Consider the following 116,863-nt stretch of genomic DNA (forward strand, 5'->3'; position numbering starts at 1 on the left):
CACCCTACACAGAAGTAGGCATGGCGCCAATGCCAAAGAGAGTGGCACTCTGGTATTACAGGCCATGGCCCTAGCTAGGATGCGTGAGAGGCTCGTGGATTCAAAGGATACTTTGGCACATTCCGATCATTTGATCATCAAGACTCAAAATCTGTCTCATGAGAATGTTCCGGGTTATGGTTATTGTTGGGAGACGCCTCAATGTCAGAACCTATTCATGAGAATATAGAGCTCTTTGAAAATTACACTAGTGTACGTGAGACATGGGATAGAAACTCCATCATAATTGATGATGTAGTTGTGCATTTCATTACGCATGAGTTTGTTGAGTCTGATGATATCGAACCACGCTCCGTTGATGAATGAATGCCAACTTAGAGAAATATGGCCTAAATGGAAAGATGCGATCTAGGTTAAGATGGAGTCTCTAATGAAGAAAAAGGTTTTTGAGCCAGTGGTGCCAACACCTCCTAACATAAAACCTATTGACTAATGGGTCTTCGTTAGAAAAACGTGTTGAGAAAAAGAGATGGTAATCTCACCTTATGGCGCAAGGTTTCTCATGAAACACCCTGGAATCAACTACGATGAGACATATTCTCTCGTAATGGATGTCATTGCACTCCACTACCCTGTCAGTTTGGTAGTTTCCAAATAACTGAACATGCAACTTACAAATGTGGTCACTACGTATCTCTATAGGGATCTAGATACAGAATGTACGTGAATGTTCATGGTGAACTTCATTTACCCAAGTCAAGTGGCTCTAGATCACGGAGCGCGTTTGCAATGAAGTTGAAACGCTCACTAAAGTGACTACTTGATTAGGAAGGGATATGCCCACGCGTTTTCATAACAAGTTTCAGATTCTATCGCGATTCATGTTGGACATGATCTTCATTGGAAGCCCTTAAGGAGTTAAAGGAAACCGTTGAACACTTGAAATCCGAGTTTGAGATGAAGGATTTTGGGATAACACGATTATATCTCTATTTGGAACTTGAGCATCGTGTTGATAGATGCTTAGGCAGTTTGACAATGTCAAGCCTTCATGCACCCCCATGATCGTCCGTAGTCTTGATCCTGAAAAGGATCCTCTTCGTCTAAAGGATGATGACGAAGATGTGCTAGAGGTAGAAATGCCTTACTTAAGTACAATAGGAGCATTATTATACTTAGCTCAATGCACAAGACCGGACATCTCATTTGCAGTGAACTTGTTAGCTAAAGTATAGCTCTGCGCCAACTCAAAGCCATTGGATTCATGTAAAAGATATTTTTCGGTACTTGAGATGTATGATTAATATGAGTTTGTTCCGTCCCTACAGAGAGATGATGGATTTGGACCAATCACACACCAGGAACGCCGCCAACACTAGTTTGCGTCCACTATCCCCATCCCAAAACGACATATGTTTTGGAAGGTTTTGCTAATATTGGGTATCACTCTGACTCACAAAAAGGTCATTCCCAGACTGGTTAAGTGTTCACCATGGGTAAAGACTGTAATATCTTAGAGATCTACAGAATAGACCCTAGTCGCTATATCTTTAGACAATGCAGAGATTATTATTCTTCACAAAGTGGTTCGTGAATGTATATGGATTGGATCCATAATTACACATGTTCGAAAAATTGTGGTTTGAAGTCTACCACAGATGAGTCTACGAGGATTTAGGATAATGCTGCTTATTTTGAATAAGTGAAGCATGACTACATCAAAAGTGACAACACCAAGGATAATCAGCAACAACAGACTCTCCTCAAGATCAAAGTGAACTAGGTTCGATCTGAGGACATGCAGTGTGGCAGACTTGCTCACTAAGTCATTGCCTAAATTCCACTTTCAAGAAACTTGTTGGTAGCATCGTTTGCGGAAGTTATTTGAACTCCCATGACCGTAGTCATTAGGGGGAGATGTAGACATCTACATGTATGGTCTCGAAACGTGAAGGGTGTGTTGTGCTCTTTTTTCCCTTTGACCGAGGTTATTTTTGTCCCACAGAGTGTTTGTTACTCGGCAAGGTTTTTAATGAGGCAACAAGAGGAGCACCACGTTTGGGCGACATAAGGGGGAGTGTTCAAGTAAATCCAGAATATATGTTTGACCCAAACTCTAGGTTACTTGACCTAGTTGTAATAGGGTTTTGAATTAGAGATATTCTCGGAGATATTCATAGATATCTAATTAATTGTACGATTATCTTTCCTAGTACAACTCTGATTCTATATCTTGTAATCCTCTATATAAAGAGGCCCCTATTATCAATGAAAGTACGATTCAATTCACTCTCAATTTTTGGTTTTCCTTAAACAGTTTATAAGTTTCTTGATAATTAAAAAAGAAATCTATATATATAGACATTATTTTTTTTATCTTGCCTATTACGTATTGCCTCATTCTTCTTCTTCTTATTCTTTCTCTCATCTTCCATCAATCTTGTCTTATCTTTTTATCAGCACCACCATTAAGGTAAATATGATTATTCCATATTCAGAATGATAGAGGTAAATGCTACATGTACTTTTTCATTTTATATTTTATAATATAAGTATATATATGTATTGAAATTGTATGTTGACTTAATTTGTCTTCATTTTATATTTACTGTCTTACATGGACCTTATCAATGGATTGAAGATTTGTTGTCGTGTAAATATAATTTTTGCTTATGTATCTGCATATGGGGTATAGTATGTGGTTAAGCTTTTACCTTTGCTTTAGACATACATGATCTCTTGCCAAGCAAAATGACAAGTAACCCTCATTTTAAATAAAATATGCATACTTATTAAGCCTAACAATATGAACACAAGTCCAAACTACCTAAATCCTTGTAACAGTAATCATATTCACCTAGAGACCTCAATTGTTGTACAACTAGAGAAAACAAACTTAAATAGCAAAACACCATAATTTAGATGCTAGGCAGAGAAATAGGAAACTTAAAGCTTCTCTTCGCTCTTATCTTTAGGGCTAACCTCATCAGTAAGTAACCCTCATTTTAAATAAAATATGCATACTTATTAAGCCTAACAATATGAACACAAGTCCAAACTACCTAAATCCTTGTAACAGCAATCCTAGTCACCTAGAGACCTCAATTGTTGTACAACTAGAGAAAACAAACTTAAATAGCAAAACACCATAATTTAGATGCTAGGCAGAGAAATAGGAAACTTAAAGCTTCTCTTCGCTCTTATCTTTAGGGCTAACCTCATCAGTAGTAGCAAAAGGGTAAGTGAGGTATAATGGAGTTGCACCCAGCTTCTTGTAGGAGCGAGGACTCTTGTTCTTGCTTCCGAGTGGCCTTGCTTCAATAGCACACTCCACCTTAGTATCAGCTTCTACCAAACCTAGTGCATCAGCTTAGAGGGTAAGAAGTTTACCTCCCAGAATTGTTTTGAACTTATTTGGGGAAGGAGTACAACCTCCATTCCGACCTCGTTTCTTAGAGATCAAGGTCTTTGTCTGCTCAGCCTGCATAAATGCATTAGAGTCTGCAGAAGCCGCTCTAATCACCAGACTCGGTGCCAAACCAAAAGCCACCTCAAGACCTTCCTCCAGAACTTGCTCCGTATCTTGATCCTGCTGTGCTGCCTCAGGCTCTATTGCTTCAGTCTCTATCATGTTGTGCACAATATCACCAGTTAAACTAAGACCAGAGGCCGACCTTTCCAATTTTCGAATAACAGGCTTTTTTTTTTTTTTTCAGCAAGGAAGATGAGGGTTTGGGTAGTTCACTATGGGTCTGAGCCGAAAAGGAGAATGGGCCTCTAGATGGCTAGATGTAGATATTGCAGAATTAGGCTCTTCACACTTGTCCCCCAAGTGAATAACAAGACCACACTAAGAACTTCTGCCTTTGAGTTGTTCGAATTGAAATTTAACAAGCGCTAAACCCCCTGCGGCCAAGAAAATCCTATGCTTAAGTAAGATATGTTTAGATATGTCATGATAGGATATAAATGATTCCTTTCCTGAACTCATGTTTGTCATAGCCCAAATAGACACCCAAGAGATTCCAAACGAGTATGAAGTTGTCTGGTTCTTCATAAAGAGGAGGAATACAAAAAACCCTAACCCAAATGAGGACATGCTTCATTAGAACCTCGGCAATGGGGAGGACACTGTCGTACTCCTCTAGGCAGACTGGAGAACGATCAAAACACCAAACTCCACCCTTGAGAACCTTGTTACGATCTTGGGCTGTTTGGAAGGAAAACAGAAAGAGATTATCAGCTTGTTCCTGCACCTTGAAGTCCTTTACCACCATCCATGTCCGGAGGAAGTGCGACTTGAATGCTATAGAGTCAACCGGCCAACGAGTTAGCGGTTTCCCAAGGAGAAAAGACTAAGAGGATCTGCGTACGGGTCCTCCCCCAATCTTCCCCAAATCCGGAGCGTTACCCCATTCAACGAGTGCCAAGGAGGCGACAAAACTAGCTGTGACAGAGTAGATGGAAGCCATTGAGAATTGGAGCATAAGAATGGAAAAGATAAACGGTAGGTTGCTATTGGTTTTGCTAGGGTTGAGAGAGAATCTCTCCTAGGGTATTTTCGCTTCTAAACAACGACATATATGGTCACTTAAATACATGTCTTATAGGTATAATATTTAAGTGAGTCATACATATCTTTGTTATGTAGTATATGATACATATCATATGAAAAATTTCTAGTGATATGTGAATAAAAAACTTAACTCTTTATGAGGTGAAAATAATTATACCTCTATATGAGGTTAAACATTCTAGTTGTATATTGTTTTGATAAGTTCATTTAGTGTTTTTTCACTAGACATACCATATTTTCTCTTTGCAAGGTGAAGATAATATACCTTTATATGAGGTAAAACATTCATGCTTGCATACTTTTTGGTTAAATTGATTTCAAGTTCTTTAATTATACCTCTTTTTTTTTTTTTAGGCATAGCTAATATATTGATCTTAAGCCAAAATGACTATTACATACCTCTCCACTGCCATTAGCTAGACATGCAAGAGGTTGTGGGGGTACCACGGTGGTACATAAGTATAGACCACTCATTACACATTTGTGCTCACTTAGTAAAAGTAAGCCTACAAGTTATAGTAGAGAATAGGCTAAGTAAAACTATACTCGTTAGTGCTCGTAAGAAACTAACAAGCATAGGTCCCTAAAAATATAGGGAATTATTTAGGGAAAAAAAGAAGAAGCTAAAACTAAACTAGAGGCCCAAATCCCACAAGAAAACCAAACCCCAGGCCCAACTAAGGCCCAAGTTCATTCCAATTAACACAGCGCTGCAACCCGTCTCACACCGTGCAACCACCGCCGCCACGACCTGTCTCCCAAACATGTTGCACAGCCTCCGCCACCTAGAGGACAAAGCAACGACCAGGAAAAGTAGCAAGACCATAATCACTTGCATCTGCATCGTCGCCGACCTCCTCGATGAAGTCCCCTCAGCGGCTCTTGGAACCTTCCAATTTGCTTGCCCGAGTTGGTGTTCACGACCCTCCACAATGATGTATTAACCAGAACAAAACTAGCGCTCATCGTTTAGCCATTGAGCCAAGCTATCTCAAGAAACTAAGCCTTAAAAAGCCACCCGTCCGGAAGCAGCGCACGCCAGCAGCGCGACAAGGGCAGCGCTGATGTCGGCCATTGCCGAACAAGCACTGTTTGGATGCCTAGAAGTTGGCTAGGGTTCAAAGAAGAGGTAGGCGGCGAGAGTCTAATTATACCTCGTGGTTAGGTTGATTTGATGTTTTAAGTTTTGTATTGTTTAGTTATTTTTCATTTATATTGATTTATGAGTTTTGGAATGATTATGTATAATTAATAATGCATGAATTCAAGTTTTAAAATTTGAAAAATTAAAAACAATAATAATGAAAAATTTACAATATTATGTATTTTAAATTTGTTTTCTTTATTGACTTGAAAGGGCAAATGGACAGAATAGTCAATAGACTGCAATTAACAAAGAAAAAGTAAGAGGATTACATCCCACTATCAAACTACGAAATTGGACCTTGATAAAAATTCTTAAAAAAAATACAAGATAAAGATGAAAAATTAAAGACAACATTCAGAATCAAACACAGAGTCACAAAGCATATGGTTTGCACAAAAGAAGCCTCAACCAATTCTGCTACATCTGCAGCATTGTTAATTTTATAGACTCTCTTTTATTTATTCCATTAGTAATATAGGCTTTTTGGGCCCGTCGAATGAAATGGGCCAGAAGCACCAACCTTTTGGGCCTCATCTCAGGTTTGGCCTTGAGATACGTCTCATGGTAGTCCAAAGTGGCCTTGTGCCCAAGGTCTACCGCCGCCGCTCATCTGTTGTGCTGCATGTATTCCCCAATTTGAAAGTCAGGTTATTGGTGGCGGTTCAACAAGACTCTGGTAGGAGAATAACCTTCTCTTATGCCTAAACTTTATTCGTACAAGAAAAATCATATTTCGAAATCATAAACTCAGGTGTTATACTTCAGAAATGCTCGGCTGCCACACTTCTTTACTTCTTATATAGTAATGGTAATTTGTAACAGGATTTTAACAATCATCTTGTCCTCAAGTCTCAATATAAAACATCTTAGTGCCTACGTTTAATAATCATAATATAGTTCCAACTCCATGGGTATTTGTACTTATTAAACATATTCTAAAAATAGAACAACCAGGAAGATTTAGATTCGAAATCTTATAAAACTCAAAATAATCTAGTTCATCGAGATCACATTGACCTCAATCAAAGGTTGACTCTTCATTCCGGTTAAAGAAGCGACCTGAAATTCCAGTTTCGGCTATCAAAGCCAGCTTCACAGGATCTAGTGCAGCTTCTTCAACTGTGAGAATCCCGGTATTATTGTTGAGATCTGTTTTGGTATAACCTGGACCAACTGCGTTTATAGCAATGTGGGGATACTTCTTTGCCATGACTCTTGTATAAGCATTAAGAGCTGCTTTTGATACAATGTAGGCAGATATATCTAAAGGCCATCCTTTGGATTTTATCGAATCATGCTTCACATCCTCTAGAAACTCCTCGACTAGCTTGTCCACTTTCTCCTCGGTGAGGTTATCCACATCTCCTAGCTCCTTCTTTGCTTTCTCATTTGAAATAAGCTAGAAACCCAAGGGTAATGCATTTATTAGATTGCCAATTTGATAACACAGTGTATCTTGCTTAAAATATGTCATGTTATGCAATTAGACTGAAAACCTAAACTATATATTGAAGACATTGATGTGGTCTATCGTCTTGACTTACAATTCGACGATATTTACTGAGTCATTCTAGTGAGGGATCATTTTTTTAATTCATTTTAACGAGATCGCTATTGACGTGGGGTGGGGTCAAATTGTAAATCAAGACCATAGACCGCATCAATATCTTGTGTGTGTGTGTGTGTGTTTTTATATAATTATATGTACATGATAATATGAAATTCAATATCTTTTGCTCTAAAAGTATTAAGGTAAAGTTTCAGTTTTGTACTCTCAGCTGTCCCCGTGAGGAAGAGACATTGACTATCTTTGGAGCTTCAGATTTTTGAAGTAGTGGAACAAGTGCTTCTGTGAGTTGCTTGATTCCATAATAGTTTGTTTTCAAACAATCCACCGCTGTCTCGTAACTTTGCACTTTATTTTGTTTAATCTGCACATCTCATCATTCATTGACACTAGATCATATAGAAAATTACAAACAAGTGTCATTTTGAAACTTATATTAGCCATAAGGCCACCTAAATTGTTTTGTGCAAATAAGGCCACTTGCCTCTTTAAATTATTTTTTCTTTGTCCATTTTACCCTTCTACCTAAGAAAACTAACCGCCTGGTTTCTTTATCAACCTAACGTACGACCTGAACGGCGAGAGGTCTCATCGTTCCAAGCACAGGGTTTAGAGTTTAGGGTTTAGGGTTTTATTTTAGGGTTACCTTAGGTTTCTTTATCAACCTAAGGTACGACCTGAACGGCGAGAGGTCTCAGCGTTCCAAGCACAGGGTTTAGGGTTTTATTTTAGGGTTTAGGGTTTAGGGTTTTAGGGTTTAGGGTTTAGGGTTTAGGGTTTAGGGTTTAGGGTTTAGGGTTTTATTTTTGTTGGGTTTAGGGTTTAGGGTTTTATTTTAGGGTTTAGGGTTTAGGGTTTAGGGTTTAGGGTTTTAGGGTTTAGGGTTTAGGGTTTTATTTTTGTTGGGTTTAGGGTAGGGTTTAGGGTTTAGGGTTTAGGGTAGGGTATAGGGTTTAGGGTTAGGGTAGGGTTTAGGGTTTTTATTTTTGTTGGGTTTTGGGTTTAGGGTTTAGGGTTTAGGGTATAAAGGATGATTGTTAAGTTTTTACTCTAGTGGCATTTATGTAAATATATTAATTTTTATATCCAAAATTTAATACCTTTTTTATTCTAGTGGCCTTATGAGGGAAAAAAATAGTTGGTGGCCTTATGGCTAAAAGAACATTCAAATATGCACTTATATGTAATTAACTCTAGATCATATAACAAAAAGAACATATAAGACAGATTTTATGACAAAAAGATGAAGCCTCCACAATATGGGATGAAATCCTAAACACCCCCACCCCCCCACAAAAAAAAAAAAAATGAAACTTCAATTTTTATTGACTTACATTGTTAGGCCCAACTATGTCGTCTGCGAGGTATACAGATCCAAGGACTCCTGCATTGTTAACCTTCAATTTGAGAAAGAAAGAAAAAAGTGTGTTAGAAGTGGTTAATCAAGTGAAAAAGAAATAGATCATATAAAATTGTTGAATAAGGGTGCCAGAGGAACAAATACCAATATGTCAAGCTTTCTGAATTGCGTTTTGAGAAAGTTTGCCAAAGAAGCAATGCTAGTTGGGGCAGTTACATCTAGCTGATGGAAGACCACATCGGAGAAACCAGAAGCCTTTAGGCTTTCAGCTGCTTCTGTTCCTCTCTTCGCATCTCTTGCTGTTAATACCACCCCAACTCCTTTAGAAGCTAATTGCTTACTAATCTCAAGTCCAATCCCTTTGTTGGCTCCAGTAACAACTGCAATCCTAATATCACCGGAAAAAGTACAAATGACAAAAGAAACAGAATTAAGAAGCTATATATTATAGAATGGTAATTGTAGAGAAAGAGAGAGAGATGTACTTCTTTGACCCAAAATTGATGGTAGTTTCCGCCATTTTTATATCTAGAAGATGGTTTACAAGGAGCAATACAATTATGTATGTTTGTGACTTCCTACCTACCACATACTGTCGTTAATTAGAGCTATTTATAGTTTAGCAACCTTGCGTCTGAGTACGTATTGGTCACGTATGCAATGGCGTCCTTCAAAGTCATCATCATTATCTACTGGGATCAATAATTGACGCAAGTGCTGATCACAAACTGTTGGCTCATGTTCATGTAAATTGACAATTAATTTTTATGTAAATCACAGGAAAATTTGTATGCATTATATCTCTTCTTTTTCAAATCACATGTAAATTGACATTTCTACATGAATTGACAGGAAAATTTGCATGCATCATCTCTTCTTTTTCAAATCATTTATCACCTTTGAGTTGTTATGCATCTAAGATTTGCAAGTGTACAAACTATGATACACAAATTTGCATGGTTTCGATCATATGTACACAAATTTGGAAAAGGGTGTTATAAAAAGGAAAAATGTCAATTTACTCAAATTTTAGCTACTTTAACTCCATTTAGCTCAACATCTTTCAAGATTACCCACTTACCCAATAAATTACATATTTTTTGCCCTAATATTCAATTATGTTTTTTTTTAATGATTGTTTTTTGTTTGTTTTTGAGACAATTTTGCCCTCTCCCTTTGTTACATAGAGAGAGAGAGAGAGAGAGAGAGTGAAAGAGAGAAAACTCGTCGGAGACTTACGGGAATCCGGTCAGTGGACCTCGAAATCTCGTCACTAGTCACCGGTAGCTAGAAGTCTTTAAAGAGCTCGTCGGAGACTTTTATTGCCCCTAATAAATTTTTTTTGCCTCCCAATAAAAAGTTTTTTTTTAAGGTCAATAAAAAGTTTTTTTTAAGGTCAATAAAAACTTTTTATTGAGAGGCAATAAAAGTTTATTGAGGGGAATGGAGCTAATTTCCCTAAAATTAGATAAATAAAATTTTGATTGAGGAAGAATATGAGGATATTGCATCAATTCACAATCTTTTATTGGGGTGGGAGAATAAAAGTTTATCGAGTTTTATAATAAAAGTTATATATACAAACTCCACGTACTACCACTTTTGTTTTATAATCACTACACACTAAAAAATGAAAGGTTCAATTACGTATTTAGTTTTACAAGGTCCACGGAGATCTCATAAAATTTTTAGGAGATTTATTGACTCTCAATGCAAGTTTGTTGACCCTCAATAAATGTTGTTATTGCCTTTTAATAAAACTTTTATTGACCATAATAAAAAATTTATTAACTCCCAATAAAATTTTTATCCAGAGTAAAAAAAACTGAACAAAATGTTAAGTAATCTAATTTAATTGCATAATGCAAATGGAGCTTTTTAGAACTGTCATGCACACAGAGAATAGTTCACTAGAGATGATCACTATGAATAAGGATGAAAGAATATTCAAGATGTCTTCTATATTCTTTTCTTTTTTTGTCTGAACTCAAGATTATTTCCAGCAATTGCATAACCAAACAAAAGGAACACAAATACGTACATAGGCGGTCATCCATTCCTGCAGGTGAATATCTGAATTGGTAAAATCCAAATTTGAGTTTGTGTCCAACTGGTGTAGGTGGAGCTTGTAAAGAGGTATGGTGAGTCACTGTCACGCCCCCAATTTCGAAAACACGTATTCCAAATTCGAAACATGAAATTATTACAAATACAAATACCAGTCTATTTTTTTTTTTTTCTTTCAGAGTAACACACAGTGACACCACACTCCACTCAATATTACAAAACCTAGCTCCTCAATTCTTAATACAACACGCTCTCACAAAAACCAAATTACAAGGCACAAATGAGCTTAACTCACCTCTCTATTACAATTGCTGTAAAATTATAAAAAAACTCTAACCCGCACGATTACCGTCCTGATTCTCCTGACCTACAGGATTACCACTCACCTCACTATTACAATTGCTGTAAAATTATAACAAAAACTCTAACCCGCACGATCACCGTCCTGATTCTCCTGACCTACAGGATTACCCGCTACACAATATGAATCGTGTACCGGGAATGCAACAACACCAAACCCGGTAAGCCATGACAGCCCGTATGAGTAAACAAGAAGGAACTGTTGATTTATTAAATTATAATTCTTACAAATCAAGTAAAAATCCAACAGTAATACGTCTGCAAAGAGACATCAAACCACTCATGGAAAGCCACAAGGAATACATTTTCACAATCCTCAAATCACAATACACCAGACTGGTCCTACAACACCCAACTCCCATAACACCACTTCGGTCCATTTTGACCATACGTTAGAGCTCTAACTATATCGCTACCTGTCACCTTGGCCTAGGCTTAAGTAATGCGATGTACTGCGGTTAATAATAAACCGTCGTTCTTCGGACACCCCTGTCCTCAGAACAAAATACTGCGGTTAATAATAAACCGTCGCTCTTTGGACATTCCCGCCCTTAGAACACAAACACTCAGGTTAATAAATAACCGTCGCTCTTCGGACATCCCCGTCCTCAGAACCCTACATTCTCCACTCTATACTTCCTCCAATATAAATCATGAATATTAACAAGAACTCATCAATCAAGTTCATCAAATATAAATATGGTACGTCACATCTCAATCCAGAATAAATAAATCATCACAATTTCACATTCTTCAATGTCACACCAATTTCGTATATAATCAAGTAAATATATATATATATACGTAATCACTCACTCAGAAGTGACCACTAATACCAACTATAGTTCACACAAGAAAATCGGGAAATTCATTTTGTATAATTAAATCATTTTACTTACCTATGGACCGTAGGTGATCAAGTCCATATGCTTTAAAACAAATATTTATTCCATAAATATTTTCACACGATTACCACCGAAAATAAATTAATTAAAGGTACTCGAATCGTAATAAGAACCACGTGAAGTTTACTCACCTCTTATCCCGCTGCGTCTTCACTTTCACAATCACACCAAAACTCGCTCGCCCAAGTAAAAACCGTTAATCACCTAATCATAAATGACTTGAGTTTAGCCAACAACTCACAAAATAAAACAAATGACAATCCAACGGTCGGATCGAATTTATACGATGATCCAACGGTCAGATCAACTTTAAAAAATGATCCAACGGTCGGATCGAATTTATACGATGATCCAACGGTCAAATCCTCACGGATCGCCCTTTGGATCATCCTCCCGAAATTATCTCGAAGATCCAACGGTCGGATCTTCCTAAATCGCCTTTATTAACATCTCCTCAGATTTATAAGAAAATCCGACGGTCGGATTCTCACGAATCAACTTCCAAAACACCATTTCACCATTATACGAAGATCCAACGGTCAGATCTTCGCCCGTGACCACACAAAGTCATCGGGACAGTCATACGATCAACATATTTAAATTTCAAGTCCATTCAACGGTCTGATCTTCACAGCTCATAAATCGAACGATCGAAATCGATCGAAATCGTAAAATTCATAACTAAATCATACGATATCGAAAAATTGCGTATAATATATCGAAATGATCGTATCGAAGTATAGAATCTAAAAATGTACAGAAACTATCCTTGTGACCCCAGGAAGTGGCCGGAAATGGCCGCCGGAGTTAGTGGCAGAGCCGCCGCCGACCACCACCAATGGTGTCGGGGACAGGCTGCTCTGCTTCGTCTCATCAAGCCAAATGACTTTCCTAACTAGCATGTAAGCTGAAAATGACCGGAAGGGATAGAAAATACCTCAAACCAGTCGGTTTGGCCGGAAAAAAAAACCCAGAAACCGGCGAGCTCCAAGTTCGACGTAAAAACTGCAACCTCAGGCCTCGATTCCTTCTGGAAAGTTGTTAAGAACATCAATTTGAACTCACTGGTTCAAGAATAAATCAAAACCAAGCTCTACAACTCGAGATATACCTAATCGAAGTTTTCGGTGTAACCGGGTTCGAGTTCCAGCCGCTTCCAGAGGCAGATCCGCCGTGAAAGGGAGGTTCTGGGAGCTTCAGCAGGTCAAGGCGAACCTGTGGGTGAAGTTTGGGAAGGTTTCGTGGCCAGTTGCTCGAGTTATCAAGCTTGGAACAAAACCGGGTTTTCCGGCCTCCGCTGTCGTCTCAGGTGGTTCCTGCAGCGCAAGGCCGCCTCCTGCAGCTGCGTACGATCGACTTGAAGGTGTGGGAGGTGATGGGATGCTGCCTGGTGGCCGGTGGAGCGAGAGAGAAGAGGGAGAGCCGATGCTCTGTTTTTCGGTTGCAAACGGAGGAAGTGAGAGAGTGAGACGTAGAGCATGCTAATCATGCTTGAAACAGGAGCAACCAACCCGTGTTTTAATCCCTAAAAACCGAAAGTTATGTTTGCCACAATGATTGAAAAGACAAAATCCAATACCAACAGTAATTCCATTATAAAGAAAAGGAACAGTTATTACAGTCATTGTCTTCCTATCTTAAAAAAACTGCATGACCAATACGTACACTAACACGTGTAAAAGTCTAAATCAGAAATAATAATAAATCTAGACATGGTATACTTTTCTTAGACATCTACGTCTTTGCACCCTAGTACTAATTGCAGGTTATCTCACAAATTCATAAGCATCTGAAACAAAATGAATAATAATAACCACCAAGGTTATGGCGGGGTGGTCGAGCCTCCAGGTGTGGAACCCCACACCCGGGTTCGAATCCCCTCTCTTACACTTTGTGGTGGAATTTTACCCATAGACGTGCAGTGGATTAGTCTAGATTCGGCTGGGATACCTTGCATGAGTGTGTGTGTCGCTAACTTGCTAACGCTGACCCCCCAATCAAAAAAAAAATTGAATAATAATGATATATCTTAATTGCATTTCTAACTTGTATACCTCCTAACTGCTTCAGAAAAACACCTTCCGACTTGCTTCTGCCGGAGGACAAGAAGATCTCCACTAGGACAATACTCCATTACTAAACAAGAAAGATTATCTGATGCAAACTGGGAACGAGAAAAGGATAATCCTAACCACTAACCATTACCCACCACTCCAGCACCGCGCAACCTCCATTGAAATGACGTCGTTTCTGCACTTGCCAGCAACTTCCTTTCTTCCTTCTTCTCTCCGCGGAGCTTCCCCCACAGCTCGGCCCAATCCCAGCTCGCTCTGTCCGACCCGGTCAGCTCTCTCTCTCTCCTCTCTCACATGCATGCATTGAAACCTCAAAGGCTTCAATTTGATTATTCGCTAACAAATTCGTCTCAATTTTGCAGGTTGAGTGTTAAATGCAGGCATGCACAGGCTAGTGTAAAGAGCGAGGATTTTAATTCTGGCGCCATAGACGTTGCGGCTGACGTTTGGCTTGAATGGGTAAGCACAAACTCACAGACCTTATCCCGTCTGGAATCGAATTACTACTCGATCAGAGACGACCTCTCGATCAGAGACGACCTCGGACCTACTGGACTTACTCGACGATTCCGATCTCATTCCAGCGCTCGTTCATGAAGAGCTTCGAGGAAGAGATTTCCAGCGATGGTGACTGAGCTAGTACATTTTGATTTTAAATGAAGTGAGTGTGATTTAATTAAAATCTCTTATTAAGTTAAGTGAGAGTATTTTTTATTAAAAAAAAAGTGAATATTTTTGGCTTAAATTTAGGCATTGGATCGAGACCCCTTATAAAAAAAGCATCCCTAGAGGGTCCTCTCTGTAGGTTCTTATTCACATTACCCCATAAAAACAAGGGTAATGGATTATTAGGGGAACGTCTTCCATGCTCGGAGTTTGGAGTGCTCGGTTTATTTGGGTCCAGCCACGTGAGAAGCATGTGTCAGTTCAGTGAGAGAAAATGTAGGGGGAAAGGTTTAGCCTGTTCCCGGTTAAGAGATCGAAAGGAAGGGTCAATGTAATTGCACAGTTCATATTCTTCATATCTTCTCTGACTAGTGCTGCACAAATATATGAACAGAGCTTCAAAACTGATTTATTCTCATTCAACTTCTTTGTTTGGGTACATACAGAATCAAAACCACTTTAAACCTTGAAACCATGTGGTCAAAGTAGAAAGCAACTGCCAATTAAACAAGAATAAAAACCACATATAGATGCCAGTGGTTGGTCGCCGATCCCTCCTAAATCCCAGCAGCAACTTTCCAGCGGCGGCAGTAATCCTTGACTATCCCAGCCGCTGTAGTATTGATCGACCCGGCCGAAGCCGCCTAAAACACCGAATCTTTAAATTGGAACCAAAAGATGACTTTCAGTATACCATCATGTATAGCTTGGAGTGAAGAGGAATCTCCATACCTCACTTGCAGCCAACGGCGATCGAAGCTGCCGGAAAACGCATCAAAACCGCCAATAAAGCAAGAGTTTTCGAGCTCAACTCGTCATCTGCCGTCGTCAATTGACCAAACCAAGGCCATGTTCATCTTCGTGCCGCCAAGGTGAAGACGCCGCTGATCCGACACCAAGACACAGCCGGACAGTGGAGATACCGTCGGGTCAGCGTCGGGGCTTCCCGGTTCGTGAAATGGGTCGACGGAACTGGTTCCTTCTAGACCGATCTGAATATATATGTAGAAAAAATCAACGGTTAAGATCTAGCGGTGATGATTTGGATGATCCAGATCCAGCCACCAATTTTGTTTTTGTTAAAAATAAATTTCAGTAATTCAAAACTTCGTAAATTCCATTACACAAAAAAAAAAACTTTATAAATTCAAAATTGTTGCAGAAATTCGAATAAAAAAAATTAAAAAAAAAACTTGTTGCAGAAATTTACATAAAGAACAAAAAGTAAGAACAAAACTAACAACACCAGAGAGAGAAGTTGCGGGTTTGTTTTCTAATTTTCATTCTTCTATTAAAAAAAAAAAGGAGAGAGAAAAGCTGATGTACAAAGAGTACAAATTGACACAATTATTTTGGAAAGTCACTGCTACTTTTAACCTTTATTTTCATGGCCAGCACCAACATTTCTTTACCTTTATTGGCACTTGACAATTTGACGTGCATATTGCTCACTCACAGCAAATACTATCACTTGTCATATCCTGCAATCACCTTTTATTTTTCTGCTTATTGTTTAGAAAATGTATTGAACAGAATCGAGGAAACAGAATTTATCAAAATCGACCGTTAGATGTCATTATGACGAAAAGACATAATTATGGTCAAAATTTCAATTATTTTCATCATCATTTGGGTCTTGATCTATTAGGTCAACCCTAAACCCTAAATACCACATAAAACTAATATGCTCATAATCGATCACTCACAACTTTTTTTTTCGATCTGCCAGCTCTCGCACTCTCGTGACTATGACATGTATCAACTGATGTAAAAATTTTAAAAAGTTTATCCACTCATGGTTAAGCTCCCCTTAGGGAGTTATAAATGTATAAGTGGTTGAGCGCTTTATTTGACATCTAAATGATGGCGGATCGAGTTAATTTTTTTACACAATAATTATTAATACACTATAAATAGATGGATAATGTCAAATTTATCGATTTTCAATTTCGATTGTTTAGATCGCACGAAATCCTTATTAACTTATTTATTAGTTGTATTGAAAAAATATACCTTACCTGAGGAACAAGGTCGATGAAACAAAATTTATCAAAATCGGCCGTTGGATGTCATCATGATAAGAAGATATAATTATGGTCAAAATTTCAGCTATTTTCGAAGTTGTTTGGGTCTTGATATACTAGGTCAACCCTAAACCCTAAATACAACATAAAACTAATATGCTCATAACCAATCACTCACAACTTCTTTTTTCGATCTGTCAGCTCTCACACTCTTGTGGTTATGACCTACCTCAACTGATATAAAAATTTCATAAAGTTTATCCACTCATGGTTAAGCTCCCCTTAGGGAGTTATAAGTGTATAAGTGGTTGACCGCTTTATTTGACATCTAAATGATGGCGGATCGGGTTAATTTTTTTACACAATAATTATTAATACGCTATAAATAGATGATTTTCAGTTTCGATTGTTTAGATCGCACAAAATCCTTACTAATGCGGTTTAATTTGTTTATTAGTTGTATTGAAAAATATACCTTTCATGAGGAACAAGGTAGATGAAACATAATTTATAAAAATCGGCCGTTGGATGTCATTATGACAGAAAGAGATAATTATGGTCAAATTTCATCTATTTTCATCATCCTTTGGGTCTTGATCTACTAAGTCAACCCTAAACCCTAAATATCACATAAAACTAATATGCTCATAACCGATCACTCACAACTTTTTTTTTTCCGATCTGTCAGCTCTCACACTCTCATGGTTATGACCTACATCAACTGATATAAAAATTTCAGAAAGTTTATCCACTCATGGTTAAGCTCTCCTTAGGGAGTTATAAGTGTATAAGTGGTTGACTGCTTTATTTGACATCTAAATGATGGCGGATTGGATTAATTTTTGTACACAATAATTATTAATACTCTATAAATAGATGGAATCCTTACATGCCTACTAATACTGTTTAACTTATTTATTAGTTGTATTGAAAAATATACATTTCCATGAGGAACAACGTGGAGGAAACAGAATTTATCAAAATCAGCCGTTGGATGTCATCATGATAAGAAGATATAATTGTGGTCAAAATTTCAGCTATTTTCGAAGTTGTTTGAGTCTCAATCTACTAGGTCAACCCTAAACCCTAAATCTCACATAAAACTAATATGCTCATAACCGATCACTAACAACTTCTTTTTTCGATCTGCCAGCTCTCACACTCTTGTGGTTATGACCTACATCAACTGATATAAAAATTTCAGAAAATTTATCCACTCATGGTTAAGCTCTCCTTGGGGAGTTATAAGTGTATAAGTGGTTGACTGCTTTATTTGACATCTAAATGATGGCGGATTGAGTTAATTTCTGTACACAATAAATATTAATACGCTATAAATAGATGGATAATGTCAAATTTGGAATGCGCGGGAAAGAAGCCATCGTTGTCCTCGCTGGTGGGCCGCCGTGACGCCGCCTGACGCTGGAGTTCCGGTCGAGTCATCGTCGCTGGTATCCGGATCGAGAACTCTTCTGGAATGTCGATCTTCATTGATCCCTGGAGCCCAGATAAATAGTTTCAATCAACGGTTCAGATCAAACAATGGAGAGTAAACGCTCCAGATCGCACCTCTTAGAAATTAATTTTTAACAAATAATTTTTATTTTTTTAAGAATAATACATAAATAATTTTTAAAACTTTGAAACTTTTAAAAATCATAATAAATAACTTGGTTGTCCGCAAAACTTCACGAAAATTCTTAGAGACTCGTCATCATATGTACTCTAATATTGTTCCCAAACTTTTGTATTCATTAACGATCTAGCCATTCGAAGTGCGAAGTTAATAAAAATAAGAAAAAAAATCTTAGTCAATTGACCGAATGGATCGATGTCATTATTATGAAGGAATTCTCTGAATTTTGAACCCGAAGATTAAAATAATGTACTTGTTATATCTAACGGACAGTGTCTCAAGTGTACGATCCGATGACACCCTTGCTCTTTGAAGCTTGTAGTGAAAAAATATAGGGTTATTAAAGCTTAATTGGTTGACCGAGTGGATCCACGTCATTACTATCACGGAATTGTTTGAATTTTGAACCCGAAGCCTAAAATAATGTACTTGTTATATCTAACGGACGGTGTCTCAAGTGTACGATCCGATGACACCCTTTCTCTTTGAAGCTTGTAGTGAAAAATATAAGGTTATTAAAGATTAATCAGTTAACCGAGTGGATCCACGTCATTACTATCACGGAATTGTCTGAATTTTGAACCCGCAGCCAAAAATAATGTACTTGTTATATCTAACAGACAGTGTCTCAAGTGTGCGATCCGATAACACCCTTGCTCTTTGAAGCTTTGTAGTGAAAAAAATATAGGGTTATTAAAGCTTAATCGGTTGACCGAGTGGATCCACGTGTACTTGTTATATCTAACGGACAGTGTCTCAAGTGTGCGATCCGATGACACCCTTGCTCTTTGAAGCTTGTAGTGAAAAAATATAGGGTTATTAAAGCTTAATCGGTTGACCGAGTGGATCCACGTCATTACTATCACGAAATTGTCTGAATTTTGAACCCGAAGCCTAAAATAATGTACTTGTTATATCTAACGGACAGTGTCTCAAGTGTACGATCCGATGACACCCTTGCTCTTTGAAGCTTGTAGTGAAAAAATATAGGCTTATTAAAGCTTAATCGGTTGACCGAGTGGATCAACATCAATACAAGGTGGAAAACGAATTTAAAGAAACCGACCGTCCGATAGGAAGATTGAAATGTTTTATGGTTATTGTTAATAATTCAGCCAATTTCGTATTATTTTCGACTTCAATCCGCTTGGACAACTATAATTACTTATATAAAGATATATTTATATATCAAATTTCTCAAAGAGTAACCCCTTCGAGAAAAATGGAAATGAGGCAACCGACCGTTGGATGAGAGTACTATTGGAATAATTTATGCATGTTATAAAAAATTTAGCCAATTTCGTCATAGTTTCGACTTCGATCCACTTAATCAACCGAAGTAACATATATAACCTCTTTATTGACGATGACATGACGACCATGAAACGTGCTATTTTGCGGACCGTAAGAAATATCAATGTTTAGATCGCACAAAATTCATATATGCCTACTAATGTGGTCTAACTTGTTTAGTAGTTGTAACAAATATTTTACTAATGGGTTAATTTTTTTACATAATACCTATTAATACGCTATAAATAGATGAGTAATGTCAAATTTATCGATTTTCAATTTCGATTGTTTAGATCGCACGAAATCCTTATATGCCTATTTGTGCGGTTTAACTTGTTTATTAGTTGTATTGAAAAATGTTCCTTCCATGAGGAACAGCGTGGAGGAAATAGACTTTATCAAAATCAGCCGTTAGATGTCATCACAATAAGAAGATATAATTATTGTCAAAATTTCAGCTATTTTCGAAGTTGTTTTGGTCTCGATCTACTGGGTCAACCCTAAACCCTAAATACCACATAAAACTAATGTGCTCATAACTGATCACTCATTTTTCGATCAGTCAGCTCTCACACTCTCGTGGTTATGATCTACATCAACTGATATAAAAATTTCAGAAAGTTTATCCACTCATGGTTGAGCTCCCCTTAGGGAGTTATAAGTGTATAAGTGGTTGACCGCTTTATTTGATATCTAAATGATGACGGATCAAGTTAATTTTTTTACAAAATAATTACTAATATGCTATAATATATGGATAATGTCAAATTTATCAATTTCAGTTTCAATTGTTTAGATTGCACTACATCTTGTTTATTAGTTGTATTGAAAAATATACCTTCCATGAGGAACAATGTGGAGGAAATAGAATTTATTAAAATCTGCCGTTAGATGTCATCATGATAAGAAGATATAATTATGGTCAAAATTTGAGCTATTTTCGTCGTGGTTTGGGTCTCGATCTAGTAGGTCAACCATAAACCTTAAATACCACATAAAACTAATATGCTCATAACCGCTCACTCGTAACTTATTTTTGCGATATGTCAGCTCTCACGCTCTCATGGCTAGGAGTTATATCGACTAATATAATTTATGAAAAGTATATACCTTTCGTAAGCAACAATGTTTAGGGTATAACTAGCTTATTAGTTGTAATAAAAAGTATACCTTTCGTAAGCAACAATGTATAGAAAATATAATTTATGAAAATCGACCGTAGGATGTTATCATGATAAAAATAAATGGTTATGATCAAAATTTGAGCTATTTTCGTCGTGGTTTGGGTCTCGATCTAGTAGGTCAACCCTAAACCTTAAATATCACATAAAACTAATATGTTCATAACTGCTCACTCGTAATTTATTTTTTCGATTTGTCAGCTCTCACGCTCTCATGGCTAGGAGCTATTAGTGAAAAAATATAGGGTTATTAAGCCTTAACCGGTTGACTGAATGGATCGACGTCATTACTATTATGGAATTGTCTGAATTTTGAACCCGAAGTCTAAAATCATGTACTTGTCATATCTAACGGACGATATCTACTAATGTGGTCTCCGATGACACCCTTACTCTTTGCTGCTTGCAGTGAAAAAATATAGGGTTATTAAGCTGTAACCGGTTGACTGAGTGGATCGACGTCATTACTATTACAGAATTGTCTGAATTTTGAACCCCAAGCCTAAAAATAAATAAATAATATCAAATTTATCAATTTCCAATTAATTTTTTTTTCCACAGAGTAGACCGGCTAAATTCTATTTCTACCATCCTCAGGGTTTGAAAGGTATATCTTTCCCAATTAGTGTCAGTGATGTTTTTGCTGAAAATTTAACCAGAGAGAAGCCCCGCCCATCACTAAAAGCAGACCGCCAAAATTCAAGAAAAGGCCGCCCAAAATTTGAATCAAAACTTAAAATTCTCAATTTTCGCGTCTCACCAAAACAGACACACCTAAAGGCTGAGGTCGCATCTCGCAAGCTTTCCCTTTTCTTCTCGTTGTCATCTCCTCTAGACGGAAGGCTTAGACGTAACCTGAGCTTAGACGAGTTTAAACAAATCCAAAGTTCCAAACCAGGTATCTCCCTTCCTCCTTCTTCCTTTCATTCCAATATTTGAAAGAAATTCCCCACCGGCATTTTTTCCCAGTTATACTAAATGAATCCAGTTCCATCTTTCCCATTCAAAATCCAAAAAGTAGTAATGCGTCCAGCTGCTTTTTAGGTGTGGTTTTGGAATTCAATCCTGTATCTGTTATGCTCGATTCTGTGTTTTGAGACATTTTAGGGAATGCTACAGTGCTTGCGTTTCTAAAAAGAAGAAGAGGTACGGCGGAAGGATTAGGATTTGGGTGTTTGATATTAGGTTGAATTGCTTAGATTTGGGAGCTCATTTTATCTGCTTTTATGTTTCTGAGCCATGTTTCTCAACAACCTGTTTCTTTACTTAAACTTACCAAATTGTTTGACTTGGTTCCTTTTATATCTGTTTGTTTGATGCAGAGAAGCAGGTGCCAAGTACCCCTTCATACCCGGCAAGATAATGTTGGCCTCAACAGTGTTTCGGTATAAAACCTTGTTTATTTATTTATTTATTTTTTTCCCACATGGTTTTTAATTCCTGAGAGGCTGCATCCTGAATTTCATATTCAATTCCATAAATATTGCATTAAGTCAGAATGCCGTAAGACGATTTATACTACAAAATCTGAAAAATGGCAAGGATATAAGGACAATACTTGCAAAATTGGCCTTTGTAACTAATCTTGGCCAGGCATCATCATATTTCTTGTCCTGTTTAGTGTTTACATACTTGTGTTATCAGCGAGCCAATATGCTTCCATAGTTTGGATGGCTGGACTTTTTATTTCTAGAATATAGGTTCTTTGTCATTTTCATTTTTGAAGATAAGGAATAGGAAGAAAAGAATCCTAAAGTCTTGTGACTTGGTATTAATAGAAATGTGAATAGTTGACTAAAAGATGATCTCTACATCATTTCTAGCCACAGTTATTTAGTGCATTGCATACTGCCCATAAATTTGTATCAGGTTGGACTTTATGATTGTTTCTATTTTGCCAAAATGGAAAGGTGGCCCCAAGTAGGATTATACAATACTGTGGTCAAAATTAAGTGTTTGATCAGTCATGAGAAGTATTTCGAGATGGCTTTTTGTCTAGCAATCAACAGCAAGTAATGAATCAAGGATCTCTCACCAGAGTTGTGGCTGCAAGGAATGAGGTTGACCTAAAGATTAGAAAGAAGTACCAGAAGGAATAGTCACGTTTGGACATGAAATTGGGTGAATCTGGTCTAAGAGCTGGACTTAAGGATTGAGAATGTGTTATGATTGAATGATTGATGTATATTATGGTTTTGCTTGGTTTCTTCTGTTTTGTGGTTATGCTTCTTTGAGTGAAATTTATGACAATTACAGATTCATATTATGAATAAGTGGTTGCCTTCCCATACTTTGTACCACCAAACTTCTCTTGCTTTACCTTCTGTAGGTAAATTTGGACAGTGAGAACAAAGAGACAGAGTTGGTTGGCTATATATAAACTACTCAACTTTTACAAATCTGGGATGGACGTCACATTGTGGACTAAATTCTGATAATACTGTACATCAAAGTTTTGATATTAAGATCAGACCACAACGCAACAATTAATGATGGATTACAACATATTGGCAGCAAGACTCTTCACACTTCTTAACGTCTTCCATATATAGAAGCCAAAATTTCACATTTCACCTGCTCCTGATCATTAGATATTTAAACAAGCACATCTGGTATTTTAGCTAGGAGTGTGCATATAGATCGAACAACAACAAATCTGCATATCATCCAGCCAGGAGGTCCTTTCTGATTTTTTTTTTGAATATGGGTTAGTGGAGTAGAATTTATGAGGCTTAACCACTTCGCAGATTGATCAGCATTAGGATTTGCAGGAATTGCAGCAACTGTTCTAACTGAGGAAACTCACTGTAAAAGGTAAAGAAAATTAGCAAGTTACGTACTTTTTCACACTGATGCAAGTCGTGCAACCCACTTGCAAAACTCTAGTGGAGCCCTGGTTGGTTTCTCCTAAAGTTTTAAAAATGCTTTGCAGGTTGCCGGTTTGCTTCAGTAAGTGGCTAGGATGATGCCACAAATACTGCCCAGCAACTGACGGTTAGAAATAGTGCTGACGTGCCCGAGCAACCCATCCTCGGAGCATGGTAGAATTTCCGGATTATTAGTAGCTGTGCTACTAATTAGTAGTCCTTTAGTTATTCTCTTATTCTCTCTCGATCCCTATTTTAATTAATTTTTTATTTAACATGCTGTCCGTTCAATCTTCATTAAGGTTGAGACTTTCATTAAACTAACTTCTCGAAATTAATAGAGACCAAAAGGTCCACCATGGCGGCTCAAAGCTAGCCAGCTTGACAGTACCCTTTGCAGCTTCTAATTCAACAGTCTAGTGGCCAATATTAAAGTTCAAGTCTGTGCTAGTGATATCCGGGATGAACTGCGTTAATTGCAATTTCGGGATGTTTCTTCTCCACAATTCTTTGTAAGGGTTGAGAGCCGTCTTGGATACCATGTACGTCTGTAAGCTGAGAAATTTGTTGGCCAGTTTTTTCTTTTCACCACATTCTCCTTGGCATCCTTTAGAAATTCCTCAACCACCCTGTCCACTTTTCTTCTGTCCAACTCAGGCCTACAACATGATCTCCTAGCTCCTTCTCTGCTTTTGATATCGAAGAAGCTCAAACACAAACAACATGTTAGACAACCATCAAAACCCAAAAGCTTAAGCGGGAAGTAAGACAATGGACGCAATATATATAATTTTAGAGGAGTGAAATCCACACTTTTTTTTTTTTTGAAAGGAACTTCTTTCTTATTTTGGTTGAAATTTTGATAAGGAGACAAAATTCAAGTCACTAAAGACAAAATTTAGGTTGCTAAAAAATAAAACATAAAGTGTGGATTGTGAATCGTAAAATGAGAACTGTAGATTTCACTTCCCTAACGATGAAAATGTTCAGTCATGCAACGGAAGGTATTTGTATAGGACAATGTGCCAAATTTTTAAGACAATTAAAATAGTGTGGCTTCATCTCAACTTGTTCTACTCTAATAGAAATGCTCGACTTCCATACTTAATTTCTATATATGTAATAATGGTGATTAATTTTGTAACCAAGATTTAACATATTGAAAATTGAACAAATGTGGATATGATTTCGCGAATTTGGGCAAGACAATGGATATATAAGCCCAGATTGGCAACGAGCCATTGAGAATTTTCGAAGTGTATTAGATTATCCACATGAATTTGGTTGGTTTAGGACAGAACAAAGAATTGATGCATGTATGGAATGGTAACTGTAATCTTTATCTCCAACAAATTATATCAGTAATTTTTTTAGAGGATTAATTAGGCATATTTGTGCCTCTATAAAAATTAATTTGGAATATCAAGCGCCCATCCGCTTTTTCAAGAAGAGGGCGGGGGCTGTCACACTCAAGAAACCATCTTCCATTTCTCTATTTTTTTTATTAATAAAACAAAAAAATATTACAAGAAAGGAAGGGGGACCAAATCAAAACCTCCCCACTAAAAACAAACTAAGATTAAAATCTCCATAAAGTGCATGTAGAACCATAAATTTCCCAATTCTAATTAAAGAGACTATCTTTGTCTTTTTAATCTTTATTATATGTAACATATAGATACTTCAATATACACACTACTAGCATATGCCTTATAGAACACTTTAATTTTTCTGTATCTTTTGCTCTAGAGAATATGGATAACCGTATCAAAAAGTCATTAGGTACGGTGCAGCTACGGAATGAAAAAGTGTATCCTCTATTGCAGGCTCCAGTAACCAAAAGCCACGCTTTTGACTTTGGTGTCTCTATTTTTTATTTTATTTTAAATGTTATATTAATGTTTTTCTTTCTCTCTCTTCGTTTTCTTTTAATTCCTATTTATATATTAATCGAAATATAAAAATACTTGTTTTATACGTATAAGATACTAAATACCTTAATATTTCATTTAATATTTTTTTTGAGAGATTTCTTTAATATTATAAATTTTTATATAATGTTAATTAAGCAAAGCTACGAATCTTCTTCAGTATCTATTATGCGTTGGATACCCTATGACAAAGGTATCATTTGAATTTTTATATTAAAAAAAAAATTATTGAAACCTACCATTAATATTCAGAGCAATTTTTTTTTTTTTAAATCTGCTATTATGAAAATTCATATTGCTGCAATAATCTAACATCTCGTTATCAATTGTTTCATGATTACAACCATTATAACTCCCCTGCAAAGAAGAACCTCAATGAAATATTCATATTTAAAATCAAATCCACCAACATTTAAATTTTACCAGAAGTACATAAATAGTTTTGTTATTTATAAGGTCTACGTAATTTGAAATAAATGCCGAATTCAAATCCTAACACTACTACAATTACTAGCTATTAAGACACCCTATAAGGACACATTTTCATTGAGGTGTCCTAGTAACCTTTCAAGGACGACCTCGAGAAAACAGGCGCTGCCCCGCCCTTTTTTTTGGCCAAAAGTTCAAATTCCCAATTTTTGTTTTCCCACGCACGTCTTAGTGGACCGCTCTCTCACTCTCTCTCATCTGCATCACTTCCTCGTCGAATGAAACAAATTCACTCACCACGGATGGGTGATTCTCTCACCTTCTCGATCTGCCTCTACATTCTTTTGCTGAATCTGTTTTCCCTCAAACCCTCGTTTTCTCCACAGCCCCTCTTGCTCTTTTTCTCCGATCTTGATGTCACCCACCAAATTGAACTTCGAAGAACTTCATGGCCCTTGGGTTGACTTGGATTCAGGGATTATTCTTTTTGGGTAATCTCAATTTAAGTCTCCTCTCTTGTCGAACCCGATGATTCAGATTCGATGGCCGGGTCATTTGTGTGAGGCTCGTCCGAGCGGCATGCGAAGGCACTTGATCGAATGAGCAGTAGCAACATGTTCCCTTCCACCTCTATCGCTCATTCTGATGAATATTGTATGTAACTTCTTCTGGTCTTGACTCTTGACAACCGTCCCCTCAAATTTGGGGTATAATTGTTGTGTTTGTAGGTTTTGCCTCTGGTTATGTTTACTTTGTTTTTTTTTATTGCTTTGGGTTCTGGCTTTTGCTGGGTTGATTGTGATGCGTGGCCTAATTATATTTGTATTGCTTATGGTGTTCTTGGTTTCGCATCCTATGTCTGTGTGGACAGTGCAGAGAGATCGAGGTTTATATGAGAGAAGCATTTACTGAAATGTGTTTGCTAGAATTTTTTGTTTTAGGGTTATGTTGTATCTACAACTATGGTTATGGATGAGCTATTCTAATCAGGTCCATTGTTTGTCTTATTGCTAAAATTTTTTGTTTTTGGGTTATCCCGTATCTACAACTATGGTTATTAATAAGCTATTCTAATCAGGTACAAGAGAGTTATACGCTATTGTTTGTCTTAAAGGCAATGTTGGTCAGCACTCCTTGATTTTAGCTTATTTGCACATGTTTTGGTGGATGAGAGTGGAAAGATATAAAAGGGTTCGAATGAATTCTTTTCTTTATTTTATGGTTGATAAGGAGGTGGCAGCCTTTGCTTTTATGCTAGAACATGCATCCTGGATCATGGATTCATGATTTTTGTTCAATTGAAGTATCTTTCACTGTTCTTTGGTGTCGTCAAACAAGCTGAAAAAATCAACTTCAGGGAAGTTGCCAAATGCAGCTTTATATTTTGAACTTATTTGTGCAGTTCCCATTAGCTCTTTCTATGATGTCTCACTGTCTTCTAATGCTTTTCTGCAGACAAATCTGATCAAAGAATGCATAAGAATGGGCTACAATGATTTTGGAGATTTCCATTATTCTCATGGCAACTTGGGGATGCTTTTAAGAGCTATGTTTGTACTCCTGATTATTGTCCTACATCAAAGCATACTGTTCATATGTGCATGTGTTCCATTCTGGTCAGCATAGAGATGGGTCAATTTACTCATGTCGCAAGCAATGTTAGAAAAGCATAACAAACACTAGAAGCTATGTCGCAAGCTATGATAATCTTCACAAGTAGTTTGTTGCATGGTTTTATGATTATCATAAATTTTTTTGGCCTATTAATGCTTAAATGTACATGAAAGTAAAATTTTCTATGTTAATTGATGAATGCCTCAGGGACTTAAAAATTTCAATAAAGCTGTCAGGGTACTTATCATTTGCCTTAAGAAGATTGATAATGACAACTATCTTGAGGTACTATCTTCTTTATTTGAGCTAAAAGATAAACTTCTTATGCAAATTAACTTCTTTATTTGATTATGTACTGTTTTATAATAGTTGAACTAAGTATGAATGTTGAAAGCATTTTCATGCTTCGTTTACATATGTGCTTGCAGAAAATGATAGATCAAGGCTTTTGAGCAGCAGATGATTAGATTAAAGCCCTGAAGTCTGGTTCCACCTCTCTCTCTCTCTCGCTCTCTCTCTCTCTCTCTCCCCTTCTCCTTAGTGTGTACCAATGCATTAATTGAAGCCCTTATGGGTCTTTCTCTATTTATTATTTCAAATTTACTTAGATTACTTTTGATGCTTCCTGCTTGAATGATTTCATAAAAAAGTTAGTAATGATAGAAAGTTTCTTGTTTCTTTTTCTTATCTACAAGAACTCAGTCGTAAGCTTGCAGGAATTCAATGGATGGACAGCTCAAGATATTCTTGAAACTCCAAGCAGCTCAATTATAAATAAGGTTAGCAATACTTCAATTGATGGATTTACCTGTTATTAATTCCTTCGATCTAGCTTACTGTTGATGTTATATCTAGCAAATTGTTTTTTTATTTTTTATATTTTTTTATTGGTGTGTGTATGCATGTCATGAAAATTAAGTAGCATTATCTGAATCATTAATTATATGGAATTGCTGGAACATAAACATATATAGCTTACTATATGGAATTGCTGGAACAGAAACATCTAGTATCTCTACAGTTTGAAGCAACTGTAATTGATTCTACTGTTTTTACAGCTTACTGTAATTGGTTCTACTCTCAGATACTTCCACTTGGCCATGTTTTTGTTCATTGGGTTTCATTATTTCATTCACTACATTGGTAGAGGAAGCAGCCACTCTCAGATACTTCCACCTGGTATTGGAAAGTGTTATTGGTAATTATTATTGTTTATTTTCTTAGCAGTCTATGTCGAAAGATAATGCGCTTTCTGTAGAACAATTCTAAATTCCTCTATCTGCCATCTTCTTCCATACAAAGATCACTTAGCTTAGTGCAACTCTGTCCTTCTTAATTTCTTATTTTGTGCATGTCATTAATGTTATTATTCTTTTGATATTTAATTAACGTGGTATGAGTGTTGGTATGCCCCGGTGAATCTCTTATCCTCAACTAGTTCTATAGCAGTTGACAGAGGACTCAGCTCAGGAGGGCCAAGCCTGGAGCATGTGGAGGAAGATAAACAGCTCATGAATGGCGAAGTCCAATATATTAGAGAAGAAGGATGTTATTGGAGCTTCCTGTGGCTCCGAGAGGCACAAGGGGAAATGATAAGGTAAGGACTCCAGACTTTCTTATTTCAACAAGATATGCTCCTACAAATTGGACCTGGTTTCATAATGATCAAGGAAATGATTCAATACCTTAGGAGGGTAATTGTGCTTTAAAACCAGAAAATTAGGTGAATGAAAGTAATCGACCTGCAACTAATGAAGCTTCAGGAGCCTGGACCTCTTTGTTTAATGTAAATTGCACAAGCAGTGGTAGCAGCTCTGGAAGTATCAATAGTTCTGCGAAAAAGGAGGATGTGGATATTGATTGCTTGGACTATGAAGTCTTATGGGAAGACATGATAATTGGAGAGAGGATTGGGCAAGGTAATGATCTTCCAACTGCCCACTGCCTGCTACAAAACAAAGTTTTCTTTTTTGTACTTATGTTTCTTCTCCTCTTGCTTAACTGTTTTGATTTTTTTGCTTTGTTGAATTTCATTCTGATATTTTTTTGCCACTTTACTGTTTGCTTTGTTGAATTTCATTCTGATATTCTTTTGCCATTTTACTTTCCTCTGCAGGTTCATGTGGAACTGCATACCATGGTCTGTGGGATGGATCAGTATGTTATCTTGCTCTTTCTCTACTTCAAATGTGGATGTGCTGCAACCCTTTTTCCCGTAAATGATGTTTCCATTTAGTCAATGTAGACAAAAAGTGAAGTTCAAATTTCAATAAGTGACACCCTGTTTATCCAGAAAAGAATGCTTATAAAATGTCTCTCTAAGCATAGTGTTTTCATGCCTACGTCTTCTGCATAAAGCATATAACTTGATGAGTCAAACATATTATTCATATAAACTTAAGAACAGAACACTCATCACCAAGTCTGGGAAGGGAATGGTATTTTAAATGGCATTCACAAGAACCTTTTGTTCAATTATCTTAGTATTAATCACAAGAATCCTACTATTAATCAGTCTGCTGCTTATTCTTTAATTATGCATATACTTGTGCAGGTTCAAAGTTTGTTAGTACTGATGGCAGTACAGGCAGCAAGGTCTCATCATTTTCAACAAGTCTTGTAGGATGGTACTTTCATTTTGGCATTTGCTTCTGGCAAATCTAAGTTTAGCATTTTCATGTAAACTGTAATTACTCTTCAGTTCATGATTGACATATAATGTGTGTTCAGACTTTACACTTTAGAAATTTTTTGGGTATATGTATGGATATGATATTCTGGTTAAGTTAATGTATTTGGTGGTGTATTTTGAGCTGTGTATAATTGGAGGAAGATTTCTTTTATTAATTTTTTTTGGATTCTTTACAAGTTTTAAGGACACTTTTTTAATGTCCTCTATTACCTTTATTAAGTGTCCTGTTTTAGTTTTAAGGACACATATGAGTAATTTTTTTGTGTCCTCTCAAGGATTTAAGGACACAATTTCTAGAGCTTTTAGGACACAGTTTGTGTGTCCTAGTATAGAAAAGAGGACACAGTTTCTAGAGCTTTTAGGACATTGTTTAGGTGTCCTCTTATGGATTTAAGGACACCATGTCTAGGGCTATTAGGACACATAAACTGTGTCCTCGTATAGATAAGAGGACACATTTTCAGTGTCCTTGTTTGGGACTTACGATGACACCCGGATAAAGGACTCTTTTTTAAAGAGTCCTTATATGTATTTAAGGACACGGTTTAGGTGTCCTTAAATCATGTTATTGTAGTAGTGTAATCTAGTACTGAATTGAAATCCTAACATGACAATGAATTGAAATCCTAATAGTCTTGAAGCAATGACCACCATCTCCACAAGATTAGCTCCCGTTCTTGTTGCATAATGGCTGATAGAGGCATGATTCCTAAACATATGGACCAAGTTAAAGACGAATTACTGATCAGAAATAGCATATGTACAAAATCATAATATGAACTGTAAAAAAGTTCCAGATCCAATAAATATAGTCAAAATGCAAAGATAAATATATACTTACTTGATTAATCAATTTGCCTATTGGGGCAATCAAATGGCATTGTAGGACGGTAGACATCATCATCTGGTGAAAAAGCAACAGTCGATGGCCTTTGAGACGTGTCACGAGCAAACTGAGACATCGTTTGCATGACATCTTCTTGTGTATCCACTGATATTCCGCATTGTTTAAACATCTCTCCCATTTTTTGGAGTGCCATCTCTACGCATCTTACTTCAAACAATTGTTCCATCCGTTTTGTTTGCTCAGCCATTTTGCTTTGTAGTTCCTCCATCATGTGTGCTTCTCTCTCTTGTGCCTTTTTGGCTTGCTCTTCCAATTGCTCTTGCAATTGTTTCACTTCTCTTGATACTCCTCGCTCTTCAACATGGATTCCAGGGACTTCGTCCCAAGTAACCCCTGCTCCAACACCTCTCACTCTGTTCCCCTTCTCCTTATCAAGAACTTCAGCATACATTTCTTCACGGATTTCTGGAGCAGTGATGTCAACATTCATGCTTAGCCTCTTTTGTTCAGCCTCTTCAAAATCCGCCTACAACAAATGTAATGGATAGACCATAAGGAAAGGAGACACGAAATATCTACAAGTATAATAAAACTACAGATAAATTAGCTTACAATTGCCTTTGCAGATGCCGCATCGATTGGTTCTTGGGACCCTTTCCTTTGATGCGTTAATTTAAATAGCTCCCACCTATCTGGCTCTTTACCATGAGAAATTTCCTGTGCAATAGATTGTATATTAAAAATATGCACTAGATATACAAGAAGGTGGGCAGGTAGGAGAGAGAAGAAACAGAGATACAAGGAGTTGGAAACACATCCAAATGTCTGCAGGTAATCACATTTTTAATAATTGAACTACTAATCTGAAAATAATTCCTTGACTCGTTAATTATAGAGCTTGTTATTTAATTACAGGCAAGGCAGATGTTAACTTTTTCACCCAGATTAAACAATTACTCAGCAATGGAAGAACTTACCAAGCATGCAACAATTAATCTTGCCATACTAACTTCTCAAAAAGCATAGTTGTCTACAAAGTATATATTCTACCAATCTGGAACTCATTACAATAAATCAATGTCAAGGTCTCTTCTTCCCTTTATATGTTTGCAATTACCACATTTGGCGTTTTCTTTTTAAGAAGTGGGCAGTTAGTATATATAGGGATAGCTAAGCGAATGTCAAAGCAACAAACTGTATTAGTTGAGATACACCTATTAATTAATGTTGTTGCATTGAAAGCTCAAAGTTAGCTTTGGTCAAGAAAAAATGAGGACATACTCTAGCAAAAAATCACTTAAACTAAAGATTTTACCAACAGAAACAAAGAAAAAGGAATTATTACTGTCCATATATAGTCTTTGATATAGCCGACGACCCGACGACTTGCATACCAAACAATCCAACATCAAAGATCAAGTTCCTGAAAATTTTGTTGGGTATGTATGTATACGTACTAGTTACCTGTCAACACATATCAACTAACATCCATGCTGCGCTAGCAATGATATAAAAATCCAATTTCAATTCTGTTTGTTGAACACCATGCAGTTATACCTTCAGTTACCTAGGTTACTTTAGCTAGCTACTACTTTTTGAATAACAATATGTTTGAAATAGAAGAAATTAGATTAACAGATTTGATCCAACTTCTGTCACCAAATGTTTTGAAACTGAAAAAAGAAAAGCAGATGCATGTTAAAACTAAAATGCTAATTCAACCTAAAAAGAGTTGACAAACAGGTGGAGAGAACCGCGATGGAACTTATGTTACTTTATAAAGCTCAACCATATTAACCTCATCAAGCTCGAGAACATATATTAATATATTTGTTCTAAAAAAAAGAAATTAAAGAATACAACTAGATAGAAGAAACATATATGTATGATTACTTAGAGGTCAAGTTTTAGTTGTACTTCTTTTCAAACTATAAAATCCTACACCCAAGTAAACGAACTAATTTTGAAAACAACTTTGGTTGTAATTATGCAGGTGTCAGTTTAGGCTTCTTAGTTTTGCTAGTTGTAATAATATGGATTCACTGGGAAATGAACAAAAGAAGGATTATCAAACTCAAAGAGAAGTACTTCAAAGAAAATGGCAGCTTAATGTTGCAGCAACAACTCGCTCGTCATGAAACAAAGAATAAGGAATTATTACTCTCCATATATAGTCTTTGATATAGCTCTGTCCAGTGTTGAATAGACTTGAAGTTGTTCTAACATAACATTTAAGGTATGCACTGAAGTTTCACTTACATATTCATGAGTGACATTTGCATATGTTCGAGTCCCTGTTGATTGGTTCATCTTCTTTTGAGACCGATTTCTTTTGTTGATGCTTGCTATTCTCTGTGTTCCAACATATGAACACCAGTAAGTAATATTAAATCTAGTCTACATGAAGAAGATGAAATAATTGCTTTGTACCTGATGCTTCTTCTTGTCCATGTTTGCAACAAAAATTTTCCATTGACGCTCATTAACACGATCGTCATTGGGCTTTTGAAACCTACGTGGTGTGTTCATGAATGGTTTATACCATTTTTTGCGCAACTGAGACTTCCAGTGATTCCACCGTTCATTTAACTTGCTCTTCACCCTTTTCTTGATTTTACCTTCCAAACTTGCAACCCAAGGATTAGACCAATCAATAGTTTCCTGCACAGATTTGTTTACACGCATCAATATAATGGAAAGTCACATATAAGACAATGTTAACAAAGGATTGAAACATTCAACATATACCTTAACACGATTCCAAGCCCTTTCAAGATTGTCACTAGCATTGAAATGCCGGTAGTCAGGTGTACTAATTGGAAAAAGTGTAAAGTCTTTTGCCAAAATACCCAAGAATCTTGAGAATCTTGCCACCTTCAATCGTGGACCCTTAGGAAGTCCAAAACGATTCCACAAGAGCTTTTCCCGACCCTCCATTGCCCAATTCTTCTGGTTTGGACCACGGTGCTTCTTTATTCCCCCAGGAGCCTCTGATGAAACATTGACGTCATCTTGCTGATGAAACATGCCACCAACATCTTGTGTCTCACTATCGTCATATCCATTTTCTTCGTAATCCTCTTCATCCTCATATAGGTGACTCATCTGTCAAAACCACAAAAATCAATAAAAACAATCATACCCATTCTCCAAACGAATAGTAATTAACAAAGATATGCAAACCTCCTCCAACTGAGACCAAAGAGATGAGAGAGATGGAGAATTGATTGTTAAACCTGATAGGGAATTGACCTCCACTTCTACAGACGTGGTTGTTTTATATGCGTGTCTAATTCTTCCCAAGCAAGAGAATCGGCTGGATGACGTAGAACCCCATCTCGTGGTCTCTTTTCAGAATGCCAAACCATAAATTCAGAGGTGTGGCGAGACATGTACAACCTTTGAAGCCTTGGCCCTAATGGAAAGTAACGCAAAACCTTGGCTGGTACCTTGTTTGTAGGGGAGGTGTTCTCTTTGTACCACTTGTACCACATACATGACAAACTGTGCTTGAAGCATATTCCTTCCAATATAACATGCAATCGTTTGGACAAGCATCGATTTTCTGGTATGTCAGCCCGAGACTTTTGATGAACTTTTTTGTTAAATAGAAAGAAGCATGAAGAGTTTCCCCTGGGGGCAAATAAGCCTTTAACAATTCAAGCAATTGTGTGAACGATACATCACTCCAACTGTTCAATGCTTTTATTTGATACAGCTTTATCAAAAAATCAAACATCTTTTTTCCTGCACCAGGGTATAATTCAGCGTCAGCTTTTTCTAAAAGCTGGTAAAATCTTTGTGCATCAGGGGTAGGGCCGTTAGGCAAGGATGGACCTTCAGTAGTCTCTGCTGGTTCTAGTAAATCATCTTCACCTTCGTACATACCAAATGCATCGTGCAACATATCTTGCACATCAGAATCTGGTTGATGTGATGACGGTCCTGACAAATTAAAATCTGGTTGATATGATGAAGGCCCTGCCATATTATGATCAACTACAGCTGGTAAATGCTCACCATGCTCAGTCCAGGGGATGTTAACATATTTTGGATCCATGCCATCCACCCAAAGATGCTGCTCAACAACAGCAGGCAGTCTATTGTAGCCATTATGACACCTTTTACATGGACACTTGATTGTACCTTCAAAAGAAGCATGCTCTAAGGCATAATTGAGGAATGCATGCAATCCAGCATTATATTCATCAGTGTGCTTATCTAAAAATATCCATTCCTTGTCCATATCGTTGATCAAAGATTGTTATCAAGCTGCATAGAAAAACAAAAGGAATGAGTATTTAGTTTTTGGTGAAAATAAAAATTGATTTCTAAAGTCATAAATGATACTAAAAAAAATTGATGAACAAATGTCAATAATAATTGGAATAAAAATTGATACCTTTTGATGATCGATGCTATCTCTTTTTCAACTGAAAATTTGTTTGATTAAATTTTGTTTCCTGAACCTCAATTCATAGCACCTCAACATCAATATGATTGAGTGGTTTGCATTGGATGTGCACAACGTGCACAGTTAATGAATATGGAAGTGCTCCCGTGCACAATTAGTATCAATATTGGATTTGGAAAGTTATCAATGCATAATTAACATTGGATATGGAAAAGGGTGCACAATTTGTATTGGATATGGAAACTGAAATTGTAGCTATTGATTACCATATTGGATACAAAAACAAGGAAACGTGGCTAATAAAAACTAAATATGATTATCCGTATGTTAGACAAAAATTTGGAATCTTATTTGTAAGTCAATTCAATTGAAGCTCTTTTTTTTTTTTTTTTTTAAACTCATTCTCAATTTGCACCTAATATATTAGAAATAATAGATATGCGGCAAATTAAAATGGATAATTATGTCGGCGAAAATTAAACCTGGTTAATAATTATACTTGAAATACCACCAATTTTTGCTAAACGTATGACAATTTAATGGATACATATTGCATAATTTATTTTGCAATTATGCCCATTAACTTATAATACTAAAACTCTAATAACATATTAAATCTAAAAACATAAGAAAATATTTCATTATATTTTTTGCAATACGATTGAATATGGAAGTGCACCAATGCACAATTAGAATTGGATTTGGAAAGTCAATGCGTAACTAACATTGGATACGGTAAAAGGTGTACAATTAGCATTGGATATGGAAATTGAAATTGTAGCTATTAGTTACCATATTGGATACGAAAACAAGGAACGTGGCTAATAAAAATTAAATACGATTATCTGTATGTAAGAGAAGAATTTGGGATCTTATTTGTATTTTGACTTTTAACCACTTCAATTAAAACTTTTTTTTTTTTTTTGAAAACTTATTCTCAATCTACACCTAATATATTAGAAATAATAGATATACGGCAAACTAAAACTCATAATTATGATGGCAAAGTAATCTGGTTAATAATTATATTTAAACAACCATCAATTTTTATTAAACGTTTGACAATTTAATGGATACAGATATGCATAGTTTATTTTGCAATTATGCCCATTAACTAATTATACAAAAACTCTAATAACATTTTAAATATAAAAACACAAGAAAATAATGACACAGATACTTTTTGCAATACGGATTGCAAGGATAGATGATTAATTTGTAAATTTGAAAAAATTAAATGCAATAAATAATTAGATATTATTACTTCACACTCTTAACCGTATCTATATCAGATATGTATCCGAATATTTAATATAATATATTAATTTAGTATTTTATTTAGCAATAAATACGGATTTTTGTCTTTAATAAATGTATTAACTTACTTTTATTGATTATATTTTTTATTTTGTCACTGTTATCGGTACCCATAAAACAAAGAATACTAAAAATATAAAAGGGTGTCATTTGCTTTACTCAAATGATACACTTAGAAAAGTGTATCCAAAATGGGTGGCCACTAGAGATTTTGCTAGTAGTGACATTTTCATTCAAAACGATGAGACTTCAAGCTGGTCAAAATAGAGGCCAGAAGGTCCACCTTCAGGGCTCAAGGCCAGCTTAACAGGACCCTTTGCACCTTCTTCAACAGAGTGCCCGCCAACGTTGAAGGTCATGTCAGTGCTAGTGTAGCCAGGACTAACTGCATTGATTGCAATTTCGGGGTGGCTCTTTGCCAGAACTCTGGTGTAAGCATTCATGGCTGCCTTGGACACTACGTAAGCAGAGAAGTTTATAGGCCAGCCATTAGCTTCAACCAAATTCTCTTTCGCATCCTTCAGAAACTCCTCAACAACCTTGTCCACTTTCTCTTCGGTGAGGCCTTGAACATCTCCTAGCTCATCCCTTGCTTTTTGATGCGTAACACGCTGGAACACATACAAACATTTGAATATTACAAAAATAAAAAAATAAAAAAATAAGTTATATGTCAATTTGGATCACATTCATGTACCCCTTCTTGTGTTACATCGCTACGAACAAAGTCAACTGTAAAGATTGAAACGATAATGTATATCAAACTAACAATTATTTTATACTAAATAACTAAAAAGTAGGCTCTGGAATGGGGTTTGGAACTTGTAGACAACACTACTAATGTGATACACGTCCGATATGTCCTAATATCGTCTGTATTAGTAATGTGATACACAATTTATACAATATAAGAATATGATCCATGTAGCATTATTCAAAAGAAAATTATTCTTCGATCGGCTATATTTGAAAGGAATTTTTCAAATATATTTGCCTTAATTAAGGAGTTGAATCCAGTTTTGTACCTTTAACTGTCCTCCGACGGAAGAGACATTGACCATTTTAGGTGAACCAGATTTTTGCAGAAGTCGAATAGTTGCTTTGCTCATTTGCTTGATTCCATAGTAGTTCGTTTTCAGACATTTCTCTGCACTTTCGTATGTTTGCTCTAGATGCTTTTTCAAGTCTCCAGCTTTTGAACCAAACATCTGTGCAGCATAATCTCCACTAGTTATTGATGTTACAAATATACATAGATATATACATACACATATACATATATATAGACACACTTTATATATATATATGCGCGCGTATATTTATTTATTTAATTCTCCAGGACATTTAAATATTTAATGTCTCTCTCTATATTACATAAACTTACATGTTCATAATCAAAAGTTAAGAATGTCTCTCTCTCTCTATATTACATAAACTTACATGCTCATAATCAAAAGTTATGTTCTTTGCATTCCCTCCGATCACTGTGATTCCGTTAACTCCTGCATTGTTGACCTGTATTACATAACAGTGTATTAAACTGTATAACGTATCTATATAAAAACCAGCAAGTCAAATTATAATTTCTTTTCTTTGTGGAGGAGCTTTTTGATCCTTTGTCATTAACTATATCATAGGAATTGAAATTCAAATAATACTGATAGAGAGGTAATAAAGTACCAATATGTCAAGCTTCCCGAACTGGGATTCGATGAAATCTGCTAAAGAAGCAATGCTAGTTGCATCGGTTACATCTAGTTGATGAAAAATTACATCAGTCAAGCCAGAAAGCTTGAGCTTTTCGACAGCTTCTTGTCCGCTCTTCACATCTCTTGCAGTTAATACTACCAGGATCCCATTAGAAGCTAGTTGCCTGCATATCTCAAATCCAATCCCTTTGTTGGCCCCGGTGACCACACAAATTCTGAAACCAAAAAGAGAACAAGTATTTATTGCCGGTGAGAATCAAGACAATTAAGTTAGTAATTAAGGAAATTGTCTCTGCTTAAGTTTGTAGATGTGTCAGGTTGCTGTGAACCAGAACTGTTGTAACATTACATAGAATTAGACACGCATGTCTGAATTTCTGATCCTAATTTATAGTCTGGCAATATAACATAATTTCATTAATAAATCTATGATATATATAGAAATAGACTATTAGTCCCAAATTAATCTATTAATGCGCATATGGAGCTAGTTTACTTCTAAAAGTCTGAATCAAACTAATTTATTTGATGTATTGGTATACATTAATATACCTTAGATAGAATCATGGAATCATATAACATTTCAGATATTAATTTGATCGACAAGACACATGTAATACTTAGCCTTCAGTGAAGAAAGTGTTTATGGGAATCTATGAACATATGTGTGTATATACTTACCTCTTTGACTGAGAATCGTTGGTTGTTTCGGCCATATGAAGCAAATTAACTATAAGTGAGACGAGGTATGAAAGCTAACTTTAATCGATTGTCGATGTATGCATCTACTATTGGTTTCTTGGTATTTATACCTTTTCCTTTTCCACTGTGTTGATCAATCTGTGGCGCAAGTATGTCGTATGCAATGACCCTCAGTTAACAACGACGTCTTCCATGCTCGGAGCTTTGCATGCTCGGTGCTTTGGGCCCAGACACGTGCAGCTCACATGTCAAATTATAAAGAGGAAATTGTTGATGGGAAAGGCTTAGCCTGTTCCCGGTTGACGTTGAGTGAAAAGATTTCTACCCATGACTGGACAACCCCCATTCTCTTAAGCCGACTGCTACTCTGCTAGGTTCCTCTGAAGTCTAAAGACCTATACTTCTGTTCATCTCCTTTTCAAGGACATGGCCTGAGGTAGATTAGGAATTCACCAGTAGCTCTGGTTTAGAGGTCCGACCTGTGTGGCAATCGATTAGCTACCAGCACAGGAAAGTGATTGACTTCGTTTGGTGCAGCAAGATCAGATAGGACTCATGGGAAGAACGCAAGCAACAATACCCAACAATAGCTATCGGAGACGAATCAAAAACTCCGGAATGGCTGCCGGAAACCGGAATCACAGTGAAATCCGATGTCACCCAAAAACACAATTTCGTCAGAACCCAATCGAATTCAAAACGAGAGGATTAAGTTTCATACAAATGCAGCTCAATCCGTAGCCGGAGTCGCCGGAAAAAGTTGGAGAACCGCCGTGGAAGCTTTAAGCTGTCTAGCTTCGTACCTTCGTCGTCCGTATTTGAATGGACAATCTGAGATCGGGAAGACGTCGGCGTCAAGGATTCGAAGCTAACGCCGGTGTTCCGCCTCCGGTAGATGGCCTGACTGTGAGAATACGACCGGGTCTCGCCCTCGGCCCTCGGGTAAGGGTCGCAATACCGGGTCAGAGACTCTAGATCTCTCTCGATCCCTCTACATCGTTGATCTGATCGAAGGCTGATATAAAGTCTCTCTTTAATTAATTTGGAACGGTCCTGATAAAGAGGTGACATTTCGACGGTTTAGATTGCACCACGTGATTTTGGAATTTTCTTTAATAGTTTCTCAAAATTCTAAAACTTTGAAAAAATCACAATAAATAGATCAGGTGTCCGAAATTTTTTCTCAAAATACCCATGGACTCGTGACATCGTGTACTTTATCATCAAATCCTTAAATTGAGGAATTCACTGCATGAAAATTTTTGAAAAATATTTTCGAGCGCCTTTACACTTATCGAAATCAATAAATAATTTTCGCACTATCTCACTTAAACTCAATAAATTTTTTGCGGCTCACAGATTGGGGATCCTCTTCCCAATTTCCCCCCCCCCCCCCAAAAAAAAACCCAATTAAAGAAATGACTACAAAAATTGATCGTTTTATAATATTTTCACAGGAGAAATAAAATCGCAACGAATTAATATTTCCGAAAAAAGCGTGATGAAAAATGTTGGAATATTTTTTCATATTTTGGGCAATCCAAAGGAAAAAAAAAGTTAAAAGTCAAGCAATTTTAAATTCTCTAAGTGTTTATTGGGTGGTAATAGGTATAATGTAAAAAAATTTAACCATAATTGAAAACGGTCAACCCTATAAAAGCTTATATTTTCCTAAAATGAGCCAAATCACGATAAGGTGAACATCCAAAAAAATTTGGATCGCACCAAATTCTTATATGCTTACTAGTGTAGTCTAACTTGTTTATTAGTTACATGAAAAAGTATACATTCCATAACCAACAAGGTAGAGGAAATAGAATTTATCAAAATCGACTGTTGGATGTTATTATGACAAGAAGAAATGGTTGTGGCCAAATTTTCAGCTATTTTCGTTGTCGTTTGGTTCTCGATCCACTAGGTCAATCATAAACCCTAAATATCACATGAAACTAATATGCTCATAACTGCTTATTCGCAACTTATTTTTTCGATCTGTCAGCTCTCACACTCTCATGGGTATAAGCTATATCAACTACTGTGAAAATTTCAGAAAGTTTCTCTCCTCATGGTTCCGGTCCTCTTAGGGAAGTATAAGCATATAAAGGGTTGACCGCTTTGTTTGATATCGAAATGACAGCGGATCAGATTAAATTTTTTATATAGTACCTATGAATACGCTATAGATAGATGAGTAGTGTCAAATTTATCGATTTTCAGTTTCGATTGTTTAGATCGCATGAAATCCTTATATGCCTACTAATGCAGTTTAACTTGTTTGTTAGTTATATTGAAAAAATATACCTTCTATGAGAAATAATGTGGAAGAAATAGACTTTATCAAAATTGACCATTGGATGTCATCATGATAATAATATATAATTATGGTCAAAATTTCAGCTATTTTCGAAGTTATTTGGGTCTCGATCTACTAGGTCAACCATAAACCCTAAATAACACATAAAACTAATATGCTTATAACCGCTCACTCACAGCTTCTTTTTTCTATTTGTCAGCTCTCACACTCTCGTGGCTATGTCCTATATCAACTAATATAAAAATTTAAGAAATTTTATCTACTCGTGGTTAAGCTCCCCTTAGGGAGTTATAAGTGTGTAAGTGGTTGACTGCTTTATTTGACAACTAAATGATGGCGGATCAGGTTAATTTTTTTACACAATACCTACTAATACGCTATAAATAGATGGGTAATGTCAAATTTATCGATTTTCAGTTTCGATTGTTTAGATCGCATGAAATCCTTATATGTCTACTAATGCGGTTTAACTTGTTTATTAGTTGTATTGCAAAATATACCTTCCATGAGGAACAATGTGGAGGAAATATACTTTATCAAAATTGACCGTTGGATGTCATCATGATAAGAATATATAATTATGGTCAAAATTTCAGCTATTTTCGAAGTTGTTTGGGTCTCGATCTACTAGGTCAACCATAAACCCTAGGTAACACATAAAACTAATATGCTTATAACCGCTCACTCGCAACTTCTTTTTTCGATTTTTCAGCTCTCACACTCTCGTGGATATGACTTATATCAATTAATATAAAAATTTGAGAAAGTTTATCTACTCGTGGTTAAGCTCCCCTCAGGGAGTTATAAGTGTGTAAGTGGTTGACCGCTTTATTTGACAACTAAATGATGGCGGATCGGATTAATTTTTTTACACAATACTCACTAATACGCTATAAATAGATGGGTAATGTCAAATTTATCGATTTTCAGTTTCTATTGTTTAGATCGCATGAAATCCTTATATGCTTGCTAATGCGGTTTAACTGTTTATTAGTTGTATTGCAAAATATACATTCCATGAGGAACAATGTGGAGGAAATAGACTTTATCAAAATCTACCGTTGGATGTCATCATGATAAGAATATATAATTATGGTCAAAATTTCAGCTATTTTCGAAGTTGTTTGGATCTCGATCTACTAGGTCAACCATAAACCCTAAATAACACATAAAACTAATATGCTCATAACCGCTCACTCGCAACTTCTTTTTTCAACCTGTCAGCTCTCACAGTCTTGTGGCTATTACCTATATCAACTCATATAAAAATTTGAGAAAGTTTATCTACTCTTGGTTAAGCTCCCCTTAGGGAGCTATAAGTGTATAAGTGGTTGACCGCTTTATTTGACATCTAAATGACGGCGGATTGAGTTAATTTTTTTACACAATGCCTACTAATACGCTATAAATAGATGGGTAATATCAAATTTATCGATTTTCAATTTCGATTTATTGGATTGCACAATATTCTTATATGTCTACTATTGTGGTATAACTAGCTTATTAGTTGTAATGAAAAGTATACATTCCATGAGCAACAATGTGTAGCAAATAGACTTTATCAAAATCAACCGTAGGATGTTATCATAACAAGAAGAAATGGTTATGGTCAAAATTTCAGCTATTTTCGTCGTCGTTTGGGTCTCGATCTAGTAGGTCAACCCTAAACATTAAATATCACATATAGCTAATATGCTCATAACCGCTCATTTACAACTTCTTTTTCGATCTGTCAGCTCTCACTCTCTCGTGGGTATGATCTATATCAACTAATGTAAAAATTTTGGGAAGTTTATCTACTCATGGTTAAGCTCCCTTTAGGGAGTTATAAGTGTATAAGTGATTGATCGCTTTATTTGATATTGAAATGATGGGGGATCGGGTTAATTTTTTTACACAATACCTATTAATACGCTATAAATAGATGGGTAATGTTAAATTTATCAATTTTTAGTTTTGATTGTTTAGATCGCACGAAATCGTTATATGCCTACTAATGTGGTATAACTTGTTTAATAGTTGTATTGAAAAATATACCTTCCACGAGGAACAACGTGGAAGAAATAGATTTTATGAAAATCAACCGTTGGATGTCATCATGATAAGAATATATAATTATGGTCAAAATTTCAGCTATTTTCGAAGTTGTTTAGGTCTCGATTTATTAGGTCAACCCTAAACCCTAAATACCACATAGAACTAATATGCTCATAACTGCTCACCCATAATTTTTTTTTCCGATCTGTCAACTCTCACACTCTCATGGCTATGACCTATATCAAGTAATGTAAAATTTTCAGACAGTTTATCTACTCGTGGTTAATCTCCCCTTAGGGAGTTATTAGTGTATAAGTGGTTAACTGCTTTATTTCACTTATTATTATTTTTTTTAAAGAGATTTATTTGACTTATAAATAATGGTGGATCGTGTTAATTTTTTTACACAATATCTAATAATACCCTTTAAATAGATAAATAATGTCAAATTTATCGATTTTCAATTTCGATTTTTTGTATTGCACAAAATTCTTATATGCATACTAATGTGGTATAACTTGTTTATTAGTTATAAGAAATATGTCTTCCATAACCAACAAGTTGGAGGAAATAAAATTTATCAAAATCAATCGATGTTATCAAGACAAGAAAAAATGGCTATGGTCAATGAAAAAATGGCAATAGCCGCATCCAAACTTATTTTATTAACTACACTCTCCAAAGGGCAAAGACCGTCAACGGAAACAAGTCTTGGGACACCAACCGTTCACATATTACATTATTTTAGACTTCTGGTCCAAAATTGATCTAATTTAATCTATATTTCGACCTTGATCCTTTAAGTCAACTGAATAAAGTTTTATAATCCTATTTTATTAACTACACCCTCCAAAGAGTGAGATCGTCAATGAAAATAAGTTTTGAGACACCGACGGTTAGATGTGAAAATTACATTATTTTAGACTTCCAATCTAAAATTGATCCAATTTCATCTATATTTATAACCCGATCCTTTAAGTCAACGACTTACGTTTTACCAAAGGGTAAATTTCGCAAACACTACACCAAGTAAAGACCACTAATAATTCTTATACACAAAGTTTCAAACCAAACATTTTGGTACACGAAATCTGAAACTCGACCCACTATCAGTACACGACGTCAATTTTTGACATCAAAATATCCATTATGCCCTCAGTTCTTTTTTTTTAATAATTTTTTTTTCTGTTATTTTTTTTTCCTTCGTTTTATCTCTTTCTTCTTCCTTCTTCCGGGCTCACTCCCTCGCTTCCAACGCCGCCTTCCTCACCTCGCATAACAGAAAAAAAAAAAATGACTCGAGTCATTTATAAACGAAGGAAAAAAAATAACAGAAAAAAAAAATTAAAAAAAAGAACTGAGGGCATAATGGACATTTTGGTGTCAAAAATTGACGTCGTGTACTGATAGTGGGTCGAGTTTCAGATTTCGTGTACCGAAATGTTTGGTTTGAAACTTTGTGTATAAGAATTATTAGTGGCCTTTACTTGGTGTATTGTTTGCGAAATTTTCTCTTTACCAAATAACAAGCCGATTCAAAAGAGAAGTTTTAAATACACATCCATAATTACTTAATACACACTCCTTACTCAATACACCTACCATTTAATTTCTTATTCTAATATTTTACTAAATACACAACCCAAATAACCTAAAATATCCTTAACATAACAAATCATGAAATACACTATTATTTAACAACATTAAGGCTACTATTTAATTTAATTAATTACTTCTGTTAGTTATTGGGAAATCCATAAGGATTCATTATTGTTCCCTTCAAATACATGCTTTGAAATAGGTTTTGTATTATTTGAGTTCTCATCCACCAAACACCATATTGATCAAGTATAAAATTTTGAGTCGAACATTCAACCAAAACTGTATCAGGAGTTTATCCACAATGGTGGAACTATGAAATTGTCATTAGATAGTCAAACAAATTAACAATTACAAAGTTTTATACTTGTGATGTTTTATATTAGATAATAAATTGACTAATCATAGCTTTTAAAAAAGAAAAGAAAAAAACTAAAAAGGTGTAAAGCGAATTGTTTTAAAAACATTTAAAGCCATTGATTTTGAAATTCTAAATTATATGGTTTGTCACTCCATTTAATTACAATTTATTTAAGGAAAATTTAAATTAGATGGTTTCTAACTTTATTCTTGTTTTAAATGAGGATGCATGTATAGAAATTTATTGTGTTTATAATTATAGAATCATATAAGGAATATATGATTATTATTATTTTTCTTCTAATATATAGATGTCTATTTTGGTCATTTAATCTAGCTATAAAATCTTATTTGAAATATAAAATAATAGGGATGTGTATTAAGTAGTTTGGGGTGTGTATTTAAAATTTCTCGATTCAAAAACAGTACTTCTAAAAAAAAAAAAATCGAAAAACACTAGTACGTGGCTCGAAGCCTCGAACCTTGAAAAGCCATCACATACGTGGCCTCGCCACTCTGTCAACCCCTATCACCCTTCATATCTCGTTAACTGATATACAAGCCGGAAAAACGATATCCGATCAAACCAGAAACCTGGGCTTGACTGTCTCTGCCCTACATCCTCCAGACCCTCGTATGGAGTTCTCAAATCTCATCATGGAATCGACAGTGAAGCACAACCTGGTGTTGAAATTCAGAGGCTGGACTGGATCCAGAGGTTAGGTGACCCAAGTCTGAGTCAAGTTTCTCGATGACTGGAACTGGTTCGTCTTTTGTTGGTAACAGTTGTAGACGCGGAAGCCGGAGTCAGTGGCGGTAGAGAAGCAAGTGTGGTCCTGGCTGAAAGTGAGGTGGAGGAGGGTGGTGGGGGATGGGGTCGGGTTTGGGCATGTGGTTGCGGTATATTGAATAATGAGGTCGAGGTCGAGTACTCGAGTTCCTAGCTGCATAGCATGGGTTTGATTTATAATGAAAGATCAAATTTTGATTTGGAATTTTGATGTTTGGTACATTTGGGGCATGAGCTTGAATGATGGTTCTGTTCTCGATCTTGATCTAATTGAATTGGGAACTCTGGGTTTTTGTTAGTTTTGGTTTATGGGTTTTGGGAGTGAATTTGTGGATGATAATCATGTAAAGTCAGAACCAGTGTCCCGTGGTGTTGATGCTGATGATGGGGATGGTGTTGAGATTAGCAACAATGATGGCTCCTGTGCTAATAGGATTGGAAATGGACCTAGCAGATCATTCAAACGCGATCCCGATAGCAGCCCAGAGATTCACCGGAGCCCATGGCAGCAGATCATTCAAACATATGTTGATTAAAAAAAGCTAGGGAGCATCGATTTTTTTTTAAATTTTTTTTTTATATTGTCTCTCCCTTTTTACTTGTTCCAGATTCGATTTGCTGGTCAAATATTGAAGAGGGAATTGAATTTGGTGTGGAAAATCAAGATCAGAATGATTCAATCCGTCAAATCCCAAATCCCAGCTAAATTCTGCAGGGGACGGTGAAAAAGAGTTTTCTGGGTTGAGGAGCATGGTGAATGATGAACACCCGGGTTCCTCTCTTACACAACTATATCCAAGATGCACTTCTAAAAAGTGACAAAACAATCTAGCCAAGACCAGGTAGAACTCCACTCAGTTTGCGTAAAACTTAATTCACCCCAGTCTGCTAGCCACCCTCAATCTGGACGATTGTTAACAGAGATTTTACCAAGAGAAAAAGAGTAAAATGATCATGGTGATTTCTTGAACAGAAAACGAGCTAGCAGGTAAGCCGGTTTATATAAATGAGTGGTCAGGATTGTGAGAACACATCTGACGGTTAGAAAGTGTGGTGATGTGCCCGAGCACTTCATGCTCTGAGCATGGAAGAATTTTCGGTTAATTAGAGCTATTTATAGTTTAGCAACCTTGCGTCTGAGTATGTATTGGTCACGTATGCAATGGCGTCCTTCAAAGTCATCATCATTATCTACTGGGATCAATAATTGACGCAAGTGCTGATCACAAACTGTTGCCTCATGTTCATGTAAATTGACAATTAATTTTTATGTAAATCACAGGAAAATTTGTATGCATTATATCTCTTCTTTTTCAAATCACATGTAAATTGACATTTCTACGTGAATTGACAGGAAAATTTGTATGCATCATCTCTTCTTTTTCAAATCATTTATCACCTTTGAGTTGTTATGCATCTAAGATTTGCAAGTGTACAAATATACACAAATTTGCATGGTTTCGATCATATGTACACAAATTTGGAAAAAGGGTGTTATAAAAAGGAAAAATGTCAATTTACTCAAATTTTAGCTACTTTAACTCCATTTACCTCAACATCTTTCAAGATTACCCACTTACCCAATAAATTACATATTTTTTGCCCTAATATTCAATTATGTTTTTTTTAATGATTGTTTTTTGTTTGTTTTTGAGACAATTTTGCCCTCTCCCTTTGTCACATAGAGAGAGAGAGAGAGAGAGAGAGAGAAAACTCGTCGGAGACTTACGGGAATCCGGTCACTAGACCTCGAAATCTCGTCACTGGTCACCGGTAGCTAGAAGTCTTTAAAGAGCTCGTCGGAGACTTTTATTGCCCCTGATAATTTTTTTTTGCCTCCCAATAAAAAGGTTTTTTTGAAGGTCAATAAAAACTTTTTATTGAGAGGCAATAAAAGTTTATTGAGGGAAAGGGAGCAAATTTCCCTAAAATTAGATAAATAAAATTTTGATTGAGGAAGAATATGAGGATATTGCATCAATTCACAATCTTTTATTGGGGTGGGGGAATAAAAGTTTATCGAGTTTTATAATAAAAGTTATATATACAAACTCCACGTACTACCACTTTTGTTTTATAATCACTACACACTAAAAAATGAAAGGTTCAATTACGTATTTAGTTTTACAAGGTCCACGGAGATCTCATAAAATTTTTAGGAGATTTATTGACTCTCAATGCAAGTTTGTTGACCCTCAATAAATGTTGTTATTGCCTTTTAATAAAACTTTTATTGACCATAATAAAAAATTTAGTAACTCCCAATAAAACTTTTATCCAGAGTAAAAAAACTGAACAAAATGTTAAGTAATCTAATTTAATTGCATAATGCAAATGGAGCTTTTTAGAACTGTCATGCACACAAAGAATAGTTCACTAGAGATGATCACTATGAATAAGGATGAAAGAATATTCAAGATGTCTTCTATATTCTTTTCTTTTTTTGTCTGAACTCAAGATTATTTCCAGCAATTGCATAACCAAACAAAAGGAACACAAATACGTACATAGGCGGTCATCCATTCCTGCAGGTGAATATCTGAATTGGTAAAATCCAAATTTGAGTTTGTGTCCAACTGGTGTAGGTGGAGCTTGTAAAGAGGTATGGTGAGTCACTGTCTTCCTATCTTAAAAACTGCATGACCAATACGTACACTAACACGTGTAAAAGTCTAAATCAGAAATAGTAATAAATCTAGACATGGTATACTTTTCTTAGACATCTACGTCTTTGCACCCTAGTGCTTAATTGCAGGTTAATTATCCCACAAATTCATAAGCATCTGAAACAAAATGAATAATAATGATATATCTTCATTGCATTTCTAACTTGTATACCTCCTAACTGCTTCAGAAAAACACCTTCCGACTTGCTTCTGCCGGAGGACAAGAAGATCTCCACTAGGACAATACTCCATTACTAAACAAGAAAGATTATCTGATGCAAACTGGGAACGAGAAAAGGATAATCCTAACCACTAACCATTACCCACCACTCCAGCACCGCGCAACCTCCATTGAAATGACGTCGTTTCTGCACTTGCCAGCAACTTCCTTTCTTCCTTCTTCTCTCCGCGGAGCTTCCCTCACAGCTCGGCCCAATCCCAGCTCGCTCTGTCCGACCCGGTCAGCTCTCTCTCTCTCCTCTCTCACATGCATGCATTGAAACCTCAAAGGCTTCAATTTGATTAATTATTCGCTAACAAATTCGTCTCAATTTTGCAGGTTGAGTGTTAAATGCAGGCATGCACAGGCTAGTGTAAAGAGCGAGGATTTTAATTCTGGCGCCATAGACGTTGCGGCTGACGTTAGGCTTGAACGGGTAAGCACAAATTCACAGACCTTATCCCGTCTGGAATCGAATTACTACTCGATCAGAGACGACCTCGGACCTACTGGACTTACTCGACGATTCCGATCTCATTCCAGCGCTCGTTCATGAAGAGCTTCGAGGAAGAGATTTCGGGCGATGGTGACTGAGCTAGTACTCCGCCGATTGAAGATGGAGGTGGACTCGGTTCATGATGGCAGGGGGAGAGAGAGACTCCAAGAATTTAAAAAGAGTGGCACTGGTGTAATTTTTTATTTTTCAGAGCTTAAAATGAACATTTTGATTTTTTGATTTTAAATGAAGTGAGTGAGATTTAATTAAAATCTCTTATTAAGTTAAGTGAGAGTATTTTTTATTAAAAAAAAAGTGAATATTTTTGGCTCAAACTAATTAGTAGTCCTTTAGTTATTCTCTTATTCTCTCTCGATCCCTATTTTAATTTTTTATTTAACATGCTTTCCGTTCAATCTTCATTAAGGTTGAGACTTTCATTAAGCTAACTTCTCGAAATTAAAAGAGACCAAAAGGTCCACCATGGCGGCTCAAAGCTAGCCAGCTTGACAGTACCCTTTGCAGCTTCTAATTCAACAGTCTAGTGGCCAATATTAAAGTTCAGGAGTAGGCTGCAATGAACCAAAACTTTTTGCACCAAAGGGGCCCCACTGACGTGGCCAGTTATCATCCTCACAAATTGGTTATTTTTTGTTGACTAGTAATGTGACGTTAACCGTAATTTTTGTGCTGTCATGGTAAAAGGATGAGGAGTTTCTGGTATTTTGGCATGTCTGGGATGAGGTTTACATGCAGCTGGGTTGGTATCTTGTTCATCAAAACCACGAAAACTCATTTGGTTTGGGCGTTTGGCAGCTCCTCCCCCTGGGCTTCAAACGGGAGGGGAGTTGCGAAGTGAATTACGAGTCGGATCAATTTGCAAATCAAGCGAGTGACCTCTCCTTGCAATGCAATGATTCAGTGCTCTCCGCTCGGTAAGAACAACTAGAAAGGGGATTTTGTTCACAACCGAGAGCAGGTCGATTCAAGCATTAGCCTTGGTTCTGCTAAGGCAAGGTAAGTATAGTTTTCTTTAGGCCAAGCAAGCATTTACTGCAGCTACTGTTTGTTTAATTGTCAATCTTACAGTACATAATTGTGATGTATCAGAAAAGGTGGCATCTGTTATTAGTTTTACTGTCATGACGTCAATGGAGAACTATCATGATTTTGATATTTTGGTCCCAAATCTTGAGGTTTTGGCTTTGTTTCATATTACTTTGATCATGCTTTATGCTTGAACAATTTGGCTGGATCCTATAAAACCAGAACCAGCATTAATGATAAACATACAATTCACAGTCTGCAATGAAAACAAGAAAACTCACAGTTGTGTTGTCCACAAAAATAATATAGACCAAAAGATGTTCGTATAGATAGTACCTCAGGATAGTTGTTGCTATCAATCGTCTGAAGGCAAGTGATAAGTTCCAATCTCACTGAAGGCGAATCAATCATTCATCTGAAAATTTAGCAATTTCACTGGTAATCGATTTTCCAATCTCATGTTGAAAGAGAAAAGACTGAAGCAATAGTAAATTCCCTCGTCTTTGTAACCTCAAGCATTGTTTACAGATGTGTAAAAAGATATAGACTGACCTCTCCACTTGAGGCTCCTGTTTGAGCAGTGCTTCATGTTCCTCATTGGCATCAACAACTAGTGCGTGCAGCTGGATGTCTCCTATGGTACTCATGGATCTGCACATAGCATAGGAATCCTTCTAGTCATGTACGAATAAACAGATGAAGGGTGGGTGCATGAGTGATGGGTATCTCATATATGCAATTATGCAAACATCAGAGTTAAGAGTTTCGAGAGTAAAGTGTACAGAAATGGTTAAATTCTACCTAAATCAATAGAACATTCCTGCTTTGCTAAACTTGATCACAAATTTTGTCTTCGGATGATCAAATTTCTCACATTTAAAAATCCCAAAAGAAGATGCAAGAGAAAGAGAGAAGACACACACCCGTACGTTTCAATCTATGATAAAATGCTGTGAACACATATTGGTCATCGATCTGAGAGCAGAGCCGCAAACTCGTCCTTGCTCGCATGCATTACCGTTATATCCTCATAGATCTCAACCTGAAAACACTAACAACCAATTTCCAGACCTGGAATAATTCACAATCCTAACAAGCGAAATTGCAGAGAGATTGAGAACAGTGATACTTACGAGTCTCTGTGTGTTGATTCTTCAAACTGGACCTTTATCTCCGACCTCCTCGATGCACATGCCTTTCTCCTTCTCCCTTAAAACCCCTTATGGTAACAACTCCAATTACAGTTTCATCTTTCCTGTCATATGTGAGTTGACGAGGTCAATCTAACGGAAATCCTCACGGCATCTGTTGGTCTACAATTGTTTTGGTTCATTCCAAACTCCTCCTAAAGTTCAAGTATGTGCTAGTGATATCCGGGATGAACTGCGTTAATTGCAATTTCGGGATGTTTCTTCTCCACAATTCTTTGTAATGGTTGAGAGCCGTCTTGGATACCATGTACGTCTGTAAGCTGAGAAATTTGTTGGCCAGTTTTTTCTTTTCACCACATTCTCCTTGGCATCCTTTAGAAACTCCTCAACCACCCTGTCCACTTTTCTTCTGTCCAACTCAGGCCTACAACATGATCTCCTAGCTCCTTCTCTGCTTTTGATTTCGAAGAAGCTCAAACACATACAACATGTTAGACAACCATCAAAACCCAAAAGCTTAAGCGGGAAGTAAGACAATGGACGCAATATATATAATTTTAGAGGAGTGAAATCCACACTCTTTTTTTTTTTTTGAAATGAACTTCTCTCTTATTTTGGTTGAAATTTTGATAAAGAGACAAAATTCAAGTCACTAAAGACAAAATTTAGGTTGCTAAAAAATAAAACATAGAGTGTGGATTGTGAATCGTAAAATGAGAACTGTGGATTTCACTCCCCTAACCATGAAAAATGTTCAGTCATGCAACGGAATGTATTTGTATAGAACAATGTGCCAAAATTTTAAGACAATTAAAATAGTGTGGCTTCATCTCAACTTGTTCTACTCTAATAGAAATGCTCAACTTCCGTACTTAATTTCTATATATGTAATAATGGTGATTAATTTTGTAACCAAGATTTAACATATTGAAAATTGAACGAATGTGGGATATGATTTCGTGAATTTGGGCAAGACAATGGATATATAAGCCCATATTGGCAACGAGCCATTGAGAATTTTCGAAGTGTATTAGATTATCCACATGAATTTGGTTGGTTTAGGACTGAACAAAGAATTGATGCATGTATGGAATGGTAACTGTAATCTTTATCTCCAACAAATTATATCAGTAATTTTTTTAGAGGATTAATTAGGCATATTTGTGTCTCTATAAAAATTAATTTGGAATATCAAGTGCCCATCCGCTTTTTCAAGAAGAGGGCAAGGGCCCTCACACTCAGGAAACCATCTTCCATTTCTCTATTTTTTTATTAATAAAAAAAACAAAAAATTACAAGAAAGGAAGGGGACCAAATCAAAACCTTCCCACCAAAAACAAACTAAGATTAAAATCTCCATAAAGAGCATGTAGAACCATAAATTTCCCAATTCTAATTAAAGAGACTATCTTTGTCTTTTTAATCTTTATTATATGTAACATATAGATACTTCAATATACATTTTCATTCAAAACGATGAGACTTCAAGCTGGTCAAAATAGAGGCTAGAAGGTCCACCTTTAGGACTCAAGGCCAGCTTAACAGGACCCTTTGCACCTTCTTCAACAAAGTGCCTGCCAACGTTGAAGGTCATGTCAGTGCTAGTGTAGCCAGGACTAACTGCATTGATTGCAATTTCGGGGTGGCTCTTTGCCAGAACTCTGGTGTAAGCATTCATGGCTGCCTTGGACACTACGTAAGCAGAGAAGTTTGTAGGCCAGCCATTAGCTTCAACCAAATTCTCTTTCGCATCCTTCAGAAACTCCTCAACAACCTTGTCCACTTTCTCTTCGGTGAGGCCTTGAACATCTCCTAGTTCATCCCTTGCTTTCTGATGCGTAACACGCTGGAACACATACAAACATTTGAATATTACAAAAAAAAAAAAAATTAAGTTATATGTCAATTTGGATCACATTCATGTACCCCTTCTTGTGTTACATCGCTACGAACAAAGTCAACTATAAAGATTGAAACGATAATCTATATCAAGCTAACAATTATTTTATACTAAATAACTAAAAAGTAGGCTCTGGAATGGGGTTTGGAACTTCTAAAAACCGTGTAGACAACACTACTAATGTGATACACGTCCAATATGTCCTAATATCATCTGTATTAGTAATGTGATACACAATTTATACAATATAAGAATATGATCCATGTAGCATTATTCAAAAGAAAATTATTTTTTGATCGGCTATATTTGAAAGGAATTTTTCAAATATATTTGCCTTAATTAAGGAGTTTAATCCAGTTTTGTACCTTTAACTGTCCTCCGATGGAAGAGACATTGACCATTTTAGGTGAACCAGATTTTTGCAGAAGTCGAATAGTTGCTTTGCTCATTTGCTTGATTCCATAGTAGTTCGTTTTCAGACATTTCTCTGCCCTTTCGTATGTTTGCTCTAGATGCTTTTTCAAGTCTCCAGCTTTTGAACCAAACATCTGTGCAGCATAATCTCCACTAGTTATTGATGTTACAAATATACATAGATATATACATACATATACAAATATATAGACACACTTTATATATATCTGCGCGCGTATATTTATTTATTTAAATTCTCCAGGACATTTAATGTCTCTCTATATTGCATGAACTTACATGTTCATAATCAAAAGTTAAGAATGTCTCTCTCTATATTACATAAACTTACATGCTCATAATCAAAAGTTATGTTCTTTGCATTCCCTCCGATCACTGTGATTCCGTTAACTCCTGCATTGTTGACCTGTATTACATAACAGTGTATTAAACTGTATAACGTATCTATATAAAAACCAGCAAGTCAAATTATAATTTCTTTTCTTTGTGGAGGAGCTTTTTGATCCTTTGTCATTAACTATATCATAGGAATTGAAAGTCAAGTAATACTGATAGAGAGGTAATAAAGTACCAATATGTCAAGCTTCCCGAACTGGGATTCGATGAAATCTGCTAAAGAAGCAATGCTAGTTGCATCGGTTACATCTAGTTGATGAAAAATTACATCAGTCAAGCCAGAAAGCTTGAGCTTTTCGACAGCTTCTTGTCCGCTCTTCACATCTCTTGCAGTTAATACTACCAGGATCCCATTAGAAGCTAGTTGCCTGCATATCTCAAATCCAATCCCTTTGTTGGCCCCGGTGACAACACAAATTCTGAAACCAAAAAGAGAACAAGTATTTTTTGCCTGTGAGAATCAAGACAATTAAGTTAGTAATTAATTAAGGAAATTGTCTCTGCTTAAGTTTGTAGATGTGTCAGGTTGCTCTGAACCAGAACGGTTGTAACATTACATAGAATTAGACATGCATGTCTGAATTTCTGGTCCTAATTCATAGTCTGGCAATATAACATAATTTCATTAATAAATCTATGATATATATAGAAATAGACTATTAGTCTCAAATTAATCTATTAATGCGCGCATGGAGCTAGTTTACTTCTAAAAGTCTGAATCAAACTAATTTATTTTGATATACATTAATATACCTTAGATAGAATCATGGAATCATATAACATTTCAGATATTAATTTGATCGACAAGACACATGTAATACTTAGCCTTCAGTGAAGAAAGTGTTTATGGGAATCTATGAACATATGTGTGTATATACTTACCTCTTTGACTGAGAATCGATGGTTGTTTCGGCCATATGAAGCAAATTAACTATAAGTGAGACGAGGTATGAAAGCTAACTTTAATCGATTATCGATGTATACATCTACTATTGGTTTCTTGGTATTTATACCTTTTCCTTTTCCACTGTGTTGATCAATCTGTGGCGCAAATATGTCGTATGCAATGACCCTCAGTTAACAACGACGACTAATTAAAAACCATTACAAATTAAATTGACTGCAAAAAATATTTAACGCCATGCTGGAGACTAACGGAGTCTCAAATAATATATATTTTTGAATCATTACGCCAGGTTTGATGCAAGTACCATGCATTCAAAGCAAGGAGGAGTGCCGGTATATCTTCGCGTTTTCTGCCAAGTAATTGTTAGAAACTTCGAAGAAAAGATGTTATGTAACGGAAGAAATTAAAGTTTGAATCATGTTAATCTACCTCAGTAATAGATGACCAAACAGAGCCAAATAATACATGCTGGCCATCGTGGTACTAGTGCCTCATTAAAGCCATTCTGAATATCAGATAACCAGAACAAGCTAGTCTCATCAACTTAAAGCAATATTGCAGTATTAATACAAATATACAATTCACGTGGATCGCATTGATCTCAATCAAAGGTTGACTCTTCAGTCAGTTCAATTTAGATGCCAGAAATTCCAGTTGGCAAGTATTAAGTAATAACTCGTAACATTTTAGAGTCTGAAAACATAATAATTTCAGCCAATCAGTTGGTAAGGGCGTGCTTGTATTTGATCACCAATTCAAGATTGATCGCCACTATCAACAGTCTCTTCTTGGTGAGTAATTTGTGGAAATTATTCTATGCACTGACGGTGTAAGTGATCCAACCCTTATAAAATAATCTCAACCCTTAATATTTATTATCAACTTTATTTTTAATAAACAAAAAGTGTATTTAATGCAATCTAACCATTCATTTATGTTGGTGCAAGTGCATGGCGGTGCTCTGAATAATCTCTGAGTAATTTGGTTGAAGCGTACGACTCTAGTCACCCCCATCAGAATCCATGGGTCCACTGATGGTGTATTGCAGTCAGGATCGGACATGAGATTCTCTACATGTTAAAACTAGGAGGGAGTCTTATGTACGGCACCCGCACCACGTGGCAGTGGGGCGGGCCAATCAGTGTCCAAGTAGGGGGTATTTTGGATATTGCATATTAAAAATCAGGGGCAGTTTCAGAAAGGAGGGAAAAGTTTGAGATTTTTGATTAGAGGGCCGCACGGCCCCACCACTTGGCAGCCCCCACGCAAGAATTTTTCTAAAACTAGAAACTGTAGCCCAAAGAAAAAAAATATGTTAGTGTGAGTTATAGTTCCCTATTAGGAATAGACTAACAAGGTAATATATTATTGTAACTACTTACCTTGTATATGTTGTGTAGTACAGTAGTACATAATTGTTGTAGTACAATTGTAATATGTTTGTATACACCACAAAATGAGTGTAATAATATATCAGAAAATTCATTCTCTATAGCTTGTCTTATTTGACTTGGTATCAGAGTAGAGATCCGAAAGGACTTTGTCTCGTTGTTTTAAATTTAGTTTTTGTTCAAACTTGAGGAGTTAGAACCCCGTTGTTAGGGTTTTTCACCTCTTAACAACGTTATTATTATCGTCGTTTGTCTGCATCCTGAGCGTCTGTCAAAGAACGACCAGTGTCTTCTTCTTTGACTTCCTCGACATCATTTCCAGATCAGATCCGGCATCAAAGGCTTCAGTCCCCTTATTCTGCATTGGACCCGATTCCTTTCTTCTTCCGCATCAGAACATACCCGGCGATCTTCATCTGCATCAGAGCAGATCCGTCAGTCTTCGAATCACTTAGAACCGTAACAGTCGGTTTCCAGGAGCTCATCATCGTCGATTTCCAGATCTCCCAGAATTGGCGATCCCAGCTCAGATCAGAACCGGCGATCCTTGCTCGCTCAGCTCCGTCGCCCAACAACCAGAGATCGACGCTCACCTAGAACAGGTGATCCTCGCTCCTCGCTCTGCCGTCAGTTCTCTAGACCAAACCAGCCTCGTCTCTTGTCCAAACCGCCTTTATCTGCCTCTTACATCAGAGATCGATCTCCGATCTCTTCAGTTGGTCAACTTGATCAGTGAGTCAACTCAGTCAACCTAACTCGGTCAACCCTAGATCTCTGAGTCAACTCTAACAGGTTCCAAAAAAAAAAAAATTGTTGTTATTAATTTTGGAGCCTTCTATTCTTCTTAATTCCGCTGCGTACTTTGGGATTTGTGTGTTTTTCCTCTATTGTATTATTGCAATGGGTGGTGATGACAGTAAAGATCAGAGTTCCAAGGTCAATGATGTCCAGAAGGTTAAGGTGCCTGTGCGAAGTTCAGATGGAGGTTCTTTTGGGGGTACGGAAGTCAATGGTACAAAGGCCAAGTTGCCTGCACCTTTCCTTCAGCAGCAGAGTTCACTCCCCCTACATCAGCCAGGTCCTCTACCAGGCTTCACTAACCGCCCTCGTCCTCAATGCTCTTATTGCAATGTCCTTGGACATGTTCGGGAGACTTGTTGGAAGCTGAATGGGTTCCCCAAAAAGAAAGGTTATCGTCCTAAGGCAAAGACAGCTGCGGTTCAGTTGATTCAAGAACCCGACTTCTATGGCAGCAGGACATGATCATCATACTGCAGGTAGGGCTGCTCCTACGGCCTTCATACCTGGTTGTGGTAAGATTGGTATGGCTTTAAAGGTTTCTAACTTTGTTGGTTCTGATACATGGATTATTGATTCTGGTGCCTCCGATCATATGACTTATGATAAATCGTATTTTACTGACTTGTCTTTCCCACTAGTGTCCTATGTCACTAATGCCAATGGTGAGGCTTTTCCTGTGTTAGGGTCAGGGTCAGTGCGTATTACTCCCACTTTAGAGCTTCATAATGTGTTATATGTACCTGACTTGTCTCATCACTTGATATCTGTTCCACAGTTGAATACTGAGTCTAAATGCTCCGTAACCTTTTATCATATGTATGTGATTTTTCAGGATCTTCTCACCAGGGAGATAGTCGGTCGAGGGTATCTGAGGGGTAGGTTGTTCCATCTAGATCAGACATATGCAGGAGAGAAACCAGGAGTACAGTCCCGAGTCGCTTTGACTTCGAATTCTGATAAGATAAGTGAAATTTGGTTGTGGCATCGCCGTTTAGGGCATCATTCTTTTAGTCTTATGAAAACAACCACACCTACTCTGTTTATTGGTGTGAATGAGTCTGCTTTACGTTGTGAAACATGTGTTTTGGCTAAGAGTCATCGTGCTACTTATTCTCCTAGAGTGTCTAATAAAAGTGTTATTCCTTTTGAGTTGATTTATTCTGATGTTTGGGGACCTTCTAGAGAGCCCACTGTATCGGGTATGAGATATTTTGTGTTGTTTATTGATGATTGTACGAGATTGTCATGGGTTGCCCTTCTTAAAACCAAAGATGAAGTCTTTCTAGCTTTCCAAACTTTTCGTACTCTTGTTCAAACACAGTACCGTAGCACCATTAAAGTCCTTCGTTCTGAAAATGGGGGGGAATATGTTAATCATGTTTTCCACGAGTTTTTTAACACCCATGAGATTGTTCACCAAACCACATGTCCACAAACACCTGAACAAAATGGAGTGTCTGAAAGGAAAAACCGTCATTTACTTGATATGGCTCATGCCCTTCTCTTTAGTGCCCATATGCCTAAGTATCTTTGGGGTAATGTTGTATATGCTTCCTCCCATCTTATCAACCGTCTTCCCTCTAGTGTCCTTTAGGGAAAAATTCCATTTGAGGTTCTTGCATCTCATGTCTCCTTACCTTCATTTCATAATCTTCCAGCTCGTGTCTTTGGTTGTGTTGCTTTTGTCCAGGTTCCTAAGAACCAGGGGTCTAAATTGGATGCCCGGGCACTTAAGTGTGTGTTTGTTGGCTACGGATGGTATCAAAAAGGGTACAAGTGCTTTCATCCACTTACCAGGAAGTACTATGTCACTATGGATGTTACTTTGTTTGAGGACATGAGTTATTTTTCCTCTTCAGATACAGCTTTTCAGGGGGAGAATTCATTTTTTGAAGAGCTGTATCATGGAGAGGGGGAGGAATCAGAAGGAGGAGAAGAAGCAGGTGGTATTTTGACGGATCCAGTTGAGACCATTAGCTCGCCGCCTCTAGAAGCAGAATCTGCAAACATCCAAGTACCAGTTTCTTTGGCCGAAAATGATGTTGAAGACACAACTGTCCCTCCTACCATTGCTTCTACCCCTGGCCCACAGCTTCCTGGTACTGAAGATCACTCATTTGAGGTATGTCCACTCACTAGTACTAGTAGTAATGAGTCTAATGTTGGGCAATATGTGTTACCAAATAGGGCCACTCGGGGTCAATCAGCCAAAAGATATGAACCTACTCTTACTGCCAAATCAAAATACCCAGTAGCCAATTATATGTCCACTAGGAGGCTGTCTAAGTCATATGAATCTTTTGTGAATCAAATATCTGCTGTATCAGTACCTAACAAAGTGCAAGATGCTTTGGGGGATCAAAAGTGGAGGAAGGCAATGGAAGAAGAGATGGAGGCGTTGCAGAAGAGCAATACTTGGCAACTTGTGCCTCCACCATAAGGCAAGAAGGCTGTAGGTTGTCGTTGGGTGTTTACCGTGAAGCATAATGCAGATGGATCAGTGAATCGATATAAAGCACGTCTTGTAGCAAAGGGGTTTACTCAGACGTATGGTATAGACTACGATGAAACGTTTGCTCCTGTTGCCAAAATGAACACTATTCGGGTTCTGCCCTTATTCGCTGCTAGTTTAAACTGGCCACTTCGACAGTTTGATGTCAAGAATGCATTTCTTCATGGAGAGTTAGCTAAGGAAGTGTACATGAGCCTTCCACCTGGGTATGTAGTTGCTTCTCCAGGTGATTTTGTATGCAATATTGAGAAAATCTCTGTATGGTCTTAAACAGTCACCTCGTGCTTGGTTTGGAAGATTTTCACAGTTCATGCAGAAGGTTGGTTACAGACAGACCAACTTAGACCATACCTTGTTCCTTAAGCATCAACAAGGGAAGGTAACAGCTCTAATTATTTATGTGGATGATATGGTAATCACTGGCAATGATACTGTTGAAATAGATAGACTGCAGAGACAGCTAGCCTCTGAGTTGGAGATGAAGGACTTGGGTGAACTTAAGTACTTCTTAGGAATTGAGGTAGCCAGGGGAGAGAAGGAATCTATCTGCGCCAGAGGAAGTACGTTCTTGACTTGCTGACAGAGACAGGTTTGTTGGATTGCAAACCTGTTGATACTCCTATTGAGCAGAACCATTATTTAGCTGAGTATCGAAATCAGGTACCTACTGATTTAGCTCGCTATCAGAGGTTGGTTGGGCGCTTGATTTATTTGGCTCATACTAGACCAGATGTTGCATATGTAGTGAGTGTGGTGAGTCAGTTCATGCATAACCCAAGTGAGAGTCACATGGATACTGTTATGCGAATTTTGAAGTACTTAAAATCAGGTCCAGGAAGGGGAGTACTGTTTTCTAAACATAACAACATTCTTGAGGTTTGTGGCTTCACAGATGCAGATTGGGCTGGAAACATTATAGACAGGAGGTCAACATCGAGTTACTTTACCTTTGTGGGAGGTAATTTGGTTACATGGAACAGTAAGAAACAGAAAGTTGTGGCACGATCTAGTGCTGAGGCTGAGTATAGGGGGTATCGCTCACGGAGTGTGTGAATTGCTGTGGCTGAGAAATTTGTTACGTGATTTGGGTTTCAAACTCAAGAGTACCATGCAGTTGTATTGTGACAACAAGGCAGCCATTGACATATCACAGAATCCAGTACAACATGAACGTACTAAGCATGTGGAGGTTGATCGTCACTTTATAAAAGAGAAGCTAGATGCCAAAATTATTATCACAGAATCCAACACAACATGATCGTACTAAGCATGTAGAGGTTGATCGTCACTTTATAAAAGAGAAGCTAGATGCCAAAATTATTAGTTTTCTTTTTGTTCCAACTGAAGAGCAACTTGCAGATGTACTTACCAAAGGAGTTTCCAGGAAGGCGTTTTATGACTCACTAAGCAAGTTGGGCATGGTTGATGTATATGCGCCAACTTGAGGGGGAGTGTTAGTGTGAGTCATAGTTCCCTATTAGGAATAGACTAACAAGGTAATATATTATTGTAACTACTTACCTTGTATATGTTGTGTAGTACAGTAGTACACAATAGTTGTAGTACGATTGTAATCTGTTTATATATACCACAAAATTGGTGTAATAATATATCAGAAAATTCATTCTTCATAGCTTGTCTTATTTGACTAAATAGAGATAATTTGATCTTAATTTATGTTATAAGTTTCTTGATAATTCTATATATATTAAGACATTATTTTTCTTGATCTTGCCTATTACGTATTGCCTCAGTCTCTTTCTCCTTCTGCTTCTGCTTCTTCTTCTTCTTCTTTCTCTCATGTCCTTCTCCTTCTCCTTCTTCTCCTTCTCCTTTCTTATTATTCCATATTCGAATTGATAGAGGTAAATGCTACATGTACTTTTCATTTTATATTTTATAGTATATGTATATAAATATAGCAGGCTTGCTCACCTAAGGGACAGTTTTAAGGGACTGTGAGGGATAAATGCATCTCAACCACATGTATTAAATATAAAAGTAGAAATTATAACAATTTAAAAATGTACATTTATTTTCAGCCGTCAGATTCACTTGTCCCTCACAGTCCCTTAAAAACTGTCTCTTAGGTGAGCAGGCCTAATATATGTAGTAAAATTGTATGTTGACTTAATTTCTCTTCATTTTATATTTACTCTCTTACATGGATCATTTCTATCTTATCAATGGATTGAAGATTTGTTGTCATGTAAATATAATTTTTGCTAATTATGTATCTGCATATGGGGTTATAGTACATGGTTAAGCTTTTACCTTTGTTTTAGACATATATGGTCACTTAAATATGTGTTATAGGTATAATATTTAAGTGAGTCATACATGTTTTTGTTATGTAGTATATGATACATTTGTTATGTAGTATATGATACACATCATATGAAAAATTTCTAGTGATATATGAATAAAAAACTTAACTCTGTTTATGAGGTGAAAATAATTATACCTCTATATGAGGTTAAAAATTCTAGTTGTATATTGTTTTTTAAAGTTCATTTTGTATTCTATAGTTATATATACCTTGTATTTAGGTTGATTAAATATTCTTCACTTTCTATCGTTTGGTTAGGTTTATACTACACATACCATATTTCTCTTTGCGAGGTGAAGATATATACCTTTATATGAGGTAAAATATTCATGCTTGCATACTTTTTGGTTAAATTGATTTCAAGTTCTTTAATTATACCTCTTTTTATTTTATTTTTTCAAATGAAGGCATAGCCAATATATTGATCTGAAGCCAAAATGACTATTACATACCCCTCCGCTGTCATTAGCTAGACAGGGAAGAGGTTATAGGGTACCACGGTGGTACATAAGAGCGAGCCTATAAGCTACAGTAGTGAATAGGTTAATTAAAACTATACTCATTAGTGCTCGTAAGAAACTAACAAGCATAGGTCCCTAAAAATATAGGGAGTTATTTGGGGAAAAAAAAAAGTAGCTAAAACTAAACTAGAGGCCTAAGGCCCACAAGACAACCAACTAAGGCCCAAGTTCATTCCAATTAACACAGTGCTGCAACTCGTCGCACACCGTTCAACCACCGCCACCACAACCTGCCGCATAGCCTCTGCCTTCTAGAGGACAAAGCAACGACCTGGAAAAGCAGCCAGACCCAAATCCCTCCATCCGCATTGTTGTCAACCTCCTCGATGAAGCCCATTCCCCACCGGCTGGACCCTTCTAGTCCGCTCGCCCCAGTTGGTGGTCACAACCCTCCACAACGATGTATTAACCATAACAAAACTAGCGCTCATCGTTCAACCATTGTGCCAAGCCATCCCGAGAAACAAAGCCTTAAAAAGCCACACGTCCGGCAGCAGCACACACTAATAGCGTTACAAGAGCGACACTGATGCCGGTCACTGTCGAACGAGCACTGTTTGGATGCCAGAAGTTGGCTAGGGCTCAAAGAAGACGTAGGCTGTGAGAGTTTAATTATACCTCGTGGTTAGGTTGATTTGATGTTTTAAGTTTTGTATTGTTCAGTTATGTTCATTTTATATTGATTTATAATTTTGAGAATGATTATGTATAATTAATAATGCACGAATTCAAATTTTAAAATTTTAAAAAATTTGAAAAACTAAAAACATTAATAACAAAAAAAAATTACAATATTAGGTGATTTAAATTTGTTTCCTTTCTTGACGTGAAAGGGAAAATTGGATAGAACAAATAGTCAATAGACCGCAATTAACAAAAAAAAATTATCGGATTTTCAATAGTCTACGAAATTAGACCTTGATTAAAATTCCACAAAAAATACAAGACGAAGCTGAAAAATTAAAGACAACATTGAGAATCGAACACAGAGTGATATAGCATATGGTCTGCACGAAAGAAGCCATAACCAATTGTGCTGCATCTATAACATTGTTAATTTATAGACTCCCTTTTATTAATTATTCCATTAATAACATAGGCTTTTAGGGCTCTTAGATGGAATGGGCCTGAGGCACCAACCTTTTGGGCCTTACCTCAGGTGGCCTGACTGTAGTTGAGTGAAAACAATGAGAAAATTAGAAAAAAAAAACCCAAAAAATGAAGCTCCTATTAAGAAAAACTCATTCCTATATTTTCTTTTAGGGTCCTTGACCCAAAGCACTAAAATAGACCAAAATCATCCCACTAACCCGAGCAACAAATTTTTATTCCCGCTAACACAATGTAGGAGAAAAAGACACTTTTAGGTTTAACTAAATTATCAAATTACACACATACCACTAATAATCTCTCTCTCTCTAGATCTCTCTCCCCATTCCGTCTCTGGCCGACGGAAACTCTCTCTATTTCTCTCTATCCCTCTCACTCTCTCTCTCTCTCTCCACTTTCTCTGGTTGTAGATCTGAGGCGCCGGCGAAGAGTGCCGATGACGCTGCCTGCGATGAGGTCATAGAAATCGTCTCTCTCTCCTCCCAGCTTTCGTCTGCGACCAATTCTCCATCGTTGGCCAGGTTCGATGGCCTGAAGACGAAAGGTCCAGCCTTCTTCCCTGCACTCATCCCTCTGTCGGCCTCTTTCCCTATAGTTTTCCAGTACCGACGTCGTCCGTCGTCATCTTCTGCATCGCCGGCGTCATGTTCTGCGATTGTTCTTTCTCTCTCTCACTCTCTTTCAGTTGCTGATTCCTTTCGTTTTGAAATCTAAGGCTGTGATTGAACGATTTTGTGGGTGCAGATCAATCAAAACAAATTATGATGGGAAAAAATTTTGAAACTGGGGAAAACAACGAAGAAGAAAGGGATTCGATGGTCTGCAACCGGGAAAGAAGGGGAAGAAGAAGACTGGGTGCCCAAATCAATTTTTTTTTTAAGTAATGGGACAAAACGAAAGAAAAAAAAGTTTTAAATGTCTACTGGGAGGGGCAATAGAGGTTTTGAATTGATGTAATCTCCTTTTTTTTTTTTTTTCTGTAATCAAAGTTTATTTGTCTAAATTTAGGGAGATTACTTCTCGTTCTAGCGACTGAAAGTCCTATTGGGGGCAATACATGGCTGATAGTCGTCTATTGGGGGCAATAAACGTCTATTAGGGGACTATCGGGGCAATAGATGTCTATTGGGGTGCAATATGGGGCAATATAGATGTCTATTGGGGGCAAAAAAAACCTTTCCGGTGAGATTTTTAGCAAATTCCGGTGGGCAGCGGCCGGAGACCAGAATCCGGCGAAAGTTGGCCGGATTCTGGCGGCCTGTGACAGGACTCCGGCGAAGTCTCCTATGGTTTCTCTCTCTTCCATTTTCTCTCTCTCTCTCTCTCTCTAAGTAACACAGGGGTGAGGGTAAAATGGTATTTAAAAAAAATATAAAACAAAAAAAAAATCTTAATGGGGTATGGGGTATTAGGGAAGACCTCCTTAGAGTGTTTTGGGTAAGAGGGAATTAAAAAAACTTAATGGGGTAAGTGGGAAAAAAATCTCTAAAAATGGGGTAAATGGACAAAAACCCTAAATTTAAATCCCTAATACCCCATTAAGATTTTTTTTTTTTTAATTTTTTAATTTTTTTAATACTATTTTACCCTCACCCCTGTGAAGCTTAGAGAGAGAGAGAGATAAACCATAGGAGACTTCACCGGAGCCTGGTCACCGGCCGCTTGAATCAGGCCAACTTTCGCCTGATTCCTGTCATCGGTCGGTGGATTCCGGTCACCCGCCGCCGCCGCCCACCGGAATTTGCTGAAAATCTCACCGGAAAGTTTTTTTTGGCCCCCAATAGACGTTTATTGCCCCGATAGTCTATTGCCCCCCAATAGAAGACTATCAGCCATGCATTGCCTCCCAATAGACTCTTATTGTCCCCAATAGACGTCTATTGCCCCAATAGTCTATTGTCCCCCAATAGACGTCTATTACCCCCAATAGAATTTTCGGTCGCCGGAATGGGAATTAATCTTCCTAAAATTAGATAAATAAAACTTTGGTTAAAGAAAAAAAAAAGATTATATAAATTCAAAACGTCTATTGCCCTCCAATAGATGTCTATTGACCCCCAATAGACATTCAAAATATTTTTTTGTTTTCTGTCCCATTACTTAAAAAAAAAAAATTGATGTGCAGATATTAACAACATGTGGCTCTGAGCCACAAGCAATCATTTACCAAAACACCTCCATGCAAAGCCATCATTCTCCAGTTGACAACATTTAACTCAATCTTCCACTCCCTTATCTTTTCAAATAAACTAATAGCATTCTCAAATCTAACAATCTGAGAATAACTCAGTAACCATAGCATTCCATGAAACCACATCCTTATCTTCATCCTATCAAACAAAAATTGGATCGATCATGACCATTATCTCACAAGTTCGGATCCACAACCCAGCACAGCCCACGAATTAATGGTGAGAATAATCTACGACCACCTTATCTCCGGCTCCGTCAGAGGCATCATCCATCCCAAGCTCACCGGCCGACTCATCTTCATGGACTCCCTCCTCGAGTAGTAGCGTCGGGCCATCACCATGAAGAGCTCCTCCATCAACCACCGCGACCACTCCGTCACCTTCATCGACTCACCGGGCCACATAGACTTCTACCGCGAAGTCTCCACTGCCGACTCGGACTGCAGCACTCAGACGAGAGAGAGAGCGGTGAGCGAAACAGGCTCCGGTCTACATATCGGAGGGAAAAAAGAAAGAGAGAGAAAGAGAGAGAGTTTTGGTTTCATAGAGAGAGAAGGGGAGAGTCTGGAGAGAGACACACAGAGGAGAGAGAGAGAGAGATCGAAGGGAAGAGAGAGATAGAGAGTACCAGTAGCTGTAGTTATTTAATTAGGAAGTGGGCAGAATAGTCATTTCAATTTAAATTGGGTTAGTGGGAATAAAAATCTGTTGTTGGGGTAAGTGGGATAACTTTGGCTCATTTTGGGGCTTTTAGTCAAGGACCCTTTTCACATAATTAAACATTCTTTATAGGTTTTAAGTCTATAATTAAGTTTTTTCACATTTTTTAGTTTGACTATTTTTAAGACTATTTTTTTAGTTTGAATAAGGAAAATATTCCTCAAATATAGCTCTCTTTTTTTGAATTTAAATATGGCATTAGTTATAAACACAAATTAGAATCTAATACCATCAATTTATTTTTCCTTATTTAAAAATGATTAATTGCCTTAATTATTGTACATCTCTTCCTTTCTGATTTGATCTATATATTTGTCATTTTTAGTAGATATATTTGTGTAGATATTCCTATTATTAGATATATCAACGTGATTAATCTCCTTAATTATAGTATATAACTAATGCCATATTTTAGGAGATGGTTTGTGTAGATATTCCTTATTTAAAAAGATTAATTGCCTTAATTATTGTATATCTCTTCCTTAGTAGATATGTTTGTGTAGATATTCCTATTAGATAGGGGATTTATTTGTTTAAAAAACAAAGTACTGCTAAATACGTTCTATCTTTGTCTCTCTCTCTCTCGGAAACCCTAAAGGCCGTTTTTGTTCTGGAAAATCATCCTCGTCCGGCGGCGCCTGGGCTCACTGGCTGGCCTTTGGCCTCACCGTCGTCACGAGGTTGGCTGCTTGACGGGTATTGGATGGGCTATTGCTAATAGGATGGCGTCTAATGAGGGGTTTGCTCAAGGCTTGTGGATGGTCCGGCTGGGATGGAGTCAGAGGTGGTGGTCGTGCTAGCGGATCCGGCGATCGAATCCTGATGTCGGCATCACTGATCTGTCTATTTGGCGGTGGCTTGGGGTTGGTTTGTTCTCTGCGGCGACGTGGCTTTTAGCGACGAGGCTCGTGCGGTTTTGGGTTGTGGACGGTATGCTTATGGAGGCCCGGATCGAGCGATATAGGTCGTGGTGGCTTGTCCCATGCGGTATTGGGTCGCAGGAGGTGGATCGTGGGGCACGGATTGGAATGGTGCTGGTCGTGGCAGAGTATGGAGGACAGAGCTTGGCTGGCTGGTATGTGCGACGGGGATGGAGTTTGGCTGGCAGGTGGTCTGGACCGGACCAGGCTTGGGCCTTGGGTGGACCTTAATTTGCTGATGGACATCCTATTTGGGCTTTGAGTTTATGGGCTGGGGTTTGACCCTGGTCCAGTAGCTTCTCAATTGGGCTAGGGTTTAGGCCCTTGGTCTAACTCTATGTTTTTAGTTTTGTCTAAATTCAATAAATTTCCTTGTATTAGGAACCTAGATCTCTAGTGCATCCGGCGTAGTACCAAAGGAGGATCTCTGCTATCTCTACGATCTGAAATGTACAATGAGTGGGTCTATTTCTACATACCATTGTGGGTACTACCACTACCTTCTTGTCTGTCTATGTCCTTAAATAACAGCAGAAGGGTATGTAACAGCCTATTCTGGTTTGTGATGAATATACTAATTCGCCCCGTGGGCATGATTCAAAAAAGGATATTCCTATTAGATTTCGTAGATTTCTCAACGTGATTAAACGCCCTTTTGTGGAGATATACCTATTTTTAGATAGGACCTAAACTCTAGGTGGGAGTATTCTTTAGCCATCAAGAACTTGTAGAATCTATTGAGAAACAATAAGAAGAAAAAGAAACATGCAATCAAGAACTTGTAGAGTCCATTATACCTATTCAATAGCATAAACCCTGAAAAATCACAAAACAAATACCTCTTCATCAGGAAGACACACAACTATTGAATAGGTAGCAAACACAGTGCTCACCAACAGTGCCAATCGGATTAAACGGATATGCAGTTGAATAAAGGCAACCCACCAACCTCTGATTGTGCGATCCATTTATATCACAATCACAACATGCATGAAATCAAAAACATAATCGCATGATTGTGGAGATATTGATACCGGCTTTAAATGTAGAGATTAGTCTTTTGAATGTGGAGATTACATAACCTCAAACCCAGATGAGAGTTTTCAATTGTTGGAATCAAGGGTTGAGTAATTCCGGGCAATGTCTATGGGCAGCTGTTTCATGACTTCCATCCGCACAAGACTGGATTTAAATATTAATCCTATTTAATAGGTGAATGGGGAATTTGATTGTGGCAGCTTTAGTAATTCTTGACAACATTGGGTTTTAATATTTATCCTATGTAATAAGTTTTTTTTATTTTGAATAAACCTAATTAATTGGTTTGGGTGTATATTAAAACACTCTTATGGATGAGTTTATTCTAAAAGGGGTGTGTGAATTTGGGTATAGGATCAAATTCCCCAAAGTCCAAAGTGGCCTTGTGCCTACCGCCTACCGCCGCCTCTCATATGTTGTGTTGCATGTATTCCCTAGTTTGAAAGTCAGGTTACTGGTGGCAGTTCAACGAGACTCTGGTAGGAGAATTGCCTTCTCTTCTGCCTAAAATTTATTTGTACAAAAAAAATCATAATTCGAAATCATTATGATTAACTCAGGTGTTATACTTCAGAAATGCTCGGCTGCCATACTTCTTTTCTTCTTACATAGTATTGGTAATTTGTAACAGGATTTTAACACAATCATCTTGTCCTCAAGTCTCAATATAAAAAATCTTAGTGCGTACTTTTATTAATCATAATATATATACAACACCATAGGGTAATTCTCTCCGGACTCCACGATATCCGGAAGAAAACCTAGGGTTGGAAAACATAGTTTTGTTGCTGTGGCTTGTCCGGCGGCGTTCCCACGTCGATGGCTGCTTCTGGCTGTGTCGGTGTGTGGTGGACGTTGCCGGACAGGTGGTGGACTTATTAGTTTCTTCTGAGATGAGAGAGTTTCGGCGACTGCAGCATCGAACGACGATGTTTTCTTTCTCAGGCTTTTGGCTGGGTCACTACAGGGATGGAGGATCCTGGCTATGGATCTGATGGGTGTGAGCGGCTGGGATGGTTTCACTCCGAGGTGGAAGGGATAGGAAGGTGGAGAGTCAAAGGGCGGTGGTGGTCAGCAGATCCAGTCCTATGGTGGCGGTGCAGATTAATCCCTCTTTCATTGTTTTCAGTGTTCTTCTTTGTCAATGGTCCAGTTTTGGTCCTAGATCTGGTCGGAGACCATGTAGATAGTGGAGGTGGAAGGCCACACGGCGGGCTTGGGTGGCTACAATGGGGTGAGATTGTGCGGCTGGGATTAAGGCGGTGGTTTGTTGGTGGTTGGGGTCTGATGTCGAGGAAATTGGAAGCGTGTTGCGGTGGTCGAACTCTCTTTTCTATTAGGTTTTAGTTTGTGATTTTTGGTTAGGTTTTTTAGGTTTTGGTTTTTGTTTAGGTATAATAAGTCCCTCCTCAATTGAGCGAGGGTTAGGTTGTTTTGGTTTCATGGGTGTGTCATGGTCTGGTCTTTTGTCTGTGCTTTTTGGTTATCAACGTGATGGTGAATCACCCTTACACGTGGTCTGGCTGTTTTGGATCGCGGTGTCCGAACGGGTGAAAACAGTTCATCATAATGTTGGTGGCTGGGTTGTATCGATACATGTTTGGTGGTTACTCATTGTGGCTCGCGGATATGAGCGTAAAATTTGGTTAGGGGTTAGGTCTTTTTGGCTCATGAAAGTCACTCATGTTGACGGTCCCGTAACTATGGATCTAATGCTATGTAATCTGTTTGGTTATTAATGGAATTTTCATCTTCTCAAAAAAAAAAAAAAAATACAACACCATAGGGTATTATTTGTGCTTATTAAACATATTCTAAAAATCGAACAACCAGAAGGATTTAGATTCGAAATCTTATAAAACACAAAATAATCTAGTTCATCGAGGTCACAATGACCTCAATCAAAGGTTGAGTCTTCAGTCCGGTCAAAGAAGAGGCCTGAAATTCCAGTTTCGGCTATCAAAGCTAGCTTCACAGGACCAAGTGCAGCTTCTTCAACTGTGAGAATCCCAGTATTATTGTTGAGATCTGTTTTGGTATAACCTGGACTAACTGCGTTAATAGCAATGTGGGGATACTTCTTTGCCACGACTCTTGTATAAGCATTAAGAGCTGCTTTCGATACAATGTAGGCAGATATATCTAAAGGCCATCCTTTGGATTCTATCGAATCATGCTTCACATCCTCTAGAAATTCCTCAACTAGCTTGTCCACTTTCTCCTCGGTGAGGTTATCCGCATCTCCTAGCTCCTTCTTTGCTTTCTCATTTGAAATAAGCTAAAATCCAAAGGGTAATGCATTTATTAGACTGCCAATTATTTTGGTAATACTGTGTATCTTGCTTAATATATGTCATGTTATGCCATTAGACTGACAACCTAAACTATATATTGAAGAAATTGATGTGGTCTATCGTCTTGACTTACAATTTGACGGTATATACTGGGTCATTCTAGGGAGGAGTCATTTTTTTTATTCATTTTAACAAGATTGTTTATCAACGTGTGGTGGGGTCAAATTGTAAGTCAAGACCATAGACCACATCAATGTCATATATATACACACACATACAAACATATATATATATATATATATATGTTTGTGTGTGTGTTTTTTATAAATATATGTACATGCATGATAATATGAAATACAAAATCTTTTTCTCTATAAGTATTAAGGTAATTAAGGTTTCAGTTTTGTACTCTTAGCTGTCCCAGTGTGGAAGAGACATTGACTATCTTTGGAGCTTCTGATTTTTGAAGTAGTGGAACAAGTGCTTCTGTGAGTTGCTTGATTCCATAATAGTTTGTTTTCAAACAATCCGCCGCTGTCTCGTAAGTTTGCACTGTATTTTGTTTAACCTGCACATCCCATCATTCATTAACACTTGATATAACAAATAGAACATATAAGACAGATTTTATAACAAAAAGGTGAAGCCTTCACAATATGGGATGAAATCCTAAATTCATGAAACTGAAACCTTAATGATAGTCATGTAGGATGCACAGGTTAAACAAAATAAAGTGCAAACTTACGAGACTTCTCTCTCGAAACCTCAATTTTTATCGACTTACATTGTCAGGCCCAGCTATGTCGTCTGCGAGGAATACAGATCCAAGGACTCCTGCATTGTTAACCTTCAATTGAATCATTGATATTGAGAAGAGAAAAAAGTGTGTTAGAAGAGGTTACTCAAGTGAAAAAGAAATAGATCATGTCAAAATATTCGAATGATGGTGCCAGAGGAACAAATACCAATATGTCAAGCTTTCTGAATTGCGTTTTGAGAAAGTTTGCCAAAGAAGCAATGCTAGTTGGGGCAGTTACATCTAGCTGATGGAAGACCACATCGGAGAAACCAGAAGCCTTTAGGCTTTCAGCTGCTTCTGTTCCTCTCTTCGCATCTCTTGCTGTTAATACCACCCCAACTCCTTTAGAAGCTAATTGCTTACTAATCTCAAGTCCAATCCCTTTGTTGGCTCCAGTAACAACTGCAATCCTAATATCACCGGAAAAAGTACAAATGACAAAAGAAACAGAAGTAAGAAGCTATATATTATAGAATGGTAATTATAGAGAAAGAGAGAGAGATGTACTTCTTTGACCCAAAATTGATGGTAGTTTCCGCCATTTTTATATCTAGAAGATGGTTTACAAGGACCAATACAACTATGTATGTTTACAAGGACCACACAGTGTCGTTAATTAGAGCTATTTATAGTTTTAGAGCTACTTATAGTTTTAGAGCAACCTTACGTCTGAGTACGTATTGGTCACGTATGCAATGACGTCCTTCAAAGTCATCATCATTATCAACTGGGATCAATAAATGACGCAAGTGCTGATCACAAACTGTTGGCTCATGTTCATGTAAATTGACATTTAATTTTTATGTAAATCAGAGGAAAATTTGTATGCATTATATCACTTCTTTTTCAAATCACATGTAAATTGACATGAAAATTTGTATACATTTCTATGTGAATTGACAGGAAAATTTGTATGCATCATCTCTTCTTTTTCAAATCATTTATCATTTGCGAAGTGTACAGACTATGATACACGAATTTGCATGGTTCCAATCATATGCACACACATTTGGAAAAGGGTGTTATAAAAAGGAAAAATGTCAATTTACTCAAATTTTAGCTACTTTAACTCCATTTACCTCAACATCTTTCAAGATTACCCACTTACCCAATAAATTACATATTTTTTGCCCTAATATTCAATTAAGTTTTTTTTAATGATTGTTTTTGGGACAATTTTGCCCTCTCCCTTTGTCACATAGAGAGAGAGTGTGTAAGAGAGAAAACTCGTCGGAGACTTACAGGAATCCGGTCACTAGACCTCGAAATCTCGTCACTAGTCACCGGTAGCTAGAAGTCTTTAAAGAGCTCGTCGGAGACTTTTATTGCCCCTAATAAATTTTTTTGCCTCCCAATAAAAAGTCTTTTTGAAGGTCAATAAAAATTTTTATTGAGAGGCAATAAAAGTTTATTGAGGGGAAGGGAACTAATTTCCTTAAAATTAGATAAATAAAACTTTGATTGAGGAAGAATATGAGGATATTGCATCAATTCACAATCTCTTATTAATCTTTTATTTGGGGGGGGGGGGGGGGGGTGGGGGAGTTTATCGAGTTTTATAATAAAAGTTATGTATACAAACTCCATGTACTACCACTTTTGTTTTATAATCACTACACACAAAACATGAAAGGTTCACTTACGTATTTAGTTTTACAAGGTCCTCGGAGATCTTATAAAAGTTTTAGGAGATTTATTGACTCTCAATGCAAGTTTGTTGACCCTCAATAAATGTTGTTATTTCCTTTTAATAAAGGGTTCGTGACCACTTACCCAATTTCAGCTTCAAAATTGCCCACTTACTCCACTAAGAGTTTTTTAACCCCATTTTCCCAATTCAGTATTAAATGACAATTTTAACCTTCAATTAATTATAAAATTACAGCTTTCACTCTCTCTCTGCAGACTGATCTCTCTCTCTCACTCCCTACCTCCGGCTAGAGGTGGGAGGTGTGCGAGCAAGCTCTTGCCCACGTCACGCGCAAGGCCGACAACGCAACACTCTGCGTCACCTGCAACCGATCAGAAATCCACAAAATGATCGCCAAGAGGAGAAGAGTTTTAAACATTGATCATAATATGGTACTACTCAATTTTTGAAGAAATATTTTCTCAATAACTACTTCAAACTCAAATGTGTATTAGTATAGTCGTTAAGTTTGTTCATCAAATGATGCAGGTGTTTATTTTGTACAAGTGATATGTGGGGATATGTATATAATTTGGTGAATAGATTTTGTAATTTGATGATCACAGTACTATTGTAATCACTAGTAGGCTTCAATTGGGTGAAAGGATAACAAGAGAAAAATGGATAATCATGATAGGAAAAGTTTTTATTAAGGATTAAATTCTGCTTACTACCTTGTATTTTCAAGGGTTCATCAGTTCAGTCTCTGCACTTCTAAATTAATCAGAAATTTCCTTGCACTCTCCAATTTCATCAAATCGATCCAATCCGTCACTATTCTGTTAATTTTCGCTGTTAAAATGACGTGGGACCTTCTCACAGGGAAAATTCTCAAACTACCCATCTCTAGACAGCCCGCCGACGCGTCAGTGTTGTGAATGCAGATGGATAGTTTGGAAATTTTCCCCGAAAATTGACTGAATAGTGACTGATTGGATCGATTTGATGAAATTGGAGAGTGCAAGGACTTTTCTGATTAAATTAGAAGTGCAGGGACTGAACTGATGAACCCTTGAAAGTACAGGGTAGTAAGCAGAATTTAGTCCTTTTATTAATCATCATCAAGCCCCATGTGCCATCAACCTCATACATGGAAAAAGATTAATAATCAGTTGCCGGATTCTGGTCATCGGTTGCAGGATTCCTGTCACCGGTCGCAGAATTCCGGTCATCAGTTGCAGGATTCAGGTCGCTGAATTCCTGTCACCGGTAGCCGGAGTCCGCCACCGGAGTTAAGCAAGGTCTCCAATGACTTCTTTCTCTAAATGACAAAGAAGGAGAGGGCAAAATTATCCCAAAAATAAAAAAAATGAATAAAAAAAATACTTAATTGGGTATTAGGGAAATAATCTCTTACATGCTCATAATCAAAAGTTATGTTCTTTGCATTCCCTCCGATCACTGTGATTCCGTTAACTCCTGCATTGTTGACCTGTATTACATAACAGTGTATTAAACTGTATAACGTATCTATATAAAAACCAGCAAGTCAAATTATAATTTCTTTTCTTTGTGGAGGAGCTTTTTGATCCTTTGTCATTAACTATATCATAGGAATTGAAATTCAAATAATACTGATAGAGAGGTAATAAAGTACCAATATGTCAAGCTTCCCGAACTGGGATTCGATGAAATCTGCTAAAGAAGCAATGCTAGTTGCATCGGTTACATCTAGTTGATGAAAAATTACATCAGTCAAGCCAGAAAGCTTGAGCTTTTCGACAGCTTCTTGTCCGCTCTTCACATCTCTTGCAGTTAATACTACCAGGATCCCATTAGAAGCTAGTTGCCTGCATATCTCAAATCCAATCCCTTTGTTGGCCCCAGTGACCACACAAATTCTGAAACCAAAAAGAGAACAAGTATTTATTGCCGGTGAGAATCAAGACAATTAAGTTAGTAATTAAGGAAATTGTCTCTGCTTAAGTTTGTAGATGTGTCAGGTTGCTGTGAACCAGAACTGTTGTAACATTACATAGAATTAGACACGCATGTCTGAATTTCTGGTCCTAATTTATAGTCTGGCAATATAACATAATTTCATTAATAAATCTATGATATATATAGAAATAGACTATTAGTCCCAAATTAATCTATTAATGCGCATATGGAGCTAGTTTACTTCTAAAAGTCTGAATCAAACTAATTTATTTGATGTATTGGTATACATTAATATACCTTAGATAGAATCATGGAATCATATAACATTTCAGATATTAATTTGATCGACAAGACACATGTAATACTTAGCCTTCAGTGAAGAAAGTGTTTATGGGAATCTATGAACATATGTGTGTATATACTTACCTCTTTGACTGAGAATCGTTGGTTGTTTCGGCCATATGAAGCAAATTAACTATAAGTGAGACGAGGTATGAAAGCTAACTTTAATCGATTGTCGATGTATGCATCTACTATTGGTTTCTTGGTATTTATACCTTTTCCTTTTCCACTGTGTTGATCAATCTGTGGCGCAAGTATGTCGTATGCAATGACCCTCAGTTAACAACGACGTCTTCCATGCTCGGAGCTTTGCATGCTCGGTGCTTTGGGCCCAGACACGTGCAGCTCACATGTCAAATTATAAAGAGGAAATTGTTGATGGGAAAGGCTTAGCCTGTTCCCGGTTGACGTTAAGTGAAAAGATTTCTACCCATGACTGGACAACCCCCATTCTCTTAAGCCGACTGCTACTCTGCTAGGTTCCTCTGAAGTCTAAAGACCTATACTTCTGTTCATCTCCTTTTCAAGGACATGGCCTGAGGTAGATTAGGAATTCACCAGTAGCTCTGGTTTAGAGGTCCGACCTGTGTGGCAATCGATTAGCTACCAGCACAGGAAAGTGATTGACTTCGTTTGGTGCAGCAAGATCAGATAGGACTCATGGGAAGAACGCAAGCAACAATACCCAACAATAGCTATCGGAGACGAATCAAAAACTCCGGAATGGCTGCCGGAAACCGGAATCACAGTGAAATCCGATGTCACCCAAAAACACAATTTCGTCAGAACCCAATCGAATTCAAAACGAGAGGATTAAGTTTCATACAAATGCAGCTCAATCCGTAGCCGGAGTCGCCGGAAAAAGTTGGAGAACCGCCGTGGAAGCTTTAAGCTGTCTAGCTTAGTACCTTCGTCGTCCGTATTTGAATGGACAATCTGAGATCGGGAAGACGTCGGCGTCAAGGATTCGAAGCTAACGCCGGTGTTCCGCCTCCGGTAGATGGCCTGACTGTGAGAATACGACCGGGTCTCGCCCTCGGCCCTCGGGTAAGGGTCGCAATACCGGGTCAGAGACTCTAGATCTCTCTCGATCCCTCTACATCGTTGATCTGATCGAAGGCTGATATAAAGTCTCTCTTTAATTAATTTGGAACGGTCCTGATAAAGAGGTGACATTTCGACGGTTTAGACTGCACCACGTGATTTTGGAATTTTCTTTAATAGTTTCTCAAAATTCTAAAACTTTGGAAAAATCACAATAAATAGATCAGGTGTCCGAAAATTTTTCTCAAAATACCCATGGACTCGTGACATCGTGTACTTTATCATCAAATCCTTAAATTGAGGAATTCACTGCATGAAAATTTTGAAAAATATTTTCGAGCGCCTTTACACTTATCGAAATCAATAAATAATTTTCGCACTATCTCACTTAAACTCAATAAATTTTTTGCGGCTCACAGATTGGGATCCTCTTCCCAATTCCCCCCCCCCCCCCCCAAAAAAAAAAAACCCCAATTAAAGAAATGACTACAAAAATTGATCGTTTTATAATATTTTCACAGGAGAAATAAAATCGCAACGAATTAATATTTCCGAAAAAAGCGTGATGAAAAATGTTGGAATATTTTTCATATTTTGGGCAATCCAAAGGAAAAAAAAGTTAAAAGTCAAGCAATTTTAAATTCTCTAAGTGTTTATTGGGTGGTAATAGGTATAATGTAAAAAAAATTTAACCATAATTGAAAACGGTCAACCCTATAAAAGCTTATATTTTCCTAAAATGAGCCAAATCACGATAAGGTGAACATCCAAAAAAATTTGGATCGCACCAAATTCTTATATGCTTACTAGTGTAGTCTAACTTGTTTATTAGTTACATGAAAAAGTATACATTCCATAACCAACAAGGTAGAGGAAATAGAATTTATCAAAATCGACTGTTGGATGTTATTATGACAAGAAGAAATGGTTGTGGCCAAATTTTCAGCTATTTTCGTTGTCGTTTGGTTCTCGATCCACTAGGTCAATCATAAACCCTAAATATCACATGAAACTAATATGCTCATAACTGCTTATTCGCAACTTATTTTTTCGATCTGTCAGCTCTCACACTCTCATGGGTATAAGCTATATCAACTACTGTGAAAATTTCAGAAAGTTTCTCTCCTTATGGTTCCGGTCCTCTTAGGGAAGTATAAGCATATAAAGGGTTGACCGCTTTGTTTGATATCGAAATGACAGCGGATCAGATTAAATTTTTTATATAGTACCTATGAATACGCTATAGATAGATGAGTAGTGTCAAATTTATCGATTTTCAGTTTCGATTGTTTAGATCGCATGAAATCCTTATATGCCTACTAATGCAGTTTAACTTGTTTGTTAGTTATATTGAAAAAATATACCTTCTATGAGAAATAATGTGGAAGAAATAGACTTTATCAAAATTGACCATTGGATGTCATCATGATAATAATATATAATTATGGTCAAAATTTCAGCTATTTTCGAAGTTATTTGGGTCTTGATCTACTAGGTCAACCATAAACCCTAAATAACACATAAAACTAATATGCTTATAACCGCTCACTCACAGCTTCTTTTTTCTATTTGTCAGCTCTCACACTCTCGTGGCTATGTCCTATATCAACTAATATAAAAATTTAAGAAATTTTATCTACTCGTGGTTAAGCTCCCTTAGGGAGTTATAAGTGTGTAAGTGGTTGATTGCTTTATTTGACAACTAAATGATGGCGGATCAGGTTAATTTTTTTACACAATACCTACTAATACGCTATAAATAGATGGGTAATGTCAAATTTATCGATTTTCAGTTTCGATTGTTTAGATCGCATGAAATCCTTATATGTCTACTAATGCGGTTTAACTTGTTTATTAGTTGTATTGCAAAATATACCTTCCATGAGGAACAATGTGGAGGAAATATACTTTATCAAAATTGACCGTTGGATGTCATCATGATAAGAATATATAATTATGGTCAAAATTTCAGCTATTTTCGAAGTTGTTTGGGTCTCGATCTACTAGGTCAACCATAAACCCTAGGTAACACATAAAACTAATATGCTTATAACCGCTCACTCGCAACTTCTTTTTTCGATTTTTCAGCTCTCACACTCTCGTGGATATGACTTATATCAATTAATATAAAAATTTGAGAAAGTTTATCTACTCGTGGTTAAGCTCCCCTTAGGGAGTTATAAGTGTGTAAGTGGTTGACCGCTTTATTTGACAACTAAATGATGGCGGATCGGATTAATTTTTTTACACAATACTCACTAATACGCTATAAATAGATGGGTAATGTCAAATTTATCGATTTTCAGTTTCTATTGTTTAGATCGCATGAAATCCTTATATGCTTGCTAATGCGGTTTAACTGTTTATTAGTTGTATTGCAAAATATACCTTCCATGAGGAACAATGTGGAGGAAATAGACTTTATCAAAATCTACCGTTGGATGTCATCATGATAAGAATATATAATTATGGTCAAAATTTCAGCTATTTTCGAAGTTGTTTGGATCTCGATCTACTAGGTCAACCATAAACCCTAAATAACACATAAAACTAATATGCTCATAACCGCTCACTCGCAACTTCTTTTTTCAATCTGTCAGCTCTCACAGTCTTGTGGCTATTACCTATATCAACTCATATAAAAATTTGAGAAAGTTTATCTACTCTTGGTTAAGCTCCCCTTAGGGAGCTATAAGTGTATAAGTGGTTGACCGCTTTATTTGACATCTAAATGACGGCGGATTGAGTTAATTTTTTTACACAATGCCTACTAATACGCTATAAATAGATGGGTAATATCAAATTTATCGATTTTCAATTTCGATTTATTGGATTGCACAATATTCTTATATGTCTACTATTGTGGTATAACTAGCTTATTAGTTGTAATGAAAAGTATACATTCCATGAGCAACAATGTGTAGGAAATAGACTTTATCAAAATCAACCGTAGGATGTTATCATAACAAGAAGAAATGGTTATGGTCAAAATTTCAGCTATTTTCGTCGTCGTTTGGGTCTCGATCTAGTAGGTCAACCCTAAACATTAAATATCACATATAGCTAATATGCTCATAACCGCTCATTTACAACTTCTTTTTCGATCTGTCAGCTCTCACTCTCTCGTGGGTATGATCTATATCAACTAATGTAAAAATTTTGGGAAGTTTATCTACTCATGGTTAAGCTCCCTTTAGGGAGTTATAAGTGTATAAGTGATTGATCGCTTTATTTGATATTGAAATGATGGGGGATCGGGTTAATTTTTTTACACAATACCTATTAATACGCTATAAATAGATGGGTAATGTTAAATTTATCAATTTTTAGTTTTGATTGTTTAGATCGCACGAAATCGTTATATGCCTACTAATGTGGTATAACTTGTTTAATAGTTGTATTGAAAAATATACCTTCCACGAGGAACAACGTGGAAGAAATAGATTTTATGAAAATCAACCGTTGGATGTCATCATGATAAGAATATATAATTATGGTCAAAATTTCAGCTATTTTCGAAGTTGTTTAGGTCTCGATTTATTAGGTCAACCCTAAACCCTAAATACCACATAGAACTAATATGCTCATAACTGCTCACCCATAATTTTTTTTTCCGATCTGTCAACTCTCACACTCTCATGGCTATGACCTATATCAAGTAATGTAAAATTTTCAGACAGTTTATCTACTCGTGGTTAATCTCCCCTTAGGGAGTTATTAGTGTATAAGTGGTTAACTGCTTTATTTCACTTATTATTATTTTTTTTAAAGAGATTTATTTGACTTATAAATAATGGTGGATCGTGTTAATTTTTTTACACAATATCTAATAATACCCTTTAAATAGATAAATAATGTCAAATTTATCGATTTTCAATTTCGATTTTTTGTATTGCACAAAATTCTTATATGCATACTAATGTGGTATAACTTGTTTATTAGTTATAAGAAATATGTCTTCCATAACCAACAAGTTGGAGGAAATAAAATTTATCAAAATCAATCGATGTTATCAAGACAAGAAAAAATGGCTATGGTCAATGAAAAAATGGCAATAGCCGCATCCAAACTTATTTTATTAACTACACTCTCCAAAGGGCAAAGACCGTCAACGGAAACAAGTCTTGGGACACCAACCGTTCACATATTACATTATTTTAGACTTCTGGTCCAAAATTGATCTAATTTAATCTATATTTCGACCTTGATCCTTTAAGTCAACTGAATAAAGTTTTATAATCCTATTTTATTAACTACACCCTCCAAAGAGTGAGATCGTCAATGAAAATAAGTTTTGAGACACCGACGGTTAGATGTGAAAATTACATTATTTTAGACTTCCAATCTAAAATTGATCCAATTTCATCTATATTTATAACCCGATCCTTTAAGTCAACGACTTACGTTTTACCAAAGGGTAAATTTCGCAAACACTACACCAAGTAAAGACCACTAATAATTCTTATACACAAAGTTTCAAACCAAACATTTTGGTACACGAAATCTGAAACTCGACCCACTATCAGTACACGACGTCAATTTTTGACATCAAAATATCCATTATGCCCTCAGTTCTTTTTTTTTAATAATTTTTTTTCTGTTATTTTTTTTCCTTCGTTTTATCTCTTTCTTCTTCCTTCTTCCGGGCTCACTCCCTCGCTTCCAACGCCGCCTTCCTCACCTCGCATAACAGAAAAAAAAAAATGACTCGAGTCATTTATAAACGAAGGAAAAAAAAATAACAGAAAAAAAAATTAAAAAAAAGAACTGAGGGCATAATGGACATTTTGGTGTCAAAAATTGACGTCGTGTACTGATAGTGGGTCGAGTTTCAGATTTCGTGTACCGAAATGTTTGGTTTGAAACTTTGTGTATAAGAATTATTAGTGGCCTTTACTTGGTGTATTGTTTGCGAAATTTTCTCTTTACCAAATAACAAGCCGATTCAAAAGAGAAGTTTTAAATACACATCCATAATTACTTAATACACACTCCTTACTCAATACACCTACCATTTAATTTCTTATTCTAATATTTTACTAAATACACAACCCAAATAACCTAAAATATCCTTAACATAACAAATCATGAAATACACTATTATTTAACAACATTAAGGCTACTATTTAATTTAATTAATTACTTCTGTTAGTTATTGGGAAATCCATAAGGATTCATTATTGTTCCCTTCAAATACATGCTTTGAAATAGGTTTTGTATTATTTGAGTTCTCATCCACCAAACACCATATTGATCAAGTATAAAATTTTGAGTCGAACATTCAACCAAAACTGTATCAGGAGTTTATCCACAATGGTGGAACTATGAAATTGTCATTAGATAGTCAAACAAATTAACAATTACAAAGTTTTATACTTGTGATGTTTTATATTAGATAATAAATTGACTAATCATAGCTTTTAAAAAAGAAAAGAAAAAAACTAAAAAGGTGTAAAGCGAATTGTTTTAAAAACATTTAAAGCCATTGATTTTGAAATTCTAAATTATATGGTTTGTCACTCCATTTAATTACAATTTATTTAAGGAAAATTTAAATTAGATGGTTTCTAACTTTATTCTTGTTTTAAATGAGGATGCATGTATAGAAATTTATTGTGTTTATAATTATAGAATCATATAAGGAATATATGATTATTATTATTTTTCTTCTAATATATAGATGTCTATTTTGGTCATTTAATCTAGCTATAAAATCTTATTTGAAATATAAAATAATAGGGATGTGTATTAAGTAGTTTGGGGTGTGTATTTAAAATTTCTCGATTCAAAAACAGTACTTCTAAAAAAAAAAAAATCGAAAAACACTAGTACGTGGCTCGAAGCCTCGAACCTTGAAAAGCCATCACATACGTGGCCTCGCCACTCTGTCAACCCCTATCACCCTTCATATCTCGTTAACTGATATACAAGCCGGAAAAACGATATCCGATCAAACCAGAAACCTGGGCTTGACTGTCTCTGCCCTACATCCTCCAGACCCTCGTATGGAGTTCTCAAATCTCATCATGGAATCGACAGTGAAGCACAACCTGGTGTTGAAATTCAGAGGCTGGACTGGATCCAGAGGTTAGGTGACCCAAGTCTGAGTCAAGTTTCTCGATGACTGGAACTGGTTCGTCTTTTGTTGGTAACAGTTGTAGACGCGGAAGCCGGAGTCAGTGGCGGTAGAGAAGCAAGTGTGGTCCTGGCTGAAAGTGAGGTGGAGGAGGGTGGTGGGGGATGGGGTCGGGTTTGGGCATGTGGTTGCGGTATATTGAATAATGAGGTCGAGGTCGAGTACTCGAGTTCCTAGCTGCATAGCATGGGTTTGATTTATAATGAAAGATCAAATTTTGATTTGGAATTTTGATGTTTGGTACATTTGGGGCATGAGCTTGAATGATGGTTCTGTTCTCGATCTTGATCTAATTGAATTGGGAACTCTGGGTTTTTGTTAGTTTTGGTTTATGGGTTTTGGGAGTGAATTTGTGGATGATAATCATGTAAAGTCAGAACCAGTGTCCCGTGGTGTTGATGCTGATGATGGGGATGGTGTTGAGATTAGCAACAATGATGGCTCCTGTGCTAATAGGATTGGAAATGGACCTAGCAGATCATTCAAACGCGATCCCGATAGCAGCCCAGAGATTCACCGGAGCCCATGGCAGCAGATCATTCAAACATATGTTGATTAAAAAAAGCTAGGGAGCATCGATTTTTTTTAAATTTTTTTTTTTATATTGTCTCTCCCTTTTTACTTGTTCCAGATTCGATTTGCTGGTCAAATATTGAAGAGGGAATTGAATTTGGTGTGGAAAATCAAGATCAGAATGATTCAATCCGTCAAATCCCAAATCCCAGCTAAATTCTGCAGGGGACGGTGAAAAAGAGTTTTCTGGGTTGAGGAGCATGGTGAATGATGAACACCCGGGTTCCTCTCTTACACAACTATATCCAAGATGCACTTCTAAAAAGTGACAAAACAATCTAGCCAAGACCAGGTAGAACTCCACTCAGTTTGCGTAAAACTTAATTCACCCCAGTCTGCTAGCCACCCTCAATCTGGACGATTGTTAACAGAGATTTTACCAAGAGAAAAAGAGTAAAATGATCATGGTGATTTCTTGAACAGAAAACGAGCTAGCAGGTAAGCCGGTTTATATAAATGAGTGGTCAGGATTGTGAGAACACATCTGACGGTTAGAAAGTGTGGTGATGTGCCCGAGCACTTCATGCTCTGAGCATGGAAGAATTTTCGGTTAATTAGAGCTATTTATAGTTTAGCAACCTTGCGTCTGAGTACGTATTGGTCACGTATGCAATGGCGTCCTTCAAAGTCATCATCATTATCTACTGGGATCAATAATTGACGCAAGTGCTGATCACAAACTGTTGCCTCATGTTCATGTAAATTGACAATTAATTTTTATGTAAATCACAGGAAAATTTGTATGCATTATATCTCTTCTTTTTCAAATCACATGTAAATTGACATTTCTACGTGAATTGACAGGAAAATTTGTATGCATCATCTCTTCTTTTTCAAATCATTTATCACCTTTGAGTTGTTATGCATCTAAGATTTGCAAGTGTACAAATATACACAAATTTGCATGGTTTCGATCATATGTACATGATAGGAGCATTTTAATGCGACGTTTTAACTGCATTTCCCTACATTTCTTACGTTATTTCCTTATTAAAATCCTGTTTAGGAAAGTTTCCATTCTTTGATTGGGAAAGTTCCTATTTGTAGAAAGTTTATATTTTTGTAGTTTCTATTTATCATTTTTAGTAAGTTGCCATTTTTCATTTTAGGAAAGTTTCTATTTTTCTTATTAGTTTCTATTTTTTTAGGACCTCCAAGCAAGTGGAAAATCTTGAGGAGGAAAATCAAAGTTGCAAGGAAGTGGAAAATCTTGAGGAGGAAAATCAAAGTTGCAAGGAAGTGGAAAATCTTGAGGAGGAAAATCAAAGTTGCAACCAAGTGGAAAATCTTGAGGAGGAAAATCAAAGTTGCAAGGAAGTGGAAAATCTTGAGGAGGAAAATCAAAGTTGCAACCAAGTGGAAAAACTTGAGGAGGAAAATCAATTCAAGTTGAACAAGTGATAAACATGTGGGAAGATATTTTTTACAAATTTGTCTAACATATCTAGCCCTTCATTTATGTTCATCTCCACCCTCCATTCATCATTTTTTGGGCTATAAATACACTTCTCCTCTCACTCTCAAAACCAATTCCTTCATCCATTCCATCTTCTTTGTCTCTCCATTTCCTTTCCATTTTCTCTCCATCCTCTAGTGCATTCAACATTTCAAGCAAGGCCAAGGGAGAAGAAGAATTGCCGTGAGCATCATCCTCCATCACCATCCTTGAAGCTTGCTTTCGAGATTCAAGAGACCACATCCTCAATTCGTTCATCTCATCTCCATCTCACGGTGTAATCCGATTCTCCTTTGTAACCTTTGCTTTGATTTCGTTGGTTTTGTTCTAGTTGACATATGTGTTTGAATGAATATTAATTTCTGGAATTTTATGATTAATTGAGAATTTTTAGATTCATATAATTGTGATTCTAAGTTGCTTATGTGAGTTTGTTCGATTAAATTTGCTTTACAGAAAACTTTTATATGTTTATCTTATTTGGGTCGACACTTATAGGATTTGCATGTAATTGGTGCTAGGTTTAAGAACATGAAATCGACTTTTCGTTTTGTGTAACTTGAATCAAAAGTAGTAAAGGTTCTGGACAAGAATCGAATTTAATTGAAGAGGATTGCAATTAGGTGGACTTTTCCATAACTAAGTTGTACACTTGAGTTGATAGCCTTTCTCTATGTCTAATGCATTAAACATGTCATGATTGACTAGCTTTCTAGGGCTTGATTGCATGTTTGATAGGATTAATCTAGGTGCTTTCGCTTAGGTTAATTACATTGAAAAGTAAAATATGGGAAATCATTTGCTTTCGAATGTTTCACATGATCAACTCCTCTCTCATGACTTAGATGAACAATATTAGGGTTTGAATCAATTTTAATCATATGTTTCGGTTTTTGATCTTTGTTCTCTCACTCTATTTTATTTTTATGTTTTTGCATTTTAATTATTTTGTTAACTTAGTTTTATTTTCGAAAATCCAAAAACAAAATCCCCCTTATTTTTGTTCACTTGTATATATTTATTCTTTATTTTATTTTTGTAAATAATACTTTATTATTTTAATTCTTTATTTGTTTATACAATTGTATATATTTATATTCTTTATTTTATTTCTATAAATAATACTTTTCTTTATTTGTTACACAATTACAGGTGTACCCTCAATCCCCGGATAGAACGATCCCTATTTGCTTATACTACTAACGATATTTTCAGGGTTAAATTGTGCGCTTGCTTTCAGGCGCATCAGTACACAAATTTGGAAAAAGGGTGTTATAAAAAGGAAAAATGTCAATTTACTCAAATTTTAGCTACTTTAACTCCATTTACCTCAACATCTTTCAAGATTACCCACTTACCCAATAAATTACATATTTTTTGCCCTAATATTCAATTATGTTTTTTTTAATGATTGTTTTTTTTGTTTTTGAGACAATTTTGCCCTCTCCCTTTGTCACATAGAGAGAGAGAGAGAGAGAGAGAGAGAGAGAGAGAGAGAGAGAGAAAACTCGTCGGAGACTTACGGGAATCCGGTCACTAGACCTCGAAATCTCGTCACTGGTCACCGGTAGCTAGAAGTCTTTAAAGAGCTCGTCGGAGACTTTTATTGCCCCTGATAATTTTTTTTTGCCTCCCAATAAAAAGGTTTTTTTGAAGGTCAATAAAAACTTTTTATTGAGAGGCAATAAAAGTTTATTGAGGGAAAGGGAGCAAATTTCCCTAAAATTAGATAAATAAAATTTTGATTGAGGAAGAATATGAGGATATTGCATCAATTCACAATCTTTTATTGGGGTGGGGGAATAAAAGTTTATCGAGTTTTATAATAAAAGTTATATATACAAACTCCACGTACTACCACTTTTGTTTTATAATCACTACACACTAAAAAATGAAAGGTTCAATTACGTATTTAGTTTTACAAGGTCCACGGAGATCTCATAAAATTTTTAGGAGATTTATTGACTCTCAATGCAAGTTTGTTGACCCTCAATAAATGTTGTTATTGCCTTTTAATAAAACTTTTATTGACCATAATAAAAAATTTAGTAACTCCCAATAAAACTTTTATCCAGAGTAAAAAAACTGAACAAAATGTTAAGTAATCTAATTTAATTGCATAATGCAAATGGAGCTTTTTAGAACTGTCATGCACACAAAGAATAGTTCACTAGAGATGATCACTATGAATAAGGATGAAAGAATATTCAAGATGTCTTCTATATTCTTTTCTTTTTTTGTCTGAACTCAAGATTATTTCCAGCAATTGCATAACCAAACAAAAGGAACACAAATACGTACATAGGCGGTCATCCATTCCGGCAGGTGAATATCTGAATTGGTAAAATCCAAATTTGAGTTTGTGTCCAACTGGTGTAGGTGGAGCTTGTAAAGAGGTATGGTGAGTCACTGTCTTCCTATCTTAAAAACTGCATGACCAATACGTACACTAACACGTGTAAAAGTCTAAATCAGAAATAGTAATAAATCTAGACATGGTATACTTTTCTTAGACATCTACGTCTTTGCACCCTAGTGCTTAATTGCAGGTTAATTATCCCACAAATTCATAAGCATCTGAAACAAAATGAATAATAATGATATATCTTCATTGCATTTCTAACTTGTATACCTCCTAACTGCTTCAGAAAAACACCTTCCGACTTGCTTCTGCCGGAGGACAAGAAGATCTCCACTAGGACAATACTCCATTACTAAACAAGAAAGATTATCTGATGCAAACTGGGAACGAGAAAAGGATAATCCTAACCACTAACCATTACCCACCACTCCAGCACCGCGCAACCTCCATTGAAATGACGTCGTTTCTGCACTTGCCAGCAACTTCCTTTCTTCCTTCTTCTCTCCGCGGAGCTTCCCTCACAGCTCGGCCCAATCCCAGCTCGCTCTGTCCGACCCGGTCAGCTCTCTCTCTCCCTCTCTCACATGCATGCATTGAAACCTCAAAGGCTTCAATTTGATTAATTATTCGCTAACAAATTCGTCTCAATTTTGCAGGTTGAGTGTTAAATGCAGGCATGCACAGGCTAGTGTAAAGAGCGAGGATTTTAATTCTGGCGCCATAGACGTTGCGGCTGACGTTAGGCTTGAACGGGTAAGCACAAATTCACAGACCTTATCCCGTCTGGAATCGAATTACTACTCGATCAGAGACAACCTCGGACCTACTGGACTTACTCGACGATTCCGATCTCATTCCAGCGCTCGTTCATGAAGAGCTTCGAGGAAGAGATTTCGGGCGATGGTGACTGAGCTAGTACTCCGCCGATTGAAGATGGAGGTGGACTCGGTTCATGATGGCAGGGGGAGAGAGAGACTCCAAGAATTTAAAAAGAGTGGCACTGGTGTAGGGATGGCAATGGGGAGGGTAGGGTAAGGGGATTAAATTACCATCCCCATACCCGACTTCATTTTTCATCCCCATACCCTCCCCAATCCCCGTAATAAGATACTGGGGATTCCCCGTCCCCGTCCCCATTGGGGATTAGGTCCCCATACCCGCCCCAATCCCCATTAACAATATTACCAATTTATTATATAAAAATTTATACAAACAATTATGGATTGTAAAATATGAAGTTAAAATTGAACATCAAAATAAAATAAATTTCTTATTTCAATCAAGGAAAATTAACATGTTGATAAAGATCTTTTATTAAAAGAATCTTCCTTTTTTTTAACATATTTATTAACAGAATTTAAATATTGACAAAAAGATTAAGTTTACATAAATATTTATTTATAAATAATATCAAAAAATATATATAATAAATATATATATATATATATGTATTTCTTATAATTCTTATTGGGTGGGTATGGGGATGGGGATCAAAATACCATCCCCGCCCCATACCCGATTTCAAAATTCGAATACTGGGGATCCCCATCCCCGTTACCCGATTTTCCCCGAATTTCTCCCCATTAGGGTTGAATACCCTATGGGTACCCTACCCGATGGGGATTTTTGCCATCCCTACACTGGTGTAATTTTTTATTTTTCAGAGCTTAAAATGAACATTTTGATTTTTTGATTTTAAATGAAGTGAGTGAGATTTAATTAAAATCTCTTATTAAGTTAAGTGAGAGTATTTTTTATTAAAAAAAAAGTGAATATTTTTGGCTCAAACTAATTAGTAGTCCTTTAGTTATTCTCTTATTCTCTCTCGATCCCTATTTTAATTTTTTATTTAACATGCTTTCCGTTCAATCTTCATTAAGGTTGAGACTTTCATTAAGCTAACTTCTCGAAATTAAAAGAGACCAAAAGGTCCACCATGGCGGCTCAAAGCTAGCCAGCTTGACAGTACCCTTTGCAGCTTCTAATTCAACAGTCTAGTGGCCAATATTAAAGTTCAGGAGTAGGCTGCAATGAACCAAAACTTTTTGCACCAAAGGGGCCCCACTGACGTGGCCAGTTATCATCCTCACAAATTGGTTATTTTTTGTTGACTAGTAATGAGACATTAACCGTAATTTTGTGCTGTCATGGTAAAAGGATGAGGAGTTTCTGGTATTTTGGCATGTCTGGGATGAGGTTTACATGCAGCTGGGTTGGTATCTTGTTCATCAAAACCACGAAAACTCATTTGGTTTGGGCGTTTGGCAGCTCCTCCCCCTGGGCTTCAAACGGGAGGGGAGTTGCGAAGTGAATTACGAGTCGGATCAATTTGCAAATCAAGCGAGTGACCTCTCCTTGCAATGCAATGATTCAGTGCTTCCGCTCGGTAAGAACAACTAGAAAGGGGATTTTGTTCACAACCGAGAGCAGGTCGATTCAAGCATTAGCCTTGGTTCTGCTAAGGCAAGGTAAGTATAGTTTTCTTTAGGCCAAGCAAGCATTTACTGCAGCTACTGTTTGTTTAATTGTCAATCTTACAGTACATAATTGTGATGTATCAGAAAAGGTGGCATCTGTTATTAGTTTTACTGTCGTGACGTCAATGGAGAACTATCATGATTTTGATATTTTGGTCCCAAATCTTGAGGTTTTGGCTTTGTTTCATATTACTTTGATCATGCTTTATGCTTGAACAATTTGGCTGGATCCTATAAAACCAGAACCAGCATTAATGATAAACATACAATTCACAATCTGCAATGAAAACAAGAAAACTCACAGTTGTGTTGTCCACAAAAATAATATAGACCAAAAGATGTTCGTATAGATAGTACCTCAGGATAGTTGTTGCTATCAATCGTCTGAAGGCAAGTGATAAGTTCCAATCTCACTGAAGGCGAATCAATCATTCATCTGAAAATTTAGCAATTTCACTGGTAATCGATTTTCCAATCTCATGTTGAAAGAGAAAAGACTGAAGCAATAGTAAATTCCCTCGTCTTTGTAACCTCAAGCATTGTTTACAGATGTGTAAAAAGATATAGACTGACCTCTCCACTTGAGGCTCCTGTTTGAGCAGTGCTTCATGTTCCTCATTGGCATCAACAACTAGTGCGTGCAGCTGGATGTCTCCTATGGTACTCATGGATCTGCACATAGCATAGGAATCCTTCTAGTCATGTACGAATAAACAGATGAAGGGTGGGTGCATGAGTGATGGGTATCTCATATATGCAATTATGCAAACATCAGAGTTAAGAGTTTCGAGAGTAAAGTTTACAGAAATGGTTAAATTCTACCTAAATCAATAGAACATTCCTGCTTTGCTAAACTTGATCACAAATTTTGTCTTCGGATGATCAAATTTCTCACATTTAAAAATCCCAAAAGAAGATGCAAGAGAAAGAGAGAAGACACACACCCGTACGTTTCAATCTATGATAAAATGCTGTGAACACATATTGGTCATCGATCTGAGAGCAGAGCCGCAAACTCGTCCTTGCTCGCATGCATTACCGTTATATCCTCATAGATCTCAACCTGAAAACACTAACAACCAATTTCCAGACATGGAATAATTCACAATCCTAACAAGCGAAATTGCAGAGAGATTGAGAACAGTGATACTTACGAGTCTCTGTGTGTTGATTCTTCAAACTGGACCTTTATCTCCGACCTCCTCGATGCACATGCCTTTCTCCTTCTCCCTTAAAACCCCTTATGGTAAAAACTCCAATTACAGTTTCATCTTTCCTGTCATATGTGAGTTGACGAGGTCAATCTAACGGAAATCCTCACGGCATCTGTTGGTCTACAATTGTTTTGGTTCATTCCAGACTCCTCCTAAAGTTCAAGTATGTGCTAGTGATATCCGGGATGAACTGCGTTAATTGCAATTTCGGGATGTTTCTTCTCCACAATTCTTTGTAATGGTTGAGAGCCGTCTTGGATACCATGTACGTCTGTAAGCTGAGAAATTTGTTGGCCAGTTTTTTCTTTTCACCACATTCTCCTTGGCATCCTTTAGAAACTCCTCAACCACCCTGTCCACTTTTCTTCTGTCCAACTCAGGCCTACAACATGATCTCCTAGCTCCTTCTCTGCTTTTGATTTCGAAGAAGCTCAAACACATACAACATGTTAGACAACCATCAAAACCCAAAAGCTTAAGCGGGAAGTAAGACAATGGACGCAATATATATAATTTTAGAGGAGTGAAATCCACACTCTTTTTTTTTTTTTGAAATGAACTTCTCTCTTATTTTGGTTGAAATTTTGATAAAGAGACAAAATTCAAGTCACTAAAGACAAAATTTAGGTTGCTAAAAAATAAAACATAGAGTGTGGATTGTGAATCGTAAAATGAGAACTGTGGATTTCACTCCCCTAACCATGAAAAATGTTCAGTCATGCAACGGAATGTATTTGTATAGAACAATGTGCCAAAATTTTAAGACAATTAAAATAGTGTGGCTTCATCTCACTTGTTCTACTCTAATAGAAATGCTCAACTTCCGTACTTAATTTCTATATATGTAATAATGGTGATTAATTTTGTAACCAAGATTTAACATATTGAAAATTGAACGAATGTGGGATATGATTTCGTGAATTTGGGCAAGACAATGGATATATAAGCCCATATTGGCAACGAGCCATTGAGAATTTTCGAAGTGTATTAGATTATCCACATGAATTTGGTTGGTTTAGGACTGAACAAAGAATTGATGCATGTATGGAATGGTAACTGTAATCTTTATCTCCAACAAATTATATCAGTAATTTTTTAGAGGATTAATTAGGCATATTTGTGTCTCTATAAAAATTAATTTGGAATATCAAGTGCCCATCCGCTTTTTCAAGAAGAGGGCAAGGGCCCTCACACTCAGGAAACCATCTTCCATTTCTCTATTTTTTTATTAATAAAAAAAACAAAAAATTACAAGAAAGGAAGGGGACCAAATCAAAACCTTCCCACCAAAAACAAAACTAAGATTAAAATCTCCATAAAGAGCATGTAGAACCATAAATTTCCCAATTCTAATTAAAGAGACTATCTTTGTCTTTTTAATCTTTATTATATGTAACATATAGATACTTCAATATACATTTTCATTCAAAACGATGAGACTTCAAGCTGGTCAAAATAGAGGCTAGAAGGTCCACCTTCAGGACTCAAGGCCAGCTTAACAGGACCCTTTGCACCTTCTTCAACAGAGTGCCCGCCAACGTTGAAGGTCATGTCAGTGCTAGTGTAGCCAGGACTAACTGCATTGATTGCAATTTCGGGGTGGCTCTTTGCCAGAACTCTGGTGTAAGCATTCATGGCTGCCTTGGACACTACGTAAGCAGAGAAGTTTATAGGCCAGTCATTAGCTTCAACCAAATTCTCTTTCGCATCCTTCAGAAACTCCTCAACAACCTTGTCCACTTTCTCTTCGGTGAGGCCTTGAACATCTCCTAGTTCATCCCTTGCTTTCTGATGCGTAACACGCTGGAACACATACAAACATTTGAATATTACAAAAAAAAAAAAAATTAAGTTATATGTCAATTTGGATCACATTCATGTACCCCTTCTTGTGTTACATCGCTACGAACAAAGTCAACTATAAAGATTGAAACGATAATCTATATCAAGCTAACAATTATTTTATACTAAATAACTAAAAAGTAGGCTCTGGAATGGGGTTTGGAACTTCTAAAAACCGTGTAGACAACACTACTAATGTGATACACGTCCAATATGTCCTAATATCATCTGTATTAGTAATGTGATACACAATTTATACAATATAAGAATATGATCCATGTAGCATTATTCAAAAGAAAATTATTTTTTGATCGGCTATATTTGAAAGGAATTTTTCAAATATATTTGCCTTAATTAAGGAGTTTAATCCAGTTTTGTACCTTTAACTGTCCTCCGATGGAAGAGACATTGACCATTTTAGGTGAACCAGATTTTTGCAGAAGTCGAATAGTTGCTTTGCTCATTTGCTTGATTCCATAGTAGTTCGTTTTCAGACATTTCTCTGCCCTTTCGTATGTTTGCTCTAGATGCTTTTTCAAGTCTCCAGCTTTTGAACCAAACATCTGTGCAGCATAATCTCCACTAGTTATTGATGTTACAAATATACATAGATATATACATACATATACATATATATAGACACACTTTATATATATCTGCGCGCGTATATTTATTTATTTAAATTCTCCAGGACATTTAATGTCTCTCTATATTGCATGAACTTACATGTTCATAATCAAAAGTTAAGAATGTCTCTCTCTATATTACATAAACTTACATGCTCATAATCAAAAGTTATGTTCTTTGCATTCCCTCCGATCACTGTGATTCCGTTAACTCCTGCATTGTTGACCTGTATTACAGAACAGTGTATTAAACTGTATAACGTATCTATATAAAAACCAGCAAGTCAAATTATAATTTCTTTTCTTTGTGGAGGAGCTTTTTGATCCTTTGTCATTAACTATATCATAGGAATTGAAAGTCAAGTAATACTGATAGAGAGGTAATAAAGTACCAATATGTCAAGCTTCCCGAACTGGGATTCGATGAAATCTGCTAAAGAAGCAATGCTAGTTGCATCGGTTACATCTAGTTGATGAAAAATTACATCAGTCAAGCCAGAAAGCTTGAGCTTTTCGACAGCTTCTTGTCCGCTCTTCACATCTCTTGCAGTTAATACTACCAGGATCCCATTAGAAGCTAGTTGCCTGCATATCTCAAATCCAATCCCTTTGTTGGCCCCGGTGACAACACAAATTCTGAAACCAAAAAGAGAACAAGTATTTTTTGCCTGTGAGAATCAAGACAATTAAGTTAGTAATTAATTAAGGAAATTGTCTCTGCTTAAGTTTGTAGATGTGTCAGGTTGCTCTGAACCAGAACGGTTGTAACATTACATAGAATTAGACATGCATGTCTGAATTTCTTGTCCTAATTCATAGTCTGGCAATATAACATAATTTCATTAATAAATCTATGATATATATAGAAATAGACTATTAGTCTCAAATTAATCTATTAATGCGCGCATGGAGCTAGTTTACTTCTAAAAGTCTGAATCAAACTAATTTATTTTGATATACATTAATATACCTTAGATAGAATCATGGAATCATATAACATTTCAGATATTAATTTGATCGACAAGACACATGTAATACTTAGCCTTCAGTGAAGAAAGTGTTTATGGGAATCTATGAACATATGTGTGTATATACTTACCTCTTTGACTGAGAATCGATGGTTGTTTCGGCCATATGAAGCAAATTAACTATAAGTGAGACGAGGTATGAAAGCTAACTTTAATCGATTATCGATGTATACATCTACTATTGGTTTCTTGGTATTTATACCTTTTCCTTTTCCACTGTGTTGATCAATCTGTGGCGCAAATATGTCCACTACTACACAAATTGAATCAGACGACACCTCTCAGACGACGCATCCTAGTTTTCCGCCGTCTGATTGTTTTTTTTTTTAGATGTCGTTTTTATAAAATCCGTCGTCTGATAAGGAATTGAGAATTAGTTCAGAAGACGTTTAAGGATAGAACCGTTGTATGACCCTAAAAATATTGAGCGGCAAATTTTCCGCCATGTGTATGGTGCCAATCTCATCTCAAACTCCACATTCCCCCCCCCCCCCCCCCCACACATGTATTAAACATTCGACGAAAAACAATAAAATTACTCTCGACTGAGGCTTCTCGACAGACCCAAACTCAAAACCAAAACCCTCTCTCGACTTGCCTCACACTAGACACTCACTGGCAACCCCGACACTCTCTCCCATCGACAGACCCCGACCTCTCTCTCCCACTGACAAACCCTTTCTCGTCAAACCCTATCTCTTCTTCTACAACCCCAACCAAAGCTCTCTCTCTCTCTCTCTCTCTCTTCTCGACAAACCCAGACCAAAACCTAATGGGTTATTCGATCTGGGAAATAGCAAAGGCCTACATCGATAACCACTTGAGTTCGTCGTCGCCGTTGACCTCTACCCAGGCAATCGTTGTTGACCCGAACAACTCCGAGCTCTAGTCCGACCGCGCTAAGGCCAACATCAAATCCAACAATCTCTGGTAACAACGACGTCTCTCTTGCAATTTTCGATGCCTGTTCTTCATCGCCGTCTTCTTGTTTCGTTTCTGAGACCTAGGAATTGAATTGTGTTTTTTGTGTGAACTTATGGGTTTGGGGTTTTTGAATTATAGGGATTCTGAGCGATTGTATTCTTTGTTGTAGTAAGGGACAAGGAGGGATTTCAGCACTACAAGCACTCCAGAAACACACCGGAGAAACCCGTGTCATCTCAATCGAAAGCTTGGCTCAATTCCTCGAAACGGAGGTGCTCTCTGAGGTCTCCGACCAGGTTATCTACTTCATCTTTCTCTCAATTTTTGATTTCCCCTAATCTGTTCAGTTTCAAAATCCTATTTTTATGGTCTGGTTTTCTTCAATCCGTCTTGAGAATTTGCGTTTTGATTGGTTTGGTTGCGTTTTCCCCTCTCTGTTATCTCTAATCTCTCTCTCTTTCTCCCCCATCTTGGATGTGCATGGAATCCATCTCTCTACTATTGCCATAAAAAGTGCAGAAGGAGGAATCCTATAAGGTGAAGAAGAATTCTTGACCGATAACTGAGATGAAGACCACACCATCAAAATCAGTCTCTTTGGTAGGATACTGTGAAGAAGAAGGGGAGAAGGTATGAAGTTTGCACTCCTGAATTATTAATCATTGCCTGCAACTTGCACTTATTGTCTAAATCTATAAATCATATGTTCTTGAGATAAGCAGCAATTAAATGGAGAGAGTTTCATATTGTTTTGTTTAGAAATTGAGCGAACCATAGGGTAAGTTTTGTACGTTATAGATACATATCTTTCTTCCTTCTCATTCTGAACAAGGTTAGTTTAGTCTGAACCTTATCAATCGGAAGTTGAACTCATAAATGGATCCACTTTGCTGTTCCGCGGAGTGACTCTTCACTTAAACATAGTTGTTTCTATGTAACATAAATGTGTGTGGCATGCTGGTATTGTTGAATGGTTCAATGTATTATGACTAAATGATATATCATTAATCGAATTGTGTTATTACTGCTTCTGCCAAAGGACTTCTTTATCTCCATTCCACTGACATATGAAAGCTACCAACATACTTTTGGACTTTGGTTTCTGAATCATACCAATAGAGTTATGGGAATATACCTCTGTAAGGTAAAGCCATCTTCATTTTAAAAAGCATTTGTATTTTATTTTCTTCTCTGCATCATATATATGAACACAAAATGTGTTTGTACTGCCATCCACAATCCTATTTCATGTATTTACATGTCAAATACCACTGACATGAACATTGAAAAAACAAGGAAAGTATAAAATGTCGAGACCTGGATCTGTTTTGAAACATGTCTAGTACAAGCTGTATTTCACATTCATCTCTTTGTGACTGAAAATTGTGTTCGTCAAATTTGACAAATGCAAAGTCTAGTACAAGCTGATTTTGTTTCTTATTTTGCTTCCAAGGATTTGTGTTTCATCTACCGAAGCTTTGTGGGCTGCATTCGAGATTTCTGGGCATTCTCCATATTTGGTTTGCTCTCTCTCGATTCTTCTCATTGTTTGTGATTGATTTTGGGAAATTTTTGCACTTTTGTTGAGTTATAGGTTTTGGGTTTTACATTATTATGTATTAAACATCAGTGGGCAGAATAGTCTGGGATTCGATATGCCTTCATACCGTCTTCAAGTTTTTTTCCTTTTTTAATTTTTTTTTATGAGATATCATCTTCGAGTTGGAAATGTGAAATTACTGTGTTTTTGAGTTAAAATAAAAAACGAGTTCTGGTAGCGATGAGTTGTTCAGTTGCAAGACTTACTGCATATGACTATAGGTATTAAGTTACTTGTGGACCTGTGGTCATGTTGTGAATTACGAATCAAGTATAGATCTGATATGCAGTTTCTAGTTCAGCTTGTTTCTTCGATACTGCTACAAAATAAGTACACTTACAAGATCTCGGATTTCACTTATTGAAGAAACACATATTGAAAAGAGAATACTATCAAACACAACAACAGATTTTTGAGTTTCTCGTCACTCCATATTTGTCGTTTAACACACTACATGCAAGATCCTTTTTGTGAATAATTTATATGTTCTGTTTGCAGGAGAACATGGTTGCGAAGGTTATCAAGCGGTGACATGGTTTTGGGATTGGTTGTAGCTAATGTTGCTATTTTTCCTTTATGGAGGATAGCAGACCCTATATTCATGTACAAGAATTTTACTGTGAGTTCTTAATTTGAACTTGTGTGCTATTAAGTGCTGTCAACTTTTTTGTATTTAATCTTTAATTCCTGACCATTTATGGGCTCTGTCTTCTGGAGCAGCTGCTTGATTATGTGTACCCATTGGCTTTTCATAAGTGACTTAAGTAACTAGTGCACAACTCAAGGAAACAATGTGTTGACGGACAGAACTCTTTATAGGTGCTTAGTATTCTTGTCTCATAATATTCCATTTCTTACTTCATTTTCCTAACTTCTTGATTTTCTCTAAGCAGATCTCATTAAACAATTTTACAAGTGGACGTCTTCACACATTGATAACTTCTACATTTAGTCATGTTGATATTGGGCATATCATTTCTAACATGATTGGACTGTATTTTTTTGGGATCAATGTAAGCTCAGCTTCCTCATAAGCTATTTCTCTTGCGTGCTACTGGTTCCAATTTTTCTTAAACACACATATCCTAAAGGATTCCTGTATGCTACTATATTTGTTATGGAATCAGTTTAGTTGAAGCATGTATCATAAAGCTAAGTTTGCTCAACTTATTTTGTTAATATAATCTTTATGAAATGGCGAGTTCAATCAGTTTCAATCTTGCTTACTGACTTTGGTATATTGACCAGATTGGATTTCACTTTTGGGCCTGAGTTTTTGCTGAAGTTGTATCTAGCTGGAGCTATTGGTGGCTCAATCTTTTACTTGGTGCACCATACCTTCCTTGCTGCATCATTGAAGGTACCATGATCCTGACAAACTAACATATGGTGTTGACATGAAAGAAATAAGATGGTGCGGGATTCTCTAGGTAAGATTGATTATTGATATTCATAGGTATCTGCTAGTATTTGATTACATAATTCCGTTTAAAGATGCATGGCAGTACATAGTAATTATAGTCACCCTCTGTAGAGAATTGCTCTTGCATATCTGGTAGTGGCACTGATAGAAATTTTCTTGAGAACTGCACAAACCAAAGATGTGCCACCTAGCAGGCTGATTGCAGCATGTGTTCTCACTACTTACTTTGCTGTTATTTATGGGACAGATGTTCCTGATTGGAAATTTACCGTCTTTGACAGAGACAATAGTGATTAAGGGAAGAGTTTCACTGTAAGCTTCTGGTTTTCAAATCACATACTTATAAATAATTGGCATGTCTGAAAATCATTAGAAAATTATTGAGTTGGGAAACTTTGTATGTGATTGGAGTTTAAAATATTAAATTATATCACACTTCTTTAAGTGAAAACGTCCATTTCAATTTCAGGTATCTTGTGGCGTTAGAGGAGAACTGGATCCTCCTTGTAATGTAGTGGGATACATTGATGGACAAGTGTTGGGAATCAATCATGTGTATCAGCATCCAGCTTGGAAAAGATCAAAAGTATGTACTTTATCTTTCTTTCTTTTGTTTAATCACTTTCTGATCATCAAGATATTATAACACTGTCAGGTTTACATATTTAACTTGTGTATGTACTCTGAACTGCCAGGCTTGCAATGAGAATTCCCCATATGAAGGACCTTTCCGAAATGGTGCTCCTTTTGAACCTCAAGGAATTGTAAGGTAATATAACCACCGACTGTGTTAGATCATAGATGTGGTTTCAGAATGAAGATGTGGTTTCAAGCAACAAGGAACAAAAATGAGAAGGAAGATGTGGTTTCAGAATATGAAGATAAAGTTACTAGTAATATTAGATGTACTCCTTTTGGGGATAAAAGATTAACTTTGGACAATCCATTTTGGTGCATGATGTAAATTATAACAATTTCTTGTATATATATATATTGATCAGTTAATTTGGTCTTTTTTTATTCCACATCCTGCAAATATAATGCATTGAATCATTCTATTAGGACAACAATAACCACAAAAAAACTGTCGTATGTGCACCAATGACCCAAAAATAAAAATTGTCGACTGAATGTAAAATAGATAATGGATACTTTGAAAAACTGTCGTCTGAATGAAAGTCACACAACGGGCATAAAATAAAGCGACCTCTGAATTGCCTTCACACAACAGTTTCTAAAGTCGCCTGTCGTCTGAAGAATAGTCGCGCAACAGCTAATGCTGTCGACAGCCTGCCGACATGCTGCGCGCCATGCTGCCGAGCCCTTCACACGACGGTTCCCTACAATCGATCTTCATCAGACGGCGCCTTGATAGACGACGCTTTATCTCCATATCAGACGACAGTTTTTAGCCGTCGTCTGATTCAATTTTTGTAGTAGTGGTCGTATGCAATGACCCTCAGTTAACAACGACGACTAATTAAAAACCATTACAAATTAAATTGACTGCAAAAAATATTTAACGCCATGCTGGAGACTAACGGAGTCTCAAATAATATATATTTCTGAATCATTACGCCAGGTTTGATGCAAGTACCATGCATTCAGAGCAAGGAGGAGTGCCGGTATATCTTCGCGTTTTCTGCCAAGTAATTGTTAGAAACTTCGAAGAAAAGATGTTATGTAACGGAAGAAATTAAAGTTTGAATCATGTTAATCTACCTCAGTAATAGATGACCAAACAGAGCCAAATAATACATGCTGGCCATCGTGGTACTAGTGCCTCATTAAAGCCATTCTGAATATCAGATAACCAGAACAAGCTAGTCTCATCAACTTAAAGCAATATTGCAGTATTAATACAAATATACAATTCACGTGGATCGCATTGATCTCAATCAAAGGTTGACTCTTCAGTCAGTTCAATTTAGATGCCAGAAATTCCAGTTGGCAAGTATTAAGTAATAACTCGTAACATTTTAGAGTCTGAAAACATAATATTTTCAGCCAATCAGTTGGTAAGGGCGTGCTTGTATTTGATCCCCAATTCAAGATTGATCGCCACTATCAACAGTCTCTTCTTGGTGAGTAATTTGTGGAAATTATTCTATGCACTGACGGTGTAAGTGATCCAACCCTTATAAAATAATCTCAACCTTTAATATTTATTATCAACTTTATTTTTAATAAACAAAAAGTGTATTTAATGCAATCTAACCATTCATTTATGTTGGTGCAAGTGCATGGCGGTGCTCTGAATAATCTCTGAGTAATTTGGTTGAAGCGTACGACTCTAGTCACCCCCATCAGAATCCATGGGTCCACTGATGGTGTATTGCAGTCAGGATCGGACATGAGATTCTCTACATGTTAAAACTAGGAGGTGTTAAGAGTATATTAGGGTATTTTGGTAACTTTGGTAGTAGAACAGCTGATATATAAGTCCATGTAAAACTGTAATTTGTAATAAACTCAGTAACAATGTAGTACTCTTTGTTTTCACGTTTTCTCCCTCTCTCCCTTTCTCTCATCTTCTTCTTCCTTCGTCTCTGATTCATAGCTCAGCTTTCATGGTATCAGGAGCTCAGGTCGATCGGTGACCTAGATGTTCTTGCTTCCTCTATTTTTTGCTTTCGTGTTATCAATTTCATTCAATTTTGATTTTCCCCAATTCCAAACCCTAACCCCCAAATTCAGTTTCTCCCTCTGCCATGGATCCTTGCCCCAAGCTTGAGCTTTTCACTGTCGTTGTTCTGTTCTGGAATCCGAAACTCATCGATATCAAGCTTCCATGGCCTTGTTCAGTGCGACGTCGTTTTTCGATTCGAGTGCGGACAAGCGATTCCCTCCGGCAGTCTCCACCGGAATTTAGTGCGGATTCATGTCCATGGTTTGATACAATTACAGAGTTTGGTAATCTCTTTCCGATTCACTCATCTCTACACGTTGTTCATCTGCTCTCTGCAATTCTTGTTGCTCCGCTTCACTATACATACTGCTGATGTGCTAGTCTATTATTGGATCTTCCCTAAGTCGTTTCTGTTCATCCGTCTACTTTGCACGTTGTTATGTTGAAGTATATTGATAGAATATTTGAAGAAGAATTAAATTTTGAATTAGATGGAGAAGAATTGATTGGTTTTTGAAGTAGAAGAATTAGTTGTAAATATTTTGAAAGAAGAAGTGAGTGAAATTTGCAGAAGAAGAATTGGTTGAATTTTGAAGAAGTAGATGATTAGTTGTATATAGTTTGAAGAACAATTAATTGAATGAATTTTTGAAGAAGAAGAAGGATTTTTGAAGAAGAAGAGTTGAGTTGAATTTTGAAGTATTGATTGATTTTTGAAGAAGTAGATGATTAGTTGTATATAGTTTGAAGAACAATTGAATGAATTTTTGAAGAAGTATTAAGTGAATGTTACAGAACAAGAATTAGTAGAATATTGAAGTTTGTTTTCTTTTTGGATGGATGGTTCTGACTTGACAAGTGGGATAGTAGAAGATGTTAGCTGATTGTGTTTTGGATTGTGAGAATGGCTCTAGTGTGAAGGAAGTACTCTCATTAGACCAGAGGGTCTCAGGTTCATCAGTGAAGTAGAGTTATGCAGGTGGAGCAGATGACAAGATTTTATCCACTGAGAAACAATGGAGCTATTGAAAACATGGTGGTGAAAATGAAATTGTTACTATCAGAACTTTTGTTGATTTCAAGGAATTCAATGTAGAGGCTCTAGAGAAGTTCCTTGAAGAATCTAGCTCGGCAGTTGTTACAGAATTCAACAATGACCCAGACAACCACCCTTTTGTTATCAAGTTCTTCAATGGTCCAAATGATAAGGCTATGTTGTTTCTGAACTTCAGCAGTGATGTTGCTGATGCTTTTAAATCAAAGTATCGTGAAGAAGCTGAGAAATACAAAGGAGAGGGCATAAGTTTTTTAGTTGGAGATCTAGAGGCTAGTCAAGGTGCCTTCCAGTACTTTGGACTTACAGAAGACCAAGTGCCTCTCATCATCATACAGACCAATGACAGACAAAAGTTTTTGAAACCACATTTGGAGCCAGATCATATTTCAGTTAGGGTGAAGGAATACAAGGATGGGAAAGTATCACCATACAAAAAGTCTGAACCCATCCTTGAGAAGAACGATGACCCTGTTAAAGTTGTAGTCGCTGAGAGCCTCCAGGACATTATTTTCAAGTCTGGGAAAAATGTGCTACTCTAGTTTTATGCTCCATGGTGTGGACACTGCAAGAAGGGTTCCTAATGAGTTTGATTAGAGTGAAGTTGGTTTTGAGGCATGCTATGTTCTGAGTATTTACTGCCCTTGATTTTGGAGTTAATCACCCGTCCTTGTTCTGAAGAAGAGGCACCAGTTCCATCATTTGGTTATGGGGTTTTACTTTTCACATTTGCTCCAACCATATGCTTGTACCCAAGCCTATGGTTGAGGGGGGATGTTAAGAGTATATTAGGGTATATTGGTAACTTTGGTAGTAGAACAGCTGATATATAAGTCCATGTAAAACTGTAATTTGTAATAAACTCAGTAACAATGTAGTACTCTTTGTTTTCACGTTTTCTCCCTCTCTCCCTTTCTCTCATCTTCTTCTTCCTTCGTCTCTGATTCATAGCTCAGCTTTCATGGTATCAGGAGCTCAGGTCGATCGGTGACCTAGATGTTCTTGCTTCCTCTATTTTTTGCTTTCGTGTTATCAATTTCATTCAATTTTGATTTTCCCCAATTCCAAACCCTAACCCCCAAATTCAGTTTCTCCCTCTGCCATGGATCCTTGCCCCAAGCTTGAGCTTTTCACTGTCGTTGTTCTGTTCTGGAATCCGAAACTCATCGATATCAAGCTTCCATGGCCTTGTTCAGTGCGACGTCGTTTTTCGATTCGAGTGCGGACAAGCGATTCCCTCCGGCAGTCTCCACCGGAATTTAGTGCGGATTCATGTCCATGGTTTGATACAATTACAGAGTTTGGTAATCTCTTTCCGATTCACTCATCTCTACACGTTGTTCATCTGCTCTCTGCAATTCTTGTTGCTCCGCTTCACTATACATACTGCTGATGTGCTAGTCTATTATTGGATCTTCCCTAAGTCGTTTCTGTTCATCCGTCTACTTTGCACGTTGTTATGTTGAAGTATATTGATAGAATATTTGAAGAAGAATTAAATTTTGAATTAGATGGAGAAGAATTGATTGGTTTTTGAAGTAGAAGAATTAGTTGTAAATATTTTGAAAGAAGAAGTGAGTGAAATTTGCAGAAGAAGAATTGGTTGAATTTTGAAGAAGTAGATGATTAGTTGTATATAGTTTGAAGAACAATTAATTGAATGAATTTTTGAAGAAGAAGAAGGATTTTTGAAGAAGAAGAGTTGAGTTGAATTTTGAAGTATTGATTGATTTTTGAAGAAGTAGATGATTAGTTGTATATAGTTTGAAGAACAATTGAATGAATTTTTGAAGAAGTATTAAGTGAATGTTACAGAACAAGAATTAGTAGAATATTGAAGTTTGTTTTCTTTTTGGATGGATGGTTCTGACTTGACAAGTGGGATAGTAGAAGATGTTAGCTGATTGTGTTTTGGATTGTGAGAATGGCTCTAGTGTGAAGGAAGTACTCTCATTAGACCAGAGGGTCTCAGGTTCATCAGTGAAGTAGAGTTATGCAGGTGGAGCAGATGACAAGATTTTATCCACTGAGAAACAATGGAGCTATTGAAAACATGGTGGTGAAAATGAAATTGTTACTATCAGAACTTTTGTTGATTTCAAGGAATTCAATGTAGAGGCTCTAGAGAAGTTCCTTGAAGAATCTAGCTCGGCAGTTGTTACAGAATTCAACAATGACCCAGACAACCACCCTTTTGTTATCAAGTTCTTCAATGGTCCAAATGATAAGGCTATGTTGTTTCTGAACTTCAGCAGTGATGTTGCTGATGCTTTTAAATCAAAGTATCGTGAAGAAGCTGAGAAATACAAAGGAGAGGGCATAAGTTTTTTAGTTGGAGATCTAGAGGCTAGTCAAGGTGCCTTCCAGTACTTTGGACTTACAGAAGACCAAGTGCCTCTCATCATCATACAGACCAATGACAGACAAAAGTTTTTGAAACCACATTTGGAGCCAGATCATATTTCAGTTAGGGTGAAGGAATACAAGGATGGGAAAGTATCACCATACAAAAAGTCTGAACCCATCCTTGAGAAGAACGATGACCCTGTTAAAGTTGTAGTCGCTGAGAGCCTCCAGGACATTATTTTCAAGTCTGGGAAAAATGTGCTACTCTAGTTTTATGCTCCATGGTGTGGACACTGCAAGAAGGGTTCCTAATGAGTTTGATTAGAGTGAAGTTGGTTTTGAGGCATGCTATGTTCTGAGTATTTACTGCCCTTGATTTTGGAGTTAATCACCCGTCCTTGTTCTGAAGAAGAGGCACCAGTTCCATCATTTGGTTATGGGGTTTTACTTTTCACATTTGCTCCAACCATATGCTTGTACCCAAGCCTATGGTTGAGGGGGGATGTTAAGAGTATATTAGGGTATATTGGTAACTTTGGTAGTAGAACAGCTGATATATAAGTCCATGTAAAACTGTAATTTGTAATAAACTCAGTAACAATGTAGTACTCTTTGTTTTCACGTTTTCTCCCTCTCTCCCTTTCTCTCATCTTCTTCTTCCTTCGTCTCTGATTCATAGCTCAGCTTTCATGGTATCAGGAGCTCAGGTCGATCGGTGACCTAGATGTTCTTGCTTCCTCTATTTTTTGCTTTCGTGTTATCAATTTCATTCAATTTTGATTTTCCCCGATTCCAAACCCTAACCCCCAAATTCAGTTTCTCCCTCTGCCATGGATCCTTGCCCCAAGCTTGAGCTTTTCACTGTCGTTGTTCTGTTCTGGAATCCGAAACTCATCGATATCAAGCTTCCATGGCCTTGTTCAGTGCGACGTCGTTTTTCGATTCGAGTGCGGACAAGCGATTCCCTCCGGCAGTCTCCACCGGAATTTAGTGCGGATTCATGTCCATGGTTTGATACAATTACAGAGTTTGGTAATCTCTTTCCGATTCACTCATCTCTACACGTTGTTCATCTGCTCTCTGCAATTCTTGTTGCTCCGCTTCACTATACATACTGCTGATGTGCTAGTCTATTATTGGATCTTCCCTAAGTCGTTTCTGTTCATCCGTCTACTTTGCACGTTGTTATGTTGAAGTATATTGATAGAATATTTGAAGAAGAATTAAATTTTGAATTAGATGGAGAAGAATTGATTGGTTTTTGAAGTAGAAGAATTAGTTGTAAATATTTTGAAAGAAGAAGTGAGTGAAATTTGCAGAAGAAGAATTGGTTGAATTTTGAAGAAGTAGATGATTAGTTGTATATAGTTTGAAGAACAATTAATTGAATGAATTTTTGAAGAAGAAGAAGGATTTTTGAAGAAGAAGAGTTGAGTTGAATTTTGAAGTATTGATTGATTTTTGAAGAAGTAGATGATTAGTTGTATATAGTTTGAAGAACAATTGAATGAATTTTTGAAGAAGTATTAAGTGAATGTTACAGAACAAGAATTAGTAGAATATTGAAGTTTGTTTTCTTTTTGGATGGATGGTTCTGACTTGACAAGTGGGATAGTAGAAGATGTTAGCTGATTGTGTTTTGGATTGTGAGAATGGCTCTAGTGTGAAGGAAGTACTCTCATTAGACCAGAGGGTCTCAGGTTCATCAGTGAAGTAGAGTTATGCAGGTGGAGCAGATGACAAGATTTTATCCACTGAGAAACAATGGAGCTATTGAAAACATGGTGGTGAAAATGAAATTGTTACTATCAGAACTTTTGTTGATTTCAAGGAATTCAATGTAGAGGCTCTAGAGAAGTTCCTTGAAGAATCTAGCTCGGCAGTTGTTACAGAATTCAACAATGACCCAGACAACCACCCTTTTGTTATCAAGTTCTTCAATGGTCCAAATGATAAGGCTATGTTGTTTCTGAACTTCAGCAGTGATGTTGCTGATGCTTTTAAATCAAAGTATCGTGAAGAAGCTGAGAAATACAAAGGAGAGGGCATAAGTTTTTTAGTTGGAGATCTAGAGGCTAGTCAAGGTGCCTTCCAGTACTTTGGACTTACAGAAGACCAAGTGCCTCTCATCATCATACAGACCAATGACAGACAAAAGTTTTTGAAACCACATTTGGAGCCAGATCATATTTCAGTTAGGGTGAAGGAATACAAGGATGGGAAAGTATCACCATACAAAAAGTCTGAACCCATCCTTGAGAAGAACGATGACCCTGTTAAAGTTGTAGTCGCTGAGAGCCTCCAGGACATTATTTTCAAGTCTGGGAAAAATGTGCTACTCTAGTTTTATGCTCCATGGTGTGGACACTGCAAGAAGGGTTCCTAATGAGTTTGATTAGAGTGAAGTTGGTTTTGAGGCATGCTATGTTCTGAGTATTTACTGCCCTTGATTTTGGAGTTAATCACCCGTCCTTGTTCTGAAGAAGAGGCACCAGTTCCATCATTTGGTTATGGGGTTTTACTTTTCACATTTGCTCCAACCATATGCTTGTACCCAAGCCTATGGTTGAGGGGGGATGTTAAGAGTATATTAGGGTATATTGGTAACTTTGGTAGTAGAACAGCTGATATATAAGTCCATGTAAAACTGTAATTTGTAATAAACTCAGTAACAATGTAGTACTCTTTGTTTTCACGTTTTCTCCCTCTCTCCCTTTCTCTCATCTTCTTCTTCCTTCGTCTCTGATTCATAGCTCAGCTTTCATGGTATCAGGAGCTCAGGTCGATCGGTGACCTAGATGTTCTTGCTTCCTCTATTTTTTGCTTTCATGTTATCAATTTCATTCAATTTTGATTTTCCCCGATTCCAAACCCTAACCCCCAAATTCAGTTTCTCCCTCTGCCATGGATCCTTGCCCCAAGCTTGAGCTTTTCACTGTCGTTGTTCTGTTCTGGAATCCGAAACTCATCGATATCAAGCTTCCATGGCCTTGTTCAGTGCGACGTCGTTTTTCGATTCGAGTGCGGACAAGCGATTCCCTCCGGCAGTCTCCACCGGAATTTAGTGCGGATTCATGTCCATGGTTTGATACAATTACAGAGTTTGGTAATCTCTTTCCGATTCACTCATCTCTACACGTTGTTCATCTGCTCTCTGCAATTCTTGTTGCTCCGCTTCACTATACATACTGCTGATGTGCTAGTCTATTATTGGATCTTCCCTAAGTCGTTTCTGTTCATCCGTCTACTTTGCACGTTGTTATGTTGAAGTATATTGATAGAATATTTGAAGAAGAATTAAATTTTGAATTAGATGGAGAAGAATTGATTGGTTTTTGAAGTAGAAGAATTAGTTGTAAATATTTTGAAAGAAGAAGTGAGTGAAATTTGCAGAAGAAGAATTGGTTGAATTTTGAAGAAGTAGATGATTAGTTGTATATAGTTTGAAGAACAATTAATTGAATGAATTTTTGAAGAAGAAGAAGGATTTTTGAAGAAGAAGAGTTGAGTTGAATTTTGAAGTATTGATTGATTTTTGAAGAAGTAGATGATTAGTTCTATATAGTTTGAAGAACAATTGAATGAATTTTTGAAGAAGTATTAAGTGAATGTTACAGAACAAGAATTAGTAGAATATTGAAGTTTGTTTTCTTTTTGGATGGATGGTTCTGACTTGACAAGTGGGATAGTAGAAGATGTTAGCTGATTGTGTTTTGGATTGTGAGAATGGCTCTAGTGTGAAGGAAGTACTCTCATTAGACCAGAGGGTCTCAGGTTCATCAGTGAAGTAGAGTTATGCAGGTGGAGCAGATGACAAGATTTTATCCACTGAGAAACAATGGAGCTATTGAAAACATGGTGGTGAAAATGAAATTGTTACTATCAGAACTTTTGTTGATTTCAAGGAATTCAATGTAGAGGCTCTAGAGAAGTTCCTTGAAGAATCTAGCTCGGCAGTTGTTACAGAATTCAACAATGACCCAGACAACCACCCTTTTGTTATCAAGTTCTTCAATGGTCCAAATGATAAGGCTATGTTGTTTCTGAACTTCAGCAGTGATGTTGCTGATGCTTTTAAATCAAAGTATCGTGAAGAAGCTGAGAAATACAAAGGAGAGGGCATAAGTTTTTTAGTTGGAGATCTAGAGGCTAGTCAAGGTGCCTTCCAGTACTTTGGACTTACAGAAGACCAAGTGCCTCTCATCATCATACAGACCAATGACAGACAAAAGTTTTTGAAACCACATTTGGAGCCAGATCATATTTCAGTTAGGGTGAAGGAATACAAGGATGGGAAAGTATCACCATACAAAAAGTCTGAACCCATCCTTGAGAAGAACGATGACCCTGTTAAAGTTGTAGTCGCTGAGAGCCTCCAGGACATTATTTTCAAGTCTGGGAAAAATGTGCTACTCTAGTTTTATGCTCCATGGTGTGGACACTGCAAGAAGGGTTCCTAATGAGTTTGATTAGAGTGAAGTTGGTTTTGAGGCATGCTATGTTCTGAGTATTTACTGCCCTTGATTTTGGAGTTAATCACCCGTCCTTGTTCTGAAGAAGAGGCACCAGTTCCATCATTTGGTTATGGGGTTTTACTTTTCACATTTGCTCCAACCATATGCTTGTACCCAAGCCTATGGTTGAGGGGGGATGTTAAGAGTATATTAGGGTATATTGGTAACTTTGGTAGTAGAACAGCTGATATATAAGTCCATGTAAAACTGTAATTTGTAATAAACTCAGTAACAATGTAGTACTCTTTGTTTTCACGTTTTCTCCCTCTCTCCCTTTCTCTCATCTTCTTCTTCCTTCGTCTCTGATTCATAGCTCAGCTTTCATGGTATCAGGAGCTCAGGTCGATCGGTGACCTAGATGTTCTTGCTTCCTCTATTTTTTGCTTTCATGTTATCAATTTCATTCAATTTTGATTTTCCCCGATTCCAAACCCTAACCCCCAAATTCAGTTTCTCCCTCTGCCATGGATCCTTGCCCCAAGCTTGAGCTTTTCACTGTCGTTGTTCTGTTCTGGAATCCGAAACTCATCGATATCAAGCTTCCATGGCCTTGTTCAGTGCGACGTCGTTTTTCGATTCGAGTGCGGACAAGCGATTCCCTCCGGCAGTCTCCACCGGAATTTAGTGCGGATTCATGTCCATGGTTTGATACAATTACAGAGTTTGGTAATCTCTTTCCGATTCACTCATCTCTACACGTTGTTCATCTGCTCTCTGCAATTCTTGTTGCTCCGCTTCACTATACATACTGCTGATGTGCTAGTCTATTATTGGATCTTCCCTAAGTCGTTTCTGTTCATCCGTCTACTTTGCACGTTGTTATGTTGAAGTATATTGATAGAATATTTGAAGAAGAATTAAATTTTGAATTAGATGGAGAAGAATTGATTGGTTTTTGAAGTAGAAGAATTAGTTGTAAATATTTTGAAAGAAGAAGTGAGTGAAATTTGCAGAAGAAGAATTGGTTGAATTTTGAAGAAGTAGATGATTAGTTGTATATAGTTTGAAGAACAATTAATTGAATGAATTTTTGAAGAAGAAGAAGGATTTTTGAAGAAGAAGAGTTGAGTTGAATTTTGAAGTATTGATTGATTTTTGAAGAAGTAGATGATTAGTTGTATATAGTTTGAAGAACAATTGAATGAATTTTTGAAGAAGTATTAAGTGAATGTTACAGAACAAGAATTAGTAGAATATTGAAGTTTGTTTTCTTTTTGGATGGATGGTTCTGACTTGACAAGTGGGATAGTAGAAGATGTTAGCTGATTGTGTTTTGGATTGTGAGAATGGCTCTAGTGTGAAGGAAGTACTCTCATTAGACCAGAGGGTCTCAGGTTCATCAGTGAAGTAGAGTTATGCAGGTGGAGCAGATGACAAGATTTTATCCACTGAGAAACAATGGAGCTATTGAAAACATGGTGGTGAAAATGAAATTGTTACTATCAGAACTTTTGTTGATTTCAAGGAATTCAATGTAGAGGCTCTAGAGAAGTTCCTTGAAGAATCTAGCTCGGCAGTTGTTACAGAATTCAACAATGACCCAGACAACCACCCTTTTGTTATCAAGTTCTTCAATGGTCCAAATGATAAGGCTATGTTGTTTCTGAACTTCAGCAGTGATGTTGCTGATGCTTTTAAATCAAAGTATCGTGAAGAAGCTGAGAAATACAAAGGAGAGGGCATAAGTTTTTTAGTTGGAGATCTAGAGGCTAGTCAAGGTGCCTTCCAGTACTTTGGACTTACAGAAGACCAAGTGCCTCTCATCATCATACAGACCAATGACAGACAAAAGTTTTTGAAACCACATTTGGAGCCAGATCATATTTCAGTTAGGGTGAAGGAATACAAGGATGGGAAAGTATCACCATACAAAAAGTCTGAACCCATCCTTGAGAAGAACGATGACCCTGTTAAAGTTGTAGTCGCTGAGAGCCTCCAGGACATTATTTTCAAGTCTGGGAAAAATGTGCTACTCTAGTTTTATGCTCCATGGTGTGGACACTGCAAGAAGGGTTCCTAATGAGTTTGATTAGAGTGAAGTTGGTTTTGAGGCATGCTATGTTCTGAGTATTTACTGCCCTTGATTTTGGAGTTAATCACCCGTCCTTGTTCTGAAGAAGAGGCACCAGTTCCATCATTTGGTTATGGGGTTTTACTTTTCACATTTGCTCCAACCATATGCTTGTACCCAAGCCTATGGTTGAGGGGGGATGTTAAGAGTATATTAGGGTATATTGGTAACTTTGGTAGTAGAACAGCTGATATATAAGTCCATGTAAAACTGTAATTTGTAATAAACTCAGTAACAATGTAGTACTCTTTGTTTTCACGTTTTCTCCCTCTCTCCCTTTCTCTCATCTTCTTCTTCCTTCGTCTCTGATTCATAGCTCAGCTTTCAGGAGGGAGTCTTATGTACGGCACCCGCACCACGTGGCAGTGGGGCGGGCCAATCAGTGTCCAAGTAGGGGGTATTTTGGATATTGCATATTAAAAATCAGGGGCAGTTTCAGAAAGGAGGGAAAAGTTTGAGATTTTTGATTGGAGGGCCGCACGGCCCCACCACTTGGCAGCCCCCACGCAAGAATTTTTCTAAAACTAGAAACTGTAGCCCAAAGAAAAAAAATATGTTAGTGTGAGTCATAGTTCCCTATTAGGAATAGACTAACAAGGTAATATATTATTGTAACTACTTACCTTGTATATGTTGTGTAGTACAGTAGTACATAATTGTTGTAGTACAATTGTAATATGTTTGTATACACCACAGAATGAGTGTAATAATATATCAGAAAATTCATTCTCTATAGCTTGTCTTATTTGACTTGGTATCAGAGTAGAGATCCGAAAGGACTTTGTCTCGTTGTTTTAAATTTAGTTTTTGTTCAAAATTGAGGAGTTAGAACCCCGTTGTTAGGGTTTTTCACCTCTTAACAACGTTATTATTATCGTCGTTTGTCTGCATCCTGAGCGTCTGTCAAAGAACGACCAGTGTCTTCTTCTTTGACTTCCTCGACATCATTTCCAGATCAGATCCGGCATCAAAGGCTTCAGTCCCCTTATTCTGCATTGGACCCGATTCCTTTCTTCTTCCGCATCAGAACATACCCGGCGATCTTCATCTGCATCAGAGCAGATCCGTCAGTCTTCGAATCACTTAGAACCGTAACAGTCGGTTTCCAGGAGCTCATCATCGTCGATTTCCAGATCTCCCAGAATTGGCGATCCCAGCTCAGATCAGAACCGGCGATCCTTGCTCGCTCAGCTCCATCGCCCAACAACCAGAGATCGACGCTCACCTAGAACAGGTGATCCTCGCTCCTCGCTCTGCCGTCAGTTCTCTAGACCAAACCAGCCTCGTCTCTTGTCCAAACCGCCTTTATCTGCCTCTTACATCAGAGATCGATCTCCGATCTCTTCAGTTGGTCAACTTGATCAGTGAGTCAACTCAATCAACCTAACTCGGTCAACCCTAGATCTCTGAGTCAACTCTAACAGGTTCCAAAAAAAAAAAAATTGTTGTTATTAATTTTGGAGCCTTCTATTCTTCTTAATTCCGCTGCGTACTTTGGGATTTGTGTGTTTTTCCTCTATTGTATTATTGCAATGGGTGGTGATGACAGTAAAGATCAGAGTTCCAAGGTCAATGATGTCCAGAAGGTTAAGGTGCCTGTGCGAAGTTCAGATGGAGGTTCTTTTGGGGGTACGGAACTCAATGGTACAAAGGCCAAGTTGCCTGCACCTTTCCTTCAGCAGCAGAGTTCACTCCCCCTACATCAGCCAGGTCCTCTACCAGGCTTCACTAACCGCCCTCGTCCTCAATGCTCTTATTGCAATGTCCTTGGACATGTTCGGGAGACTTGTTGGAAGCTGAATGGGTTCCCCAAAAAGAAAGGTTATCGTCCTAAGGCAAAGACAGCTGCGGTTCAGTTGATTCAAGAACCCGACTTCTATGGCAGCAGGACATGATCATCATACTGCAGGTAGGGCTGCTCCTACGGCCTTCATACCTGGTTGTGGTAAGATTGGTATGGCTTTAAAGGTTTCTAACTTTGTTGGTTCTGATACATGGATTATTGATTCTGGTGCCTCCGATCATATGACTTATGATAAATCGTATTTTACTGACTTGTCTTTCCCACTAGTGTCCTATGTCACTAATGCCAATGGTGAGGCTTTTCCTGTGTTAGGGTCAGGGTCAGTGCGTATTACTCCCACTTTAGAGCTTCATAATGTGTTATATGTACCTGACTTGTCTCATCACTTGATATCTGTTCCACAGTTGAATACTGAGTCTAAATGCTCCGTAACCTTTTATCATATGTATGTGATTTTTCAGGATCTTCTCACCAGGGAGATAGTCGGTCGAGGGTATCTGAGGGGTAGGTTGTTCCATCTAGATCAGACATATGCAGGAGAGAAACCAGGAGTACAGTCCCGAGTCGCTTTGACTTCGAATTCTGATAAGATAAGTGAAATTTGGTTGTGGCATCGCCGTTTAGGGCATCATTCTTTTAGTCTTATGAAAACAACCACACCTACTCTGTTTATTGGTGTGAATGAGTCTGCTTTACGTTGTGAAACATGTGTTTTGGCTAAGAGTCATCGTGCTACTTATTCTCCTAGAGTGTCTAATAAAAGTGTTATTCCTTTTGAGTTGATTTATTCTGATGTTTGGGGACCTTCTAGAGAGCCCACTGTATCGGGTATGAGATATTTTGTGTTGTTTATTGATGATTGTACGAGATTGTCATGGGTTGCCCTTCTTAAAACCAAAGATGAAGTCTTTCTAGCTTTCCAAACTTTTCGTACTCTTGTTCAAACACAGTACCGTAGCACCATTAAAGTCCTTCGTTCTGAAAATGGGGGGGAATATGTTAATCATGTTTTCCACGAGTTTTTTAACACCCATGAGATTGTTCACCAAACCACATGTCCACAAACACCTGAACAAAATGGAGTGTCTGAAAGGAAAAACCGTCATTTACTTGATATGGCTCATGCCCTTCTCTTTAGTGCCCATATGCCTAAGTATCTTTGGGGTAATGTTGTATATGCTTCCTCCCATCTTATCAACCGTCTTCCCTCTAGTGTCCTTTAGGGAAAAATTCCATTTGAGGTTCTTGCATCTCATGTCTCCTTACCTTCATTTCATAATCTTCCAGCTCGTGTCTTTAGTTGTGTTGCTTTTGTCCAGGTTCCTAAGAACCAGGGGTCTAAATTGGATGCCCGGGCACTTAAGTGTGTGTTTGTTGGCTACGGATGGTATCAAAAAGGGTACAAGTGCTTTCATCCACTTACCAGGAAGTACTATGTCACTATGGATGTTACTTTGTTTGAGGACATGAGTTATTTTTCCTCTTCAGATACAGCTTTTCAGGGGGAGAATTCATTTTTTGAAGAGCTGTATCATGGAGAGGGGGAGGAATCAGAAGGAGGAGAAGAAGCAGGTGGTATTTTGACGGATCCAGTTGAGACCATTAGCTCGCCGCCTCTAGAAGCAGAATCTGCAAACATCCAAGTACCAGTTTCTTTGGCCGAAAATGATGTTGAAGACACAACTGTCCCTCCTACCATTGCTTCTACCCCTGGCCCACAGCTTCCTGGTACTGAAGATCACTCATTTGAGGTATGTCCACTCACTAGTACTAGTAGTAATGAGTCTAATGTTGGGCAATATGTGTTACCAAATAGGGCCACTCGGGGTCAATCAGCCAAAAGATATGAACCTACTCTTACTGCCAAATCAAAATACCCAGTAGCCAATTATATGTCCACTAGGAGGCTGTCTAAGTCATATGAATCTTTTGTGAATCAAATATCTGCTGTATCAGTACCTAACAAAGTGCAAGATGCTTTGGGGGATCAAAAGTGGAGGAAGGCAATGGAAGAAGAGATGGAGGCGTTGCAGAAGAGCAATACTTGGCAACTTGTGCCTCCACCATAAGGCAAGAAGGCTGTAGGTTGTCGTTGGGTGTTTACCGTGAAGCATAATGCAGATGGATCAGTGAATCGATATAAAGCACGTCTTGTAGCAAAGGGGTTTACTCAGACGTATGGTATAGACTACGATGAAACGTTTGCTCCTGTTGCCAAAATGAACACTATTCGGGTTCTGCCCTTATTCGCTGCTAGTTTAAACTGGCCACTTCGACAGTTTGATGTCAAGAATGCATTTCTTCATGGAGAGTTAGCTAAGGAAGTGTACATGAGCCTTCCACCTGGGTATGTAGTTGCTTCTCCAGGTGATTTTGTATGCAATATTGAGAAAATCTCTGTATGGTCTTAAACAGTCACCTCGTGCTTGGTTTGGAAGATTTTCACAGTTCATGCAGAAGGTTGGTTACAGACAGACCAACTTAGACCATACCTTGTTCCTTAAGCATCAACAAGGGAAGGTAACAGCTCTAATTATTTATGTGGATGATATGGTAATCACTGGCAATGATACTGTTGAAATAGATAGACTGCAGAGACAGCTAGCCTCTGAGTTGGAGATGAAGGACTTGGGTGAACTTAAGTACTTCTTAGGAATTGAGGTAGCCAGGGGAGAGAAGGAATCTATCTGCGCCAGAGGAAGTACGTTCTTGACTTGCTGACAGAGACAGGTTTGTTGGATTGCAAACCTGTTGATACTCCTATTGAGCAGAACCATTATTTAGCTGAGTATCGAAATCAGGTACCTACTGATTTAGCTCGCTATCAGAGGTTGGTTGGGCGCTTGATTTATTTGGCTCATACTAGACCAGATGTTGCATATGCAGTGAGTGTGGTGAGTCAGTTCATGCATAACCCAAGTGAGAGTCACATGGATACTGTTATGCGAATTTTGAAGTACTTAAAATCAGGTCCAGGAAGGGGAGTACTGTTTTCTAAACATAACAACATTCTTGAGGTTTGTGGCTTCACAGATGCAGATTGGGCTGGAAACATTATAGACAGGAGGTCAACATCGAGTTACTTTACCTTTGTGGGAGGTAATTTGGTTACATGGAACAGTAAGAAACAGAAAGTTGTGGCACGATCTAATGCTGAGGCTGAGTATAGGGGGTATCGCTCACAGAGTGTGTGAATTGCTGTGGCTGAGAAATTTGTTACGTGATTTGGGTTTCAAACTCAAGAGTACCATGCAGTTGTATTGTGACAACAAGGCAGCCATTGACATATCACAGAATCCAGTACAACATGAACGTACTAAGCATGTGGAGGTTGATCGTCACTTTATAAAAGAGAAGCTAGATGCCAAAATTATTATCACAGAATCCAACACAACATGATCGTACTAAGCATGTAGAGGTTGATCGTCACTTTATAAAAGAGAAGCTAGATGCCAAAATTATTAGTTTTCTTTTTGTTCCAACTGAAGAGCAACTTGCAGATGTAC

General features: G+C 37.1%; 12 protein-coding genes and 8 long non-coding RNA genes across 22 annotated transcripts; 10 read left to right on the forward strand and 10 right to left on the reverse strand.

Annotated features, from left to right (window-relative positions):
- Nucleotides 1-6,493: 6,493 nt before the first annotated feature.
- On the reverse strand, nucleotides 6,494-9,245 carry LOC112180961 ((+)-neomenthol dehydrogenase). Its single transcript, XM_024319549.2, has 5 exons — nucleotides 9,136-9,245; nucleotides 8,795-9,038; nucleotides 8,625-8,687; nucleotides 7,496-7,654; nucleotides 6,494-7,122 (listed from the first exon to the last, which is right to left on the reverse strand). The coding sequence occupies exons 1-5, from the start codon at nucleotides 9,168-9,170 to the stop codon at nucleotides 6,742-6,744; spliced, it is 882 nt and encodes a 293-aa protein (XP_024175317.1). The 5' UTR covers nucleotides 9,171-9,245; the 3' UTR covers nucleotides 6,494-6,741.
- A 1,561-nt stretch (nucleotides 9,246-10,806) lies between these two features.
- LOC112180967 lies at nucleotides 10,807-13,447 on the reverse strand. The gene is made up of 5 exons (XR_002928575.2): nucleotides 13,094-13,447; nucleotides 12,920-13,012; nucleotides 12,114-12,186; nucleotides 11,104-11,191; nucleotides 10,807-11,012 (listed from the first exon to the last, which is right to left on the reverse strand). It is a non-coding gene; the product is annotated as an uncharacterized LOC112180967 (long non-coding RNA).
- A 1,661-nt stretch (nucleotides 13,448-15,108) lies between these two features.
- On the reverse strand, nucleotides 15,109-15,689 carry LOC112180965. Its single transcript, XR_005803228.1, has 2 exons — nucleotides 15,456-15,689; nucleotides 15,109-15,381 (listed from the first exon to the last, which is right to left on the reverse strand). It is a non-coding gene; the product is annotated as an uncharacterized LOC112180965 (long non-coding RNA).
- Nucleotides 15,690-28,223: 12,534 nt separating this feature from the next.
- LOC112180963 lies at nucleotides 28,224-29,611 on the forward strand. Of its 2 annotated transcripts, none has more exons than XR_005803232.1 (3): nucleotides 28,224-28,477; nucleotides 29,137-29,295; nucleotides 29,414-29,611. It is a non-coding gene; the product is annotated as an uncharacterized LOC112180963 (long non-coding RNA). The 2 variants fall into 2 exon arrangements; XR_005803233.1 differs by having other exon boundaries at nucleotides 29,148-29,295.
- Nucleotides 29,612-37,197: 7,586 nt separating this feature from the next.
- On the reverse strand, nucleotides 37,198-39,564 carry LOC112180960 (salutaridine reductase). The gene is made up of 5 exons (XM_040510724.1): nucleotides 39,490-39,564; nucleotides 38,649-38,892; nucleotides 38,409-38,483; nucleotides 37,994-38,176; nucleotides 37,198-37,579 (listed from the first exon to the last, which is right to left on the reverse strand). The coding sequence occupies exons 4-5, from the start codon at nucleotides 38,174-38,176 to the stop codon at nucleotides 37,202-37,204; spliced, it is 561 nt and encodes a 186-aa protein (XP_040366658.1). The 5' UTR covers nucleotides 38,409-38,483; nucleotides 38,649-38,892; nucleotides 39,490-39,564; the 3' UTR covers nucleotides 37,198-37,201.
- On the reverse strand, nucleotides 38,313-39,393 carry LOC121050612 (salutaridine reductase-like). The gene is made up of 4 exons (XM_040511346.1): nucleotides 39,359-39,393; nucleotides 38,649-38,892; nucleotides 38,409-38,483; nucleotides 38,313-38,333 (listed from the first exon to the last, which is right to left on the reverse strand). Exons 1-4 carry the CDS (start codon nucleotides 39,391-39,393, stop codon nucleotides 38,313-38,315), a joined length of 375 nt encoding a protein of 124 aa, XP_040367280.1.
- Nucleotides 39,565-49,006: 9,442 nt separating the features above from the next.
- On the forward strand, nucleotides 49,007-50,111 carry LOC112180964. Of its 2 annotated transcripts, none has more exons than XR_005803229.1 (3): nucleotides 49,007-49,081; nucleotides 49,334-49,605; nucleotides 49,705-50,111. It is a non-coding gene; the product is annotated as an uncharacterized LOC112180964 (long non-coding RNA). The 2 variants fall into 2 exon arrangements; XR_005803230.1 differs by having other exon boundaries at nucleotides 49,012-49,086.
- A 1,014-nt stretch (nucleotides 50,112-51,125) lies between these two features.
- On the reverse strand, nucleotides 51,126-51,951 carry LOC112180962. The gene is made up of 3 exons (XR_002928571.2): nucleotides 51,832-51,951; nucleotides 51,461-51,559; nucleotides 51,126-51,323 (listed from the first exon to the last, which is right to left on the reverse strand). It is a non-coding gene; the product is annotated as an uncharacterized LOC112180962 (long non-coding RNA).
- Nucleotides 51,952-53,429: 1,478 nt separating this feature from the next.
- On the reverse strand, nucleotides 53,430-55,795 carry LOC112180959 (salutaridine reductase). The gene is made up of 5 exons (XM_024319547.2): nucleotides 55,670-55,795; nucleotides 54,963-55,206; nucleotides 54,723-54,797; nucleotides 54,325-54,507; nucleotides 53,430-53,905 (listed from the first exon to the last, which is right to left on the reverse strand). Exons 1-5 carry the CDS (start codon nucleotides 55,702-55,704, stop codon nucleotides 53,528-53,530), a joined length of 915 nt encoding a protein of 304 aa, XP_024175315.1. The 5' UTR covers nucleotides 55,705-55,795; the 3' UTR covers nucleotides 53,430-53,527.
- A 15,204-nt stretch (nucleotides 55,796-70,999) lies between these two features.
- On the reverse strand, nucleotides 71,000-72,933 carry LOC112177489 (short-chain dehydrogenase/reductase 2b). The gene is made up of 5 exons (XM_040510722.1): nucleotides 72,829-72,933; nucleotides 72,488-72,731; nucleotides 72,307-72,369; nucleotides 71,932-72,090; nucleotides 71,000-71,506 (listed from the first exon to the last, which is right to left on the reverse strand). Exons 1-5 carry the CDS (start codon nucleotides 72,861-72,863, stop codon nucleotides 71,126-71,128), a joined length of 882 nt encoding a protein of 293 aa, XP_040366656.1. The 5' UTR covers nucleotides 72,864-72,933; the 3' UTR covers nucleotides 71,000-71,125.
- A 13,990-nt stretch (nucleotides 72,934-86,923) lies between these two features.
- On the forward strand, nucleotides 86,924-88,601 carry LOC121050521. The gene is made up of 3 exons (XR_005803231.1): nucleotides 86,924-87,839; nucleotides 88,092-88,363; nucleotides 88,462-88,601. It is a non-coding gene; the product is annotated as an uncharacterized LOC121050521 (long non-coding RNA).
- Nucleotides 88,602-90,564: 1,963 nt separating this feature from the next.
- LOC112178571 lies at nucleotides 90,565-91,346 on the reverse strand. The gene is made up of 3 exons (XR_002927471.2): nucleotides 91,227-91,346; nucleotides 90,856-90,954; nucleotides 90,565-90,718 (listed from the first exon to the last, which is right to left on the reverse strand). It is a non-coding gene; the product is annotated as an uncharacterized LOC112178571 (long non-coding RNA).
- A 1,554-nt stretch (nucleotides 91,347-92,900) lies between these two features.
- LOC112178570 (salutaridine reductase) lies at nucleotides 92,901-95,189 on the reverse strand. Its single transcript, XM_024316722.2, has 5 exons — nucleotides 95,064-95,189; nucleotides 94,357-94,600; nucleotides 94,117-94,191; nucleotides 93,719-93,901; nucleotides 92,901-93,299 (listed from the first exon to the last, which is right to left on the reverse strand). Exons 1-5 carry the CDS (start codon nucleotides 95,096-95,098, stop codon nucleotides 92,922-92,924), a joined length of 915 nt encoding a protein of 304 aa, XP_024172490.1. The 5' UTR covers nucleotides 95,099-95,189; the 3' UTR covers nucleotides 92,901-92,921.
- A 2,184-nt stretch (nucleotides 95,190-97,373) lies between these two features.
- Nucleotides 97,374-98,885, forward strand: LOC121050613 (RHOMBOID-like protein 12, mitochondrial). The gene is made up of 3 exons (XM_040511347.1): nucleotides 97,374-98,135; nucleotides 98,410-98,546; nucleotides 98,777-98,885. Exons 1-3 carry the CDS (start codon nucleotides 98,049-98,051, stop codon nucleotides 98,883-98,885), a joined length of 333 nt encoding a protein of 110 aa, XP_040367281.1. The 5' UTR covers nucleotides 97,374-98,048.
- Nucleotides 98,886-98,889: 4 nt separating this feature from the next.
- On the forward strand, nucleotides 98,890-99,499 carry LOC112181015. Its single transcript, XR_002928630.2, has 3 exons — nucleotides 98,890-98,946; nucleotides 99,187-99,251; nucleotides 99,409-99,499. It is a non-coding gene; the product is annotated as an uncharacterized LOC112181015 (long non-coding RNA).
- Nucleotides 99,500-102,441: 2,942 nt separating this feature from the next.
- LOC112177490 (protein disulfide-isomerase-like) lies at nucleotides 102,442-103,164 on the forward strand. Its single transcript, XM_024315781.1, has 2 exons — nucleotides 102,442-102,492; nucleotides 102,652-103,164. The coding sequence occupies exons 1-2, from the start codon at nucleotides 102,442-102,444 to the stop codon at nucleotides 103,162-103,164; spliced, it is 564 nt and encodes a 187-aa protein (XP_024171549.1).
- Nucleotides 103,165-104,515: 1,351 nt separating this feature from the next.
- Nucleotides 104,516-105,238, forward strand: LOC112177491 (protein disulfide-isomerase-like). The gene is made up of 2 exons (XM_024315782.1): nucleotides 104,516-104,566; nucleotides 104,726-105,238. Exons 1-2 carry the CDS (start codon nucleotides 104,516-104,518, stop codon nucleotides 105,236-105,238), a joined length of 564 nt encoding a protein of 187 aa, XP_024171550.1.
- Nucleotides 105,239-106,589: 1,351 nt separating this feature from the next.
- On the forward strand, nucleotides 106,590-107,312 carry LOC112177492 (protein disulfide-isomerase-like). The gene is made up of 2 exons (XM_024315783.1): nucleotides 106,590-106,640; nucleotides 106,800-107,312. Exons 1-2 carry the CDS (start codon nucleotides 106,590-106,592, stop codon nucleotides 107,310-107,312), a joined length of 564 nt encoding a protein of 187 aa, XP_024171551.1.
- Nucleotides 107,313-108,663: 1,351 nt separating this feature from the next.
- Nucleotides 108,664-109,386, forward strand: LOC112177493 (protein disulfide-isomerase-like). The gene is made up of 2 exons (XM_024315785.1): nucleotides 108,664-108,714; nucleotides 108,874-109,386. Exons 1-2 carry the CDS (start codon nucleotides 108,664-108,666, stop codon nucleotides 109,384-109,386), a joined length of 564 nt encoding a protein of 187 aa, XP_024171553.1.
- Nucleotides 109,387-110,737: 1,351 nt separating this feature from the next.
- Nucleotides 110,738-111,460, forward strand: LOC112177494 (protein disulfide-isomerase-like). Its single transcript, XM_024315786.1, has 2 exons — nucleotides 110,738-110,788; nucleotides 110,948-111,460. Exons 1-2 carry the CDS (start codon nucleotides 110,738-110,740, stop codon nucleotides 111,458-111,460), a joined length of 564 nt encoding a protein of 187 aa, XP_024171554.1.
- Nucleotides 111,461-116,863: the final 5,403 nt, after the last annotated feature.

Source organism: Rosa chinensis, chromosome 7 (assembly GCF_002994745.2).
Source record: "Rosa chinensis cultivar Old Blush chromosome 7, RchiOBHm-V2, whole genome shotgun sequence".
In the NCBI taxonomy this organism is placed as follows: Eukaryota; Viridiplantae; Streptophyta; class Magnoliopsida; order Rosales; family Rosaceae; genus Rosa; species Rosa chinensis.

Excerpts from the sequence above, each read along its gene's own strand:
- LOC112180961 (XM_024319549.2), bottom strand. The coding sequence starts at position 9,170 with ATGGCGGAAACTACCATCAATTTTGGGTCAAAGAA. Across the intron at positions 8,688-8,794 it reads TCAGAAAGCTTGACATATTG|GTTAACAATGCAGGAGTCCT; the intron begins GTATTTGTTCCT and ends CTCAAATTGAAG. Across the intron at positions 7,123-7,495 it reads CCTCACGGGGACAGCTGAGA|CTTATTTCAAATGAGAAAGC; the intron begins GTACAAAACTGA and ends TTGGGTTTCTAG.
- LOC112180960 (XM_040510724.1), bottom strand. The coding sequence starts at position 38,176 with ATGTTTGGTTCAAAAGCTGGAGACTTGAAAAAGCATCTAGAGCAAACA. Across the intron at positions 37,580-37,993 it reads CCGTCGGAGGACAGTTAAAG|CGTGTTACGCATCAAAAAGC; the intron begins GTACAAAACTGG and ends TATGTGTTCCAG.
- LOC121050612 (XM_040511346.1), bottom strand. The coding sequence starts at position 39,393 with ATGGCCGAAACAACCAACGATTCTCAGTCAAAGAG. Across the intron at positions 38,893-39,358 it reads AACGATTCTCAGTCAAAGAG|AATTTGTGTGGTCACCGGGG; the intron begins GTAAGTATATAC and ends TTTTGGTTTCAG. Across the intron at positions 38,484-38,648 it reads TCGGGAAGCTTGACATATTG|GTCAACAATGCAGGAGTTAA; the intron begins GTACTTTATTAC and ends TATGTAATACAG.
- LOC112180959 (XM_024319547.2), bottom strand. The coding sequence starts at position 55,704 with ATGGCCGAAACAACCATCGATTCTCAGTCAAAGAG. Across the intron at positions 54,798-54,962 it reads TCGGGAAGCTTGACATATTG|GTCAACAATGCAGGAGTTAA; the intron begins GTACTTTATTAC and ends TATGTAATACAG. Across the intron at positions 53,906-54,324 it reads CCATCGGAGGACAGTTAAAG|CGTGTTACGCATCAGAAAGC; the intron begins GTACAAAACTGG and ends TATGTGTTCCAG.
- LOC112177489 (XM_040510722.1), bottom strand. The coding sequence starts at position 72,863 with ATGGCGGAAACTACCATCAATTTTGGGTCAAAGAA. Across the intron at positions 72,091-72,306 it reads ACATAGCTGGGCCTGACAAT|GTTAAACAAAATACAGTGCA; the intron begins GTAAGTCGATAA and ends TGGGATGTGCAG. Across the intron at positions 71,507-71,931 it reads CCACACTGGGACAGCTAAGA|CTTATTTCAAATGAGAAAGC; the intron begins GTACAAAACTGA and ends TTTGGATTTTAG.
- LOC112178570 (XM_024316722.2), bottom strand. The coding sequence starts at position 95,098 with ATGGCCGAAACAACCATCGATTCTCAGTCAAAGAG. Across the intron at positions 94,601-95,063 it reads ATCGATTCTCAGTCAAAGAG|AATTTGTGTTGTCACCGGGG; the intron begins GTAAGTATATAC and ends TTTTGGTTTCAG. Across the intron at positions 93,902-94,116 it reads TAACTTTTGATTATGAGCAT|ATGTTTGGTTCAAAAGCTGG; the intron begins GTAAGTTTATGT and ends TATGCTGCACAG.
- LOC121050613 (XM_040511347.1), top strand. The coding sequence starts at position 98,049 with ATGGTTTTGGGATTGGTTGTAGCTAATGTTGCTATTTTTCCTTTATGG. Across the intron at positions 98,136-98,409 it reads TCATGTACAAGAATTTTACT|ATCTCATTAAACAATTTTAC; the intron begins GTGAGTTCTTAA and ends TTCTCTAAGCAG. Across the intron at positions 98,547-98,776 it reads AATGTAAGCTCAGCTTCCTC|TTTTGGGCCTGAGTTTTTGC; the intron begins ATAAGCTATTTC and ends ATTGGATTTCAC.
- LOC112177490 (XM_024315781.1), top strand. The coding sequence starts at position 102,442 with ATGTTAGCTGATTGTGTTTTGGATTGTGAGAATGGCTCTAGTGTGAAG. Across the intron at positions 102,493-102,651 it reads ATGGCTCTAGTGTGAAGGAA|GAATTCAATGTAGAGGCTCT; the intron begins GTACTCTCATTA and ends GTTGATTTCAAG.
- LOC112177491 (XM_024315782.1), top strand. The coding sequence starts at position 104,516 with ATGTTAGCTGATTGTGTTTTGGATTGTGAGAATGGCTCTAGTGTGAAG. Across the intron at positions 104,567-104,725 it reads ATGGCTCTAGTGTGAAGGAA|GAATTCAATGTAGAGGCTCT; the intron begins GTACTCTCATTA and ends GTTGATTTCAAG.
- LOC112177492 (XM_024315783.1), top strand. The coding sequence starts at position 106,590 with ATGTTAGCTGATTGTGTTTTGGATTGTGAGAATGGCTCTAGTGTGAAG. Across the intron at positions 106,641-106,799 it reads ATGGCTCTAGTGTGAAGGAA|GAATTCAATGTAGAGGCTCT; the intron begins GTACTCTCATTA and ends GTTGATTTCAAG.
- LOC112177493 (XM_024315785.1), top strand. The coding sequence starts at position 108,664 with ATGTTAGCTGATTGTGTTTTGGATTGTGAGAATGGCTCTAGTGTGAAG. Across the intron at positions 108,715-108,873 it reads ATGGCTCTAGTGTGAAGGAA|GAATTCAATGTAGAGGCTCT; the intron begins GTACTCTCATTA and ends GTTGATTTCAAG.
- LOC112177494 (XM_024315786.1), top strand. The coding sequence starts at position 110,738 with ATGTTAGCTGATTGTGTTTTGGATTGTGAGAATGGCTCTAGTGTGAAG. Across the intron at positions 110,789-110,947 it reads ATGGCTCTAGTGTGAAGGAA|GAATTCAATGTAGAGGCTCT; the intron begins GTACTCTCATTA and ends GTTGATTTCAAG.